At 44.6% G+C, this 144,179-nt stretch overlaps 1 protein-coding gene across 1 annotated transcript; it reads right to left on the reverse strand.

Annotated features, from left to right (window-relative positions):
- Positions 1 to 38,781: 38,781 nt before the first annotated feature.
- Positions 38,782 to 75,063, reverse strand: LOC138675615 (uncharacterized). Its single transcript, XM_069764002.1, has 10 exons — positions 74,940 to 75,063; positions 74,702 to 74,754; positions 73,573 to 73,638; positions 73,163 to 73,225; positions 65,837 to 65,890; positions 63,620 to 63,676; positions 51,837 to 51,911; positions 51,253 to 51,318; positions 45,171 to 45,358; positions 38,782 to 38,957 (listed from the first exon to the last, which is right to left on the reverse strand). Exons 1-9 carry the CDS (start codon positions 74,986 to 74,988, stop codon positions 45,194 to 45,196), a joined length of 648 nt encoding a protein of 215 aa, XP_069620103.1. The 5' UTR covers positions 74,989 to 75,063; the 3' UTR covers positions 38,782 to 38,957; positions 45,171 to 45,193.
- Between the last annotated feature and the right edge of the window lie 69,116 nt (positions 75,064 to 144,179).

Below are 144,179 nucleotides of genomic sequence, written 5' to 3' on the forward strand. Positions count from 1 at the left end.
TCTGTAAGTGTTTTACAAGAAATGCAGCTATGTGATTGTCTGAATGCATTTAGTATACAGTATTTCAATCTTGTTTACAAATCGCCATTTGTATATTCGCCATTTGTACATTTGAGGCAGCCAAAGTTATGGCTCTCAAGGAGAGAAACTAATATAGTGGACAAAGCTATAATTTTAATGAACTACTGAGCCAAACTAATAGCATTGGTTTATCAAATTTATATGAAGTGTATTGTGTCCAATGTGAGCAACCAGGCAACACAAAACGGAGCTTTTCAACAGAGCTCTTTAAGGTACACAAATATAAAGAACTGTTTGCCATCAAGGATGTGGTTTCACCAATGTGGGGTACCTTTTTTAAAAATATACTATTGCCATCACAGCCCCCTTGCCCAAACTTCACCAGCCTATGAAAGTACAAAGCACGATCACCCTGGTGATCTAGTGGCAGTTAAACAAGAGACATTTTAGGAGACAGAGTTAAGAAGTAGGCTCAATGTAGTGGTGTGTGTCTCTGAGACTTGTAATGCAGTGCCTGATCTGCCAAATAATTCCCCAATGGGGGTGCCTTTTTTAAAAAATAGACTAGTGCCATCGCAGGCCCCTTGCTCAAACTTCACCTGCCGATTACAGTACTGAGCATGATAACCCTGGTGATCTAGTGGCAGTTAAAGGACACATTGACAGAATGAAGAAGTAAGCCCAATGTAATTTCATGCCCAATTCCCCAATGTGGGGTCAATTTTTTTTTAAATAAAAGAGTGCCATCACAGACCTCTTGCCCAAAATGCAAAGCACAGAGCACGTTAACCCTGGTGATCTAGTGGCAGTTAAATGACACATTGCAGGAGACAGAATGAAGAAGTAGGCCCAATGTAATGTCATGCCCAATTCCCCAATGTGGGGTCCATTATTTAAAAAAATTAGAGTGCCATCACAGCCCCCTTGCCCAAAATGCACCATACAGAGCACGTTAACCCTGATGATCTAGTGGTTCTGGATGATGAGGATGAGGAAAACGAGGAGGATAACAACAAACAGACCAAATTTTGTAGCATATACCCATGCGTGGTTGTGAAGAGGTGCATGAGAATACACCTCCCCAAAAGAGAGAATGTGTTTGAGGTTATGTTTTGCTGTTTTCACTTGGTGGTGTACAGAAGTCTTTCCCAATCCAGGCCTTTTACATTTCTATAAGAATCAGTCTGTCGGCATTTTCAATTGACAGGCGGATGTGCTTATCTGTTATAATTCCAACAGCGGCACTAAAAACCCTCTATGACAGAACGCTAGCAGCAGGGCAGGCCAAGTCGTAGAGAGCCAGTTTCTGCCACGTGTCAAGCTTGGATACCCAATAATTAAACTTGGCCATTGTTCCCCTGCCTAAGCTGGATTGTATTTCTCTCTCTTGCTTGGACTCCTTGGTTGTACAACAAACTTTGATGTCTGCTGCCAGCGTTCTCACATGGGAATTTTCTAAGTAATTCCGCTACAAGGGCCCTCTGGTACTGCAACATTTTAGTACCCTTCTCTGCCTCAGGCAGAAGAGGTTGAAAGTTCTCCTTGTAGCATGGGTCTAGAAGTGTCACCAACCAGTAATGAGTGTCACCCAAAATTTTGATAATGCGAGGGTCACGTGAAATGCAGCACAACATAAAGTCAGCCATGCGTGCCAGACTGCTAACAGGCAAGACTTCTGCAGCGCCCCAGAGACCTGGTCGTTGCAGTACGGCCCCAAGGCGAGTAGCGGTACGTCCGATGGCAGTAAAGAGTTCTCCTGACCAGGTATCACCAGAACACATTACACTTCACACTCCGGCCACTAGGGGGAGGAAAAGGCTTCATTTATTGGGCCACTCCCCACACTGGTAAAACTAGGGGCTGGGGAGGAAGTTAGTCAGAAGCTGACTGGGTTGGAACCAGGCAACATCCCATGGCAGGGGGTGTTGCGGGGAGAAGACACAGGGGGGTCTCTGTCAGGCGTGGGAACCTGGCAGGTGCCTAGCGACAGAACAGAACGTTACGGAACCGCGCCTGCACACCTTGCGGCGGTATCCTAAGGAAGAGACAAGAGGGGAAGAATATTGTGGAACAGTGTAAACGAGATCAGCACAAAGGAGAGCCAGTAAGAGTCGTCCCGAGAGAGGAAGGCAACATCTTACTGAGGCGTGTAGTCGGTGGCCGGATCACCGTAGGAGTAGCTGACTTCAGGCCTTACTTCAAATTCCGCTGGACAGTTGATTATAGGTTGGCTGTCTACCTTCGACACCTACGAAGACATAGGGGGCAACATTGGGAGAGGGGCGTCTCTAGGGTCCCGGAAGACCACCAAGCCTTCCCGTCAAACGGGTGTCGTCCTAGCCATAACATATCTGGGGGACGTTAGAAACTAGCAACATCTGGAACGGCTGTTATTCCATCACCCCAGCGGACCCCACAGCAGCGTCGGTCACCCTGACCGAACACCACAGGTGGCGTCACAAACTCCTGACAGACTGTACTACCACTTTCATTGGACGCCCCTTAGCAGGGTCGCGGACCGGGTCTAGCCACTGTGACTGCCTCAGAACTGAACCAGAGAGGCCCGGTACCGAAACGTCATGGCCCTGTGTCTGGGGGCGCTCCACTTCCATGTCCTCACCAACAGGACGACTGACCATGCTACCCTCCTCATCCTCCTCCTCCCTGTCCTCAGGCCATCCCCACTGAACAGAAGCTAATACAGGTGAGTTTGTAGTATTGTCTATAGCGCATGAAAGTGGATCCCGTTCTTCCTCCTCCTTCTCCTCATTGCCTACCTATCCACGTTGAGAAGACGTGAGGCTGAGCTGAGTGTAATCCCCCCTGTAAGTTTCCTTGCTCAATGTCCTCGTGCACTGTCTGCAATGCATCCTCTTTAATTGTGAGAAGAGAGGGTTTCAGAATGCTGAGAAGCGAGATGGTGATGCTAATTATGGTGTCATCGCCGCTCACCATCTTGGTGCAGTCCTCAAATTTTGGAGGATGTTACCTATGTCTGACATCCATATCCACTCCTGAGGTCTTATGTTTGGAGACTGACCTGAAATTCGATGGCCTTGTTGATGTTGATAGTCAACAATGGCCCTCTTCTGCTCATAAATTCGTTCCAACGTATGCAGCGTAGAGTTCCAGAGCATGGGGACTTCACACAACAGTTGGTGAACTGGAAGCTTAAAACTCTGCTGAAGCACAGCAAGGGCGGCTGAAGCTGTAACTGACTTTCTAAAATGGGCAGACAGACGGTGTACATTCACTAGCAGATCTATGAACTCTGGGTAGCTTTTCAGAAAACGTTAAACCACGAGGTTAAGCACATGGGCCAAGCAAGGTACGTGTGTGAGCTCACCTTGCCTCGGAGCCACCACAAGGATACGGCCATTGTCACACACGACCATGCCTGGCTGTAGGTTCAGCGGTGTCATGCAAACATCTGACTGCTCTTTCAGCGCTGTCCACAACTCTTCTGTATTGTGCAGTTTGTCACCTATACAGATTAGCTTCAGTACAGCCTGTTGCTGCTTGGCTGAGGCGGTGCTGCAGTGCTTCCAGATTCTGACTGATGTGTTGATTTCAGAGATGAAGGATGAAGAGGAGGAGGTGCAGGAGCTGTAGACTGTGGGGGCAATTATGATTGACGTAGGGCCCGCAATCCTCGGCATGGGGAGGATGTGTTCCATCCCAAGGTCCGACTGGGTCCCGGCTTCCACTATGTTAACCCAGTGTGCCATCATTTCAGATGTACAGTCAATGCCCACAAGCACTTGTCCATGTGTCTGTGGTTAGGTGGAATTTCCCTGTAACAGCATTGTTGAGGGCACGCGTAATGTTGTGGGACACATGCTGGTGTAATGCCGGTAAGGCACATCGGGAGAAATAGTGGCGACTGGGGACTGAGTACCTTTGGATGGCCACCGCCATCTGGCTGCAGATAGCTTCCGTCTCAACAACCCTAAAAGGTAACATTTCAAGCGCATGCAGAAGAGAAATATTAGAATTTAATTTAGGACTGTGGCCTGTGGGGCTTTGGCTGAGTGGTTCCGCTTGCGTTCAAAAGACTTGGTTATAGACAACTGAAGGCTGTGCTGGGACAAGGACGTGGACAGGCTCGATGATGGTGCTGCTTGACTTGGGCGCAACAGGTGCAGGGCTAGAGGCATCTTCACATGCACGATGTACTGGAGATTAGCTTTTACACAAAACAGTGGAAGAAGCAGTGGTGTCACCTGCAGACAGTGTTCCTGGGGCCTTGGGTTCGGCCCACAAAGTCGGGTGCTTTGCTGCCATGTGCCTGATCATGCTGGTGGTGGTCAGGCTAGTTGTTTTGCTACTCCTGCTGATGCGGGCATGGCAGTTGCTGCAAATGGCCAGGGGTTATTGGCAGAGTCTTTAAAAAGTAACCAGACTCGGGAAGATCTAACAGTTGGAATGGCAACTTCCCTCATGTTAATGTTATGGGGAGCGGATGCATGCCTTCTGTCTGTGGCCACCAAACTGCTTCTTCCTGCCTGTTGGGGTAATATGCCTCCTTCCCCATGTGTGCTGCTGTCTTCGCTATGCATGTCCTTCTGCCAGGTTGGGTCAGTCACTATGTCATCCACCACCTCGTCTTCCACATCCGCACCCTGCTCCTCCTCCTGACTTTCTGGCAATTGTTTCTCATCATCATCCACCTGTTGTAACACTTTCCCACCATCGCCTTCCTGTGACCGTGACTGGTCAAAGCTTTGGGCAGCTCTACATGCGATCTCATCTTTCCCCACTTCAAGTTGACTGGCAGAGATTTCTGAATCTTGAAATGGAAAACTGAACAGCTCTTCAGAGTGTCCAAGTGTGGGATCAGTTGTCTCAGGGCACTCGGCATGGTGGGAGGAAGGAGGATCAGGGTGAGAAATATCCTGGCCACACTCACGGCTACTCAGACTTGACCATGTGGAAGACATGGTGGTGGTGGTGGCTAAGTGACTGGAAGCATTATCCGCTATCCAACCGACAACCATTTCACACTGCTCTGGCTTCAATAGTGGTGTGCTGCGGTCCCCTAGAAACTGGGACAGGAAGGTCGAGCGAGAAGATGTGAGTCTTTGTTGTTGCCCATTTTCACCTTGGCCACGGTCTCATCCTCTGGATGCACCATCAGCATCACAAAAATTTAATCCAGGGAAGCCAAGAGTTTTGACATTTTTCATGGGAACGAGTTTCCCAACTTGATAGTTTTTCTAGGCGAAAGAGGTCTTGGACTTTTGAAGTCCATTCTTTCAACGTTGGGGGAGCTAATTGCCTCCAGTGAGTAGAAATCAGATGTTTAGCAGCTGCAACTAGAATGGGAAGCAGCCCATGTTTCCCTGGTTTAAAAGTAGTGGAAGGGAGGGAAAGCAAGACGTCCTGGGGCTCAGATCCTGCGACATTAGGCCCATACTTTGTAGAGATTTATTTATATCGGTCCAGAATTGTGTTAGGCCCGGGCAAAGCCAAAAGATGTGTAGTAAAGTCCCTATAGACTGGGAGCATCTCCCACACAGTCCGTTAGCCATAAGTGAAATAGTCGCTCTGGGGTTTTGTACCACCTGGAGAGAATTTTAAACGCATTCTCTTGTAATAACATACATCTGGAGAACCCATGAGAGTTAGCAAGTACCTGTTGAGTTTCCTGGGGGGATAGTGTGATCCTCAACTCTGTCTCCCAGGAAGAGAGGTATAGAGGTTTAAATTGGTTTGGGGACTTGAAGAGATTTGCGTATAACTTAGAGACCAATCTGGTAATTGGCGATTTCAATTTAACCAGAAATTCAAGCCATAACCAGTCAGGGGGTTGTCTCTCAATTAATTTGAGTTTCGACATGATATGACGAATATGGATTTTCTGAAGGAGATTGGAGGGTTGTTTTGTCATGTTAGATGGCCAATTGTCAGTGCCGGGAACTTGTTTGGACAGGAGTTTGGAGATCGTGACTTCAGGGATGGAGTCCCAGAGGCCGAAGGTGTCTTGATAGTTGGGGTCTGTTAGCCAGGGAGTAACTTTGAGCGGGATCTTGTCAAGAAACAGGCAAAAAGGAGGGCGATTTGGGATAAGGGTGCGTCTGATAGATAAGGTGTTGAGAATTATGTCATCAAATTTCTGTTGTGGGGGGATAGTGGAAGTCCAGAGATAAATGTCAGCCCCCTTCCCCAACTGGGACAATTCAAGTTGCGTGTTTAAGTTATCTGGGTGGGGTTTTATTAAGGTTATCCATCTAGCGAGGTGAATTGCTTTGTAATAGGTGCAAAAGTCAGGCAGGCCTAGACCACCCTCGCCCCTGGGTAAAGAGAGAATTTTTAGAGGAAGTCTAGCTTTTTTATATTTCCACACAAACTGGGAGACCAATTGGTTAATCAAAAGGAAGAAAGACTTAGGAAGAGTTATAGGAACCATATTCATGATGTAGAAGATTTTTGGAAAGATATAGGATTTTATGACGTTTATCCTACCCATCCAAGATAGATATGGCAGGTCGTACTTTTTTAAATCTAGGTGTAGGTTAGCTTAAAGGGGGGTGCAGTTATATTTATAAAGGGAGGAAGGGTTGGCCGATAAATAGATTCCGAGGTATTTTAATTTATCTGGAGGCCAGTTGAAGGGGGTGTCCTTTTTTAATATAGAGATATCTAATATATTTGCTGAGACATTTAAAGCTTCTGACTTATTCATATTTATTTTAAAGTTGGAAATCTCACCAAATTCTGCGAATAGTGACATAAGTCTGGGAAAAGATGATCTTGGGTTAGTGGTTAAAAGTAGAAGATCATCAGCGAAGGCAGCCACCTTAACCTCTGTCCCACCCACCTTTAGGCCTTTAATGTCAGTATCTTGTCTTATCCTTTCCATTAGGGTCTCCATTACGACGATAAAGAGGGCAGGAGAAAGAGGACAGCCCTGTCTGGTACCATTCCGTATTTTAAAGGGCTCCGAGAAGATCCCGTTTACCCCAACTCTAGCAGATGGGTCCACATAAAGGGACATGATAGCATCTATGAAAGGGGGCGGGAAGGCAAATTTTTGTAATGTATCTCCAACTGATCCTGTCGAACGCTTTTTCAGCGTCCGCTGACAAGACAACTAGCGGCGTTCTGGTTGTCTTTGCATAGGAAATAGCATGCAGGACCTTTACCGAGTTGTCTTTGCCCTCCCGACCTCTCACAAAACCCACTTGATCAGGGCGAATAATCCCACCTAATACTTTATTAATTCTTGAGGCCAGTATCTTAACCCACAGTTTGAGATCGGTATTGAGTAACGAAATGGGATGGTAATTACTGCAAAGGCTGTCATCTTTCCCCTCTTTGAGTATAATGGCAATGTAGGCTTCCAGCGCCTGACGGGGTGGTGTCAACCCTCCAAAGAAGGAATTGAAGAGATTTACTAGATGGGGAAGGAGGATGTCAGAGAATTTTTTGTATCCTACCGGGAATCCGTCAGGACCAGGAGATTTACCATTGGGGGTAGCCTTTAAGGTATCTTCCACCTCTTTTAGTGTGACTTCAGCAAGAAGTGTGTTGCAGTCCTCGGGGGAAATTGTTGGAAAGGGGAGAGGGGCCAAGAATTTTTGAATTTTGGATAAGGCCGTTGAACAGTCTTTCATATTATCAGAGGGGGGTAAATTATAAAGGGATTCGTAATATTGGCGGAAGGTCTCAGCAATTTCCTTAGAGTCCACAACTCTCTTGTTTGTCTTGGTGAAAACATATTTAATAAATTTCTTTTCTTTTTGCTTTTTAAGCAACTGTGTTGTAAGTTTGCTGCTTCTGTTCCCGTGCATGTAGAAGCGATGTCTACAGTACATGAACAGTTTTGCTGATTTCACGTTTAACAAATCTTTGAGCTTGTTGCGGAGGGAAGTAAGTTCTTGAAGGGAATCACTCGATCTAGTGGATTTATGGGTACGCTCTGGTATATTAATTTGATGAAGCAGAGACTGAATTTCTTTATCTCTCTGTTTTTTGATGTATGTGCCTAAAGAGATAAGTTCCCCTCTGAGGACGGCTTTATGTGTTTTCCAGATGATGGGAGAGATTTGCCCAGAGTTAATATTTTCATCGAAAAATCGGGAAATGGTAGTTTTTAGATTGTTCACATGTTTTGGGTTGTCAAGCAATGATTCATTTAGTCGCCAGGTCATGGTGGCTCTAGGTAAGGTGGCGATTATTATTTCCAGGAAGATAGGTGCATGATCTGAAATTGTGATTTCCCCGATTCGGGATAATTTGATTAAGTGTAGAGTGCGGGACTGCACAAGTAAGTAGTCTATACGGTGGTATGAGTTATGTGGAGGTGAAAAGAAGGTATTATAGTCTTTTGTGGTGGGGAAGAAATTGCGCCAGGGGTCAACTAACTGTAGAGAACTTAATTTGTTTAAGAATTTTTGTCTCAGTTTCTGAGAAATGGGGGAGGAACCACTGGAAGCATCTAGATTGGGTTGTAGCGTTAAATTTAAGTCAGCTCCCACAATCAACAACCCTTCCTGGAAAAGGTGGAGAGTATCTAGAGTTTTAATGAGCCATTGAGTTTGATTGGAGTTGGGTGCATATAAGTTAGCTAAGGTAATTTTCGTGTTTGCCAGTAGGCCTTTTACAAAAATATATCTGCCCTCCGAATCTGCCAAACTGTCCCCGAGTGAAAAGGGAAGACCCTTTCTAAGCACTATGCTACTCCTTTGGAAGCAGAGGAGGAGCAACTGTTATACCAAGTGGGGAAAGAGGAGAATGACATATTCGGAGCTCTACCTGTTTTAAAATGTGTTTCTTGTAGAAATACTATTTGTGCAGATTGTTTCTTTAGCAATGAAAGGGTTTGATTGCGTTTCGCGGGGGAGTTGAGACCCTTCACGTTAAAGGATGCCACCGTGATCGAGCCCACGTCAGACTTACCATCGGCCATCAGTCCTGTCCCCAAAATCCTCCGTCACACCGCAAACCCTGAAAAAGCAAAATAACAAGGTAAACAAACAACTTTGTACAGTATAGTGCTCGCTCATCGCAGGGGGGGGGAGGTGGGTGTAAGAACCCAAACATGAGCGAGGGTTGTTCAAGTGGTGATCTTTAGAAAAAGATATCTAGAAATTCAAACAAACAATAGGAAGTTATTTCCGGAAACCTGTGGAGCAAGTAAAAGCAATACATAAAAAGAAGAAAAAACAAAACCAAGACAGACGGCAGGAGGAGACCTCTCAACTCCAGATAAGTCTGTCTCCGTTGCAAGCAAAAATAACCTGGAGAGAAATAGTATCAACTTAAAAAAAAACCTCTTTTCAAGGCAGTCTATCAAATATAAGCCGACGCATTGCTTCTAAGCGTTCAGGTAGGGTTGTTCTTTGTGACGGTCTTCTTCGCTCGTGGGGAAGCGTGCTTCTTCTTAACAATACACTCCTGTGGTTTCGACAGCTGGGAAGGTTCCAACCCGTGTCAACTGGCAGCCAGGAAGGAATGTCCATTGGAGCAATATCAAGAGCTTTCCAGGCGTCATCCAGATCTGCAGGGGAGCGTATTGAGATCTGACGATTTCCTAGTGTTATAGCGAGACCAAACGGGAAAAGCCACTTATATAACAAGCCTTTTGCTCTCAGTTCTGTCAGGAGGGGTTTGAGAATACGTCTCTTTGCAAGAGTGGATGGGGCCAGGTCCTGGAATATTTGAAGCTTTGAGCCATCATATGAGAGACTGTCTTTCTCCTTCCCATTGGCTAGGATGGCTGCAGTGTCTACATAACTCAGGAGATCGCATATAACATTTCTTGTAGGGTCGTTCTGTTTAGGTCTGGGCTTGAGAGCACGGTGAACTCTTTCGATGACAACTGTATCAGCCCTCTCCTTGCTCAGAAGGTTAGAAAAAAATTTATCTGGAGACCTTATCCAGAGATTCGCGAGCGAAAGATTCGGGAATACCTCTCAATCTGATATTTTTTCTTCTACTGCGGTTCTCCTGGTCTTCTGCTGCTAAAAGGGCTGTGTTCAGCTGGTGTTGTTGCTGAAGGAGTTGGTCTTGTAAGCAAATTATTGCCTCTGTCGCTTCCACGTTGGCCGCTTCCAAGTTTTCCACTCTGTGGCCCATTTGTTGTATGTCTGCTCGCAAGCCAGCTATTTCCTCCAAGAGTGGTTGCATACTTTGAGCCATCAGCTTTTTCATAAAGGCTCTGGAGATTGGTACAGAGTCCTCCACAGTAGATTTGCAGTCTGAGCCGTCTCCGCTAGAGTCCGTGTCACCCAAGGTGTCAGGGGAGATAGGCCTTTTAGACGGCTTTTTTGAAGGAGTCTGAGTTGCTTCAGGTCTCTTTTTAAGGTATTTATCAAGGTCACCATGTGTGTTGCATTTCTGGCTTTCCGCTAGAGCCTTAGTCGAACTTTTTTCACGCTCTTTATTTGATTTGCCCATGTCTAAGCTTCTGATTGCGTGATGTGCAATGATCACCACTTGAACATTTAGAGAAGGATCAGTTGTCCATTTATCTGTGTGGGGCGATACCTTTGAGCTTGTGCAGAGGCGTCACCCCAGTGCTGAGCAGATACAGAAGTCTATAAAAACTAAATATAATTGCAAAAAAAAAAAGGAAAAGAAAAGGAATAAAAATGAACTGAAAAGAAGTGAGAACTGGAATAGAACTTCTGCTAAAATTCCACTAGGTGGCAGTGAAGTACTGTGCAGTGACTTCTTTTGCATTAGACTGGTTCCACAGAGGAGTTCTTCAACCTCAGAGTTAGGCTATGTGCACACGTTCAGGAATTCATGCAGAAAATTCCTGTGGACAATCCGGACATTTCTGCCAAATTTCCGCATGAAATCCGCATGCTTTTTTTGCGCGGTTTTGACGCGTTTTTTGCGCGTTTTTTGCGTGGTTTTTCCCATACATTACCCAATGCATTAGACAGTGAGAAATCCATGAAAAAAACGCAAAATTAATGAACAGGTTCATTATTTTTCCACAATGCATTTTTCATGCGGAAAAAAGCACATCATGTGCACAGAAATTGCGGATTCCATTATAAATGATAGAATGCTTAATGTATGCAGATTATTTGCGGTTTTATAGCGTTTTTATAGCGCAAAAACGCTAAATAACGCAAATAATCTGCAACGTGTGCACATAGCCTTATAGTATAGGCAGTTTATTGGAGTAGAAAATGTGGCACTACGGCAACAAGATGGAGGTGAAGGTATAGAGGAGACACAACACGCAATCTCCTGTCCCACCGAGGGAGAGTAGAGCGTCTAATTATGCTGATTTTGTAGGGTATGGGGCAGCAGGAGACAAGCACTCGGTCCAGGGAGACAGGACACTATCCTTTGTGGGTCTCAGACACTCGCGGTCCCGCGGTGGGGGGCCAAGATGGCAAATAAAATTGGATTGAAGATTCTTGGGCTCCTAAAAGATAAAGTCACAATTCTTTTATGTCGCCATTAGGTGTCAGTAAAGTACTGTAGAGAAATTTCTTTAAGGGTTTTGGGTCCTGTGGGACCTGTTGTAGATATGGCTGCAGGAGCCTTGGTACAGCAGTCACAGAAGGTCAGATTGTCTTTTCCTCCTCTTTTAACCCCCTCCTTCCTTATCTGGTCCTTCTTCACCCCTCCTTCCCCCAGATGGCATCCAGTGGCTCAGTTTAACCCTTAACCAATGGGTTGCCTAGTATGTTGTGTAGGGCAACAAGGGGGGTGGGGGAGGGGATGCGCGGCTGCAGGGGTTCAAACCGGCGTACCACAAGTCCCAGGAGTGAGCACTGGAGCGCGGCTGCTTCCCTTCACCTCAGGTGACAGGAAGGCTATTTTGCCCGGTGATCGGTTTTTCTATGGGGCCCGCAGCGGTGGCTCAGGCGGCCGGATCCCAGCTGGGGATGAAGCGCGGCAGCTCCGATTCACCCTGCAAGCAGGTAAGTGAGCGTTTGGTGAGGAGCGGTAACGTGTGGCCTCGGTGGTGAATGCGGCAGGATCGCAGTGGGCTCGGCGGCCGGAGAGTGTTGTGAATTCTGTTGTCGGGCTCCCTCCTGTGGTCATGAATGGTACTTCGGCTGGTTCTGTCCATGGACTTCCTCTGGTGGGTGTTTCTGAGTTTCACAGGTAACGAGGTTAATTCGTTAGCTGCTGCTCTATTTAACTCCACTTAGATCTTTGCTCCATGCCACCTGTCAATGTTCCAGTATTGGTCTGTTCACTCCTGGATCGTTCTTGTGACCTGTCTTCCCATCAGAAACTAAGTTCCAGCTTGTATTTCTTTGGTTTGCTATTTTTCTGTCCAGCTTGCTATTTATTTGTTGTCTTGCTTGCTGGAAGCTCCGGGACGCAGAGGGAGTGCCTCCGCACCGTGAGTCGGTGCGGAGGGTCTTTTTGCGCCCTCTGCGTGGTCTTTTTGTAGGTTTTTGTGCTGACCGCATATTAACCTTTCCTATCCTCTGTCTGTTCAGTAAGTCGGGCCTCACTTTGCTAAATCTATTTCATATCTGTGTTTGTATTTTCATCTCTACTCACAGTCATTATATGTGGGGGGCTGCCTTTTCCTTTGGGGAATTTCTCTGAGGCAAGGTAGGCTTTATTTTTCTATCTTCAAGGCTAGCTAGTTTCTTAGGCTGTGCCGAGTTACATAGGGAGCGTTAGGCGCAATCCACGGCTATTTCTAGTGTGTTTGATAGGTTTAGGGATTGCGGTCAGCAGAGTTCCCACGTCCCAGAGCTCGTCCTTATTATCAGTAACTATCAGGTCATTCCGTGTGCTCTTAACCACCAGGTCCATTATTGTCCTGACCACCAGGTCATAACAGTACAGATGGCCTAAAGTACTAATGCATCTCAATAGAGGGATAAGAGAAGTTCTGAGACCATTTTTTTTTCTTTGCATTGTGTTTTGTCTCTATTTTCCCCTTTACCTCTGGGTGGTTCAGGACACTGGTGTAAACATGGACATTCAAGGTCTGTCCTCTTGGATGGATAATCTCACTACAAGGATACAAAACATTCAAGATTTTGTGGTTCAGAATCCGATGTCAGAGCCTAGGATTCCAATTCCTGATTTGTTTTTTGGTGATAGATCAAAGTTCTTGAATTTCAAAAAAAATTGTAAATTGTTTCTTGCCTTGAAACCTTGCTCCTCAGGTGACCCTGTTCAACAAGTAAAGATCATTATTTCTTTGTTACGTGGTGACCCTCAAGACTGGGCATTTTTCCTTGCGCCAGGAGATCCGGCATTGCGTAATGTTGATGCGTTTTTCCTGGCGCTTGGATTGCTTTATGACGAACCTAATTCAGTGGATCAGGCAGAGAAAATCTGCCCTGAATTTGATGGACTTGGAGTTTGCTAGGCGCTGTGGTTTTTTCTTGGAGCCCTTGCAGTATCCTATTCCATTGAGAGGAATTGATGCTACGCCTTTGGCCAAGAATAAGCCTCAGTATTGTACCCAATTAACCATGTGCATGGCTCCTGCACATCAGGAGGATATCCGCTTTCTGGTGTTGCATAATCTGCATGATGTGGTCGTTTTGGTGTTGCCATGGCTACAGGTTCATAATCCAGTATTGGACTGGAAATCTATGTCTGTGTCCAGCTGGGGTTGCCAGGGGGTACATGGTGATGTTCCATTTTTGTCTATTTCGTCTTCCACTCCTTCTGAAGTTCCAGAGTTTTTGTCGGATTATCGGGATGTATTTGATGAGCCCAAAGCCAGTGCCCTACCTCCTCATAGGGATTGCGATTGTGCAATTAATTTGATTCCTGGTAGTAAGTTTCCTAAGGGCCGATTGTTCAATTTATCTGTGCCAGAACACGCCGCTATGCGGAGTTATATAAAGGAATCCTTGTAAAAAGGCCATATTCACCCGTCGTCATCACCGTTAGGAGCAGGGTTCTTTTTTGTGGCCAAGAAGGATGGTTCTTTGAGACCTTGTATTGATTACCGCCTTCTTAATAAAATTACAGTCAAATTTCAGTATCCTTTGCCGTTGCTGTCTGATTTGTTTGCTCGTATTAAAGGGGCTAGTTGGTTCACCAAGATAGATCTTCGAGGGGAGTATAATCTTGTGCGTATTAAACAAGGCGATGAATGGAAAACAGCATTTAATACGCCCGAGGGCCATTTTGAGTACCTGGTTATGCCATTCGGGCTTTCCAATGCTCCATCAGTATTTCAGTCCTTTATGCATGACATATTCCGAGAGTACCTGGATAAATTCCTGATTGTGTATTTGGATGATATTTTGGTATTTTCGGATGATTGGGAGTCTCATGTGAAGCAGGTCAGAATGGTGTTCCAGGTCCTTCGTGCGAATTCCTTGTTTGTGAAGGGGTCAAAGTGTCTCTTTGGAGTTCAGAAGGTTTCATTTTTGGGGTTCATTTTTTCCCCTTCTACTATCGAGATGGACCCTGTTAAAGTCCAGGCCATTTACGATTGGACTCAGCCGACATCTGTGAAGAGCCTGCAAAAGTTCCTGGGCTTTGCTAATTTTTATCGGTGCTTCATCGCTAATTTTTCTACTGTTGCTAAACCGTTGACTGATTTTACCAAGAAGGGTGCTGATGTGGTCAATTGGTCTTCTGCGGCTATAGAGGCTTTTCAGGAGTTGAAGCGTCGTTTTTCTTCTGCCCCTGTGTTGTGCCAGCCAGATGTTTCGCTTCCGTTTCAGGTTGAGGTTGATGCTTCTGAGATTGGAGCAGGGGCTGTTTTGTCGCAAAGAAGTTCTGAGGGCTCGGTGATGAAGCCATGTGCTTTCTTTTCTAGAAAGTTTTCGCCTGCTGAGCGTAACTATGATGTTGGTAATTGTGAATTGTTTGCCTTGAAGTGGGCATTCGATGAGTGGCGTCATTGGCAGGAAGGAGCCAAGCATCGCGTGGTGGTCTTGACAGATCACAAGAATTTGACTTATCTTGAGTCTGCCAAACGGTTGAATCCTTGACAGGCTCGATGGTCATTATTTTTCTCCCGTTTTGATTTTGTGGTTTCGTACCTTCCGGGCTCTAAGAATGTGAAGGCTGATGCCCTGTCAAGGAGTTTTGTGCCTGACTCTCCGGGTGTTCCTGAGCCGGCGGGTATTCTCAAAGAGGGGGTAATTTTGTCTGCCATCTCCCCTGATTTGCGGCGGGTGCTGCAAAAATTTCAGGCTGATAGACCTGACCGTTGCCCAGCGGAGAAACTGTTTGTCCCTGATAGATGGACTAGTAGAGTTATCTCTGAGATTCATTGTTCAGTGTTGGCTGGGCATCCTGGAATCTTTGGTACCAGAGATTTGGTGGCTAGATCCTTCTGGTGGCCATCTTTGTCGCGGGATGTGCGTTCTTTTGTGCAGTACTGTGGGACTTGTGCTCGGGCTAAGCCCTGCTGTTCTCATGCCAGTGGGTTGCTTTTGCCCTTGCCGGTCCCGAAGAGGCCCTGGACGCATATTTCTATGGATTTTATTTCGGATCTCCCCGTCTCTCAAAAGATGTCGGTCATTTGGGTGGTTTGTGATCGCTTTTCTAAGATGGTCCATTTGGTACCTTTGTCTATATTGCCTTCCTCCTCTGATTTGGTGCCATTATTTTTCCAGCATGTGGTTCGTTTACATGGTATCCCGGAGAACATCGTTTCTGACAGAGGTTCCTAGTTTGTTTCAAGGTTTTGGCGATCCTTTTGTGCTAGGATGGGCATTGATTTGTCTTTTTCCTCGGCTTTCCATCCTCAGACAAATGGCCAAACCGAACGAACTAATCAAACTTTGGAAACATATCTGAGATGCTTTGTTTCTGCTGATCAGGATGATTGGGTGTCCTTTTTGCAGTTGGCTGAGTTCGCCCTTAATAATCGGGCCAGCTCGGCTACTTTGGTTTCGCCGTTTTTCTGCAATTCTGGTTTCCATCCTCGTTTCTCTTCAGGGCAGGTTGAGTCTTCAGACTGTCCTGGTGTAGATACTGTGGTGGATAGGTTGCAGCAGATTTGGACTCATGTGGTGGACAATTTGACATTGTCCCAGGAGAAGGCTCAACGTTTCGCTAACCGCCAGCGCTGTGTGGGTCCCCGACTTCGTGTTGGGGATTTGGTTTGGTTGTCGTCTCGTTATGTTCCTATGAAGGTTTCCTCTCCTAAGTTTATGCCTCGTTTCATTGGTCCGTATAAGATTTCTGAGGTTATCAATCCTGTGTCATTTCGTTTGGCCCTTCCTGCTTCTTTTGCCATCCATAATGTGTTCCATAGGTCGTTATTGCGGAGATACGTGGCGCCTGTGGTTCCATCCGTTGATCCTCCTGCCCCGGTGTTGGTTGAGGGGGAGTTGGAGTATGTGGTGGAGAAGATTTTGGATTCTCATGTTTCGAGACGGAAACTCCAGTACCTGGTCAAGTGGAAGGGTTATGGTCAGGAAGATAATTCCTGGGTTTTTGCCTCTGATGTTCATGCTGCCGATCTGGTTCATGCCTTTCATTTGGCTCATCCTGGTTGGCCTGGGGGCTCTGGTGAGGGTTCGGTGACCCCTCCTCAAGGGGGGGGTACTGTTGTGAATTCTGTTGTCGGGCTCCCTCCTGTGGTCATGAATGGTACTTCAGCTGGTTCTGTCCATGGACTTCCTCTGGTGGGTGTTTCTGAGTTTCCCAGGTGACGAGGTTAATTCGTTAGCTGCTGCTCTATTTAACTCCACTTAGATCTTTGCTCCATGCCACCTGTCAATGTTCCAGTATTGGTCTGTTCACTCCTGGATCGTTCTTGTGACCTGTCTTCCCATCAGAAGCTAAGTTCCAGCTTGTATTTCTTTGGTTTGCTATTTTTCTGTCCAGCTTGCTATTTATTTGTTGTCTTGCTTGCTGGAAGCTCTGGGACTCAGAGGGAGCGCCTCCGCACCGTGAGTCGGTGCGGAGGGTCTTTTTGCGCTCTCTGCGTGGTCTTTTTGTAGGTTTTTGTGCTGACCGCAACGTAACCTTTCCTATCCTCGGTCTGTTCAGTAAGTCGGGCCTCACTTTGCTAAATCTATTTCATCTCTGTGTTTGTATTTTCATCTCTACTCACAGTCATTATATGTGGGGGGCTGCCTTTTCCTTTGGGGAATTTCTCTGAGGCAAGGTAGGCTTTATTTTTCTATCTTCAGGGCTAGCTAGTTTCTTAGGCTGTGCCGAGTTGTATAGGGAGCGTTAGGCGCAATGCACGGCTATTTCTAGTGTGTTTGATAGGTTTAGGGATTGCGGTCAGCAGAGTTCCCACATCCCAGAGCTCGTCCTTATTATCAGTAACTACCAGGTCATTCCGTGTGCTCTTAACCACCAGGTCCATTATTGTCCTGACCACCAGGTCATAACAGGAGAGGTTGGCGGGGAGCGCCGCCGGCGAGGCCGCAGAATGCACGCCTCCCTCAGGCCTTCTTAACAGAACGCTCTAGGCGGTCAATCAGGACCCCGGGTGTAGATGGTGGTGGGAGATTCCCACTGCAGGGTAGTCCGATGCGGTCTCCACACTGGGCTCAGCACTCAGCCCACAACTGGTGGGGAGGGGAATCCTCCAGCAGGCTTCAAGACCATGTGTAGGCCTTGGGATTTAAGTGTGGTTGGACTCCAAATTATGGGTCAGATGAGGCGAAAAAAGACCTCTGGGCCAGCAGGGAGATGAATAACGTCCTCCGGTCTGGTGGATGGGTTAGTAAGGCTGCAGATTAAGTTAGATAATTGCAGCCAGCAGAGGAGCTCAATGGAGGCACGTCCTGCTCCTTCAGCTGCTGGCCACGACCCCCCTTACCTTAACCATTTTAAATGGACTACTGCACTATTTCAAATGCTCAACACAAATGTCTTTATTAGTAGCGGAATAATATCTGATCAGTATGCCTGCAAATCTACAATTTTTAAAACCCAAACAACAGGCAGGCCTCAGCCTTACATAACAGACTGTATTTAATGTTTGGGGGCTTTTTTGTCAAGTGAATTTATGCAAAATAGTGCTGTACATAATTTGTACAACAGACAGTAAAAAAAGTATTCCACCGGCCTAAAATGCGGTAACTTGGAGCACGCAGAAATATGAGGCCTGTCACTGAAATAACACACTGCCAAATCTGTGGCTTTTTTTAAATGCCAAATAGTGCTGTATATAATTTGGGTAACAGACAACAAAAAAGTATTCCACTGGCCTAAAATGTGCTAGCTTGGAGAACACAAATATATGAGGCCTTTTTGGGTTAATTTAAAACAAAAACATAAAAACAGTGCACAAGGCTAGCACACGAAACTATACTATGTATGGCTGACAAACTATGATTTTTTAACAGGCCTCAGTCTGACAGAACAGACTGTATATTTTTTTTTTGGGGGGGGTGAATTTTTTGGGAAAAAAAATTGGTATATAGTAAATAACCTGTAGCAGCAGCAGAAGACAGTTATGGAGCTTTGGGAAGGATGCAGTGGGAGCTATCTACACACATACACTGCCTGCAGGCCTTGCACTGATGTGAATATGCTGTGCCCTGCCTACCTAGCTCTGCATTATCGAGACCCATGAATTAGCTCTAAAAAGGACTGTTGGTTTCTCAGGAGTTGTGGATGTAAGAGTTACAGACCTACACTACCTCTAAAAACCACAATTCTGACCATATTTCGGCACCAGCTCTCCCTACTCTCGCTGAAACAAGAACAGAATGCGGCGAGCAAGGCGGGATAATGTTGTATAGCCAAGCCAATCACTGCACGACAACAACAAAGATGGCTGCGGTGTTTGATGGCCTGGCAGACAAACCCTGCACCATCATTGGGTCTCTAAAGTCCGCCAAAAACGCTGGGTGGAGACACCAGTTACCGCCGAATAATCCAGGAAATACTCGCTGCTCGCCGAGTACGCCGAGCATAGCGATACTCGGGCGAGTAACGAGTAGTGGCGAGCACGATCGCTCATCACTACTAAGTACCTGACCATCGTGGATATGAGCCAAAGATATTGGCAGATTCTTCTGACCCATGAGGCACGGAAATGCTCTGCCTTTATTACCCTTTTGGACTGTGTGTGTTCATCGTGAGGTCGTTCGGCATGAAGAATGCCCCTGCCACTTTTCAGCGGATGGTAAATACACTGCTCAAGGGACTTGAAGGGTATGTGGCCGCATGTCTGGATGATATTGCCATTTTCAGTCCCATCTGGGAGGATCATCCAGAGCATTTGGCTTAGGTGCTCGGGCGTATCCACCAAGCAGGTTTGACAATCAAGACAGAAAAATGCTAGCTGGGCATGAGCGAGGTCCTCTACCTGGCACACCGGGTAGGCAGGGGGTTCTGAAGCCAGAAAGTGGTTGCCATTGCGTCCTGGCCCACCCCCAGGACCAAGAAGCAGGTGATGTCCTTCTTTGGTACTGAAGGGTACTATGGGAGGCTCGTCCCACAGTATAGTACCCTGGTAAAGCCCCTGACAGAACTCACGAAGAAGAAGCTGTCCGTCGCAGTTGACTGAACATTCCCCTACAAGACAGCTTTCCAGGTGCTCAAGACCACTCTCTCTAGCTTCCCAGCACTACAAGCTGCTGACTTTGAATGATTGTTTGTAGTACAGACCAACGCCATTGACTTTGACCTTGGTGCCTTGGTCAATCAGGTTAACTCGACTGTACAGGAGCATCCCATCTTGTACATGAGCAGGAAGCTACTGCAAAGGGAAGTGGCCTACTCCATAATGGAAAAGGAAGAAAGCAAAAACATCCAGCTCACAAATGAAATAAAGAAAGTGCATTTTATTTTCCAAGGTACATGAAGCAAAGATTAGAATTTCGTGAATTGGGAATATCCATGACAGCCCCCGAGGAAGCAACAGCGAAACGTGCATTGGGGCCTCGGTGCGACGCACGGGCATTTATACTACCGAACCATGAGTAGGAGGCTTGGTGATGTATATCCATGGTAGCATTAAGGGATTTTGTTACTTATTACTGTCTGAGTTATGCGGTGTATGAGTCTTTGCCACATATATAGATAGAGGGACTGTATGTAATACACCTACAAATACGTTTTCACATGGTGTGGCTCAGACCTATTAATATGTCCCGGTTTCTGCTCCCCCTCTTTCCCATAGGTCTTTAGTTCAGGATATTTAATAGTTTTTTTTTTTGCCACTGTAACGGTACTTATTCCTGTTCTAATTACTGTTTCTTTGCCTGTGTGGTCGTCCCATGGTTCCATTGTCCTTCTATGGTTTTTAACTATCACTATTATTTTGTGTGATGCAATTTATTCATATTGTAAAAATAATTTTTGAACTTTTTTTTACTCTGATGTAATTATAAGAAATAAAGGTCTTTTTGTACTTTTGTATCAACTGGGCAGTCATGATGTTTTTCATTTATAGATAAAGATGTATAATTGATTAGGCATTCAAGCTCCCATAGGTTCTTTATTGCTCATTAGTGTTGCATGGAGAGTGCTTTCTAAATATGTTCCTTTAATTCCATTCTGGATCTTGTCATGCTTTCAAAGGCTCCAGTGTGTTGACAAGCAGTACCACAAGGGTCAGTCTCAGTAGGCAGAGGCTGGGCCTCTAAATCCTCAACCTGGTTCTCCTTCCTCACACCATTAAGAGTCCCTGGAGACATATGACCTCAAAGCTGGCCACTTTGAGGAACTGTTTATATTCCCTTGTAATTTGTCTCGCCTCTCAAAGTGCACCATTAAAAAGGGTCATGAAGAGGTGGAGTGCAGTGATGCCCAAACATTTGAGCACCCACAGCCAGGAAAGAGGGACATTGGGGAAGGTCAATTATTGTCTGAAGAGGTGGAGGATAATCATGACGCATAGTTGCCATACGGTCAGCCTAAAATTGCAACTCAGAAGGAGAATCAGAATGATGAATTGGAAGACAATGTGGTGAATGATGAGGCCACTGAGCCAACCTGGAATGGTGGCACGCCTAGTGAGCACAGCATTGTAGAGATGAATGGATCCATAGCTTGAAAACAGGCAAGAAGAGGTAGTGGATTGATGAGAGGGAGAACTCAATCAACTGTTCAACAGAGCCAACCACTCGGCTAGATAACAGACCCAGGGTGCATTTTTCCCCTGAATGGCAGTTTTTTCTGAAATTCCTTCAAACAAAACAACTGTAATTTGCAGCATCTGCCAAGCCAAGCTATGAAGAGGCAAGAAGACTGCCAACCTGAGCACCACCAGCATGCAAAAACACATGGCAGCCAAGCACCCCAGTAGGTGGGCAGAATTGCCCTTTTCCCCTGTGTTACGGATTTCCCAATCTGCTGTCCATGAAGAAAGTGCTAATGCCTCGTGCCCACAACCTGCAGTTGCACATGCACAATAATCAACAACATTCAGGTGTCCCTGCCCCAGACATTTAACAGAAAGCAGAAATGTCCACCCACCCACAGGTTCAGACACTAAACACCCACATTGCCAGACTGCTAGCCCTGGAAATGTTGCCATTTCGACTTGTTTGAACTGAGTCTTTCTGCGACCTCTTGTTGATGGCAGCCCCATGGCATTCATTTCACAAACGCTACTATTTTTCCCGGTGTTCTGTCCCCACGTTACATAAGCACATGTTACACAATATCAGCCGTGCTCTGGCCAACGCAGTCACAGGGAAGGTCCACCTAACCACAGACATGTGGACAAGTTCTTGTGGACAGGGTTGCTATATTTCCCTGATGGCACACTGTGTTAACCTGGTGGAATGTGGGACAGAGTCAGACACTGTGGCTTCACTCATCTTACCCACACCAAGAATAGCTGGCCCAACTTCCATCAGGGTTTCAGTCTCATCGTATTCCAGTTCCTGTCTCGCCTCCTCCTCATCCTCAGCAAAACTAGCCTCCCCATGACTCCTCAGCTGGGAAGTCTTCAGCACTGCCTTAGTGAAGCAGCAGCACTCTCTGCTGAAACTCACTTGTTTATGTGATAAAGCTCACTAAGCAGTCAAGCTGTTGGAAGAGATAAAAGAACAGACTGATCAGTGGCTCTCCCCGCTGAACTTCCAACCAGGTCTATTTGTGTGCAATAATGGGTGTAACTTGGTGGCGGCTTTAAAGCTTGGCAAACTGGTACATGTTCCATGCATGGCCCACATGCTGAACTTGGTTGTACAGTGATTGCCGGACCTACTTTCCAAGGTATGCCGCATCAGCGCACATATCTGAAAGTAATTTAAGACTTTCACTGGTCAAGCTTCGCTGAAGCAGCACTTTAATTTGCCTTGTCACCAACTGATTTGTGACCTGCCCACACGCTGGAATTTGTCTTTTCATATGTTGACAAGTCTTAGTAAGCAGCAGAGGGCAGTGTCTGAATTGCAGCTTGTCAAAGCCCATCAGAGTAACAATTAGCCCCCCCACACATAACAGCTTCTGAGTGGGTGTGGATCGTTGACATATGTGAGGTTCTTATCCCCCTTATCCTCACATGGAGGATTAGACTGCCTTATCCTCACATGGAGGACGCCGCTGAATGAGGTTATGTCTGCCACTGCAGAATACCTCCATTAACCTGGACATTTAACCTGGACATTTTATTCCCCTGATGAACCCCCATAACGGGGAGGGAAACGCGTTGGGAAAAGAAAGAGGACACATTATCCAGGGTGGTTATACTAACTAAAGGGCTTCACTAAGTAGGCTCAAACTTGGGGACTGCCCTTGTCAGGGCGGGAGTCTTATACACGGGGCACGACAGGGAAAATAGCTTCAATCCCTAACCCCCTACCTATTTTTGCTCCCCCCCATCGGAAAAGGTCTATTGGTCTCCGTCCCACGCCGTGCTCTCAACAAGCACAAGAATCTATAACAAGAAGAGAGACAGCAATTGGGTGAGATCATGCCATTTTTCTTGTCTAGTGCATGGTTAAACATGAGCACCAAATTGTTTTTAAAGCACACATAATTTTAGAGGTATACATATTAAATGTTAAGTTTTAGAGTCTAGTGGCTGGCTAAGCTGGGTTGTCATCTATGCATACCCAACATGGGTAATGCTTTTTACTTTTTGAAAACTTTGCACATTGTGCAATGGTGAACTTGTACTCCCTGTCTCTAGCTTTTCTAATAACTGCAAAATGATTTATGAAGTCCCTATCATAGCGGGAGTCTTTCAGCTTGTCTGATAAAGACCCCTTGGGTAATTTTTTGAATTCTTTGCACATTGTGCAATTGTCAAACTTGTACTTCCTATCTCTACCTATTGTAATAACTGCAAAATGATTTGTGAGGTCCTTATCATAGGAGGTGTCTTTCAGCTTTTCTGATAAAGACCCCTTGTGTATTTTTTTTATTCTTAGCATATTGTGCAATGGTGAAACCTGTACTCCCTATCTCCACCTCCTGTAAAAACTGCAAAATATAATGTGATGTCCCCATCATGGCATCTTTCAGCTGGTCTGATACACACCCCTTGAGTAATTTTTTGAAAACTTTGCACATTGTACAATGGTGAAAATTGTGCTCCCTACCTATAGCAATGATAATAACTGCAAAATGTATTGTGATGGCCCCAGCATGGTCACTTTAGGCGTGTATCTGATAGCCTGATGTTGATTTTTGGGTCTGCACTTAGACATTTTGGAACATCAATGCATTAATATGATCCACACACTACTTCAGGTTTCAGCCCTACACAGAATAATAAAACGAGTAGTGAAACATGCTCTATATAAATATATTTATATATATATATATATATATATATATATATATATATATATATATATATATATATATATGTATATATATGCTGCTAGTTTGAAAATCTTACCCACACATCCCTTTATTAAGGGAAATTTGACATACTACCTGTGTCAGCATACACCCTATGCTGCTCATATATGCAGTACACCAGTAAGTGGGCAGAATACCTGGGTACAAAATCTGTGTCTGAGGGTAAAACAACTGGCCCTTCCCCTGTGTTACGGACTTTACAATCTGCTGTCCAGGAAGCAGGCACTGACGCCTCCTGCCCACAACCTACAGTTGCACAGATACAACAGTCAGCAACCACGTCCAGTTCATTGTCACAGAGCAGCGTTCAGTTGTTCCTTGTCAGCATATATTGTATGTCTGTTCACAAATTGTTAGTTAAATAGGGAAAACTTTTTTGTTACCACTTTATATTATCCGGTGGTGGACAAAGACCAATGTTGGCTTTTCCAGGCTACTAAATGAAACTTGTGTCTCTTCATTAAACTGTCGCTCCCCTTAAATTTTCTAATTTTGGATCCTAAAAAAAAAAAATTGGTGGTATGGTATTGCCCAGTTTCTTGACATTTTAAGCACTTCTAAGAGACTGGGTTAATACACTGCACAGACCTATTAAAGCCGCAGCCTTACACATATTGGCACATGATAATTGCCATGCTAAGGCCTTTACCTGAGCTCTGTTACACTGCCTGTCACCTGAATAATACACTCCACAGACCTTATCACTCTCTAGAACATATCATGTAATTGCTCCATTGTTGCTCAAAACCATGCAAAAGATACATTCTGCTTGGTTATGTACTTTCCATAAGAAGTGCGTAGGATTGTGCAGATTGGTCAATGGCACTTCTGTCTCTTTCCCTTGAGGAAGTTGCTTCCAAGTAAAATAAGGCTGGTATATGTTCTTGACATGGGTTTCAGGCCTGACAGACTGTGCACAATACAGGCCCTCGCTTGCTTACACTGTATTTAGAATGTAATTCTAATGCTTTTGGTGTCCGGTAGAATCCAATTTACTGCCATTGAGCATACAGCTCCCTCAACTCCTGTGTTATATTCACCTTGCAGCGGCTTCATCCGCTATGACAGTGGTTTCAGTGGGATCCAGTGCCCAAAATGAACTGTGGAGCTCACAAAAGTCAGGTTTCACAGGAACATGCTGGCCTTCTGAAAATGTGAGGCGAGGACCGCATAATGACATGGCGGTGGACGTTGTGGTGGTGTTGACTTCAAAGCCCAAAATTTAAATGGGCATGTTTTAGCTTGCATTTTAAATTGATGGGGGACATGTATTCCACTATACAATTTGGAGCAAGGGAGGGATCTCCCAAATACAGGAGTGAGAGCTCTCCCAAATGTATGATAAAGGGCCACTTGCTGGCACTCTGCAAATGTCAAGCAAGGGTCGCTTAATGACATGACGGTGGATGAGGTGGTGGTGGTGGCGGGCGAAGCCAAAAATTCAAATAGGCATGTTTTAGTTTGAATTCTAAAGTGCTGGACAATATGTATTCCACTATTTTACTAACAATTTGGAATGAGGGAGGAACCTCCCAAATGTAGGAGTGAGAGCCCTTACAAATATTAAAGAAAAATCTAATGCCAAAACGCTTCGTGTGAAAATATGCAAAAGGGAGGTGTAATTTTTTCATCTTTATTTTTTATTTTTAGTTTACGTTATATACATGTTATGTAAAGGAAAAAATGTTTCTTAGCATTTGTCCCTTTAAACAAATTTAGGTTTGGTTTGGAAGGTCTTTTTAAAAATCCACAAAACCGGGACAATAGTCTGACAACATTATTCCCAGATACTATAGGAGAATCTGAAAGGCACGCAGGCATCTTCTTCATTCTGTTCCCATTTACTGTAGTTTTAGCTCTTTCCCATCCTTTTCTGCTTTTTTCCCATGCCCAAAGACCTGTTTGTTGGGTAGAGCAGAAAAATAGTCAGCTTTCCCATTTACTTGAATTGGATTCATTATTCTGTATGAATATACAGATATCAGAAATTATTTGTGCCGATTTTCCCAAATCCGAATATTTCACTATTCGCTCATCACTAGGGTTGAGCGAAACGGATCGTTCATTTTTAAAAGTCGCCGACTTTTGGCAAAGTCGGGTTTCATGAAACCCGATCCGACCCTTGTGTGGGGTCGGCCATGCGGTACGCGACTTTCGCGCCAAAGTCGCGTTTCAATGACGCGAAAAGCGCCATTTCTCAGCCAATAAAGGTGGACGCAGAGTGTGGGCAGCGTGATGACATAGGTCCTGGTCCCCACCATCTTAGAGAAGGGCATTGCAGTGATTGGCTTGCTGTCTGCGGCGTCACAGGGGCTATAAAGGGGCGTTCCCGCCGACCGCCATCTTACTGCTGCTGATCTGAGCCTAGTCAGAGGTAGCTGCCGCTTCGTCAGAAGCAGGGATAGCGTTAGGCAGGGTCCATTAACCACCAAACCGCTTGTGCTGTAGCGATTTCCACTGTCCAACACCACCTTCGGTGTGCAGGGACAGTGGAAGCTACATTTTTTTTTCTCAGCGCTGTAGCTCATTGGGCTGCCCTAGAAGGCTCCCTGATAGCTGCATTGCTGTGTGTACGCCGCTGTGCAAACCAACTGCTTTTTTCAAAGCACAAATCCTGTTGTTCCTTCCTTTCTGCACAGCTATCTTGTTTGTTTGTCCACACTTTTTATTTCATTTGTGCATAAGTCCACTCCTTATTGCTGCCTGCCATACCTGGCTGAGATTACTGCAGGGAGATAGTAATTGTAGGACAGTCCCTGTTTTTTTTTTTTTTTTTTGTGGGAGATTAAGATTGGCATTTCTGCTAGAGTGCCATCCCTGTGTGTGCCATCTCTCTCACATAGTGGGCCATAGAAAGCCTTTTAATTTTTCTGTTTTTTTTGTGGGGTTTATAAATTCTCCCTGATAAAAAAAAAACCAGTGGGAGATTAATATTGGCCTTTGGGCTTCTGTGCCAGTCCTGAGTGTCTCTCTCTCTCAAATAGTGGGCCATAGAAAGCCTATTAATTTTTTTTTTATTGGGTTTCTAAATACTCCCAGAAAAAATTAAAAAAAATCAGTGGGAGATTAATATTGCCCTTTCTGCTTGTGTGCCACTCCTGACTCCTGGGTGTGCCATCTCTCTCTCTCAAATAGTGGGCCATAGAAAGCCTATTTTTTTTTATTGTGTTTCTAAATTCTCCCTGAAAAAATGAAAAAGATATCAGTGGGAGATTAATATTGCCCTTTCTGCTTGTGTGCCACTCCTGACTCCTGGGTGTGCCATCTCTCTCTTTCAAATAGTGGGCACTGGGCCATAGAAAGCCTATTTTTTTTTATTGTGTTTCTAAATTTTCCTTGAAAAAATCAAAAAGAAATCAGTGGGAGATTAATATTGCCCTTTCTGCTTGTGTGCCACTCCTGACTCCTGGGTGTGCCATCTCTCTCTTTCAAATAGTGGGCACTGGGCCATAGAAAGCCTATTTTTTTTTTTTTTTATTGTGTTTCTAAATTCTCCCTGAAAAAATCAAAAAGAAATCAGTGGGAGATTAATATTGCCCTTTCTGCTTGTGTGCCACTCCTGACTCTTGGGTGTGCCATCTCTCTCTCTCAAATAGTGGGCCATAGAAAGCCTATTTTTTTTTATTGTGTTTCTAAATTCTCCCTGAAAAAATCAAAAAGAAATCAGTGGGCGATTAATATTGCCCTTTCTGCTTGTGTGCCAGTCTTGACTCCTGGGTGTGCCATCTCTCTCTCTCAAATAGTGGGCACTGGGCCATAGAAAGACTATTTTTTTTTTATTTGGTTTCTAAATTCTCCCTGAAAAAATCATTTTATTTTATTTGGTTTCTAAATTCTTCCTGAAAAAATCATTTTATTTTATTTTGTTTCTAAAGTCTTCCTGAAAAACAAAAAAAAAAAATCAGTGAGAGATTAATATTGCCCTTTCTGCTTGTGTGCCAGTCTTGACTCCTGGGTGTGCCATCTCTCTCTCTCAAATAGTGGGCACTGGGCCATAGAAAGCCTATTTTTTTATTGTGTTTCTAAATTCTCCCTGAAAAAATCAAAAAGAAATCAGTGGGAGATTAATATTGCACTTTCTGCTTGTGTGCCAGTCTTGACTCCTGGGTGTGCCATCTCTCTCTCTCAAATAGTGGGCACTGGGCCATAGAAAGGCTATTTTTTTTTTTAATTTGGTTTCTAAATTCTCCCTGAAAAAAATCATTTTATTTTATTTGGTTTCTAAATTCTTCCTGAAAAAAATCATTTTATTTTATTTTGTTTCTAAAGTCTCCCTGAAAAAAAAAAAATCAGTGGGAGATTAATATTGCCCTTTCTGCTTGTGTGACAGTCTTGACTCCTGGGTGTGCCATCTCTCTCTCTCAAATAGTGGGCCATAGAAAGCCTATTTTTTTTTTATTTGGTTTCTAAATTCTCCCTGAACAAATCAAAAAAAAAGTGGGAGAACAATATTGACATTTCTGCTTGAGTGACAGTCCTGCGTGTGTGGCATCTCTCTCATTTGGTGCCACCGAAAACAGAGTGTGTAACATTGTGCCTGATTTTCCTTGCGGTCTCACCCACCTGTAAAGGGATATCTAAATCATACTGAAGTTATAGCTCACCGTGTAAGTTGTTTGACAGCAACAAATACCGTTACTTTGGTTACGTTTTTAAAACAATGAGGAAGTCTGGTGGAAGAGGTCGTGGCCGTGGGCGTTCATTGTCAGCTGGTAATGATGGTAGTGGTAGTGGAGCATCAGGTGGTCGTGGGAAAAAAAATATTGCACCTAAGCCTGGAGCTGTGGAGCCAGGTTCGTCGTCTGGCTACAGAAGGCCTCGAAAGCTCCCTTTTCTGGGAGTAGGAAAACCGCTTTTAAAGCCGGAGCAGCAAGAGCAAGTTTTGGCTTACCTTGCTGACTCAGCCTCTAGCTCTTTTGCCTCCTCTTTTGAAACTGGTAAATGTAAAAGCAGCGCGTCGTTTGTGGATGTTCACGGTCAGGGACAAGTCGCTTCCTTGTCCTCTTCAGCAAAAACAACAACAGAGAAGGATGCAGCAGGCGACACAACGGGTTACTCCATGGAGCTCTTTACACATACCGTCCCTGGCTTAGAAAGTGAAGCAGTTAACAGGCCATGCCCATTACAAGTAGATTCTGACATGGAGTGCACTGATGCACAGCCACAGCCAGACTACTATGCTGGTCCTTTGACTCAGACCACAACATTGCCCTCGCAGGGTACTGATCCAGAATCAGACCCTGATGAGACTATGTTGCCCCGTCACAAACGCTCTACCTCCGACTTACACGATGACACAGACGAAGTTGCGCACGAGCTAGAAGATGAGGTTATAGATGACCCAGTTGTTGACCCCGATTGGCAGCCATTGGGGGAACAGGGTGCAGGCGGCAGTAGTTCTGAAGCGGAGGAGGAGGGGCCGCAGCAGGCATCAACATCGCAACAGGTTCCATCTGCCGAGCCCGTATCTGGCCCAAAACGCGTGGCAAAGCCAAAACCTGTTGGAGGACAGCGTGTCCATCCGGTTAAAGCTCAGTCTGCAATTCCTGAAAAGGGATCCGATGCTAGGAAGAGTGCAGTCTGGCATTTTTTTAAACAACATCCAATTGATCAGCGCAAAGTCATATGTCAAAAATGTTCAACTAGCTTAAGCAGAGGTCAGAATCTGAAAAGTCTCAATACAAGTTGCATGCATAGACATTTAACCACCATGCATTTGCAAGCCTGGACTAACTACCAAACGTCCCTTAAGGTTGTAGCACCCTCGGCCAATGAAGCTACTCACCAATGCAACATCCCTGCCGTCACTGTAAGGCCACCATTTTCCGCACCACCTGCAGTATCTGTGCAGGTTTCTTTGCCAGGCCAAAGCAGTCAGGGTCAGGGAATCACCAGTTTCGTAGTAGGAAACACTGCATCTAGGGCACAGGTGGAAACAATACCGTCTCCAACCGTCTCTCAGTCTGCCATGTCCACCGGCACACCCGCTAGTTCCACGATCTCCAGCTCTCCAGTCCAGCTCACCCTACATGAAACTCTGGTTAGAAAAAGGAAGTACTTATCCTCGCATCCGCGTACACAGGGTTTGAACGCCCAAATAGCTAGACTAATCTCGTTAGAGATGATGCCCTACCAGTTAGTTGAAAGTGAAGCTTTCAAAGCCCTGATGGACTACGCTGTACCACGCTACGAGCTACCCAGTCGACACTTCTTTTCGAGAAAAGCCATCCCAGCCCTCCACCAGCATGTTAAAGAGCGCATCGTCCATGCACTCAGGCAATCTGTGAGAACAAAGGTGCACCTGACAACAGATGCATGGACCAGTAGGCATGGCCAGGGACGTTACGTGTCCATCACGGCACACTGGGTGAATGTGGTGGATGCAGGGTCTTACAGGGGACAGCAATTTCGGGACAGTTCTGCCTAGCCCACGGTCTAGGAAACAGTTGGCTGTAGGCGTTCGCACCCCCTCCTCCTCCTCCTCGTCCTCCTGCAGAAGCGAGAGCTCGTCCACAGATCGCAGTCGCCCAATCACTCCATCCGCAGCTGCCACTGTTGCACACCAGTTGTCCCATTATGGGGCAGCTACTGGCAAGCGTCAGCAGGCTGTATTGGCTATGAAATGTTTGGGCAACAACAGACACACCGCGGAAGATCTGTCAGAGTTCTTGCAGAGAGAAACGCAGTCGTGGCTGGGCACAGTAGATCTTGAGGCAGGCAAGGTAGTGAGAGATAACGGAAGGAATTTCATGGCTGCCATCTCCCTTTCCCAACTGAAACACATTCCTTGCCTGGCTCACACCTTAAACCTGGTGGTGCAGTGCTTCCTGATAACTTATCCGGGGTTATCTGACCTGCTCCTCAAAGTGCACGGACTTTGCTCACATATCCGCCGTTCGCCCGTACACTCCAGCCGTATGCAGACCTATCAGCGGTCTTTGAACCTTCCCCAGCATCGCCTAATCATAGACGCTGCAACAAGGTGGAACTCAACACTGCACATGCTTCAGAGACTGTGCGAACAGAGGCGGGCTGTAATGTTTTTGTGGGAGGATACGCATACACGGGCAGGCAGTAGGATGGCAGACATGGAATTTCTGGTGTGCATTGGTCGAAGATACAAGACATGTGTCAAGTCCTTCAGTGTTTTGAGGAATGCACACGGCTGGTTAGTGCAGACAACGCCATAATAAGCATGAGCATCCCCCTAATGCGTCTGCTGATGCAAAGTTTGACGCACATAAAAAATCAGGCATCTGCAGCAGAGGAAGGGGAAAGCCTTGATGACAGTCAGCCATTGTCTGGTCAGGGCAGTGTACAGGACGAGGTAGCGGGCGAAGAGGAGGAGGATGATGGGGATGAGTTTATTTTTAATGAGGAAGCTTTTCTGCGGCCTCTGGAAATTGGTGGCGTGGCAAGGCCGGGTTCTGGTTTTTTGAGGGACACAAGTGACGTAGATTTGCCTGAAACTGCCCCTCAACCAAACACAACCGCTGATTTGACAACTGGAAGTTTGGCCCACATGGCGGATTATGCCTTACGTATCCTCACAAGGGACACACGCATTACTAAAATGATGAATGATGACGATTACTGGTTGGCCTGCCTCCTTGATCCTCGCTATAAAGGCAAATTGCAAAATATTATGCCACATGAGAACTTGGAACTAATATTAGCAACCAAACAATCAACTCTTATTGACCGTTTGCTTCAGGCATTCCCAGCACACAGCGCCCTTGATCGTTCTCACACGAGCAGCAGGGGGCAGCAGAACAGAAGTGTTAGAGGTGCAGAAATCCGAAGTGGCGTTGGACAGAGGGGTTTTCTGACTAGGTTGTGGAGTGATTTTGCCATGACCGCAGACAGGACAGGTACTGCTGCATCAATTCAAAGTGACAGGAGACAACATTTGTCCAGTATGGTTACTAACTATTTTTCATCACTTATCAATGTTCTACCTCAACCGTCATTCCCATTTGATTACTGGGCATCCAAATTAGACACCTGGCCAGAATTGGCAGAATATGCATTGCAGGAGCTTGCAGCTAGTGTCCTATCAGAACGAGTATTCAGTGCTGCAGGTTCAATATTAACCGAAAAAAGGACTCGTCTGGCCACCCAAAATGTTGATGATCTAACCTTCATTAAAATGAACCACAACTGGATATCGAATTCTTTTGCCCCACCTTGCCCGGCCGACACCTAGCTTTCCTATGAAAAGGTATTGCCTGTGGACTACTCTGAATGACTTTACCAATCTCGTAATTTGCAGCAGCTGATTGTCCAGCATACGACATGTTTACACCTCCCTAAATGGCCAAACTCCCCACACGGGGCCGTGGTATCGCCACTTGGCGCAAGCACCCGTGAGAGTGCCGTTTGTCTGAAGAGGTGGGTGTGCCCGCTTTTGGTCTGCGGCACTGCCACTGGGTCCCTCATAGTACAATAAAGTGTCTCTGGCGGTGGTGGTGCGCACCCAACGTCAGACACACTGTTGTAACATGAGGGGCCCTGGGCATGTACCGCCGGCCACAAGAGAGTTCACCCACCTCCAGCTCAAACATTGCTCTACCACTTGCACAATTATCTCTCACAGTTACACCTATGTTTAGTCTATGCGTGGACATCCGTAAATTACTGCCACTGACAATACCATTGTGTTGACATGTATGATGGTACTTAACATAGTCAGGGGCAGTGTCCTATATTTACCCAAGTAAATACTTTGTGCAAAATTACTAGGTCTGAAACTACGCAGAGGAGCCCAACCCTGTACCTAATGATTGCACCCTTTTGGTTTTTCTTTTTGTTGTAATGCGAGACATTAACATGTATTGATTTTTTGGGACTACTAACTGGCAGACACTCATTACAATCGGCCGCCGCTGACAACACCAATGGTGCCCACTGCCTGTGTACCCCTGCAAGAGAATTCAAAGTGCCTACAGCCCTAATTTATTATGTTAGGCCTTCGAAGCCTGTCTGCGGTCCCTCCTTCCACTAGGCCTCCACTGACCTGTCTACTGCTGCCCGTGCACCCCTGGAACCAATTCTAAAGTGCATACAGCTATATTTTATTATGTTAGGCCTTCGAAGCCTGTCTGCGGTCCCTTCTTTCTACTACTCCTCCACTGACCAGACCACTGCTGCCCGTGTACCCCTGGAACCAATTATAAAGTGCCTACAGCCCAATTTTATTATGTTAGGCCTTCGAAGCCTGTCTGTGGTCCGTTCTTTCTACTACTCCTCCACTGACCAGACCACTGCTGCCCGTGTACCCCTGGAACCAATTATAAAGTGCCTACAGCCCAATTTTTTTATGTTAGGCCTTCGAAGCCTGTCTGCGTTCTCTTCTTTCTACTACTCCTCCACTGACCAGACCACTGCTGCCCGTGTACCTCTGGAACCTATTTAAAAGTGCCTACAGCCCAATTTTTTATGTTAGGCCTTCGAAGCCTGTCTGCGGTCCGTTCTTTCCACTACTCCTCCACTGACTAGACCACTGCTGCCGTGTACCCCTGGAACCTATTTAAAAGTGCCTACAGCCCAATTTATTTATGTTAGGCCTTCGAAGCCTGTCTGCAATCCCTACTTTCTACTACTCCTCCACTGACCAGACTACTGCTGCCCGTGTACCCCTGGAACCAATTATAAAGTGCCTACAACCCAATTTTATTATGTTAGGCCTTCGAAGCCTGTCTGCGGTCCCATCTTTCTACTACTCCTCCACTGATCAGACTGTTGTGAATTCTGTGGCAGAGCTCCCTCCTGTGGTCACAAGTGGTACTTCGGCTGGTTCTCTCTGTGAGCTTCCGTTGGTGGAGGAAAGTGGTACTGCGGCTTCTGAGTTTCCTTCCTCAGGTGATGTGGTGAGGTCGTTAGGTGTTTCCCTATTTAACTCCACCCAGTGCTTTGATCCTGGCCTCCAGTCAATGTTCTTGTGTTGGACCTGTTTCCTCCTGGATCGTTCCTGTGGCTTGCTGCTTTGCATAGCTAAGTTCCTCTTTGCTATTTGTTTGCTGTTTTTTTCTGTCCAGCTTGTCAATTTGTTTTTTTCTGCTTGCTGGAAGCTCTGGGACGCAGAGGGTGTACCTCCGTGCCGTTAGTTCGGTACGGAGGGTCTTTTTGCCCCCTTTGCGTGGTTTTTGAAGGGTTTTGTGTTGACCGCAAAGTTACCTTTCCTATCCTCGCTCTGTTCAGAAAGTTGGGCCTCACTTTGCTAAATCTATTTCATCTCTACGTTTGTCTCTTCATCTTTACTCACAGTCATTATATGTGGGGGCTGCCTTTTCCTTTGGGGTATTTCTCTGAGGCAAGGTAGGCTTATTTTCTATCTTCAGGCTAGCTAGTTTCTCAGGCCGTGCCGAGTTGCATAGGTAGCGTTAGGCGCAATCCACGGCTGCCTCTAGTGTGGTTTGTTAGGATCAGGGATTGCGGTCAACAGAGTTCCCACGTCTCAGAGCTCGTTCTCGTTTTTTGGGTTATTGTCAGGTCACTGTATGTGCGCTGACCTCTATGTCCATTGTGGTTCTGAATTATCTTTCATAACACCTGACCACTGCTGCCCGTGTACCCCTGGAACCTATTTAAAAGTGCCTACAGCCCAATTTTTTTATGTTAGGCCTTCGAAGCCTGTCTGCGGTCCCTCCTTCCACTAGGCCTCCACTGACCAGTCTACTGCTGCCCGTGTACCCCTGGAACCAATGTTAAAGTGCCTACAGCCCTAATTTATTATGTTAGGCCTTCGAAGCCTGTCTGCGGTCCCTTCTTTCTACTACTCCTCCACTGACCAGACCACTGCTGCCCATGTACCCCTGGAACCAATTATAAAGTGCCTACAGCCCAATTTTATTATGTTAGGCCTTCGAAGCCTGTCTGCGGTCCCTTCTTTCTACTACTACTCCACTGACCAGACCACTGCTGCCCGTGTACCCCTGGAACCTATTTAAAAGTGCCTACAGCCCAATTTTTTTATGTTAGGCCTTCGAAGCCTGTCTGCGGTCCCTTCTTTCTACTACTCCTCCACTGACCAGACCACTGATGCCCGTGTACCCCTGGAACCAATGTTAAAGTGCCTAAAGCCCAAATTTATTTTGTTAGGCCTTTCGAAGCCTGTCTGCGTTCTCTTCTTTCTACTACTCCTCCACTGACCAGACCACTGCTGCCCGTGTACCCCTGGAACCAATTATAAAGTGCCTACAGCCCAATTTTATTATGTTAGGCCTTCGAAGCCTGTCTGCGGTCCGTTCTTTCTACTACTCCTCCACTGACCAGACCACTGCTGCCCGTGTACCCCTGGAACCTATTTAAAAGTGCCTACAGCCCAATTTTTTAATTTTAGGCCTTCGAAGCCTGTCTGCGGTCCTTTCTTTCTACTACTCCTCCACTGACCAGACCACTGCTGCCCGTGTACCCCTGGAACCAATTATAAAGTGCCTACAGCCCAATTTTATTATGTTAGGCCTTCGAAGCCTGTCTGCGGTCCGTTCTTTCTACTACTCCTCCACTGACCAGACCACTGCTGCCCGTGTACCCCTGGAACCTATTTAAAAGTGCTTACAGCCCAATTTTTTTATGTTAGGCCTTCGAGGCCTGTCTGCGGTCCCTCCTTCCACTAGGCCTCCACTGACCAGTCTACTGCTGCCCGTGTACCCCTGGAACCAATGTTAAAGTGCCTACAGCCCTAATTTATTATGTTAGGCCTTCAAAGCCTGTCTGCGGTCCCTTCTTTCTACTACTCCTCCACTGACCAGACCACTGCTGCCCGTGTACCCCTGGAACCAATTATAAAGTGCCTACAGCCCAATTTTATTATGTTAGGCATTGGAAGCTTGTCTGTGGTCCGTTCTTTCTACTACTCCTCCACTGACCAGACCACTGCTGCCCGTGTACCCCTGGAACCTATTTAAAAGTGCCTACAGCCCAATTTTTTTATGTTAGGCCTTCGAAGCCTGTCTGCGGTCCCTCCTTCCACTAGGCCTCCACTGACCAGTCTACTGCTGCCCGTGTACCCCTGGAACCAATGTTAAAGTGCCTACAGCCCTAATTTATTATGTTAGGCCTTCGAAGCCTGTCTGCGGTCCCTTCTTTCTACTACTCCTCCACTGACCAGACCACTGCTGCCCGTGTACCCCTGGAACCAATTATAAAGTGCCTACAACCCAATTTTATTATGTTAGGCCTTCGAAGCCTGTCTGCGGTCCGTTCTTTCTACTACTCCTCCACTGACCAGACCACTGCTGCCCGTGTACCCCTGGAACCAATGTTAAAGTGCCCACAGCCCTAATTTATTATGTTAGGCCTTCGAAGCCTGTCTGCGGTCCCTCCTTCCACTAGGCCTCCACTGACCAGTCTACTGCTGCCCGTGTACCCCTGGAACCAATGTTAAAGTGACTACAGCCCTAATTTATTATGTTAGGCCTTCGAAGCCTGTCTGCGGTCCCTCCTTCCACTAGGCCTCCACTGACCAGTCTACTACTGCCCGTGTACCCCTGGAACCAATGTTAAAGTGCCTACAGCCCTAATTTATTATGTTAGGCCTTCGAAGCCTGTCTGCGGTCCTTCCTTCCAATAGTTCTCCACTGACCAGACCAATGCTGGCCGTGTACCACTGGAACCCAGCTGAAAGTGCATGGAGCCTCCTTTTTTTCTTTGTTTTATATTTAGAAAGCCCAGATGAACTACGCTGTACCACGGTTCAAGCTACCCACTCGACATTTCTTTTGCGAGAAAAGCCATCCCAGCCCTCCACCGGCATGAAAAAGTCTGCATTGTCATAGCACTCAGGCAATCAAACAGTAGAAAGGTGCACCTGACAAGAGACGCATGGACCAGTAGGCATGTCCACAAAAAGTTACGTGTCCATTACGGCGCACTGGGTTAATGTGTTGGATGCATGGTCCACAGGGGACAGCCTACAAAGTCTGTCTGCAGTCCCTAATTCAAATTTTCCTCCGCTGACCACACCACTGCTGCCCGTGTACCCCTGGAACCAATTTTAAAGTGCCTATAGCCTAATTTTGTTATGTTAGGCCTACTACGCCTGTCTGCGGTCCCTCCTTCCAATTCTCGTCCACTGACCACACCACTGCTGCCCGTGGACCCCTGGAACCTATTTTTAATTGCATAGAGCATCCTTTTTTTAATAGTAGGCGTACAAAGTTTGTCTGTGGTCTACTATTGTAAGTGTCCTCCACTGCCCAGAGCAATGCTGCCTGTGTACCCCTGTAACCTTTTTTAAACTGCAGTGAGCCACATTTTTGGTTTAAGGCCTACTACCTGTTTCTGTCTGTGCCACTCAATACAGCTGTCCTCCTTTGAAAAAAGCAGAGCGTCAATAGTCTTGTTTTCAGCCTCTAGGAATTTGAAAATTGCATTGGGGCTACTACTTTGGTAGGGCCTACTAACGGTGTCTGCTGCCCCAAGGTGTGCCCCAGGTTTCTTCTCCATTGCTTCGATCTTCCTACTCTCGTTTAGTAGTTGTTGCAAACTACACTGCATTAGGCCTACAAATTGGGTATGGGGTGTAGAGAGACAGTGTGTCCCACTCCAAGGTGTTCCCCAGGTTTCGTCCACATTGCTTCGATCTTCCTACTCTCGTTTAGTAGTTGTTGCAAACTACACTGCATTAGGCCTACAAATTGGGTATGGGGTGTAGAGACGGTGTGTTCCACTCCAAGGTGTTCCCCAGGTTTCCTCGCCATTGCTTCGGTCTTCTAGCTCTCGTTAAGTAGTTGTTGAAACAACACTGCATTAGGCCTACAAGTTGGGTCTGGGTTGTAGAGACGGTGTCTTCCGCTCCAAGGTGTTCTCCAGGTTGCCTTTCCTGAGCTTCTATCTTCAGGCTCTTGTTAAATAGTTGTTAAATGGAACAACTGCATTTGGCGTACTAGTTGGTTTGGGGCCTACTTACAGTGTCTGCCGCTCCTTGCTGTTCTCCTGGTTTCCTGTCCTGAAATTCCATTTTCAGGCTCTCGTTAAGTAGTTGTTAATGTTAGACTGCATTTGGCCTACTAGTTGGGTTGGGGCTTACTATCGGTGTCTGCCACTCCTTGCTGTTCTCCTCCACTGAACAAAGCTGTGCCGCCTGTTTACTACTGTTGCCAATTTTGAACTGCATTTCGACTACTTACTGATTTGGGCCTACTCTCTGTGTCAGCCTCTCATTCCAGTTGTCCTCCACTGCAATGCCCCCTGGTTAATCCTGTGTTACCAATTTTGAACTGCATTTAGCCCACTATATTCTTTGGGCCTATATCTGTGTTTCCTCCTCATCCTGCCCATTGCCCAGCCAGTGATAGATGAGTCTGCTGGTACATTGACCCATAACGCAACATTCCCCGTGCACGCTACACAGCAAGATTGTGACCCTGCTGAAAGTCAGGTTCCTCTTCCCGCATACCATACCGCCTTACACGGGGACAAAGAGGAAGGTGCAGATGAAAGTGCAGGTTCCTTCATCAGGTGGGGGGAGGAATACTAGTTGGCGATGTCACTGGCACAGGGCCTCTCATAGTACGCAAAAGTGTTGCTGCCGGTGGGAGGCGCCCCCGCCATGCAAACACACCGCTGTACTTTGAGGGGCCCTGTGCCGGTGCCAATGCCAACAAGTGGGCCCCCCCTGCTTGCTCAGGATCACAGCACTTGCAAAGTTGAAATACTTACCTCTCCCTGCTCCACTGCCGTGACGTGGTCCAGATTTACTGGGCCCACTAATTACTTGAACCAGCCCTACCCCCCACAACTTTAGCCAAATGACCCCCAATTTCAAATGCCTTCCAATTATTATAAGGTAAATTACGATTGACAAGCTTCTGTAACAAGAATGGATGTTTTTGCCATTAAAATGGGCAGTGTAGGTGTTTTCCTGGCCTCCACTCACTGCCGACTATGCTCCCCCATTGACTTGCATCGGGTTTCGTGTTTCGGTCGATACCCGACTTTTCGCGATAATCGGCCGATTCCACTCGACTCGACTTTTAAGATAGTCGGGTTTCGCGAAACACGGCTCGACTCTAAAAAGGTCGAGGTCGCTCAACCCTACTCATCACTAGACTTTAAGGATAGGAAAAAAGCATCTAAGTCATTGCAATAAATGCTCAAACCCGATTGCAGTTCTACATGTCTAGTTTATTTATTTTAAAGATTACAGAAAGTAAATCATTGTCAGTATTGTAGAGGAAACAATTTCATTTTTATAGAAGAAGAGAAATCATCTGTAAATCAGGGGATAGACTTTATTTTTTTTCACTCCCTTTTCTTGGTCAAGAACCTTTTGGAAGTGCCTGGAAAAAATAAAACAGTTTAATTAATCTTCCTATATTAACAACCATTGTGTTTTGTATAGACACATTACTAAATCTGGTACATAAGTTATGCTGTTTTTTTTAAAATTGAATACAATGTATTACTAACATAGAAATAGTACGGTGCTATGTTATGTCCGGCAGTCCCATCGATGAAGAGAGCAGAGTTGCACGTGGAGTTGCCCACAAGGAGTGTGCGTTTTGAGTTATCTGCATTTGGTCTGCTGCTAGTCCAAAGAAGGATACCTTGCTCCACTATTCCATAATTGGAGATCTGTAGATAAGGTAAGGTATCACTGCTGGTTGACCCAAGAGGTAGTATTCCGCTATCGGAACTGTGTTGGTGACGTCACACATGTTTCGGATATCAAGTAAAGTCGGGCTGATAGAAAGAGCATTCATCCTCAGTGTATGCCGCTGGCCGGGGCAACACTATCTTGGATTACTGCACTGAAAACACAGTGAATTTATAATTACCTTCTGGCAATCATTATCTACAGATCTCCAATCGTGGACTAGTGGAGCAAGGTATACTTCTTTGGACTAGCTGGTCCAAATGCAGAACACTCACCACGCTCATTCCTGGCTTGCAACTCCAGTAACAAGCTATTTACAACTCTATGCTCTTACCGGTAATCAGGATCTGACAAGCGCTTGTATACCAGTATCGGGAACCTGTACAGCGGATCTTTTCAACTTGCATCAGAAGCAGACTTTTGGCATCTCCATACATGTGTGCACAGGGAGGACGTGCACTGCCCCTGTGGCTACACAGGGAGAACAGCAGGATACCTCAGCAACAACCACAGGTAATACCTCAATCAACATTTTTTAAACATTTATTGTGCTGTACCACGGACGGTATTTTGCATTTATAGTCAGTTGACATCACCATATAGGTATTCATTACTTTCATGCGCTGCACGTACTGACAACATCAGAGGTTTTATTGCAACTTTATACTCAATATCTCCGTACCTCCAGGCTACATCCTTTGTAAGTTAAGAGACCAGCCCATTTACTCTACTAAGCAGTATACAGTATCCTGAATTGCATGTATCCACTTTTGAGAAATTTGTTCCTTAAACTCTTGCTGGATAAGCAGATATGTCATCCACTGGGTCCAAGCGCCATTTGGATTCACTTACTGTATATGATTTTTTTATCCATGTCTCTAAATATTGACTATTTCATTTTATATCAAGCAGAAGGATAAAGAGAAATGGAGCAGGACATTTTAAAATACATACATACACATAAAAAAGCCAGTGGTGTAGCGTAAGGAGAAGAGATGAGTGAATATGTTCGGCTCCCTCCTTATTCGGCAAGCTATAGTGCTTACCAAATAAGCTGCAGAGGGAACCCGGATAAATGGAGTGCACAGGCTGATCAGTTTTCCAGCATCACAGCTGCATGTGTCGCGGCTGTTTCTCTGTCACATAACATGCCTTAGGGGTTTGTCAGTTGGGAGGAGCTATAGAGTAGTGCAGCATAATGCATTGGGATATATAGCAAAGGAACAAACTGGTTGGTAGTCAGTCAGGATGCAGCAGTGAAGAGAGACAGTCTGCTAGCCATAAGAATAAGGCAGATAAGGCAGGAAGGGGCTCCAGGCTGTGTGCTGTGCAGATGGTCACCAGCTTAGAAAGTACTTTTCCAAGGAAGGATCTGAAGCTTTTGACAGGGACTAGTGGCAGCTGAGACATCGAGCCTGTTACCCTATAACTTGAAGCTGGCCACGGCGATTAGGGATCAGCTGACGCCGCACAGTCTGAAGAAGGTGGAGGGAGATGAGTGAGAGGCGAAGATATGCACTGCGCATGCCCATGAATCCCAGCCCCGCAGTGTGAATAAATCAGAAGACACTGTGGGGCGGGATCCCGGGCAGCATGGCCGCACAGGCGCCGTAAGCCTGACATCAAATGATGTCAGAAGATGGGCAGCGCTCACTGCGCATGCCCAAGGAAAAACATGACAGCGCAGGCTCCGGGACAGATTCAAACAATGCTGAGGAGGTGGCGCCCGGTGCCAAGCGGACATGAATGACGGCTGTGCTGCGTCTAATTAGAGGGGAAAGGCCCGCCTCCCTGGCGATTTCACGGTATGAGGGGGCACATTTTATAAGTGTTTATTTCAGCGTGTGCAAGGAGCATAACTAAAAGAGCCACCTTGTCCGAATGCAGCATTAGTGCAAGGAACGCCTGGGGGGTGACAGGTTCCCTTTAAATGGTGGGAGGTAGAACTAACAGAGAGTTCATTGAGGTTTATGTCTATCCTATTGGAAGAAGAGAATAAAACCTTAGAATTAACAGCTAAAATATTGGCAGATCTAGTGGAGGAGATCCTAAAATTTAAGACCCACTCGGATTTTGCAAGGAGATAGGCAACTTTCCAAAATACCATAGAGCAATTTCAGGGTGAAATAAAAAGTAGAAAACAAACAATTCACCAGAGAATTATACGAGTTTAAAGAGAAAAAGATTTATACTTTTCTACAGGAGGATAGAAGAACTGACGTCACAACATATCCTCCTCTGATATAGACCTATCTGACACTGACAGAGGGGCATCTTATTTTTCAGGGGATGGGGCACCTTCGGTGGAGCACGGAGGAAAAATGATAGAACAAGATGGGAGAGACAAGAACGAAGAGGTTATATGGCAACAAGGAACAGTTACAGGAGAGATGTATCTCCATCTGGGCCTTCACCGTCATCTTCCTTATCTTTTTTAGAGAAAAAGAAGGCTATGGGTCCAGACCTACTGAAAGAGGAAGACACCAAAAAGTGATAGATAACAATAGAATCAATAACCTCTCACCCTATCCTCTAACCAACTTGGAAAAGTCAGTTTTATGTAATGGCCTTTCATTTATCCCTACAAATAGGTTTGATGAATTTGGTTGGGTAAAGAATATGAATCTCTTTGCCTGAAAAATTGGGTGGAAAAAGTTTTTTAAAACACATAAATATAATAAGGCTGCATGTGAATCTATGGGTGTCACTGAGGAGGATCTCCCCAGTGTCAGGATTTTAACGGACCTATTGAAAGAATATTAAAGACCAATAGGTATGGGTCCTTTCACAAACCTTAATCCGAAAAGTAGGAGGATGCCACCACAGACGGGTTTTGATAGTATTGAGATTTTTTTTAAACTTGTGACTGATGAATTCAGAAGGATTAGTTTTATGGGTTGATATCACCACTCGAATTTGACGAGAGGAGAAAGGGAAGCACTGGATGATCTTGCCGCTAGGAAAGAATGTATTTTTAAACCCTCTGATAAAGGGGGAAACCTGGTGGTATTGGACCATAAACAATACTTGGACATGTGTGAGAACATCCTGAAGGATGCATTGACTTATAAACCATTGAGAAAGGACCCTTCTGAAAGCTAATGAATCTGGGCTGATATCAAATAGCGAGTTTGGCTTTATGTGTCCTAAATTTCCAATTATGGCTGTTTTTTATTCACTTACAAAGGTCCATAAAGGTCTGAGTCCAATGAAGGGTCACCCAATAGTCACTGGGATTGATTCCATTACCCAGAACTCTAGTGTGTATATAGATAGGGTACTTAGACCCTCTGTTACCTCATTGTCCTCTTATATTAGAGATTCCTCTGAACTCCTTCTCAGACTGGAGGATATTGTTTTAAGCGATGATGTACGTGTGGCGTCCATTGATGTGGAGGCTCTAATATCACGCACGGAAAGGGACTGAAGGCAGTTGATTATTTTTTCATGTCAAGGGGAACACATTTTATCCAACATAATCAATTTGTCATTGAATTACTTGAATATGTTTTGACGCATAATTTCTTTTCATTTGGGGGTAGGTTCTTCCACCAGCTCAGGGGCATGGCATGGGGGAGCCCCTGTGCCTCCACTTATGCCAATTTGTTCCTGGGCCAGTGGGAGGACTAGGCCGTTTTTGGCAAAGATTAGACGTTTTGTGGAAACCCAAGATATTATTTTGGGGTAGATACATAGACAACGTGCTGATATTGTGGTCTGGTGATGACATTTCCTTTTCTAATTTTGTCAGTGAATTGAACAACAGCGATATTGGCCTGAGACTTCACTTCTGAGATCCATTATAACTCCATTAATTTTCTCGATTTGAAGATCTCTAGAGATAATATGGGTCAAATTGTAACTGAAATGTTTTATAAGCCCACTGCTACTAACAACCTGAGGAAGATCGGCGAAACGCGCGTCAAGGCGGCAGGTGGGGACTCATCACATACCATCCGCATCTTCATGTAAGTCCTACTAACTCATCATGTGCCAGTTACTTTTGCACTTAAGCACCTATGCGATATACAGATAGAACGCACTATTGCACTGCACTTTACTTTGGACTTAATCTGCAGCACTATCCCTTTACCTTTAGACTAGTTTATAGACTACATGGGAAATACTGCTGGTGCTGCAATTAGCCATATTGGTTGTGCCTAATCCCTCATCATAGGATTTTTTGTTGCAATTTCGACATATCTCTATATGGTTATAATATATTAAGCCATAAATACTTTGCTTAATTCTATATAACAAGATCTCTACTGGCACAATCTTTTGCAATAATTAGATACTTACATACGGATATAACTTTTAAATATCCCCCTTACTCCTGCTAGTTAGTGTCACTCTGTTACCTATTTATTTTTACTATCTTGTGATTAAATAAAATGTGCTAATTTTTTACATAAATACTCTTGAGCCTTTTTTTTGTTACTATTTACTATTGAAAGGGCTATATGTTATTATAGTATGTTCTGAGTATTAGTTGTTACTAGTCATTGAGTCTGCTTTTGGGGATTATTTGATTATATAGCAGAAATAACCTGCAGGGTCAAATGGTGATTTAGTTATGTTAGCAATTTCATAAGACATATTATATGTGCTTGGTGGTTAAGGGGTTCAATACTGAACTTGGAAAAGGAATTCATGGAGTGCTAAAGGGCCACTGGTTGTGTATGCAAAGTACTGTAAGTCACTTCCAGCACCTAAGTCCAAAGTCTTGTGCAGCCTTTGCTTTATTGTACTGTATTGTATATACAGCAGTGGGTGCCCAGAGAAATTTGATAAAGTATGGGATTTGTGATGTGCATCATATACATGACAAGTCATATGCTCTCCATAGTCCAATGTTAAAGAATGGTCAGGGAGCCCATAAGACAGACAAGCTTCATGACAAGTTTAGAGGGTGGGAGTGATAGGGTTAAAAGACTGGAAATAGGGATGGGGGAGTTTTTTCGTGGCATATGGTGCAAGAAGCCAGATTGATGGGGGTAGATTTAGGGACAGGGAAAAAGAAGGTCTATTTAATTATTTAAGGGGTTGGAAGTGTTTTTGCTGACCTCTTTGCCTTCAGGATACAGCTGCCCAAGCACCCTCCCCTTATTTAAACAAAAAGATTTAAGGAAGACGAATAACATGTTTTTCTTTTACTATGTCACAGTGGCGGGGGGGGGGGATAGGTCTGGGTTAGAGGAGGGTCAGGTGGTCATGGCCTTTGGTTGGAAGACACTATTACAGTATGGTGGCTTCGGTGATAGGCCAGGGTTATTTGCGGGCATTGGTCAGGGTGTTAATTAGGTGTAATTAATACCTCATTCCCCGGACTGGTGGTGTGAGGCCGGGGAAAATAATTGGATATGCCTCTGGACCAGACCTATCGGTGGGTTAATAGGATTCTTGTGGTATTTCATGTTATAATGTTTACATTGTTTTAATGTATGAGGTGCTAGGTTGGGGGTGCGCCCCAAGTGGTATGTAAAATTTTTTAATAAAAGGCTGCTGTGACCATTTTTTACCAAGTCGCAAGCAGTCCAGCAGTCCTGTGTTTATTTAAAGGTTTTAGAATAAGTATAAGTATGTGGGTTGCAGTATGAATGACCTAATATATCCCACTTTAACTTGTCATGAGTCTTCATCCCTCAGTCAGTAACTACACTATTCGTAGCCTGCGGACATGAGATCATTGGCTTCCCTAAAAGCTAATGTTTGATTAACACATATGTCATCTGTTTCCTTTTCCATATATGTATGTGATAAAGCAAATGGACAAACTGTACGGTTGTGCCAATAATATTTCCTTCCGTTCCTTTATTTTTTTTTCCTTGGTTATTGTGACAATTATTTGCTATGAACAAAATATCTAACAATGAAAAAGTAAAAAAGACTTTACCTGAATCCAGGGATAATGATGACTCACAAACGCAATCCATCAAGTAAACCACCAACCACGTCACCAACCAAACCATCAACAATATCAATGACGAGTCCACTAACTGAATCAACAAGATCAACAGTTACATGGAGGGCTGAGCCTAGAACTCCTGTAACTGTATTCAAAAGTGGACCAAGCAAAGGAGTCTGGAAAAGAAAATATACAAAAAGCATAATTATCATTAGCTAATTAAAAAAATATATGTTAAAGGAGAGTGTCTTCTACTCGGACAACCACTTCTCTATCTCCATGTTAAATAATAACATGACTTATACCCACCTCCTATGTGCCAGCACCCTTCCAGCAGTGTTGGCACTGGCTCTCAAGTGATCCTTGCCTCCAATCAGCAGCTACTTCACGCTCCTCTCCTTTGGCCGTAACTGACATATGGAGGAAATGAAATCTGCGGCTGCTCTCTTACTTCTTCTGGATGCCTGATTTGTTCAAAGGAGGGGAAAGAGTGAAGCCAGCGCTGGTTGGAAGCAGGGATCCCATGGCATAATGTCATGTAGGGGCCTCGGGAGAGTCAGTGCCAACACTGCTGGAATGGTGCTAGCGCCGGAGGGGAGTATAGGTGTTATTTTACATTAGGGATGCATAGTGATATAGAAGGGGTTGTCCGACATGTGACTTCTACCTTAAACATTCATATTCTTGAAATGATATCTTGACATCTGCCGTATAATTTAATAGTTAAAGGAGTTGTGCAGTACTTTTATACTGATGACCAATCAGTATTAGATTGGTGAGGGGCGCGACACCAGTCACCCCCACTGACCAGTTGCCCCCCGTGCTTGCAACTACCAGATGTGATCAATTATGGAGCTTCACATCACAGTCTGTTAGGTGTCGAGTTCCTGCTTCTGCACAGGGGGAATCTCGAACCATCTCCGCTGTGGTCTCCCATTCTTCTCCAGCCACACTGGAGCCTGCCCAGCGGAGACGTCGGTCCCAGCGTCTAGCTCAGGCTGTTACTGGGCGACTGGTTCCTACTGTCCTTCCAGGCTCTGCCTTTGTAGCTAGCACTGATCATCAGCGAGCAGGTCTTTCTGGGACTAAGCCCTGTTTTTCCCACACTGGGCAGGAGGTCAGGGGTCACATGCTGAGGTCCTGTTGCGGCTCCTATTGGACCATCTGGAAGGTCTTGCAGCACTGCTGCTATAAAAGGTTTGCAGGTTCGTAAACGTGTGTGTGTTGTTGCGTGAAAGTCGCTCTGTAAATCATCCCCTCCCTTGTGTTTGACTGCTCGCATAAGGTGGATGATTGCTATCTAACGCCCGAGTTAGTTATCAGCACTTGAACACACAAAACAGCATCTAATTGCTGTGACCGCCAGTGCAGCGCCGTGCGCTATCACAGCGCTTTCCTGACCCAAGTCTGGGTGGTTAGTGGCGTCTGCCAGAGAGGCACCTCACGCACTCTCGTGCATCTAAATTATTATTTCAGTCATTTTGACACCCCAATTGCAGTGTCGAGCGCAAGAGATCTAGATGAACTCTAATCCCGAGTCTTTGGACAGAGTCCTGTGACTCCTTGCTTGTGCTCTTTGTGCGGTACCGCTGCCCTGTAACGCAACAGGGTTTGCTTTCTTCATACTGGGTGAAGTTAACCCGTGTGTGAATCCTTATTGTACCGCCATATAGTCCGTCATTACTCAGCTGCAGGTTCCATCTCTGCACAGTGGACCCCGGGCTGCGAACGCACTTTATACTATCTTTCTAATTATTTAGTGTGTTCCGCTAGCCCTAACACAGTGTTGTCCTCTGTATAGTTGCCATGGCCGGGTACTACATACCTGCCCCTATTAGAATGAGTGGTGGTGGATCTCAAGACCCCATACAGATGTTGGAGCTGTGTTGCTCCACAACTAATCTTGCCCAGCTGACGCCAGCAACATAAACAGCTGATCTGCAGGTGTACTGAGTGTTGCAATCTTACCAATCTGATACTGATGATCTATCCTATAGTATGGATGGGCCATCAAAATATAAGTACTGGACATCCCCTTTAACGTAAAATAAAAAAATAGTGAACAGGAATTTTGCTCAGAATACAATCTAAATTGTCTTATCTACTTTTCATTCAGATCTACCACCAGTTTCTAGATCTCACTAGATACAGAAAGATATATAATAGACAAAGGTTATCTATCTATCTATCTATCTATCTATCTATCTATCTATCTATCTATCTATCTATCTATCTATCTATCATATACACTGCTCAAAAAATAAAGAGAACACTTAAACAGAAGAATATAAAACCAAGTAAATCAAACTTATGTGAAATCAAACTGTCCACTTAGGAAGCAACACTGTTTGACAATCAATTTTACATGCTGATGTACAAATGGAATAGACAACAGTTGGAAATTATTGGCAATTATCAAGACACGCTCAATAAAGGAGTGGTTCTGCAGGTGGGGACCACAGACCACATCTCAGTACCAATGCTTTCTGGCTGATGTTTTGGTCACTTTTGAATGTTGGTTGTTCTTTCACACTCGCGGTAGCATGAGACGGACTCTACAACCCACACAAGTGGCTCAGGTAGTGCAGCTCATCAAGGATGGCACATCAATGCAAGCTGTGGCAAGAAGGTTTGCTGTGTCTTTCAGGCCACAGAGGTGTCCAGAGGCTGGAGGCACTACCAGGAGACAGGCCAGTACACCAGCAGATGTGGAGGGGGCCTTAGGAGGGCAATAACCTAGCAGCAGGACCGCTACTTCAGCCTTTGTGCAAGGAAGAACAGGAGGAGCACTGCAAGAGCTCTGCAAAATGGACCTCCATCAGGCCACAAATGTGCATGTTACTGCACAAGTGGTTAGAAACTGACTCCATGAGGAAGGTCTAAGTGCATGACATTCACAGATGGGGGTTGGGCTCACAGCCCAACACCATGCAGGACACTTGGCATTTGCCACAGAACACCAGGATTGGCAAATTTGCCACTGTGCTCTTCCCAGATGAAAGCAGGTTCTCACTGAGCACATGTGACAGATGTGAAAGAGTCTGGAGACTCCATGAAGAGCGATCTGCTGCCTGCAACATCCTTCAGCATGACCGGTTTGGCAGTGGGTCAGTAATGGTGTGTGGTGGCATTTCTTTGGAGGGCAGCACAGCCATTGTGTGCTAACCAAAGGTATCCTGACTGCCATTAGGTACTGGGATGAGATCCTCAGACCCATTGTGAGACTATATGCAGGTACAGTGGGCCCTGGGTTTCTTCTGATGCAGGACAATGCTAGACCTCATGTGGCTGAAGAGTATCAGCAGTTCCTGTATGAAGGCATTGATGCTATGGATTGGCCTGCCTGTTCCCCAAACCTGAATTCAATTGAGCACATCTGGCAGATGTTGTCACGTTGCACCACAGACTAGCCAAAAGTTCCAGGTCTTGAAGGAGATCCCTCAGGAGACATCCAATGTCTCTTCAGGAGCATGCCCATGTTTTAGGGATGTAATACAGGCACATGGAGGCCACACACACTACTAAGCATCATTTCCTTGTCTTGAGGCATTTCTACTGAAGTTTGGTCAGCCTGTAATTTGATTTTCCACTTTGATTTTGAGCATCATTCCAAATCCAGACCACCATGTGATATTAATATTGATTTACTTTGATCCTTTTTATGTTTTATTATTCTCAACGCATTACACTATGCAATGAATAAAGAATTGCAACTGGAATATTTTATTCAGTGACATCAAGGATGTGGGATTTTAGAGTTCCCTTTATTTTTTTGAGCAGTATATATATACAGTTAGGTCCATATATATTTGGACAGAGACAACATTTTTCTAATTTTGGTTATAGACATTACCACAATTAATTTTAAACAAAACAATTCAGATGCAGTTGAAGTTCAGACTTTCAGCTTTCATTTGAGGGTATCCACATTAAAATTGGATGAAGGGTTTAGGAGTTTCAGCTCCTTAACATGTGACACCCTGTTTTTAAGGGGAACAAAAGTAATTGGACAGATTCAATAATTTTAAATAATATGTTCATTTTTAGTACTTGGTTGAAAACCTTTTGTTGGCAATGACTGCCTGAAGTCTTGAACTCATGGACATCACCAGACGCTGTGTTTCCTCCTTTTTGATGCTCTGCGAGGCCTTAATTGTGGTAGATTTCAGTTGCTGTTTGTTTGTGGGCCTTTCTGTCTGAAGTTTAGTCTTTAACAAGTGAAATGCATGCTCAATTGGGTTGACATCAGATGAGTGACTTGGCCATTCAAGAATATTCCACTTCTTTGCTTTAGTAAACTCCTGGGTTGCTTTTGCTTTATGTGTTGGGTCATTGTCCACCTGTAGTATGAAACGACGACCAATCAGTTTGGCTGCATTTGGCTGGATCTGAGCACACAGTATGGTGGCTCTGAATACCTCAGAATTCATTCGGCTGCTTCTGTCCTGTGTCACATTATCAATAAATACTAGTGACCCAGTGCCACTGGCAGCCATGCATGCCCAAGCCATCACACTGCCTCCACCGTGTTTTACAGATGATGTGGTATGCTTTGGATCATGAGCTGGACCACGCCTTCACCATACTTTTCTCTTTCCATTATTCTGGAAGAGGTTGTTCTTGGTTTCATCTATCCAAAAAATGTTATTTCAGAACTGTGCTGGTTTTTTAGATTTTTTTTAGCAAAGTCCAGCCTAGCCTTTTCATTCTTGATGCTTATGAGCGGCTTGCACTGCGCAGTGAACCCTCTGTATTTACTTTCATGCAGTCTTCTCTTTATGGTAGATTTGGATATTGATACGCCTACCTCCTGGAGAGTGTTGTTCACTTGGTTGGCTGTTGTGAAGGGGTTTCTCTTCACCATGGAGATTATTCTGTGATCATCCACCACTGTTGTCTTCCGTGGGCGCCCAGGGCTTTTTGCATTGATGAGTTCACCAGTGCTTTCTTTCTTTCTCAGGATGTACCAAACTGTAGATTTTGCCACTCCTAATATTGTAGCAATTTCTCGGATGGGTTTTTCTCTGTTTTCGCAGCTTAAGGATGGCATGTTTCACCTGCATGGAGAGCTCTTTTGACTGCATGTTTACTTCACAGCAAAACCTTCCAAATGCAAGCACCACACCTCAAATCAACTCCAGGCCTTTTATCTGCTTAATTGAGAATGACATAACGAAGGGATTGCCCACACCTGTCCATGAAATAGCCTTGGAGTCAATTGTCCAATAACTTTTGGTCCCTTTAAAAGCAGGGTGGCACATGTTAAGGAGCTGAAACTCCTAAACCCTTCATCCAATTTTAATGTGGATACCCTCAAATGAAAGCTGAAAGTCTGAACTTCAACTGCATCTGAATTGTTTTGTTTAAAATTCTTTGTGGTAATGTCTATATCCAAAATTAGAAAAATGTCTCTGTTCAAATATATATGGACCTAACTATATATATATAGACTTTTGGTCTGTACTATATATATATATATATATATATATATATATATATATATATATAGTACAGACCAAAAGTTTGGACACACCTTCTCATTTAAAGGTTCATTTATAGACCTTCATTTCTTAAAGTAATGATGGCCACTCGTTTTTCTTTACTTAGCTGCTTTTTTCTTGCCATAATACAGATTCTAACAGTCTATTTAGTAGGACTATCAGCAGTGTATCCACCAGACTTCTGCACAACACAACTGATGGTCCCAACCCCATTTAAAGGCAGGAAATCCCACTTATTAAGCCTGACAGGGTACACCTGTGAAGTGAAAACCATTCCCGGTGACTACCTCTTGAAGCTCATCAAGAGAATGCCAAGAGTGTGCAAAGCAGTCAACAAAGCAAAAGGTGGCTACTTTGAAGAACCTAGAATATAAGACATAATCTCAGTTGTTTCACACTTTTTTGTTAAGTATATAATTCCACATGTGTTAATTCATAGTTCTTTAAATGAGGTGTGTCCAAACTTTTGGTCTGTACCGTGTATATATATATATATCTTTCTATATATACATATATATATATGTATCTGTTTACAGTAAAATGTTATATGCGATGTGAATGTTCATTACCAAACCAGGAAGAATGTCACTTAGCATGCCTAGAAAGTCAAGACCCTCTGCATCAATAAACTTCCTCTGGAAAGCAAACAAGAAAAAAAAGAAAATTATTTATTTTGTATGTTTCCAGTCTTCTATCCATAGATATAACATAAATGAGTGTTCTGCTTTGGATACAGTGCATATTAGCACATACTGTAGACTGATAGTTGTGGGCTAAGAGCAGACATGTGGATGACATATGGATGACTATCTTCATATCTCTGGGTATTTACTTATATGTGATAAAATTGTTACCTTACATTTATATATAAGTATTTGTCATGTGCACACGTGACAGCTTAGTATTAAGAGTCACTTGTAATCACAGGTACATGCTGAAATAGTAACTGTCATTTTAATTCCTATTTCATAAGTCAATAGAACATATGAAAATAAGAAACTTTGTAATTTATCTTCTCAGAGAAATCTGCTTTTTTCTCCCCCAGGACAGATTAATAATTTTCAAAATTCTCAATTCACAGCTAAAATATGTATTCAGTGAACATGATTAATAATAATTAGCGCAAATTTTGAGAATGCTATAAAGACATTACCGCTGAGCAACAAACAGCATCAATAAGTACGTCAATTTCTTCATTTATATATAAAACCAGCCCAGGCTCATCATTCTGTAATAAATACAAATGTGTTACTGGCTAAAATCTATAAAGATATATGTAGAAATATGAACATGCAATTTTTATGCTTATCATTTCCAAAGTCAGTTATTAAGGAGAAATACCACAGCATAAGAATCCAAGTATGCAGCATTTTGTGATGTACTAGTGTAAGAAATGGGTACCTGATTTAGAACCTTAAAGGGAACCTGTCACCTGAATTTGGCGGGACCGGTTTTCGGTCATATGGGCAGAGTTTTTGGGGTGTTTGATTCACCCTTTCCTTACCCGCTGGCTGCATGCTGGCCACAATATTGGATTGAAGTTCATTCTCTGTCCTCTGTAGTACATGCCTGCACAAGGCAAGATTGCCGTGTGCAGGCGTATACTACGGAGGACATAGAATGAACTTCAATCAAATATTGCGGCCAGCATTTAGCCAGCGGGTAAGGAAAGGGTGAATCAAACACCCGAAAACTCCGCCCATATGACCGAAAACCGGTCCCGCCAAATTCAGGTGACAGGTTCCCTTTAAGGTAATTGGACCAAGTCCAAGACTTTAAGGCTAGGTTCAAATGTATGCAATGTTACAGACTAAGTGGCCTAACACGCAATGTTACAGACTAAGTGTCCACCTTAAATAGATGGACATTGTTGTAGGCGGGGAAAAGTGGATATCATCTGTGTATCATGGCTTGCTTTCAAAAAGTCTTGATTCTTGCCACTCTTCCATAAAAGCCAGATTTGTCTAATGTTCGATTAACAGTGGTCCTGTGTACAAATCCTCCCACCTGAGGTGTGGATTTCTCCAGCTCCTCCATAATGACCATGGGTCTTTTGGTCGGTTCTCTAATTAGGGCTCTCCTTGCTTGGGATGTCAGTTTATGTGGACGGCATGTCTTGGTAGGTTTGTAGTTATGCCATACTCCTTCCATTTTTGAATGATGGATTAAACAGTGCTCAGTGAGATGTTCAAAGCTTGGGCTATTTTTTCTTAACCTAACCCTGCTTTACTCTTCTCCAAAGTTGACCTGACCGTTCATTTCTTCAAAACTAAAGAAGCCATTCTCTCTTACCTGAGGGATAAAAAATCCTTCCCAGACCCTTATAAAAATCTGAAGGTTTTCCCCGATTTTTCCAAAGACACCCTGGAGGGTCGCAGGGAGTTCAGGCCTGTCACATCAGCTCTCCGCGACAGAGGCATAAAATATAGATGGGGCTTTCCGCTCAAACTTCTAGTCTCCTTCCGGGAAAAAATCATCCCGATCTATTCGGTCGAGGAAGGAATGGACTTTGTCAAATCATTGAGTCGCTGATCGTTTATGTTATGCATATGTGGTTAAGCTTTTTTTGTAAGGGGTCTCCTTTTCCCATCATCATTTCTTGGGACAAACCCCTTAATCCCGTCCACATGTACTAACCCCCTTTGTTTTTCTTCTTTTAGGTAGCTCCGTCGACCTACCAGTTCTGTTCTAACTTTCCTTCTCTATAGGTACCCACCAAGTTTTGGCTGATTTGTGGATATAATAGAGAAGAGTTCTATTTAGGTCTTTGTATTCCTATTACGATTTATGCTTGTTTCCTTCTAGATTTCACCAGCTCTTGTTATTCTACTTGTAAATATGTCATTTAAGATAATCTCCTACAATGTAAGAGGGCTGAATAGCCCACAAAAAAGACATGCTTTGTGGAGAGAGTTGATCAGCCTTCAGACTGACATTGCATGCTTACAGGAGACAAAATTCCTGGCGGGGAATCACCCCTACTTTAATCATCGTAGCTTTCCTCATATTTTTGAGGCCTGTAACTCCAGCAAAAAAGCGGGGGTGATTACCCTGATCAGGAATAGTGTACCTTTCGAGTTCATTGAGGAATATGCTGATCCAAAAGGTAGGTACCACATCCTGATATGTAATATTAATGGCCAAGAATGCACCATAATTAACACATACGCCCCAAATAAAAACCAGATTAGCTTTCTGTCCAAGCTCCTGAAAAAAATCAATAAGGTTAAGAAGGGTAACCTCATCTTCCTAGGTGACTTTAATACCACCCCTGACAATACGCTTGACTCTTCCTCTGGCTTGAGACCAGCCTCAGAGGTCCTGAATTGGTGGCTGGATAAAAATGAGCTCTATGACACCTTTAGATGTCTTAACTCCACATCAAGAGAATACACTCATTTCTCTTCGGTCCATCATTCAGCATCCAGGATTGACCTGATATTATCTGACATTTTCTCTCTCGAAAAATTCAAAAAGGTGGACATAGGGGACAGGACACTGTCGGATCATTCCCCTGTCACTGCGGAAATTAGCCTTGGCCCCTCCCTAAAAAACTCTAAAGCATGGAAATGCAGCTCATTTATCATTCATGATCCCATCCATGAGACAACGATTCGTAATAATATCTCCCATTATTTCAATGAAAACCCTCCAGAAATCACTAACCCCGCAACCAATTGGTGCGCCCACAAAGCGGTTATTAGAGGCACCCTAATAAGCATATCCTCTAAAATAAAAAGGGAAAAAAGAGCAAAAATCCAAAATCTTCAAAAAGACATTCGTGACTTGGAAAAATCTTTAATTAGCCTCCCTTCCCCCTCATCCAAACTCCAAACAGACTTAAACTCCCTTAGGCAAAACCTAAGATCCCTCCTGTTCTCACCTTACGAAGCAGCCCTCAATTCCTCCAAATTCAAGGTATATTCCTCCCTGAACAAGCCAACCAAATATATGGTAAATAGAATAAAAAAATTTAGAATTCACAACAAAATTAACAGAATTTCTTCCCTCTCTGACAATTCCACGTTGTCTCATCCCCAAGATATAGTTAATGAATTTTCCAAATACTACTCTAAATTATATAACCTAAATCTAGACCCATCATCACCCCCACCAAAAGATTCGGACATCAAAGCCTATCTCGCCAAAATCAACCTTCCTTCCCTTACAAAGGAAGAAATCGAATCTTTATCGGCCCCTTTCTCCTCTTCAGAAGTTGAAGAGGCCATCAACCACCTTAAATCGCAAAAATCCCCAGGGCCGGATGGCTTTTGTAATTCTTATTACAAAGCCTTCGCAACAAATTTAATACCTCACCTGGTAAAATTATTCAACTATGCATCCAATTCAGGTTCCTTTCCTCCAGAAATGCTGGAGGCCTCAATCGTCCTTATCCCAAAGCAAGCGGCCAACCCTATGGCCACAAGTAGTTATAGGCCTATATCCCTTCTGAACTCAGACACCAAATTGTTCTCAAAAATTTTGGCCAATAGACTTAGCGTTATCCTCCCCAGACTAATAGTCAATGATCAAATGGGGTTCATAAAAAATAGGCAACCTGCTGGCGCCACCAGAAGGATTTTGAACCAAATTAAACTCACTAATAAATTCAAAACCCCTACAGTTTTTGTTTCCTTAGACGCTGAAAAGGCCTTTGATCGTATAGATTGGAACTTCCTCAAACACACCCTCAAAAAATTTGGTTTTAATGACAAACTTATTTTCTCTCTCATGACATTATATCAAGGCCCTACAGCTAAAGTCACCTGCAATAACCATATCTCTGACCCCTTCCATATCAACAACGGCACTAGACAAGGTTGCCCCCTATCCCCTTTGCTCTTTAATTTGGCTCTCGAACCTCTGGCTGAAAGCATTAGACAAAATTCTTCCATTTCAGGCATACTTACCAATAAACGTCACCATAAGCTCAGCTTATTTGCAGACGACATAATTTTAACCCTAACCAACCCAGTTGTCTCCACTACAGAAACTATCAAAGAACTTGAAAAATTTGCATCCCTTTCCAAATTCAAAATTAACGGTTCAAAATCTAACATCCTACCCATCCACCTCAGCAAAAAGGATACCAATTCCTTAAAAAACGTAATATCATTCAAGTGGTGCAATGAAGAATTCCCATACTTAGGGATCATAATTAACAAAAACCTTGATAAGACTGCCTCCTCAAACCTGGGGAAGATAGATGAAATACTTAAAAAGGATTGCACCACTTTTAACGATAAAAGTTTGTCCTGGTGGGGGAGAAATCTAACAATTAAGATGTTTACCCTACCAAAAATTTTGTATATCCTGAGATGTATCCCCCTTCCCATCCCCACACCTTCCTTGTTGAAGATCCAATCAAAGCTAAATAAATACATTTGGAATGATAAAAAGGCCAGAACAAGTACCAGATCCCTTTACAAGACAAAAATCCACGGAGGAATGGATCTCCCAAATATTACGGCCCACTATAATACTCTCCTACTTAAACATAGCTCGCCCTGGTGGTCAGACCAGAGCGAGCCTGCATGGCTCGACTTGGAGGAGGAGATTAATGGAAGAAAACCCCTTAAATCCATCATCCTCAAAGCTATTTCCAGTTCCCCCAACAAAACACATAACCACCCAATTTTTCAGGCGATTTCCCTCGCTTGGTTTTCAACCCTAAAAAAGGGGAATTATACTCAAAGCAGCCCCACTCATCCCAAATTACCCTTGTCACTTGTCTACTCAATTTTGAATCTTCCCCTACCCCCTATATGGGCTGACTTAAAAATTCAAACAATTGGCGATATTTACACTGGGTCTAAACCCATGGACTTCAGTTCACTAAAAAGTAAATTTAATGCCCCCTCATCTCTTTTCTTTGAATATATGATACTGAGGGAAAACCTAAGCATGTTTCTCAACCTCAAACTGAAATTCTCGGAGTCTTCTTCAAAAATTCTATCCAATCCAAATCACTCTATTTTCTGGAGTCACAAGTTCATCTATAATACTTTCAATAAAGATGAATCATTGGTCAAAAGCGCAGCTTTCATAACCTGGGAGAAATCCTTAGGTCTCTCCGCCTCCATAGACGATTGGGAGGAGGCCTTTTCGGCATCTTACCAATCTACAATTTCAATGTCCCTTCTGGAGTCGCACTTCAAGGTGTGCTCCAGGTGGTACTACACCCCAGCAAGATTGTCCCACATCAGCCCATCCAACTCCCCCTTATGTTGGAGAAACTGTGGTCATAAAGGTGACCTTTTACACATTTTTTGGAGCTGCCCCACTGCGGCCCTCTTTTGGCTGGAAATCTCTTCAATCATCTCTAAATTGTCAGGTTCCCTTTTCACACTCTCCTCACAACTAGCCCTTCTCTCCTTGGACACCAACCTTGTTGACAGATCTTTACTGCGTATAGTCTTGCATATCTGTCTGGTTGCAAAAAAATCCATTGCATGTCATTGGAAAAAGGCCACTCTGCCCAACGCAGCCTTTGTCATCAAGCTCATGATGCAACATAGAGAGCTAGAGCTCAAATTTGCCTTACTCAATAATGAATTTGGCAGATTCTACCAAAAATGGCATATATGGGAGCAGCATTATCCTCCTTGAGCAACCAACATTCTCAAATTGGTTTATGTCTACATAACTGTTCACAAGATCTTCTCTCTCCTTCCCTTCCCACACTAAACTTCGATTTTGCAGCTGTAATTGTTGGATATTTACAAGTTTTCTCACAAGGGTCGTCCCCTTGTATTGTTTAGATACATCGATGTTGATTCGTATTCAGCCTATTTGCCTTCAAGGGCTGCGTCCCTTGCATTACTCTTCGTTGAATTGTTATTATTCTTCAAAGTTCTTGTCTTGTATTGTCTTTGCCCTCCCTTATTTCCCTTTCTCATATCCTCTCCCTCCTCCCTCCTTCCCTCCCCCTCCCTTTTTATTCCCCGCCCCTCCTCTCCAGGTCAAGACACAAAATTCCAATAAAGTTCTTTGGAAAACAAAGTTGACCTGACCTGTCTTGTGGTTCTTTGGTTGTTTATTATGATGCTGTGTGAATTCTAATGTTCTCAAGCAAACCTGTGAGTCCTTAATTTCTTCACAGAAACTCTGTAGTTGTACTGAGAAAAAATTACACCCTAGTGGACTCAAGTCACTAATTTTGACTTCTAAAGGCAAATGGTCACTCAGGATTTTATTTAGGGGTATCAAATTACAGGGGGCTGAATACAAATGCATGTCGCAATTTTCAGCTTTAGATTTTTCTTTAAACTAAACCATGTATCATTTTCTTTACACTTCACAAATAGTTGCTTCTTTGTGTTGGAATACCACATAATATCCCATTGAAATACATTTACACTTGTGGGTGTACCATGAAAAATATGGAAAGGTTCAAGAAGAGGTATGAATATTTTACCTTACGAAAATTCACGCGTAAGAGGAGATCTCAATTATATGTATAAATATATTTGTGGTCAATGCAAAGGACTGGCATATGTCAAAGACCTTACAACAGACCAGGGGACATTCATTAGGTGTGGAGGAAATGCAATTTCCAGCAGCAAAAAAGAAAAGGGTTCTTAACCCCTTCAAGTCGCGGCCCTTTTTCATTTTTGCGTTTTTGTTTTTCACTTCCCTCCTTCCCTGAGCCATAACTTTTTTTATTTTTCCGTCAATATGGTCATGTGAGGGCTTATTTTTTTGCGGGACAAGTTGTACTTTTGAACGACACTATTGGTTTTACCATGTCTTTTACTAGAAAACGGGAAAAAAATTCCAAGTGCGGTGAAATTGCGGTGCGGTGAAAGTGCGGTGAAAGTGCGGTGAAATTCCCAATTGCTACACCCAGAAACCCCTCTAACCTTATTAATATTCCCTGCATGCCTGCTGTCTCTTTCAATTGTGCCCTTTGGAATTCTCGCTCTGTGTGTAATAAACTCTCCTTCATTCATGACTTCTTCCTTTCTAATTCTCTTAATCTCCTGGCTCTAACTGAAACCTGGATCCAGCAGTCAGACACCACCGCTGCTGCTGCTCTTTCATATGGTGGACTACACTTTTCTCATACCCCAAGATCAGACAACAGAGCAGGTGGAGGCGTTGGTCTGCTCCTTTCACCCAAATGTACTTTCCAAGTTATCCCCCAAGTACCCTCACTTGTCTTCCCTTCCTTTGAGGTCCATGTGGTCAGACTCTACGTCCCCTTCTCCATGCGAGTGGCGGTGGTGTATCGTCCTCCCGGCCCCTCTCATCAGTTCCTGGATCACTTTGCCACCTGGCTTCCACACTTTCTCTCCTGTGACACCCCCACCCTTATCATGGGTGATTTCAACATCCCCATTGCCTCTCCCCTCTCCCCATCTGCTTCTCACCTTTTATCTCTATCCTCCTCTTTTGGCCTCTCGCAGCATACTAACTCTCCAACACATGAAGATGGAAACTCCCTTGACTTGGTCTTCTCCCGACTTTGCTCAGTGGATGACTTCACAAACTCCCCTCTCCCGCTCTCTGACCACAACCTTCTTTCAATCTCTATCAAGAACTGCCATCCCGCTCAGGTCACCCCCACATTCCACACCTATAGAAACATACAGGCCATTAACACCCAGAAACTTATGATGAACTTGCAGTCCTCATTGGCCCCTATTTCCTCCATCTCATGTCCTGATTCTGCATTGAAGCATTACAATGAAACCCTGCAAAGTGCTCTGGATGAAGCTGCTCCTCCTATACATAAAACAACTCGGCACAGACGGCAACAACCGTGGCACACGCTGCAAACACGTTTCCTGCAGCGGTGCTCCAGGTGCGCAGAACGTCTGTGGAGAAAATCTAATCTACCCGAAGATTTCATCCATTATAAGTTCATGCTAAAGACATACAATTCTGCCCTTCACCTCTCCAAACAAACCTACTTCAACACCCTCATCACCTCCCTGTCCAATAACCCTAAACGTCTCTTTGACACGTTCCAGTCCCTATTCAACCCAAGAGAGCAGGCCCCAACCACGGATCTCCGTGCTGACGATCTGGCCAATTACTTCAAAGAAAAAATTGACCACATTCGACAGGAAATCATCTCCCAATCTCTTCATACCATGCACTGTCCTCCCTCCCCCACTGCATCTAGTTCACTCTCTGACTTTGAAGCAGTTACAGAAGAAGTAAGCAGGCTCCTTGCATCTTCTCGCCCGACCACTTGCACCAGTGACCCCATTCCGTCACATCTCCTCCAGTCCCTTTCCCCGGCTATCACCTCTCACCTAACAAAAATATTCAACCTTTCCCTCACTTCCGGTATTTTTCCCTCCTCATTTAAGCATGCCATCATACATCCATTACTTAAAAAACCATCCCTCGATCAAAACTGTGCCGCTAATTATAGACCTGTCTCTAATCTTCCCTTCATCTCTAAACTCCTCGAGCGCCTGGTCCACTCCCGTCTTACCCGCTATCTCTCAGATAATTCTCTTCTCGACCCTCTTCAATCTGGCTTCCGCTCTTTACACTCTACTGAAACTGCCCTCATTAAAGTCTCTAATGACCTACTAACAGCTAAATCTAATGGTCACTACTCCATGCTAATTCTCTTGGATCTCTCTGCAGCATTCGACACTGTGGATCATCAGCTCCTCCTCACTATGCTCCGCTCCATCGGCCTCAAGGACACCGTTCTCTCCTGGTTCTCCTCCTATCTCTCTGACCGATCCTTCACTGTATGTTTTGCTGGTTCCTCCTCCTCTCACCTTCCCCTTACTGTTGGGGTTCCTCAAGGATCAGTCCTAGGCCCCCTACTCTTCTCGTTGTATACTGCCCCTATTGGACAAACAATCAGTAGATTTGGTTTCCAGTACCATCTCTATGCTGACGACACCCAATTATACACTTCTGCTCCCGATATCACACCGACCTTTTTAGAAAACACCAGTGATTGTCTTACCGCTGTCTCTAACATCATGTCCTCCCTCTATCTGAAACTAAACCTGTCAAAAACTGAACTCCTCGTGTTCTCTCCCTCTACTAACCTACCTTTGCCTGACATTGCCATCTCCGTGTGCGGTTCCACCATTACTCCAAAGCAACATGCCCGCTGCCTTGGGGTCATCCTTGATTCTGACCTTTCATTCACCCCCTACATCCGATCACTGGCTCGCTCTTCTTACCTGCATCTCAAAAACATTTCTAGAATTCGCCCTTTTCTTAATTTCGACTCTGCAAAAACTCTGACTGTTTCACTTATTCATTCTCGTCTGGACTATTGTAACTCTCTACTAATCGGTCTCCCTCTTGCAAAACTCTCCCCGCTCCAATCTGTCCTGAATGCTGCAGCCAGGATCATATTCCTCACCAACCGTTACACCGATGCCTCTACCCTGTGCCAGTCATTACACTGGCTACCCATCCACTCCAGAATCCAGTACAAAACTACTACCCTCATCCACAAAGCACTCCATGGCTCAGCACCACCCTACATCTCCTCCCTGGTATCAGTCTACCACCCTACCCGTGCCCTCCGCTCCGCTAATGACCTCAGGTTAGCATCCTCAATAATCAGAACCTCCCACTCCCGTCTCCAAGACTTTACACGTGCTGCGCCGATTCTTTGGAATGCACTACCTAGGTTAATACGATTAATCCCCAATCCCCACAGTTTTAAGCGTGCCCTAAAAACTCATTTGTTCAGACTGGCCTACCGCCTCAATGCATTAACCTAACGATCCCTGTGTGGCCTATTTATAATAAAAAAAAAAAAAAAAAAAAAAAAAAGGTTCCTCGCATCATGTTCTCATACACTTTATGCAGTATTAGCCCTCTGTGTCTGTACTGCTACATACTTAGGCAGGTAACTGGTTCATGCAGCTTTACATGAACACCTGAGCCTTACACTATAGCTGGTCCGAATAACTAAAGCAATTGTTACCATCCACCTCTCGTGTCTCCCCTTTTCCCCATAGTTTGTAAGCTTGCGAGCAGGGCCCTCACTCCTCCTGGTATCTGTTTTGAACTCTATTTCTGTTATGCTGTAATGTCTATTGTCTGTACAAGTCCCCTCTATAATTTGTAAAGCGCAGCGGAATATGTTGGCGCTATATAAATAAAATTATTATTATTATTATTATTATAAATTGCAAAAAAAGTGCAATCCCACACTTGTTTTTTGTTTGGCTTTTTTGCTAGGTTCACTAAATGCTAAAACTAACCTGCCATTATGATTCTCTAGGTCATTACGAGTTCATAGACACCCAACATGACTAGGTTATTTTTTATCTAAGTGGTGAAAAAAAATTCCAAACTTTGCTAAAAAAAAAAAAAAGTGCCATTTTCCGATACCCGTAGCGTCTCCATTTTTCGTGATCTGGGGTCGGCTGAGGGCTTATTTTTTGCGTGCCGAGCTGATGTTTTTAATGATACCATTTTTGCGCAGATATGTTCTTTTGATCGCCCGTTATTGCATTTTAATGCAATGTCGTGGCGACCAAAAAAACGTAATTCTGGCGTTTTGGATTTTTTTCTCGCTACACCGTTTAGCGATCAGGTTAATGCTTTTTTTTAATTGATAGATCGGGCGATTCTGAACACGGCGATACCAAATACGTGTAGGTTTGGTTTTTTTTTATTGTTTTATTTAGGATGGGGCGAAAGGGGGGTGATTTAACTTTTATATTTTTTATATTTTTTTCATATTTTTAAAAACATTTTTTTTTACTTGTGCCATGCTTCAATAGCCTCCATGGGAGGCTAGAAGCTGGCATAGCCTGATCGGCTCTGCTACATAGCAGCGATCATCAGATCGCTGCTATGTAGCAGAAATGCAGGTGTGCTGTGAGCGCCGACCACAGGGGGGAGCTCACAGCCACCGGTGATCAGTAACCATAGAGGTCTCAAGGACCTCTATGGTTACCTTCCTGATGCATCGCCGACCCCCGATCATGTGACGGGGGTCGGCGATGACGTCATATCCGGCCGCCCGGCCGGATGCGGTAGTTAAATGCCGCTGTCTGTGTTTGACAGCGGAATTTAACAGGTTAATAGCGGCGGGTGAATAGCGATTTCACCCGCCGCTACTGCGCGCACATGTCAGCTGTACAAAACAGCTGACATGTCGCGACTTTGATGTGGGCTCCGGCGGTGATTCACGGCATGCGCAGTACTAGTACGGCGCATGTCGTGAAGGGGTTAAAGCAATCACATGGTGGAATGCCTTACCACATGGTAGTAATAGCACATACTAAAAATGTATAATTGGTGGATAAAGGTTGATCTTGAAGGACCTGTATCTTTTTTTCAACCTATGTTACTAAATTAGAGATCAGCAGGTCTGACAAGATTAGAATTTTCACGCATATTTTACCTTGCTAACTTGATTTGCAGAAAAGTTATTCTTTATAAATGCAATGTCCTTTATCGTGCTCTGTGATCTCTTTTTTGCTGGGTCACTACTGTTCAGCAAGATGGTGGCCACTATATTTCTGAATTTGCATGGAGTGATTTTCAAAAATATTTGTATTCTCCAGAAAGTGGATTTTTATAAAATTTATGTAAAATTAAGTCCTGCTAAAAAAAAATACACCTATTTCTAAATTGTGGGGTCAATTTCTTAAGACTGGTGCAGTGCCACACATTCTGCTTTAGTAAGGGTACTGGAGTAGCATTTTTGCTATACAAAATGCTGGCACTTTGATGAATTGGGTGAGTTCCTCCCCAGGTCCACCCATTTTGGTAGACCTGATCATACTAGTATAAAAACACCAAAAGTCGCAAAAAAATTGCAATATTTCTAAGCATTTTTGTCACTTTTCTGACGTCTTGTTCTTCACACTACAACAGTGTGGGTAATTAATGAAACTTTGTATGGACAAATAAAGACATATAAACAGTGTCGAAAAGGGAAAAAAAATAGAATTAATTTTGGAGAGCAAAAATTCACCACATTACCAACAAAGCTTGTTTAAGTATGAATTCCTCCCTTGCTGTAAAGTTCAGGCAATCCAACTATAAAACAAATGTAAAGAAAACATATTCAATGTAAGAAAGATTAAAATTGCTAAAAATAAAGGTGTAAGAGATGAGGAAACATGGCTGTTATCGTCTAGAATGAAGCACTTCTGGTATTGTAAAACAGCACCTTTTAGAGAGTAGCAATTTTCTGTCCAAATGCATGCAAGCTGTTCAACGGCTTTAATATCATATGCCTTTTTTAAGTCAGATATTTGTATTACATTTTTATTAAATAAAAAAACATAAAGATAATAGATGTGTTATATAGAATGAGGGGAGTTTGTCTTAACAATAAATAAATAATAACCGTGTTTAGTGTAATGAGTAGGGTTGAGCGAAACAGATCGTTCATTTTCAAAAGTCGCCGACTTTTGGCAAAGTCGGGTTTCATGAAACCCGTCCCGATCCCTGTGTGGGGTCGGCCATGTGGTACGCGACTTTCGCGCCAAAGTCGCGTTTCGTATGACGCGCTTGGCGCCATTTTTTCAGCCAATGAAGGAGCGTGGGCAGAGTGATGACATAGGTCTTAGGGGCGTGGACGCATATCGCTATGCTGTCGCTTTTGCACTGTAGCGATTTGCAATGTGCAACACTAGCTTTTCAGTTCAGGGACGGAGGGGGAGAGAGAGAGAGAGAGAGAGAGAGAATGAGAGAGAGAGAGAGAAAAAAATAAATAAATAAATAAAAATTCCCATTGACTTTGCTTTGAGTTTCGTGTTTCGGTCGATCCTCGACTTTTCGCCACAGTCGGCCGATTTCACTCGACTCGACTTTTGAGATAGTCGTGTTTCGCGAAACCCGACTCGACCCTAAAAAAGTCAAGGTCGCTCAACCCTAGTAATGAGCATTAATAACTATGGCCTTTTCCCCATGTATACATGTATCTTAATAGTGCAGACAAAGGCCACATTGGAGGATGTGAAAATGTTCGTCACGGCGGTTTCTCCTATATCTTTTGACCTATGAATGGGTTGCCCACTACTAGGAAAACTCTTTATCATTCCTCGTGTTTGGCTCCATTAAAAAAAAAAAAACACATACTCTCCTCACGTCCCTACGGTGTCAGTCATCGTGTTCCCGAGGCTCACGTGAGTTTGATTTGTCCCAATTAGTGCTAGCCGGAAAATCTTCACCCACGGTGCGCGATGTGAGGATTCACTAGTCTGCAGTCACATTGAGTGACTGCCCACTTGTAGTATAAGGCTGGACAATCCCTTTAAAGCCCTAAAGCCCATAGTATCCTGGTATATTTAAAGGTGCACATCACCACCCAACCACCCCTCACAATCATCACATATTTTAAAGTATGAAAATTGAGGTAATTACATTGCTAAACCTTTTCCATTGTGTGCAGTTGTTAAAATACATATTAAATCACGCACAGTTGTCCATATGCGTGTGCAAGTGTGTACATATAATCTCTAGATCACCATATCCCTTCTCTTAACATAGGGGACAGCAGGAAGGGGACTGGGAGCTGTTGTAAATCCCCTGGCAAAAACTAAACAAGAGCTGATTGCATACTGCACATCTGAGGAGTGGACCACTATGTTACTGCTTAAAAAGCCACTAATACTCCATAACTATCTGGTGACAGAATCGTTAGATCACAAACTCTATGATCACAACTTTGGTCCCATTATTGCTACTTGTCTGAACGTCACATGAGTTTCATTTATCCTATCCAGAGATTAGGCTCGTAATTAGACAAAATTCTTCGCTTTACATTTTTTTATGTTGTTTCATTTTATGTTTTTGAGTAGTTGTGTTACTCTATATGGCTACGTTCACATTAGCGTTGTGCGGGGCAGCGTCGGGCGCAGCCGCGGTGACGCATGCATCATGCGTCCCTATATTTAACATGGGGGGGGCGCATGGACATGCGTTGTCTTGCGTTTTGTGACGCATGCGTCATTTTGGCGCAACTGTCAGGGCGCAGAGGACGCTACATGATGCATTTTTTTCTGCGCCAAAAATCATGCAAAAATGAACGCATGCGTCTCAAAAAGCTGCGTTTTGCATGCGTTGTGCGTTGCGTCGCCGACGCAGCACCGCACAACGCAAATGTGAACTTAGCCTTAAATGTCTACACACTTTAGGAGATGTCTCATAGCACAAACCAAATAGTAGCGTAACAGGAAACCAATACTTTACCACGACTTGGAAAATGATTTCGACATCACATTCCTTGTAGCAAGCCACGAGTTTCTACAATAGAGGAAAAGCATTTTTTGTGAGCTACATAAACATATACCAATATATTCATTTATACTCTGTAGTATTAAAGCAAGTGTGTTTTCATAGATATCATCAGTTGCACAATTTGTTAATCAATCACTCGTAGCCATTGGCATAGTGTGGGTTGCCAGTGCCTGGAATATAGAAAGAATCCAGTTCCCAATAACCCATTGACAATTGTTTAGCAGACTGTTGTTTCTCCTGACTTTCCCACTGGCGGAAACAGTCAGCGCAGCTTGCATTCTCTGAGAGACAGCTTCTGCTACACTCCTGTTGCTGGCAGTCACTTTGAGGGTATGTGCACACGTCAGGATTTATTCCTGACATAATCCTGAGAATTCTGCCAGAAATCCGCGTGCTTTTTTCGCGCAGATTTCTCGTGGAATTTGCGCGTTTTTTTGCGCGGATTTTTTGCGGATTTTTTTTTTTTTTCCCGGAATGTCCTTTTTCCTAGGAAATCCGCAAAAAATCCGCATTTTTTTGCGGAATGCGTTTTTTTTGCGGTAAAAAACGCTAACATATGCACAGAAAATGCGGAATGCATTCTAAAAGATAGGATGCATAATGTTAGCATTTTTTTACCGGATTTATAGCGTTTTTATAGCGAAATTCCGCAAGAAAAACGCTAAAAATCCTGACGTGTGCACATACCCTCAGGGTATGTGCACACGTCAGGATTTTTAGCGTTTTTTTGTCAGGAATAAATCCTGACATGTGCACATACCCTTACTTCAAGGTTACAAAAGTATTGGGCACTGAGTTCAACAGGTTGGATCCTTCTCTCTTCTGACAGCATCTGTTAAGGATATTTTAGTCTAATGTGTATGTAGACCTTTACCAATTTGTCCCTGTCCATAGCCCAGTATTGAATCCATTATCCATCAACTGTATGTATTTTTTGAAAAATACTGATGTAAATAAAGTTCAATTTATTTATTGCTTTATTACTGTAATCGTGACTGCACACGTAATGCATAGCACTTGGATGGATGCAATGGTCGACATGAACAAGGTCTGGCAGAGCACAGACATCACCAGTCCCTCACTACCAAATGCAGGTTGGTCAGTGCAATTTTGTTCCCTATAGCAACATACTGATGCAAGACTTGGACTCTCAAGATGGCTGTCAGGAAGAATATTGACACATTTGGATTTTGGTGCTGGAGGAGACTGTTGTGAATTCTGTTGTCAAGCTCCCTCCTGTGGTCATGAATGGTACTTCGGCTGGTTCTGTCCATGGGCTTCCTCTGGTAGTTGTGAGTGGGGCTGCGGCTTCTGAGGTTCCTTCCACAGGTGACGAGGTTAATTCGTTAGCTGGCTGCTCTATTTAACTCCACTTAGATCTTTGCTCCATGCCACCTGTCAATGTTCCAGTATTGGTCTAGTTCACTCCTGGATCGTTCTTGTGACCTGTCTTCCCAGCAGAAGCTAAGTTACTGCTTGTTTTTCTCTGGTTTGCTATTTTTCTGTCCAGCTTGCTATTTTGATTGTTGTCTTGCTTGCTGGGAGCTCTGAGACGCAGAGGGAGCGCTTCCGCACCGTGAGTCGGTGCGGAGGGTCTTTTTGCGCCCTCTGCGTGGTCTTTTTGTAGTTTTTTGTGCTGACCGCAAAGCTGCCTTTCCTATCCTCTGTCTGTTCAGTAAGTCGGGCCTCACTTTGCTAAATCTATTTCATCTCTGTGTTTGTAATTTTCATCTTTACTCACAGTCATTATATGTGGGGGGCTGCCTGTTCCTTTGGGGAATTTCTCTGAGGCAAGGTAGGCTTTATTTTTCTATCTTTAGGGCTAGCTAGTTCCTTAGGCTGTGACGAGGCGCCTAGGGAGTGTCAGGAGCGCTCCACGGCTATTTCTAGTGTGTGTGATAGAATTAGGGATTGCGGTCAGCAGAGTTCCCACGTCTCAGAGCTCATCCTATATTATTAGTAACTATCAGGTCATTCTGTGCGCTCTTAACCACCAGGTCCATTATTGTCCTGACCACCAGGTCATAACAGGAGACTTCTACGAATTCATTGGAGAGCAAGGATCATCAAGCAAGACATTTTCGACCAAATCAAGCCAAAACTGTTACTGATAGCTAAAATAAGGCTAAAATAACCAAAAAATAAATTCAATTTTATTTATTTTTTTTACTTAGCCCCAGGATGGGACATTGTGTTTCCCTGGTCTGATCGCTGGTCTAATACTTTGCAATGCTTTTGCTTTGCAGGACATTAGAGCTATCAGTCAGACACAGCCAGTAGGGATATTAAGTCCTGCTACAGACCTAGGGTCACAATGCAGACCATAGGCACAAAGTGATCACAAACATGATATGCTGTCCACGGTAAGGAGTGAGCCCCCTCCCAGCAGATCGATGGGGCTGTTGCAATTGAGAGCGGCATCAGAGGGGTTAAACGCCCGTGATCTGCGCAAAATATAATCGTAGACATTACTGCAGATTGTCAGCTATGATGCATAGCTGACACCCGTTGATGATGTTGCGGGTTCTGCTAGTGTACCAGCGCTATACTCGTATGTTGCTTTGTGGGAACGCCTTTCCCAAAGTGTCATACATGTACGTTGGATGTTGTGAAATGGTTAAAAACTGCTTCATCAATCAGTAATTACTTCAATAACTGTTAAGGAAAATGTGACACAAGCAGGTATGAACAAGCCTGCAACCAATGCAAGCATTGGAAAAACTTTGGTGTTCACAAGCACCCCAGCCTCTTCAAGCAGCTGATCTGTTTGGGGATACCAGTAGAAAATCTAATGCTGATGGCGAATCCAAAGCATAAGTCATAAACTTCTAAAGGCTGTGTGACTTCATTTTGCAACTTTAATATTGACTGGGAATATCCATTCTAATAGGTTAAGAGACATTATTAATTCATGGGGCTCTTGGCCACTTCACACCAACTATAGGGTAAAGGAAGATGGTAGAGAAAGATGCATGTTCTGAACTAACAGGGATTTCTGCTCCTATCATTCAGCGTATTTTTTTTGTGTAAGCTGGCTTCTAGCCACTAACAACCAATATGTTCATTTCTTGATCATCCAGTCCACCTTGTGCTAAAGAGATAAAGAATCGTGATGAGCGATTATACTCGTTGCTCAGGTTTTCCCGAGCACGCTCGGGTGTCTCCGAGTATTTGTTAGTGATCGGAGATTTAGTTTTAGTCACCGTGCCTGCATGGTTTGTGATTGTTAGACAGCTTGATTACATGTGGGGATTCCCTAGCAATCAGGCAACCCCCACATGTTCTCAGGCTGGGTAGTAGCTGTAAATCATGCAGCTGTATCAACAAAAACTAAATCTCCGAACACTAACAAATACTCGGAGACGATCCGAGCGTGCTCGAGGAAAACCCGAGCAATGAGTATACTCACTCATCACTAATAAAGAACAGGGGACCATATTATTTAATAAGATACGGGAACTAAGATGCTGCTAAGCATGGCTAGCAGTGGCTTATTAGTTATGAGAACAAAGAATGAAAATTTTTGGAATTCAATATAGCCATTGCAGAAAATGAGAGGCTATACTTATAAATGCATGGTTGCAATAACAATATTTGGCAGGATTCAGACAGGCTCTAACAATAAAAAGCAGAGGCAGCACATGCGCAATATATTGCTGACCAAGCAGCCACACACCTACCATCGAAGAGGAGAGTGGTTGCCTAGTATTGTACAGTAACTTAAATAATATTCACCACGCTACTGTTGTACCAGAGCTGCAATCCTTCATATCTAGCCTTAATAATAACAACTACGGTTTGGAGTTCACACCAACCTACAGTAGAACCAGCGTCAATTTCTTGGATCTTACTATTTGTGTAGATGATAACAGAGTAGTCACCAAAGGGTATCATAAAGATGTAGAATCTAACAGTTCATTCATCTAAGCAACTGCCATCTTCCGATTTGGCTCAACAATATCCCTAAAAGTTAGTAAACTTGAATAAGAAGAAATTGCACTAATCTAGAGGATTATAATGAGGAAACGGGACATTTAACAGATAAATTTGTGGAAAAGGGGTATAACCCCAGGATGCAACCAAACAGGAGATAGAAACTATATCTAGAGAAGCTCTCATTTATAAACCACAAAAAGAGCATACTCCACACACTCTGCAGGAACAAATTTCATAACTACCAATAGTTACCCAATTTCATGCAGGCTACAAAAGATTTAATAAAATCATACACAAACATTGGTCTACCTTACAGGGCAACAAGTGTATAGGCAACCTACTCCGCCCAAAAAAACAGGTTTGTCTACACCAGAGCCCAAAATCTGGGACTTCTACTGGCCCCAACAAAAAAATCAATTAAGTCAAATACTACTGTCTCCATGACACAAACTTTTTTAAAAACATCATCATCAGGCTTCTCCCCTTGTGGGAGATGCTCATGCTATACACGAACTCATAGGCAGAAGGAATTGTACACTATTTTAATGGATAGCACGAAAAGCAATCTATTCTATATCAATAGTAAGATAACGTGTGATTCCGAATCATTTATATTTTGAAATGCCCCTGTGATATGATGTATGTTGGCCGCACTAAAAGGCTCCTGAAAGAATGCATCAAAGAACATCTTGATAACATCAGCAAGGCGTTTAAAGGACACCCGCTATCTAAACCTTTCCGAGATAAACATAATAAATCATGTAAGGTGTCATTTTTCTGGGCATTCAGATGGTTAGAATGAACCCTAGAGGAGGCGACTATCTTAACGCCATGTCAAGGGTGGAATCCAAGTGGATATTCACCCTCGACACCTTAGCCCCGCACGGATTTAATCAAGAAATCGAATTGTATGCATTTTAAACCACTTTATTTTCTATTTTGAGCCCCTTGTATTCCACCATTTTTGGCCCCTATTTTTAATATACACTTATTTGGTGCTTCTACTTAATATGTATTCCTTTTTGAGTATTAACTTTATTCATTTTATCAACCTTTTTTGACAAAAAAATAGGCTAGACATGTTTTAGTTTTCTGTTTCTTCTATTCGAAAGTAACTAAATAAATATATGGGGAGTGCAACTACATATTTAAACATTCGGGCGCTGCATTTCTTAATACATGCATTTTTCTGGGGGCACACTTTTTCAAGTAGCAAGTAAGCACCATTACCGGCACCCCAATAGAATGACCCAACTTTATACATACTACAGAAAAGGTTTATTAGCTTTTTCCTTGTACTTTTTTTTATACATTTTCCCTTTCCCCCCTTCATGATTTTATTGATATTTCCTTTTTATTCTCATTTTAAATCTAATTTTCTTAATAAAGGTATTTTTATTCTCAGAATTTTATTTTCATAATAAAGGTGATTTACCAATCTTATTACTAACTACATCCACATGACTTTTTTTTCCGTTGGATCTTTTAATTACACCTATGACTGGTACTGCAGATTATAAGACACATATTGAATCCACATTCATGCCCCCTATAGTGCAGACCACACCATTTAAAATAATTAGCTAATTAGCTGGATATCACAAACAAACGTGCTACAATGCATGTCCATTAGAAACCCATTAGAGAAAGTACTTTTGGATCCATTAGATTAGATTGTCTGAGACTTGATTAAGGTGATGCACTCTGCGGGCAGGCTGATATATAAGGGAAGAAGCAGGAATGGACCTAGCCCTGACGAAGAGGGAAGTTGCCCCTTGAAACACGTAGGAAAGTGTCCTACACACGCACCCGTCCTCCCTTACAGTGACATCACGTCAGCCCCGCCCCTCATCCTCGTTCTCAGCATTTGCTTCTGGCCAGGGCACGCTAGGTGCAGGCATCTCATGCTCTCCCCTACTCCCTGCTGGGGAACTGCAAGTGGCAGAGACAAACTCCTGACTTAACAGCGCCAGACAATTCACAGCACCTCCACCGCTAATACTCAAGTAAGTGTCCTCCACTAGAGGTCGGCGCCAGTGTCTAGTAGTTTTATTTAATTGTACAGTAACTGTACATGGGTAAGGCTTGCTTATGACACCAGTCACACAGCACCATGCTGGCTAATAGTCTATTGGTGATGCCCATACTATTAGATCAAGCACTATGTTCAGTACTACATAAGTGCACTCCACAAAGACAAATACCTCAATTCTTGCCACCAATACAACATGGCCTGGCTGCATCCTACAAATATTAAAATTACATGAGGTATTTTTTGATATTTTTGCCTGTAACTTCAATTACAAACTAAAAAAAGTGAAAGAACACAAGACAGAGGCCATACTTACTAATCTATGGTCACAGTATCAATATATTGTGGAATAAAGCCAGGCCCTAGTTGTAAAAGGCAGAAGCTTTGAAAATTCTAAATTCTGATGAAGAACCACTTACACTATTACCATCCATGTGGCATGTGTAATGGGTTGTTTGTTAATATTTTACACTTGTACTGTCTCCACCTTATATCACTGGTGTTGTGTCCAGGTACTAAAAACTATGACCTTTTTATGCTGTAATGTGTTTTGATTTGATGTTCTTTTACTGAATTGCTATTAATTTTAGTGTAGGGAATTCAACAAGACCCAACATCTCTAGTTGAGTCAGAAGGCCACAAACAAACACATTATTTGCGAGATTAGCCATGTTTTCTCTAAGATATATGGGCACGTTTAACCCTGAATTTTGATATATACACATAGTCTCTTGACCAATTCCACAATTTTGTGTCTACGTATATGAGTTCAATGTTGGACTAATTCCAAGGTAGATTAGAAAAGCTAGTGATATCATCCACTGTCTTTTGATATACATTATTATTGTGAGAGATATTTCCCTCAAGCAGTTTTATTACAAAAATGGAGCTCAACTTTTAAGCATTAGTCATATAAACAATATGTTGTTCCTATCATGTTTATAATGGTACATAAAAGAAAAAATATGAGAAAATACACTTGACCTAAACAAGGCCAGGCTCGGACTGGCCCATCAGGGTAATAGATTAATACCCTGGTGGGTCATTGTGGAGCACTGACCACCCACTCCACAACATGAGCAGTTGTCACAATACATTCTACCACTATGTTCATACAAAAGCAAAATTTCATCATTCATTTAACAAGCTACTCAGTTTATTATTATATGGAAAAAAGGTGCATTTGTAAATGAGGGTAATATAGCTGAACAGTTGTCTTCCAGAGTCAATGTTACTGGTTACTGGCACTCTCAACTGACACTGAATAAGACTAGATGGAATAATATGTGAATAGTTTGAATTTATTTTACCACAATTGTGAAGGCCATATCGACGATACATATCTTTTCCCATGAATTTTCATTGCCTTCTTCCTACAAGATAGACAAACAAGGAATAAGGATTATGCATCTGAATGTGAATGCAACTATAGCAAAGTAATTCTAAAGTGGTTATTTATGGATAAATGATAGATTCAACAGTAATAGATAAAGTGATAATATTTAAAAAGAAGATCAATAAACAGATATGATAGATAGATAGATAGATAGATAGATAGATAGATAGATAGATAGATAGATAGATAGATGATAGGTAGATGGATAGATAGATAGATTGTTAGAACACATACCCTACTTTATACTTTATATTGAATCACCATATAAATAATATACGATTCACAGAATAAAAATGATTAAAAAGGTAGATGAATTTACTTTACCTTCATTTTTGCATATTTGTGAATCAGCTCAATAACCATTGTAACCAAAACCTGACCTTTAGCGAGCTGAAAGTAAGACAAACACATATATACATGTTATGGATATGTTCTTTGATTTTCTTTCTAGAAATTGACTTTTTGGCATTTGATATAGATATGTGAATTTTTTTTGTTCATGAATTAATTTAACTTTTGCTTTGATATAACTCAATATCTTATGAAAGTCATGTTTGTGTTTTGTTTTTTTTTACCTGTTGTTCTTGTATTTGTAATGCATTTTAATGAATTAATTTAGTTAAGGAAGTTCCCATAATGTACAATCATATCGTCTCATCAATACAAGATCACTATTATAATCTGTCTCTGATCACATAATGTTCATTAAGTAAAATTGTTCCTGTAAGCATTTTTTTATTTGGCCTCTAATTTAATAAATAATTTATCTTTTTCATTTTATTTGAAACTTTTGCTATATCATTTATAAAATAAGATAATGATCGCGGGACTGCGATCAAAGCGTGTCGCCTTCTTCTCCTTTATATGGGTGTTATTTTAGGAGCTTGTTCCATATATTATATGGACTAAATTAAATTTGGAATTTATTCTAAGAAGCTGAGACATATCTTGAGTTTTTTCAGTCTCGTTTTTAAAAACTTTAAATGAAAAATGTCAACTTTTACATCTCAAACAGTTCCTGTTAAACAGAAACAGGCCTGAGAGAGGCAGTGATGGGGAAAGTCATTGAGGGAAGAAATATTTCTCCTAGAATTGTATTATAAGTTTCTAATCTTCAGGTTCAAAGCAGTTTTTATATAAAATTGAAAATGCACACTTTCTAAAGCTAAAATTAAATTGAGGATGTTACAAAGCAAGCTTTCGAGACTTCTTAGGTGTCTTCATCAGATACGATAGAACAACGTATCTGTCCTTTATTATACCATGCCTGATGAAGAGACCTAAGAAGTCTCGAAAGCTTTCTTTGTAAAATCCATTATTTTATTTTTGTTAGCCATTAAAGAGTCTTATAACTAAAAGATTATTACATTGTTTCTCCCACTGAGAATAATCAATTTTGTTGTTAGTCTCTCAGACAAGTTACAAACATATCAAAGGAAAATGTTTTTCTTACTGAGATCCTTCCAGGGCATGACTCAAGTTCACCATTGTCATGATGGCCAGCAACTGAAAGGAAAAATCATCTTAAAATGTACACATTTTCCCAACTTAACGACTAGAAAGCAATGTATCCTGTTATTATCATTGTTGTGAAAAGGCCACAAATATGTTTAATGGCACCATACATTTACACAAGTACTAACATACACTATATTCATATTCCTCATTGTGAATGAAAAGAGATACATTACCAACACAACTGCTTAGACCCACAAGCAAGAAAAAAATGGCTATCTTCATAGCTGCAGTAATTGGTTTAAGGTTTTTCCTTAAAATACTAGCCACAGATAGGTTGTAGTGAAGGAAGCCACTTAATTTATATGATGAGGACACAGCTTAGGAATATTGACTTTAGCGTCATTGCTGACATTTGGCATAGGACAAAGTAATCATCTTTTTTTATCTTAAGTCTCTACAACTTTCAAATTATCCACACTTCTTTAATCCTTCTTTGTATCACATAGTTGGCAAACCTTGAGCCATTGTCTATTTAGTTTTCATACCTCAACTTAAATCTTAAAATTAAATAAGATCTTGCTTTTTTGTTAATTACTTTTTAATTGCATTTCAGTTCTAATACTCAAGTTGTCTACTTATCGGCTCAGCACCATAAAAAAAAACAAAAACAAATCATAAAAGAACCTTGCAATAAAAAATGAATTATCACCCATCACATCATTTTTACATATTATTCAGAGATATTTTCACGAAAGAAGAAAAGAGCGGTTTTCATCAGTTTGCTGGATACTATTATCATCGGTTTGTGTGTCAGTATTCACCTTTAGTGTTTCATTGTTTTTTGTTTTATGCAAAAAAATGAAGATTCCTTAGGTCTTTCTTTTGCTGGCATTTCTTGTGAAAACATAAAAATTCATATCTAAACAGCCCCATTGTCTATAAAGTTTTCAAGTTTTATATGTGAAAAAACTAACATATGTTCCTTTACTTGTAAGCAGGGCCTTCATTCTTCTTGTTTGAATTGTTAAATAGTGTGCATTGATTGAACTATATAAGCAAAATGTATCACTGAGATGTCCACCCAAGCGCTATATCACTCAGAAAGCCACCATTATTTGTCTCTACGCTGAGTTTCAGGTCCTTCTGAATTTGTCAAGTCAGGATGATTCTGACACATCCACAAATCTGCAACCCAGCACTCAGCACTTCCTCAGGCAGCATACATGGTCAGGTGCCCAGTTCCGCATTAAAGTATGTACAGAAAGGTGGTTGCTCACACTCACAAAGACAATTCATACTCATACAGACAAAAAATTGTAACGTCAAAATTTAATTTAGGTGACCGAATGAAATGCACAGAGGAGACGAGGCAAGAATAGTCAGTGAACGGTGTAATTTACAGCAGTTTTAAGACAATTGGTGTTACAAAACAATGCAAATCAACAATGAACCATATGTAACTCTATAATTGTAATCACAATACAATTTTTTCACTATATAACACTAATGTTCTCTTTACAAGGAGTTTACACCCGTACATGGGAGTTACCATGTAAGGTCTTCACGCAATTTTGAAACTACCAAGGTCACAGGGTTTTTGATGCTAGGCTGCAAATCTTTCTTACAACGGCTATCAAAGTGTGTTGACCCTCCCAAGCACCAAACGGCCCCCTCCTCACCTGATGCCCTAGCCCAGGCCAGTCCTGGTACCTCATGTCATGGCTGGAAGTGACGACCCTGTCCACTCACGCTGTCTCTCTGCAATGGCAGGCGTGCACCTCTGGTCACCATCTGCTTGCAGGTTTTCAATGCTTGACCATCGGCAGATGTCTCTTGGCACTGGGTTAGGAAAGACTGGGTCTCTACTCTTGATGAGTCTTGTCTGGTCCCTGGAACCTAACCGGCATAGGGCATAGAGCCGGGTCTTGACCAGAGCAGTTTGGGGAGAAGATTCTATAACAGAAAATATTTAAGATTTTTTCTAAATTTCTCTCATAATGCTGTAGTCTTTTGTGGGATGCAGCAAATCACTGCACAACAAATTATAGATAGTGATAAGCATAGCTATTCAGATGTTGATCGAGTGTGGCAATTGATCAGTTCCTTAGATAAAGTTGCTCCAGCTCCCCTAATATAATAAAATTCCTTCTTTATTTAAATCGATTAGAACATAGTAGACTTTTCCATTGGGGTTTTCTTACACATTAGTCATATACTGCTCTTAGTTATAGAATGTCATGCAATGGTAGAAGTGTAATATTTAAAATTAAATGATGAGACCCATCCCATGCACTGGTGAGTACTGGATTATTTTTTCACTTCCTGTGACATCCTATCAGATAGAGCACATCTGTCCTTAACCCTATGTATACCATGCTGAAACGTATACCCATTAACTATCATTACAAGCTATTTTATAGTGCTCATAAATATTTTACATTAAGTATTTAGAGTATATAATAGCATAAAATTAATGTGTATATGTATCACAGGTCATTCCTCCAATTTAGACTATATGGCCTTCTAGTATTGAGCAACATTATCCATTGTGCATCTCTACCTGTTTGCCCCAATTACCGCCTATCATGTGTTCTATGCCACAGAAAAAAATGCTACTTAAATGTGTGTTATTAACAAAATGGGTGACCTGTTTGGTGCAAAGCGAAAAGCCCTCTGTAGTAATATAGGTAGATCCACGTAGAAGCCAGCACTCGTAGAATTGCATAAAAAATGTATGTTCAGATTAAAAACATGATTGGCAAAGAGCAGCAACAAAAACACATAATAATAGTAAAGAATGGACGCACGTCTAATCAGTCAACAGGGCAAATAATTTCTGATCAGCGTCGTTCTTACGTTGGAGTCACACTACCATAGAATACGGCTGAGTGCTGTGCGAGAAATCATTGCATAACACTCGGAACAGTGTTAATCTGTGGGGCAGCTCACATCAGAGGTTTTTTTCTCAGGCGTATTCGATGTGCGTGTAAAATGGCAGCAGGCTGCGATTGGCACTGAGACTTGGCAAAGAATCACCAATGCAAGCCTAAGGGTGCGAGAAAAAAAAAATCGCACAACTCTTGGACCATGCAAGTGCTGTCCTATTTTTACACACTTATCTCCATTAAAAAGCCGGCAGTTCATCTGCTGTCTACAGTAAAATCACATCATGACAGGTTAGAATAGAATAGAGAGAATGGATATATACACATAGAATAGTTAGATATATAGATGTCAGTGACACGCACACAAACACACACATATATATATATAATGTATATATATATATATATATATATATATATATATTTGTGCTCAAAAGCTTGTATACCAGAAGTTTTGCTTTCTTAGCTTTTTTTTAAGAGAATATGAATGGTAACACCAAAACATTTTTTCCACTCATAGTTAATGATTAGGTGAAGCCATTTATTGTCAAACTACTGTGTTTTCTCTTTTTAAATCATAATAACAACCCAAGTGACCCTGATAAAAGATCACATACCTCATTTCTTAATACCATATATTGCCCCTCCCTCTAACATCAATGACAGCTTGAAATCTTTAGTAGTAGTTGTGGATGAGGTTCTTTATTTTTTTAGATGGTAAAGCTGCACACTCTTCTTGGCAAAATGACTGCAGCTCCAGTAAATTCATGAGCTGTCTAGCATGAACTGTGCGCTTTAGCTCTCCCCAGAGTGGCTCAATGATATTGAGGTCAGGAGACTGAGATGGCCACTCCAGAACCTTCATTTTGTTCTGCTGTAGCCAATGACAGGTCGACTTGGCCTTGTGTTTTGGATCATTGTCATGTTGGAATGTCCAAGAACGTCCCATGCGCAGCTTCCGGGCTGATGAGTGCAAATTTGCCTCCAGTATTTGCTGATGACATGCTGCATTCATCGTTCCTTCAGCTTTGACCTAGCTTCCTGTGCATTTGTAGCTCACACATCCCCAAAACATCAGTGATCCACCTTTGCAGTAGGAATGGTGTTCCTTTCGTCATAGGTCTTGTTGACCTCTCTCCAAATGTAACGTTTATGGTTGTGGCCAAAAAGTTAAATTTTGGTCTCATCACTACAAATTATCTTGTTCCAGAGGTTTTGAGGCTTGTCTCTCTGCTGTTTTGTGTATTATAGGCGAGATATTTTGTGGCATTTGCACAGTAAATGCTTTCTTCTAGCGACTCAACCATGCAGCCCATTTTTCTTCAAGTGCCTCCTTAATGTGCATCTTGAAACAGCCACAATGCTAGTTTTCAGAGTCCTGTGTCAACTTCTGCGCATGTTATCAGGCCAAAATCACCAGGGTATGTGAACATTTGATCAAGGCCATTTGGATGTTTTGGGCTGTCATTATGACTTAAAAAGAGAAAACACAGTAGTTTGATAATAAATGGCTTCACTCAACCACTGACAATGAGTGGAGAATACATTTGGGTGTTATCAATCATATTCTCTGAAAAAAGGTCAAGAAAGCAAAAATTCTGCCAGGGTATGCAAGCTTTTGAGCACAAGTGTATATATATATATATATATATATATATATACACACACACACACAGTGGGGAAAAAAGGAATTTAGTCAGACAACAATTGTGCAAGTTCTTCCATTTAAAAAGATGAGAGAGGCCTGTAATTGACATCATAGGTAGACCACAACTGTGTGAGTCGAAATTAAAAAAACAAATCTGGAAAATCATCTTGTCTGATTTGGCAAGATTTATTTAGCATATTATGGTGGAAAATAAGTATTTGGTTACCTAAAAACATGCAAGATTTCTGGCTCTCACAGACCTGTAACTTCTTCTTTAACCCCTTTCTGATATCAGTCATAATATTCCGTCCATGTGACCTTGGCCTATTTGACCATGGACGGAATATTATGTCTGAGTGATCGGTCGCACTCATGAGATTGTGCATGGGCGATCGCCTCCGGGTGTCAGCTGATTATGACAGCTGACACTCAGCACTAGGTGCCAGGAGCGGTAAAAGACCGCTCCTGGCTAGTGTTGAGCGATACCTTCCGATATCGGAAAGTATCGGTATCGGATTGGATCGGCCGATATTCAAAAAATATCGGATATCGCCGATACCGATACCCGATCCCAATGCAAGTCAATGGGACCAAAATATCGGAATTAAAATAAACCCTTTCTTTCCTTGTAGGTTCATTCTACATGAAGGAAAACAACAAAGAATAATGCAGGATGTATTTGGGGAGGTGGCGGAGACATTAGAGGTTTAGCGCAACCAAATAGAATAGCCTTTTTTTTTTTTTAAAGACGTTCGTAGTGACAAAGATATTGACTATGTAATTTTTTTTTTATTTTGTCAGATATTGATGTTTCACTATTCCACGCCCTTCCCCTTTTTTTTTTTACTTTTCCCACACTTTCATCTTCATCATCATCAGCATTTTTTACATCAACTTCTTCACCTTATTCATATTCTTCTTCATCTTCTACCTATTTTTATTTTATTACTTTCTTCATATTCATTTTATTCAACTATTATTATTCTTCCTATTCTACATATTCATTTTATTCAACTATTATTATTATTCCTATTCTACTTCTTCATCATATTCTCATTTGTGACAGGCATTCCCGTAGTTGTTATCTATAAAAGTTTGAAGATTACACCTTCCGTTTTGCCAGTCACAAAAGTTACATTTGTCCGCGTTCAGTTTGGCCTGCAGCATCAGGCTTTATCCAGGGGCACCACGAGGAGGAACGGACTCACCCCCATACACTGCTTAGTCTTCTTCTGCATATAATTTAGATAATATCTTTTGCTCTGATATTAAGTGTTATGCTTAATGTTCTTCTGCTCTTTGTTCTGCAGCCTCTTGTTCTTCTGCTTCTCGGTCTTCCATGTCGTCATCTCCAGGGTCGTCGTCTACGCCGTCGTCGTCTCCGCCGTCGTCGTCGTCGTCATCAGGGTGGTCTTCCGGGTCGTCGACTTTAGGGTCTTCAACTTGGAAATGTAGCAGAAGGTACAAGAAGGCTGAGAAAATGCCAAGAACCAGCTGATGGAACTGGAACTCGGATGGCTACCCGAAGGTTCAAGAGCCTATGGAACTACCGAGGACCAGCTGACGTTACTGGAACCCGGTTACTAAGCAGGAGGTACCCGTGCTAAAAAGCACTACCAAGGACCGCCTGACGTTGGCGGAACTCGGATACCCAGAAGGAGGCACCTAAGCCAAAGGCTCTGCCCGGAACCAGCTGACGTTACTGGAACCAGGATGGGGAGCAGAAGGTACAAGAGCAAAAGACACTGCCGAGAACCAGCTGACGGTACTGGAACCCGGATGGGTAGCCGAAGGTCCAAGAGCCAATGGAACTACCGAGGACCAGCTGACGTTACTGGAACCCGGTTACTAAGCAGGAGGTACCCGTGCCTGAAAGCACTACCAAGGACCACCTGACATTGGTGGAACTTGGATACCCAGAAGGAGGCACCTAAGCCAAAGGCTCTGCCCGGAACCAGCTGACGGTACTGGAACCAGGATGGGGAGCAGAAGGTACAAGAGCAAAAGACACTGCCGAGAACCAGCTGACGGTGCTGGAACCAGGTGGTGGACCCGAAGGTCCACAGGAGAGGAGAGAACAGCTAGGCCGTGAGGCAGCCGCAGTTACCGAACCCCAACAGTCCTACAGGGGGAGCTTGGCCTACTGGCACTACAGAACCAGCCTTGACTACCAATTCATGCAGCCCACATAGGAAGCTCCTAAACTGGAGGCACCCTGGATTTGGCTAACCCGACCGCAACACGACGGGGCAAGCATAGGCGTCTCAATGAGCTTGACACTACCCGGAAACAGCTGACGGTGCTGGAACCAGGCTGGGCACGAGGGAGTACCCGTGACAAAAACACTGCCGAGAACCAGCTGGCGGTGCTGGAACCCGGATGCGTTGCCCCAGTGTGCAAGAGCCAATGGCACGACCAAGGACCAGCTGACGGTGATGGAACCCGGTTACTAAGCTGTAGGTGCCTGCGCTTAAAAGCACTACCAAGGACCGCCTGACGTTGACGGAACTCGGATACCCAGGAGGAGGCACCTAAGCCAAAGGCTCTGCCCGGAACCAGCTGAAGGTGCTGGAACCAGGTGGTGGACCCGAAGGTCCACAAGAGAGGAGAGAACAGCTAGGCCGCGAGGCAGCCGCAGTTACCAAACCCCAAAAGTCCTACAGGGGGAGCTTGGCCTACTGGCACTACAGAACCAGCCTTGACTACCAATTCACGCAGCCCACATAGGAAGCTCCTAAACTGGAGGCACCCTGGAGTTGGCTAACCCGACCGCAACACGACGGGGCAAGCATAGGCGTCTCAGTGAGCTTGACACTACCCGGAAACAGCTGACGGTGCTGGAACCAGGCTGGGCACGAGGGAGTACCCGTGACAAAAACACTGCCGAGAACCAGCTGGCGGTGCTGGACCCCGGATGCGTTGCCTATTAAAGATTGTCTTCCTAGAGCCCCAACTAGCGGTGTTGGAGCAAAGGGTAAGCAGGGGGAGCAGAGTGTAGGCCGAAGCCTGCACTGGAGGCAGCTTTGTGTCTGCGTTGCGTTTGCAGGACACTTTGCTGGCTACACAGTGGGGGAACAGCAGGCGTTGCTGAACCCCACTGACACAATGGCGGGTGTTTTTCTCTGTGCAGCTAGCACTTCCAGGCAAAAACTAGCGGTGTTAGAGCCCAGGGGCAGCAGGAGGAGGAGAGGAGCAGAGTGTAGGCCGAAGCCTAGTTGAACCAATTTCAAAGGAAACCTTTAACCCCCCCTCAGGTGTTACAAAGTACAAGAGACACACCTTGTGCAGTATTAATGCTGCACAAGTCAAAGGTTGCTCTATTAATTTGTCTACTTGCACATGCTGAATGAAAGACGTACACAATTTAGCCCATTCTACAGTCAAACTGTAGTGGAGGCGTGACTTGTCTTTTTAAGGAGACGCAGCACAGGTGTCCAAAATAACGCCTTGGTGCTTGGCGCAGCTTCCTGAGCGTTGTTATTTGCTGTACAGGAGTCTGCGCTCTTGTGTTATCCCTTGGCAATGCCCTGTTAGCGCTGCCCGTCTTATGACCTCATTTCATGTTGGCCGGTGCGGTTAACGATGGCCATAAATCCCAGACCCACAGTGCCTTTTCATAAAGTCACACTGCGGTGCTGGGATTCGTGGCCTTGAGCAGTAAATATTTTCGCCGCTCACACACGTCCTTACACCTGCTTCAGACTGGGCGGCCTCTGCTGATCCCTTCTCGCATGCCGCGGCCATGAGGCTGCACAGTCTGAAGAAGGCGGAAGGAGATGAGTGATGACAGGCGAACATATGCACTGCTCGTGCCCATAAACCACACCCTCGCTGACAAAATAAATAAGAAACCGAGGGGCGTTGTTTCGAGCAGGGCGGACGCACAGGCGCAGCCAGCTAACCAATGATGTCAAAAGACGGGAAGCGCTACCAAGGGTGGTGCTGCGTATCATTAGAAAGGAAAGTCACACCTCAGTGACAGTGGAATGGTCTCAATGAGACACATTTTGTACGTGTTGAGTTCCACGTGGGCAAGTAGAAAAAGTCAGCCACCTTGTACAAATGCAGCAGTACTGCTGTACAAGGTGGCTGTTATACATAGAAACACCTAGGGGTGGGGGGCAGGCTTCCTTCAATTTCAGTTCATGTGCCTGCGTGGCGTTTGCAGGTCACGTTGCCGGCTACACAGCAGGGGAACAGCTGGCGTTGCTGAACCCCACTAACAAATTGGCTGGTGTTTTTCTCTGTGCAGCTAGCACTTCCGGGCAAAAACTAGCGGTGTTTGAGCCCAGGGTCAGCAGGAGGAGGAGAGGAGCAGAGTGTAGGCCGAAGCCTGCACTGGTGGCAGCTTTTGGTCGGTTGTGCCAGCGTGGCTTGTGCTGGACACGATGCCGGCTACACAGCAGGGGAACAGCTGGCGGTGCTGAACCCCACTAACACATTGGCTGGTGTTTTTCTCTGTGCAGCTAGCACTTCTGGGCAAAAACTAGCGGTGTTTGAGCCCAGGGGCAGCAGGAGGAGGAGAGGAGCAGAGTGTAGGCCGAAGCCTAGTTGAACCAATTTCAAAGGTAACCTTTAACCCCCCCTCAGGTGTTGCAAGGTACAAGAGCCACACCTTGTGCAGCATTAATGCTGCACAAGTCAAAGGTTGCTCTCTTAATTTTGCTCCTTGCACACGCTGAATAAAACACGTACACTATTTAGCCCATTATACTGTCAAACAGTAGTGGAGGCGTGACTTGTCTTTTTAAGGAGACGCAGCACAGGTGTCCAAAATAACACCTTGGTGCATGGGCGCAGCTTCCTGAGCGTTGTTATTTGCTGTACAGGAGTCTGCGCTCTTGTTATCCCTTGGCCATGCGCTGTGAGCGCTGCCTGTCTTCTGACCTCATTTCATGTTGGCCGGTGCGGTTAGCGATGGCCATGAAACCCAGACCCGCAGTGTCTTTTCTTTAAGTCACACTATGGGGCTGGGATTCGTGACCTTGCGCAGTAAATTTTTTCACCTGTCTCTCATGTCCTTACACCTGCATCAGACTGGGCGGCCTCAGCTGATCCCTTCTCGCATGCCGCGGCCATGAGGCCGCACAGTCTGAAGAAGGCGGAAGGAGATGAGTTAAGACAGACGAAGATATGCACTGCTCGTGCCCATCAATCACACCCTCGCAGTCAAAATAAGTAAGACAACGAGGAGCATTGTTTCAGGCAGGGCGTACGCACAGGTGCAGCCAGCCAACCAATGATGTCAGAAGACGGGAAGCGCTACCAAGGGGGGTGCTGCGTATCATTAGAAAGGAAAGTCACACCTCAGGGACAGTGGAATGGTCTCAATGAGACACATTTTGTACGTGTTGAGTTCCACGTGGGCAAGTAGAAAAAGCCAGCCACCTTGTACAAATGCAGCATTACTGCTGTACAAGGTGGCTGTTATACATAGAAACACCTGGGGGTGGGGGGCAGGCTCCCTTCAATTTCAGTTCATGTGCCTGCGTGGTGTTTGCAGGTCACGTTGCCGGCTACACAGCAGGGGAACAGCTGGCGGTGCTGAACCCCACTAACACATTGGCTGGTGTTCTTCTCTGTGCAGCTAGCATGTCCGGGCAAAAACTGGCGGTGTTTGAGCCCATGGTCAGCAGGAGGAGGAGAGGAGCAGAATGTAGGCCGAAGCCTGCACTGGTGGCAGCTTTTGGTCAGTTGTGCCAGCGTGGCTTGTGCTGGACACGATGCCGGCTACACAGCAGGGGAACAGCTGGCGGTGCTGAACCCCACTAACACATTGGCTGGTGTTTTTCTCTGTGCAGCTAGCACTTCCGGGCAAAAACTAGCGGTGTTAGAGCCAGGGTCAGCAGGAGGAGGAGAGGAGCAGAGTGTAGGCCAAAGCCTAGTTGAACCAATTTCAAAGGTAACCTTTAACCCCCCCTCAGGTGCTGCAAGGTACAAGAGCCACACCTTGTGCAGCATTAATGCTGCACAAGTCAAAGGTTGCTCTCTTAATTTTGCTCCTTGCACACGCTGAATAAAACACGTACACTATTTAGCCCATTATACTGTCTTACAGTAGTGGAGGCGTGACTTGTCTTTTTAAGAACACGCAGCACAGGTGTCAAAATTTACACCTAGGTGCTGGGCGCAGCTTCCTGAGCGTTGTTATTTGCAGTACAGTAGTCTGCGCTCTTGTGTTATCCCTTGGCAATACCCTGTTAGTGCAGCCCGCCTTATGACCTCATTTCATGTTGGCCGGTGCGGTTAAAGATGGCCATAAATCCCAGACCCACAGTGCCTTTTCATAAAGTCACACTGCGGTGCTGGGATTTGTGGCCTTGTGCAGTAAATATGTTCGCCGCTCACACATGTCCTTACACCTGCTTCAGACTGGGCGGCCTCAGCTGATCCCTTATCGCCTGCCACGGCCATGAGGCCGCACAGTCTGAAGAAGGCGGAAGGAGGGGAGTGAAGACAGGCGAAGATATGCACTGCTCGTGCCCATCAATCACACCCTCGCAGTCAAAATATATGAGACAACGAGGGGCATTGTGTCGGGCAGGGCGGACGCACAGGCACAGCCAGCCAACCAATGATGTCAGAAGACGGGCAGCGCTAACAATGGGGGTGCTGCGTGTCATTAAAAAGGAAAGTCACACCTCAGGGACATTGTAATGGTCTCTAATGAGACACATTTTGTACGTGTTGAGTTCCACGTGGGCAAGTAGAAAAAGTCAGCCACCTTGTACAAATGCAGAAGTACTGCTGTACAAGGTGGCTGTTATACATAGAACACCTGGGGGTGGGGGGCAGGCTCCCTTCAATTTCAGTTCATGTGCCTGCGTGGCGTTTGCAGGTCACGTTGCCGGCTACACAGCAGGGGAACAGCTGGCGGTGCTGAACCCCACTAACACATTGGCTGGTGTTTTTCTCTGTGCAGCTAGCACTTCCGGGCAAAAACTAGCGGTGTTTGAGCCCAGGGTCAGCAGGAGGAGGAGAGGAGCAGAGTGTAGGCCGAAGCCTGCACTGGTGGCAGCTTTTGGTCGGTTGTGCCAGCGTGGCTTGTGCTGGGCACGATGCCGGCTACACAGCAGGGGAACAGCTGGCGGTGCTGAACCCCACTAACACATTGGCTGGTGTTTTTCTCTGTGCAGCTCGCACTTCTGGGCAAAAACTAGCGGTGTTTGAGCTCAGGGGCAGCAGGAGGAGGAGAGGAGCAGAGTGTAGGCCGAAGCCTAGTTGAACCAATTTCAAAGGTAACCTTTAACCCCCCCTCAGGTGTTGCAAGGTACAAGAGCCACACCTTGTGCAGCATAAATGCTGCACAAGTCAAAGGTTGCTCTCTTAATTTTGCTCCTTGCACACGCTGAATAAAACACGTACACTATTTAGCCCATTATACTGTCAAACAGTAGTGGAGGCGTGACTTGTCTTTTTAAGGAGACGCAGCACAGGTGTCCAAAATAACACCTTGGTGCATGGGCGCAGCTTCCTGAGCGTTGTTATTTGCTGTACAGGAGTCTGCGCTCTTGTTATCCCTTGGCCATGCGCTGTGAGCGCTGCCTGTCTTCTGACCTCATTTCATGTTGGCCGGTGCGGTTAGCGAGGGCCATGAAACCCAGACCCGCAGTGTCTTTTCTTTAAGTCACACTACGGGGCTGGGATTCGTGACCTTGCGCAGTAAATTTTTTCACCTGTCTCTCATGTCCTTACACCTGCATCAGACTGGGCGGCCTCAGCTGATCCCTTCTCGCATGCCACGGCCATGAGGCCGCACAGTCTGAAAAAGGCGGAAGGAGATGAGTTAAGACAGGCGAAGATATGCACTGCTCGTGCCCATCAATCACACCCTCGCAGTCAAAATAAGTAAGACAACGAGGAGCATTGTTTCAGGCAGGGCGTACGCACAGGCGCAGCCATCCAACCAATGATGTCAGAAGACGGGAAGCGCTACCAAGGGGGGTGCTGCGTATCATTAGAAAGGAAAGTCACACCTCAGGGACAGTGGAATGGTCTCAATGAGACACATTTTGTACGTGTTGAGTTCCACGTGGGCAAGTAGAAAAAGCCAGCCACCTTGTACAAATGCAGCATTACTGCTGTACAAGGTGGCTGTTATACATAGAAACACCTGGGGGTGGGGGGCAGGCTCCCTTCAATTTCAGTTCGTGTGCCTGCGTGGTGTTTGCAGGTCACGTTGCCGGCTACACAGCAGGGGAACAGCTGGCGGTGCTGAACCCCACTAACACATTGGCTGGTGTTCTTCTCTGTGCAGCTAGCATGTCCGGGCAAAAACTGGCGGTGTTTGAGCCCATGGTCAGCAGGAGGAGGAGAGGAGCAGAATGTAGGCCGAAGCCTGCACTGGTGGCAGCTTTTGGTCAGTTGTGCCAGCGTGGCTTGTGCTGGACACGATGCCGGCTACACAGCAGGGAAACAGCTGGCGGTGCTGAACCCCACTAACACATTGGCTGGTGTTTTTCTCTGTGCAGCTAGCACTTCCGGGCAAAAACTAGCGGTGTTAGAGCCAGGGTCAGCAGGAGGAGGAGAGGAGCAGAGTGTAGGTCGAAGCCTAGTTGAACCAATTTCAAAGGTAACCTTTAACCCCCCCTCAGGTGTTGCAAGGTACAAGAGCCACACCTTGTGCAGCATTAATGCTGCACAAGTAAAAGGTTGCTCTATTAATTTTGCTCCTTGCACACGCTGAATAAAACACGTACACTATTTAGCCCATTATACTGTCAAACAGTAGTGGAGGCGTGACTTGTCTTTTTAAAGAAAAGCAGCACAGGTGTCCAAAATAACACCTTGGTGCATGGGCGCAGCTTCCTGAGCATTGTTATTTGCTGTACAGGAGTCTGCGCTCTTTTTATCCCTTGCCATGCGCTGTGAGCGCTTCCTGTCTTCTGACCTCATTTCATGTCGGCCGTTGCGTTTAGCGATGGACACGAATCCCAGACCCACAGTGTGTTTTCAAAAATTCACACTGCGTGGCTGGGATTCGTGGCCTTGTGCAGTAAATATGTTTGCCGCTCACACATGTCCTTACACCTGCTTCAGACTGGGCGGCCTCATCTGATCCCTTATCGCATGCCGCGGCCATGAGGCCACCCAGTCTGAAGAAGGCGGAAGGAGATGAGTGAACACAGGCAAACATATGCACTGCAGGAAAGAGAAGGAGATCCAGCTCAACGAAATAGTGAAAAATCCAAAATTTATTTCACTCAAAATACAGTGAAAGGACAAAACATCAGCATACAGAAAAAATTATAAAAACAAGGTCAACGCGTTTCCGGTGACTAAGCACCCTTAATCATGATCATGATTAAGGGTGCTTAGTCACCGGAAACGCGTTGACCTTGTTTTTATAATTTTTTCTGTATGCTGATGTTTTGTCCTTTCACTGTATTTTGAGTGAAATAAATTTTGGATTTTTCACTATTTCGTTGAGCTGGATCTCCTTCTCTTTCCTGTTCGTCCACGCCCTGACACAGCGGTTCCGTGCTCCGAGCTCCTGGGAATGTCGGTATGGTGAGCTGGATTTTGTTTTTCCTTTAAACATATGCACTGCACATGCCCATCAATCACACCCTCGCTGTCCAAAAAAATAAGACACCGAGGGGCGTTGTTTCGAGCAGGGCAGACGCACAGGCGCAGACAGCTAACCAATGATGTCAAAAGACGGGCAGCGCTATCAAGGGTGGTGCTGCGTATCATTAGAAAGGAAAGTCACACCTCAGGGACAGTGGAATGGTCTCAATGAGACACATTTAGTACGTGTTTAATTAAACGTGGGCAAGGAGAAAAAGTCAGCCACCTTGTACAAATGCAGCAGTACTGCTGTACAAGGTGGCTGTTATACATAGAAACACCTGGGGGGGTGGGGGCTGGTTACCTTTAATTTCAATTCAGGTGCCTGCATGGCGTTTGCAGGACACGTTGCCAGCTACACAGCAGGGGAACAGCTGGCGGTGCTGAACCCCACTCACACATTGACTGGTGTTTTTCTCTGTGCAGCTAGCACGTCCGGGCAAAAACTGGCGGTGTTTGAGCCCAGGGTCAGCAGGAGGAGGAGAGGAGCAAAGTGTAGGCCGAGGCATGCACTGGTGGCAGCTTTTGGTCTGTTGTGCCAGCGTGGCTTGTGCTGGACACGATGCCGGCTACACAGCAGGGGAACAGCTGGTGGTGCTGAACCCCACTAACACATTGGCTGGTGTTCTTCTCTGTGCAGCTAGCACTTCCAGGCTACAATTGGCGGTGTTATAGCCCAGGGTCAGCGGGAGGAGGAGAGGAGCAGAGTGTAGGCCGAAGCCTGCACTGGTGGCAGCTTTAGGTCTGTTGTGCCAGCGTGGCTTGTGCTGGACACGATGCCGGCTACACGCAGGGGAACAGCTGGCGGTGCTGAACCCCACTAACACATTGGCTGGTGTTTTTCTCTGTGCAGCTAGCACTTCCGGGCAAAAACTAGCGGTGTTAGAGCCCAGAGTCAGCAGGAGGAGGAGAGGAGCAGAGTGTAGGCCGAAGCCTAGTTGAACCAATTTCAAAGGTAACCTTTAACCCCCCCTCAGGTGTTGCAAAGTACAAGAGCCACACCTTGTGCAGCATTAATGCTGCACAAGTAAAAGGTTGCTCTATTAATTTTGCTCCTTGCACACGCTGAATAAAACACGTACACTATTTAGCCCATTATACTGTCTTACAGTAGTGGAGGTGTGACTTGTCTTTTTAAGAACACGCAGCACAGGTGTCAAAATTTACACCTAGGTGCTGGGCGCAGATTCCTGAGCATTGTTATTTGCTGTACAGGAGTCTGCGCTATTGTGATCCCTTGGCCATGCGCTGTGAGCGCTGCCTGTCTTCTCACCTCATTTCATGTTGGCCGGTGCGGTTAGCAATGGCCATGAATCCCAGGCCCGCAGTGTGTTTTCAAAAAATCACACTGCGTGGCTGGGATTCGTGGCCTTGTGCAGTAAATATGTTTGCCGCTCACACATGTCCTTACACCTGCTTCAGACTGGGCGGCCTCAGCTGATCCCTTATAGCCTACCATGGCCATGAGGCCGCACAGTCTGAAGAAGGCGGAAGGAGATGAGTTAAGACAGGCGAACATATGCACTGCACATGCCCATCAATCACACCCTCGCAGCCAAAATATATGAGACAACGAGGGGGGTTGTGTCGGGCAGGGCGGACGCACAGGCACAGGCAGCCAACCAATGATGTCAGAAGACGGGCAGCGCTACCAAGGGTGGTGCTGCGTACCATTAGAAAGGAAAGTCACACCTCAGGGACAGTGGAATGGTCTCAATGAGACACATTTTGTACGTGTTGAGTTCCACGTTGGCAAAGAGAAAAAGTCAGCCACCTTGTACAAATGCAGCATTACTGCTGTACAAGGTAGCTGTTATACATAGAAACACCTTGGGGTGGGTGGCAGGGTCCCTTTAATTTCAGTTCATGTGCCTGCGTGGCGTTTGCAGGTCACGTTGCCGGCTACACAGCAGGGGAACAGCTGGCGGTGCTGAACCCCACTAACACATTGGCTGGTGTTTTTCTCTGTGCAGCTAGCACTTCCAGGCAATAACTAGCGGTGTTTGAGCCCAGGGGCAGCAGGAGGAGGAGAGGAGCAGAGTGTAGGCCAAAGCCTGCACTGCTGGCAGCTTTTGTTCTGTTGTGCCAGCGTGGCTTGTGCTGGACACGTTGCCGACTACACAGCAGGGGAACAGCTGGCGGTGCTGAACCCCACTGACACATCAGCTAGTGTTTTTTCTGTGTAGACAACACTTCCAGGTGGCAACTGACAGTGTTGAAACCAGGGGAATCAAAGAGGAGCAGAGTGTAGGCCGAAGCCTGCAGTGGAGCAAGTTGAAAGGGAACCTTTAACCCCCCCCAGGCATTTGTTGCTGAAAGAGCCATCTTGTACAGCAGTAATACTGCACATGGAAAATGGTGGCTCCTAAAATTATGCTCCTTGCAAACGCTGAAGTACACACTCATATAATGTGTCCCCTCACACCGTCAAACCGTCCCGGAAGTGATGTGTAATGTGACACAGCACAGCCGTCATTCCAACCCCCTTGGTGCCGTGCGCCACCTCCTCAACGTTGTTTGGTTCTGTCACGGAGTCCGCGCTGTAATGTTATCCCTTGGCCATGCACAGTTAGCGGTGCCCGTCTTCTGACATCATTTAGGTGTCAGGCTGGCAGTGCCTGTGCGTCCAAGCTGCCCAAGATCCAACCTCACAGTGTCATCTAATGTAATCCCACTGCGGGCCAGGGATCCATGGGCATGCGCAGTGCATATCATCGTCTCTCACTCACCTCCTTCCTGCTTCTTCAGACTGTGCGGCGTCATGGCCGTGGCATGCCATTAGGGATCAGCTGACGCCGCCTAGTCTGAAGAAGCGTGAAGAAGGGGAGTGAGAGGCTAGTATATGCACTGCGCATGGCCATGGATACCAGGCCCACTGTGGGATCACATTAGACGACACTGCGAGGTGGGATTTCGGGCAGCGTGGACGCACAGGCGCAGCCAGGACGACAACAAATGATGTCAGAGGACGGGCAGCGCAAACTGTGCATGGCCAAGGGATAACATAACAGCGCAGGGTCCATGACGGAATCAAACAACGCTAAGGAGGCAGCGCACGGTGCCAAGGGGGTAGCAATGACGGCTGTGCTGCGTCACATTACAAAGGAAAGTCCCACCTCCGGGACGGTTGGACGGTGTGAGGGGACACATTACATGAGTGTGTAGTTCAGCGTTTGCAAGGAGCATAATTTCAAGAGCAACCTTTTCCTTGTGCAGTATTAGTGCTGCACAAGGTGGCTCTTTCAGTAACAAACGCCTGGGGGGGGGGGACAGGTCCCCTTACATTTTAGTTGTGCCAGCGTGGCGGTCGCATGACACGTTGCCGGATACACAGCTGGGGATCAGCTGACGTTACTGAAACCCAATAACAGAGGAGTGACTGTTGACTGTACAGACAGCACTTCCAGGCACCAACTGGCGGTGTTAGAGCCCAGGGACAGCAGGAGGAGCAGATTGGAGGTATTGCCGCACACACAGCTGGGGATCAGCTGACGTTACTGAACCCCAATAACAGAGGAGCGACTGTTGACTGTGCAGACAGCACTTCCAGGCACCAACTGGCGGTGTTAGAGCCCAGGGACAGCAGGAGGAGCAGATTGGAGGTATTGCCGCACACACAGCTGGGGATCAGCTGACGTTACTGAACCCCAATAACAGAGGAGCGACTGTTGACTGTGCAGACAGCACTTCCAGGCACCAACTGGCGGTGTTAGAGCCCAGGGACAGCAGGAGGAGCAGATTGGAGGTATTGCCGCACACACAGCTGGGGATCAGCTGACGTTACTGAACCCCAATAACAGAGGAGCGACTGTTGACTGTGCAGACAGCACTTCCAGGCACCAACCGGCGGTGTTAGAGCCCAGGGACAGCAGGAGGAGCAGATTGGAGGTATTGCCGCTCACACAGCTGGGGATCAGCTGACGTTACTGAACCCCAATAACAGAGGAGCGACCGTTGACTGTGCAGACAGCACTTCCAGGCACCAACTGGCGGTGTTAGAGCCCAGGGACAGCAGGAGGAGCAGATTGGAGGTATTGCCGCACACACAGCTGGGGATCAGCTGACGTTACTGAACCCCAATAACAGAGGAGCGACTGTTGACTGTGCAGACAGCACGTCCAGGCATCAACTGGCGGTGTTAGAGCCCAGGGACAGCAGGAGGAGCAGATTGGAGGTATTGCCGCACACACAGCTGGGGATCAGCTGACGTTACTGAACCCCAATAACAGAGGAGCGACTGTTGACTGTGCAGACAGCACTTCCAGGCACCAACTGGCGGTGTTAGAGCCCAGGGACAGCAGGAGGAGCAGAGGAACAGAGTGTAGGCCGAAGCCTGATTGGAGCAAGTTGAAAGGGAACCTTTAACCCCCCCCCCAAGACGTTTGTAGCTGAAAGAGCCATCTTGTGCAGCACTAAGGATGCAAAAGGAAAAGGTTGCTCTTTTAATTATGCTCCTTGCAAACACAGAAGTAAACACTAAAAATGTGTCCCCTTATACCGTAAAACCGTCCCGGAGGTGGGAATTTCCTTCGTAATGGGACACAGCACAGCTGTCATTCCTATCCCCTTGGTGCCATGCGCTGCCTCCTCAGCGTTGTTTTAAGCTGTCACGGAGCCTGCGCTGTTCTGTTATCCCTTGGCCATGCCCAATTTGCGCTGCCTGTCTTCTGACATAATTTGGTGTCAGGCTGTCAGTGCCTGTGCGTCCACGCTGCTCCAGATCTCACCTCGCAGTGTCGTCTATTGTAATCCCACTGCGGGCCTTGGATCCATGGACATGCACAGTGCATATCCTCGACTCTCACTTCCCTCCTTCGCTCTTCTTCAGACTGTGCGGCGTCACGGCCATGGCATGCTATTAGGGATCAGCTGACGGCGCACAGTCTAAAGAAGGCGGAGGGAGATGGGCGAGAGCCCGAGGTGAAGATATGCACTGCGCATGCCCATGGATCCCAGGCTCGCAGTGTGATTCAATCAGAAGACACTGCGAGGCGGGTTCTCGGGCAGCGCGGGCGCAAAGGCGCAGCCATCCTGACACTAAATTATGTCAGAAGACAGGCAGCGCAAACTGGCCATGGCCAAGGGATAACAGAACAGAGCAGGCTCCATGACAGCTTAAAACAACGCTGAGGAGGCAGCACATGGCACCAAGGGTGTAGGAATGACGGCTGTGCTGCGTCACATTATGAAGGAAAGTCCCAGCTCCGGGACGGTATAACGGTATCAGTGAACACATTTTATAAGTGTTAAGTTCTGCGTGTGCAAGGAGCTAAAATAAAAGAGCTACCTTTTCCTTGTGCAACATTACTGCTGCACAAGATGGCTCTTTCAGTAACAAACGCCGAGGGGGGGGGGGACAGGTTCCCTTACATTTAGGTTGTTGTGCCAGCGTGGCGGTCGCAGGACACATTGCTGGCTACACAGCTGGGGATCAGCTGACGTTACTGAAACCCAATAACACTGGGTCGTATGTTTAGACAGTGCAGCCTGCACTTCTGAGCCGCAACTGGCGGTGTTGGAGCCCAGGAATAGCAGTTCAGGTGGTAGAAAGATGAACACATCAGGAGACCTGGATGACACCCAATTACTTAATCAGGCAGAGGAGTGGCAAATTCCTGCGAGATCCAGGCCTGGTTCATTTTCAAGAAAGTAAGCCGGTCAACGTTATCGGAGGATAGTCGCATGCGACGGTCTGTTAGTACACCACCTGCGGCACTAAATACACGTTCCGATAAGACACTAGCCGCAGGGCAAGCCAGCACCTCCAATGCATACTGGCTTAGCTCTGGCCATGTATCCAGCTTAGAGACCCAAAACTTGAACGGGGAAGAGCCGTCTGGGAGTACACTAAGAGGGCAAGCCATGTAGTCTGTCACCATCTGACGGAACCGTTGCCTCCTGCTGACTGGAGCCGCCGGTGATGGTGTAGACATTTGGGGCGGGCACACAAAAGTTTGCCACAGTTGTGCCATACTTGGCTTGCCTTGGGCAGAGGCACTGCTTCTGCTCCCTCTTTGTGCAGAGCCTCCTCCTCCACTGCCTCGACGCACTGAGCTGCTTTGTAAAGCACTAGCAGCACTCCTCTCAGTTGGACTGGAGAAGATGATGGAATTCACCAGTGTGTCGTGGTACTCCCGCATTTTACGCTCCCGTGTCAACGCCGGGATGAGGTTTTGGACATTGTCACGGTAGCGAGGATCGAGGAGGGCGTACACCCAATAATCAGGCACATTGAGAATGTGGTCGATGCGGCGGTCGTCTCTCAGGCACTGCAACATGAACTCAACCATGTGCTGCAGACTGCCAACTGGCCCAGAAACGCTGTCCCCTGCTTGAGACATGATCTCTGCCCGCTCTTCATCACCCCACCCTCACTGTACACACTGACCACTGGACAATGGTGGAACTCCCTCCTCTGGACATAGCTCTTCCTCGTCCATTGACTCCTCTTCATCCTCCTCACAAAGGGTCCCCTGCCGACCCCTTTGTGAGGAACCACGTGGCGCTGACTGTCCAGAACCTGATGGAAAAGGTGACTCCTCATCCTCCACCTCTTCCACATCATCCCTTATCCCTTGCAGGGTTTCTTGAAGCAAGCAGATAAGGGGGACAGTCATGCTGACTAGTGCATCATCTGCACTTGCCATCCGCGTGGAATAATCAAAAGGACGCAAAACCTGGCAGACGTCCTTCATAGTGGCCCACTCTGTGGTTGTGAAGTCTGAGCGGCGCTGACTGCGACTTTTTTGCGCCTGATGCAGCTGGTACTCCATTACTGCTTGCTGCTGCTCACACAACCGCTCCAACATATGTAACGTGGAATTCCACCTGGTAGGTAGGTCACATATGATGCGATGTTCAGGAAGGCGAAACCGACGCTGCAGAGCAGCAATGCGGGATCTTGCCAAGCTGGAACGCCGCAAGTGAGCACACTCTAGGCGGGCCTTGTGCAGAAGTGCATCAAGATCCGGATAGTCCCTCAGAAAACTCTGCACAACCAAATTGAGCACATGTGCCAGACATGGGATGTGAGTGAGGTTGCCAAGGCCTAAAGCTGCCACCAGATTTCGGCCATTGTCACACACTACCATGCCTGGCTGGAGATTCGCTGGCACAAACCACACATCGCTCTCCTGCTTTAGGGCATTCCAGAGCTCCTGCGCTGTGTGGCTTCGATTCCCCAAAGAAACTAATTTCAAGACGGCCTGCTGACGTTTGGCCACGGCTGTGCTCATGTCAGTCGTAACAGGTAAACGGTCACGGGTCCATGTGGAGGTGGACTGTGACGGATCCTGCAGCGAGGAATCTGAGGAACTGGTGTAAGAGGAGGACTCAATGCGTACAGACTGGATTCCTGCAATCCTTGGAGTGGGCAGGACACGTCCTGCGCCACTCGCACGGTCTGTACCCGGCTCAACAACATTAACCCAATGGGCAGTGACGGAAAGGTATCGCCCCTGTCCATGTTGACTGGTCCACGCATCGGTGGTGAGGTGGACCTTGCTACTGACGGCATTCAGTAGCGCATGTTTTATTTGTCCCTCCACATGCTTGTGCAGGGCAGGGACAGCTTGCCTGCTGAAGTAAAAGCGGCTGGGCACCTGGTACTGTGGGACTGCCAATGCCATCAAGTCACGGAAGCTGTCAGTCTCCACCAGCCTGAATGAGAGCATTTTCAGGGACAGAAGTTTGGCAATGCCTGCATTCAGAGCCTGTGCTTGGGGGTGGTTTGCCGAGAATGCCCGCCTTTTCTCCCATGCCTGTACTACCGATGGCTGTAGACTAGGCTGGGAGTGTGAGGATGACTGGGAACGTGGTGCTGTGGGTGGAATTACACTAGGTCTCTGGACAACAGTGCCAGAGGTTCTTCCATGGCGATCCAAGGAGGAAGCCGAACCAGCTGTGCGTGAGCTGGAGGAAGAAGCAACACGAGCTGAAGAGGTGGTAGCTGCTGCTGTTGGTTGGCCTAGCTCTTCAGTGTGTTTTTGGAACTCCACCGCGTGCCTGGTCCGCACATGTTTCCACATATTTGTGGTATTGAGGTTGCTGACACTTTTACTTCTTTTTACTTTCTGATGACACAGCTTGCATTTGACAAAACAAATGTCATCTGCAACTGTGTCAAAAAAGGACCAGGCACTGCAAGTCTTGGGAGCGCCCTTTTTGGCTTTTGAAAGAGACAGGCTCCTAACTGGTGCCAAAGTGGAGGCTACAGGCTCCGCAGTCTTCCCCTCCCTCTCCCTCTTTGGCCCATTAGGGGAATCTCTTCCTCTGAGCTGCTCCCACCACCTTCCTGTTCCTCACGCCACGATGGGTCAAGGACCTCATCATCTCCACTACCCTCTGCCACCAACTGCTCCTCCTGGGTAGTCTCGGCAGCACAGTATGCACCAGAAAGCGGCACCTGAGTTTCATCATCAGATGCGTACTGCGCTGTGGTCACCGCAGGCACTGACCCACCTGCCTCTTCAGAGTCAGAGAGACAAAGCTGTTGGGCATCACTGCACACTGCCTCTTCTTCCATTTCTCCAATACTGCTTGGCTGGCCCCCTGTTTCCAAGCCAAGAGATTCAGAGAACAGAAGTAGAGACGGCTCCTGTCCTGGGCTCTCTGACTGCCTGGCCAATTTGGCAGGTGGTGAAGAGACAGATGGCTGCTCTCCAGTGGTCTGTGCCTGTGAGGATGTGGCACTAATTGAAGTCGATGCGTTAGCTGCCATCCATCCGACAACAGCTTCAATTTGATCTTCACGCAGCAGCGGTGCACGGCGCTCTCCGACAAAGCTGCGCATGAAGGACTGTTCCCTGCTGAAACTGGGTGATGTTGAGTCACCGGTGCCCGCAGCAGGCACAGAATCACCACGTCCTCTCCCTGCTCCTCTCCCTGCTCCACGCCCACGACCCTTACTCCCTGCACTCTTCATCTTGGTTGACAGATAAAGATAAGCAGAAAAGTACTAAGGCCTTAGTGTGCTTATTCCTGAAATGCTCCTCCTAACAGGTGTAAGAAACACTAATGTTGTAAAGTGTGGACTAGACTTTATTATTGATAAAATGTGGCCTACACAAGTGTTAAGTGGTGTTTGGTGAACTTTACTTTTTTTTGAGGGGGGCAGATCGGGCTACAGAGCGAGTTTAACTCACACGGAGACCGTGCAGACAGCCGTAAACGGCGCTGCAAGGCCCAAAAACCCTCCTCTAGGTTATCCTATCTAGTGTTTTTCCACTATTTTGCTGGAGACGGGTGGAAAGACACTAATAGGAATTTTTTAAATAATTTTTAAACAGGCTGCACTAGTTGAAAAAAATGAAAAGTTATTTAACGGTATGAGGCAGTGACAAACCCTGAGCTGAATACAACGGGCTGTCGCTGCAGACAGACTACAGGGCGAGCTGCGCTCACACGGAGACCGTGCAGACAGCCGTAAACGGCACTGCAAGGCCCAAAAACCCTTCTCTAGGTTATCCTATCTAGTGTTTTTCCACTATTTAGCTGGAGACGGGTGGAAAGACACTAATAGGAATTTTTTAAATAATTTTTAAACAGGCTGCACTAGTTGAAAAAAATGAAAAGTTATTTAACGGTATGAGGCAGTGACAAACCCTGAGCTGAATACAACGGGCTGTCGCTGCACACAGACTACAGGGCGAGCTGCGCTCACACGGAGACCGTGCAGACAGCCGTAAACGGCGCTGCAAGGCCCAAAAACCCTCCTCTAGGTTATCCTATCTAGTGTTTTTCCACTATTTTGCTGGAGACGGGTGGAAAGACACTAATAGGAAATTTAAAAAAAAAATTTCAACAGGCTGCACTATTTGAAAAAAGGACAAGTTATTTTACAGTATGAGGCAGTGACAAAACCCTGAGCTGAATACAACCGGCTCTGGCTGCACACAGACTACAGGGCGAGCTACGCTCACACGGAGACCGTGCAGACAGCCGTAAACGGCGCTGCAAGGCCCAAAAACCCCCCTCTAGGTTATCCTATCTAGTGTTTTTCCACTATTTGGCTGGAGACGGGTGGAAAGACACTAATAGGAAATTTTAGAAAAAATGTGCAGCAGGCTGCACTATGAGCAAAAAAGGACAATGGATAGAACTGTGTGAGGCAGTGTGAACCCCCCCTGAGCTGAATACAACCTGGTATATGGCTGCACACAGACTACAGAGTGAGCTGCACACACACACACACTGAGACCTTGCAGAACGCTGTTAAAACAGCGCTGGAAGGCAAGAGCAAGGTGAACTAAACAGTGAACACAGCGTTTGCTAAATTAGCCTTGGAAAAGCAAAATAAAGCAATTAGCTATCTCAACTGGCCCTCAGTTAGAACACAGCGTCCTGTCCCTAACTGAAATCACAGCAGAGTGAGCGCAAAATGGCGGCAGCGTTTTTTATAGTGCAGAGTGACATCATTTCAGCAGCCAATCACAGCCTTGCCAGTACTTACGTGCCCACCATGCTAAACAGGATGTGCCCACACTTCCATTCATTCCTCATTGGCTGCTGCGTTCAGTTTGAATTCTGGGAACTTCCGATTCCGGTATCCGATACGCGGGAAGTATCGGAATTCGGTATCGGAATTCCGATACCGCAAGTATCGGCCGATACCCGATACTTGCGGTATCGGAATGCTCAACACTACTCCTGGCAATTTAACCCCCAAAATCAAACACGATCACAGCATTTCGGAAGCTGGCACAGGGCTGAAAGACCCTTTGCCTTCGGATCGGAGACCCTGCGGCCTGACGAGGGGTCTCGATTGTTGCCATGGTGAGTGGATGTTGTCATGCTGACATCCAGGTCACCAGTGCAAGGAAACTTGTTTATCATACACAGTGCATGATCAGCAAGTCTCCCTGTCAGTGCAGCGCTGACAGATTCCATAGCATGCATATGCTGCTTTATCTGCATGCTATAGAAGCTATCAGCCTGCAAAAAATGATTGTCCCATAGTGGGACACAGTAAAAAAGCTAGAAAAAAGTTTAATTTTTTTTTTTAAATCATTGTAAAAATATATTTTTTTAAATCCAAAATAATAAAAAAATCAATATATAGTCTATCACAAACAAAAATTTTAATGAAAAAACGTACACAAAAAAGTACATATATTTGGTATCGCCGCATCCGCAACGACCCAGCCTATAAAACTTTCTCACTAGTTAACCCCTTTAGTGAACACCATAAAAAAAATTAAAATAAGAAACAAGGCAAAAACAATGCTTTATCATCATACCGCCGAACAAAAAATAACACGCGATTAAAAAGATGGATATAAATAATTTCTGTACCACTGAAAACATCATCTTGTCCCACAAAAAACAAGCCACAATAAAGCTCCATCAGCAGAAAAATAAAAAAGTTATAGCTCTCAGAATAAAGTGATGCAAAAATAATTATTTTTTCTATAAAATAGTTTTTATTGTATAAAAGCACCAAAACATAAAAAAAATAAATTACCGTATATACTCGAGTATAAGCCGACCTGAGTATAAGCTGACCCCCCTAATTTTGCACAAAAAAACTGGGAAAACTTATTGACTCAAGCAGGGCCGGCATCAGCACCTAGCGCCCCCGGGCAAGTGCTGGGGCCCTGGTGAGACAGGGGGGGCCATAACGGTAAGACACTTATTATGCCGACACTGATGTGCAGCGCATCATGCGCTCCTGGGGGCACCCCGAAGCCAGACTACATCATTTCCGACCCTCCCTCCTTGTGCTAGTGTGCTGTGTGTGACTCCAGCCACGACTCAGAGCTGGAGCGGATATATGATTCCCAGCAGCAGGAGGCAGCACACAGAGCTCTCTGGGATTCACTGCAGGAATACTCACCAATCACCATGGGGATAGAAGAGTCCCTACCGGGCCGGCGGTCATCACTTCTGGGTGAGAGTGAGGAGCTTATCATTCTAATAAGAACAGCGCCAGGGCTGACACACAGATCGTCGTGATACGGTCCGGGACACGGGTCCACCATCTAGTTCCAGCGAGCAGCAGAAAGACGAGCAGCATTCGTCAGTCACAGTGCATGCATGTACAGATCCTGTGTCCACAATGGTTGGGGGCGACGGTGATGGTGTGGTGGTGGGTGAGTCAACTCGTGACTGACTGGTGAGTGATGTGACGTTGAAAGTGAAGCACTGTGACTGTCTTCCTTTCAAGTTCCTGGTCACAAGTATTGTGGGGAGAATGGATGCAACCTGCCTGGGACTTGTAGTCAGAGTCCTACACTACACAGACAGACCTCTACAGTATGGCATCTGAATGATGCTGGGACAGGACTTGTAGACTATATACTACATGGCTGGCAATGCTATGTACTATGTGGCCTGGGTTATATACTGCATGGGCAGTGTTATATACTACGTCTCTGTGCTATATACTACGTGGCTGTTCTATATACTACATGGCTGTGCAATATATTACGTGGCTGTGCAATATATTATGTGGCTGTTCAATATGTTACGTGGCTGTGCAATATACTACGTGTCTGTGCTATATACTACGTGGCTGGGCAATATACTCCGTGGCTGGGCAATATACTACGTGGCTGTGTTATATACTACATGGCTGTGCTATATTTCTCTGCTGTATCTGTGCATGATGAATCGTGGTATGTGTTAAAGAGGGGAGCCCACTGAGACTCTTTAGCCCGGGGCCCTCAAAAACCTGGAGCCAGCCCTGGACTCAAGTATAAGCCTTGGGTGGAAAATGCAGCAGCTACCGGTAAATGTCAAAAATAAAAATAGATACCAATAAAAGTAAAATTAATTGAGACATCAGAAGGTTAAGTGTTTTTGAATATCCATATTGAATCAGGAGCCCCATATAATGCTCCATACAGTTAATTATGGCCCCATAGATGCGCCATGTAAAACTGCCACATATAATGCTCCATACAATTCATTATTGCCCCATAGATGCTTCATATAAAGCTGTGCCACATATAATGCTGCTGCTGTAATAAAAAAAAATGACATACTCACCTATCTTGCTGCCCGCTGCTCCTCAGTGTCCTGTCTCACCGCACTGACTGTTCAGGCAGAGGGTGGCGTGCACACTAATACGTCATCGCGCCCTCTGACTTCAACAGTCACAGCAAGAGGACGGGAAGACGGAGCGGCGCCCGGCGGGTGGAACGCAGACAGGTAAATATGATATACTCATCTGTTCCGGCTCGGGGTCCTTAGCTCCTTCTCCCGGACAGATGGTCTCCGGGCACGGCAGCTTCTTCCTCTGTCAGCGGTCAAGGGTACCACTCATTGCAGGAATGAATATGCGGCTCCACCCCTATGGGAGTGGAGTCCATATTAATTTCTTTAATGAGTGGTACCACATGACCGCTGAACAGAGGAAGAGCTGCGGCACCTGAAGACCATGGGACAGGCAGGGACGGCTCCAGGTGCGCCGGGAGCAGGTGAGTAGGCAACAGTCCTCTCTCCTCCTCACCCGCCGACCAATGCTCAAGTATAAGCCGAGGGGGGCACTTTCAGCCCCAAAATTTGGGCTGAAAATCTCAGCTTATACTCGAGTATATATGGTAGGTATCACTGTAATGGTACTGACATGAAGAATAAAACTGCCTTATCAATTTTACTACACACAGAACGGTATAAACGCCCCCCCCCAAAAGAAATTAATAAATTGCTGCTTTTTGTTCATTCTGCCTCCCAAAAATCGGAATTGAAAGCGATCAAAAAATGTCATGTGCCCAAAAATGGTACCAATAAAAACATCAACTCATTTAGCAAAAAACAAGAACTTACATAACTCTGTGGGCCAAAATATGGAAAAATTATAGCTCTCAAAATGTGGCAAAGCAAATATTATTTTTTGCAATTGAAGGGCCTAACAGGGTCGTGGGGTACTCGGGCCAGGTCCAACAGTTCTTAAGGGGGGTTGTCACGGCAGCAGGGACCCGGTCTGTGGCTCTGGGTGTCCAATAAAAGTCAAGGGGGATAAAGTTTATGGGGAGATTGTTCGAGAAGCCACCCGTGGTGTTCGGCAAGGGATTGCCAACGCTGCAGTTCAGGTCCTTTGGGGCAGTTGGTGATGAAACAGGGGTGTTACAGCTCTCCACGGGTAAAGCTAGGCCACAGGGCAGTTATGGTGTTAAATGTGAAGGTGGTGGTCATGGTGCAGGGCAGGTGACACAGTAATAATTCAGAGGACATAGCAGAGTGCAGTTTCCACAGTTTACTCACAGTTCTTTATGCATTCCCCAGCCGGGTGCTGTGTTCCCCAGCCGTGTGCTGTGTCTTCCGGGTCTGTGATCCAGTCAGCTCTCAGGTAATTTTTGGTACACTTTGCCAGAACCCCCTTCTTATGTTCCTTTAGTGGCCGTCTCACTGCACTGGCTCCTGCTTCACCTGCCCTACGCCTTCACACACAGTGTCCCAAGCCAGCAGCCCCGGACCTTTTCGGGCGACGTCGTCTTGGTCCCCTTGATCCTATGTGGCTGCATTTTCAGCAAATGTGTGTGGCTGTGGCACATACAGTTACCACAACCTTCGGCTTGCTAGCTGAGCCTTGATGTTCTCCACTAGTCTGGAGGCCGGTTCCCCCACTGTGACCTGGTCCCTCTACCCAACTATGGTCGGTGTGGATTCAGGCCCCACCGGTGGATTCCTCACTACCCGTGCACCTAGGACCCCTTCTTCCTCTCTCACTCTCTGGGACTTCTCTCTGTCCTCCTCGTTCTCTCTCCCTGGTCTCTGGTGCTGGGACGAGCTCCTCACTGCTCAAGTCCCCAGCTCCAACTGTCTAACTCTCTACCTAACTCCTCCCACTTATTTCCATGACAATTCCTACATACTCCACCCACACCCTCTACCTAGTTCCCTCCAGGTCTATAGAGGTCTAGTTTTGGATGCAAGTGTGTGGGTACTAGGTTGTGTCCCCTCCTTACCCGAGAGCGGAGTCCCAAGCCTCTGGCTGAGGTGCAGTACCTCTGTGGTGACTGGAACCTTAGGGGTGCCACACAATGAAAAGCGTCTTTTAGTGTGTAACCGCAGCAAAAAGTAAAATCCCACTATAAGGGCTCTTCCACATGTCCTGATATTTCCGGTACAGGAGATGTCAGTGTCCGTGTGTGTAATACATGTGGCACACATGTGGTATGCGTGTGATGCATCAGTACCACATGGACGGGTGCAAGGGAAGAAGTGTTACAGTAAGCTCTCTTCCCCAGCGCCAGGTGCTGAACACGGCTCTCTTGATTCTCCCCTGCTTTGCCGGTGATCGGTGCGAGCAGGGGAGAATGATGAGGGTTACATTTAAGTGATAACTGAGACAGCAGGCGGCGGGTGATTGGACTATTACTACCATCAGCCTATCCCTGCTGCTAATAACAGTGACAGTGTAGCGGCTGATGGGGGTATTCATCAGCCACCGCCTGCGCTATAAATAAATAAATGAAAAAAACATCATGAGTTCCCCTGTATTTTCTATAACCAGCCAGGCAAAACTCATAGCTGGGGGTTAAAATCTTTGTCTAAAACAACATTTTGTAGGTAAAAATGTAGTTATTTTATCTTCACTTCCCAATGGTATAAAATTCTGTGACACACCCATGGTGTCAATATGATCACTGCATCCGTAGATGAATTCATTGAGAAGTGTAGTTCATAAAATGGGGTCACTTATGGGGGGGGTTCTGCTATTCTGGCACCTCTTGGGCTATCCCAGTGGGTTATGGCACCTGCAAACCATACCATTAAAATCTGGTGCTCCTTGACTTCTGAGCTTTGCACTGTACCTGGAAAAATATTTCCCGATTACATGTAGGATATTAGCACACTCAGGAAAAAATGGACCTCAGTTTGCTGTAAAAAAAAATTCATATTAGCACATAGAAAAATTAAAAACTTGGAGCTAAAACAACATTTTAGTGGTAGAAGTGTAACTTATTCTCTCTTCCCACTCAGTGGTATAAAATTCTGTGAGCCACATGTGGTGTTAATCTGATCACTGCACCCCCTAGATGAATTCTTTAGGGAGTGTAGTTTGTGAAATGAGTTTACATATAGGGGTTTCTGTTGATCTGGCACCTCAGGGACTTTGGCAATGTGACATGGCACCCTCAAACCATTCCAGCAAAATCTGAACTTCAATATGTCACCTCTTCACTTCTGAGGTTTACACTGTGCCTCAAAAGTAGTATTCCCCTACAAATGGTGTATCGGCATACTCAAGAAAAATTAAACAACTTTTGCGGTCCAATTTATCTTTTTCTGCATTATAAACTTCTGTGAAGCACTTGGGGATTCAAAGTGCTCACCACAAATCTAGATAAGTTCCTTGGGGGGTCTAGTTTCCAAAATGGTGTCACTTGTGTGAGGTTTCCACTGTTTAGGCACATCTGTGGCTCTCTAAACGCGACATGGCATCCAATCTCAATTCCAGCCAATTTTGCACTGAAAAAGTTAAATGGCACTACTTCCCTTCTAAACTCTGCCATGCTCCTAAGCAGAGGTTAGCACAAGTTATGGGGTATTAGCCTACTCAGGACAAATTGCTCAATAACTTTTGCCATCTAATTTCTCCTGTTACACTTGGAAAAATAAAAAATTGGAGGTGAAAAATCATTTTTTTTCCTTCAACAATAGTTTTCATTAAATTAAAGTTTACAAATAAAGTAAGGAAGGAAATATTAATACAAGCATATGATCAAGATAAAACATATATAGGGAATAGAGACAATGGGCAAACAACCAGGTGAGGGGACAATGAAGGGGAGGTGGTTAGGAAGCCCGAGGGAGGCATGGTATATCCAAGTCCAGTAAGGAGATTCAAACCAAATCAGGGGAATCTGGAGCGTTTAAGCGGAATACAGGAGTGGCAAGAGGGTATGATTGGCATATTCTGCCCAGGGGAGCCACCCTTTCTCAAACTTACTAACTTTATCTGTAAGTATAGCTGTTAATTTTTCGTTAATCATATACCAAGAAAGGCACCTCTTAACAATAGACAAATCAAGGCTTGGTTTCTTCAAGGCAAAAGCTATGGTTTGTTTGGCTGCCAAAAATATAAATTTGATTAGTACTTGAGTATGACTAAGGGCGTTGAGAATATGTTTGTTAAATAAAGCTTCACAAGGGTTTTTTTAAGGCTAAGATTTGTAATTGAGAAATTTAGTTGGTATACTCTGATCCAAAATCTGCTTACTATCGGGCATAACCACCATATCTGGAACATATCAACTGAAGAATTACACCCTCTGAAGCAATTGGGGGAGTAATTGGAGATTGCCTTGGCCACTCTGGCTGTGGTCAGGTACCACCTTGTCAGCACCTTATAGTTTGTTTCCAACATTAAGGTGTTTAATATTCTTCCAGTAGAGGAGGACCAAATTTGGGACCCCTCTGAATCCGTTAGAGTGGAGCCGATATCCGACTCCCAACGAGACACATAGTTCAGGCAATGCCTATGTACAGGGGGGTTAATAAGAGAATAGAGAAGTGATATAGTGCCTGAATCATGTGGATTTTGGCGGCATCTTTGTTCGAAGGGAGTAAAGGTATGAGGCGGAGTGGAGTTTTTTAGTAGTGAGGTGACAACATTTTTAAGTTGTATAAAGCAAAGCACCTCTCTTAAGGGGAACAATATTTTTATTGCATGACTGGGAATGGGATAGTACCATTAACATTAAAGAGATGATGGACTCTAGTGATCCCTGCAGCAACCCATAATCGAAAGTTCTGAAGAGACTCTGAGCAAGGGGGTAACTGGGGATCACCCCAAAGGGGGGGAGAGGTAAGAATGGCAAAATCAGCTGTGAGGAGAATTTTAATGAGTCCCAAATTTTAAGGGAGTGTGCCATGATAAAATTCAAAATTTGTTTATGTTAAGCTGGGAGGGTCTAAAGTAGTTCATCGAGGGTTACTGGGTGACATTCAGGGGCTTTCAGAGATAGCCACAGGGGAAGTTCTGAATAAGCATGATATAAGGTTTAGTGATGAGCAAGTATACTCGTTGTTCGGGTTTTCCCAAGCATGCTCAGGTGACCTCTATGTATTTGTCACTGTTCAGAGATTCAGTTTTCATCGCCGCAGCTGAATGATTTACAGCTACTGGCCAGCCTAAGTACATGTGGGAGTTGCCTGGTTGCAAAGGGAATCCCCACATGTATTCAAGCTGGATAATGGCTGTAAATCATTCAGCTGAGGTGATGAAAACTAAATCTCCGAGCAGTCAAATACTCGGAGACCACCCGAGTGTGCTCTGGAAAACCCGAGCAAAGAGTATATTCGCTCATCATTAATAAGGTTAACTGGGCTAATTGAGCTGCTTGGTAGTATCTGGAAAGGTTAGGCACTCCCAGACCACCTTGTAAGCTATGTCGATAAAGAGTTACTCAATTAACCCTAGGGAGGCCAGCCATCCAAATAAAAGTGTTGACTAGCCGCTGGGTCATTTTAAGGTAATGCGAAGGGACAGGAATTGGCAGGACTCAAAATAGATAATGCAATTTGGGAAGTATGGTCATTTTAAGAGCACATACCCGGCCAAGCAAGAAGAGGTGTAGTTTTTCCCATGCCTTATGTAGTGAGCGAATTTTACAGAACATTTGAGGGTAATTAGCTTAAAAGAGGGAGTCCAGATTGTCTGTCAATTTCACTCCTAGGTACCTAGGTGGTTAGTGACCCATTGGAAAGGGAAGTCTTGTTGGAGCTGTGGGATAGTACTAAAGGGGAGCGATATATTCAAGGCATTCGAGTTTGATTGGTTTATCTGTAAGCCAGAAATTTGTTCAAAATTATTAAGAGATTGGAGTAAGACTGGCAGAGATGTCTGAGGAGCTGATAGGAGAAGTAGTATGTCATCTGCAAACATAAAAAGTTTGTGAGAAACTATACCTTGGATATTTGCGCTAATATGGAGATGGATAGCTAAGGGTTCAATCGCTGGAAGGAATAAAAGGGATGAAGGGGGCAACCTTGGCAAGTACCTCTTCTAATTGAAAAGGACCTCGAAGACAAGCCATTATAGCGAACGTAAGCCAAAGGGAGAAAAAATCATTTTTGTGGAAATAACATGATTTTTTATTTTTTCAGGTCTATATTATAAACTTCTGTGAAGAACATGGGGGTTCAAAGTGCTCACCGCACATCTAGATAAGTTCCTTGGGGAGACTAGTTAACAAAATAGTGTTACTTGTTGGGGGTTTCCACTGTTTAGGCACATCAGGGGCTCTCCAAACACGACATGGTGTCCAATCTCAATTCCAGTCAATTTTGCAATGAAAAGTCAAATGGCGCTCCTTCCCTTCCGAGCTCTGTCATGAGCCCAAACAGTGTTTTACTTGCACATATTGGGTATGAGCAAACTCAGTACGCATTGCACAAGAACTTATGGCATCTAATTTCTCTTGTTACTCTTGGTAAAATGAAATAAAAATTGGATCTGAAATAAATTTTTTGCGAAAAAAGTTACATGTTCATTTTTTTTAAACATTACAAAAATTCCTGCGAAGCACCTGAAGGGTTAATAAATGTCTCGAATGTGGTTTTGAGCAAGTTGAGGGGTGAAGTTTTTTGAATGGTGTCAATTTTAGGTATTTCCTATCATATAGACTGCTTAAAGTGACTTCAAATATGAGGTGGTCCCTAAAAATAATGATATTTGAAAATGAGAAATCGCTGTTTAACTTTTAACCCTTAAAACTTCCTAACAAAAAAAAAATGTTGGTTCCAAACTTGTGCTGATGTAATAAACGGGATGCCTCGAAAAACGGGAATCCAAAATCTTCTCAACAACATATTCCAACTCCCCATCAACCAACACAGGGGCCGGAGGATCAACAGAGGGAACAACGGGCTCCACATATTTCCGCAATAAAGATCTATGGAAGACATTATGGATCGCAAAAGAGGCCAGAAGCGCCAGTCGAAAAGACACCGGATTAATAATCTCAGAAATCCTATAAGGACCAATAAACCGAGGCTTAAACTTAGGAGAAGAAACCTTCATAGGAACATGACGGGAAGACAACCAGACCAGATCCCCAACCCGAAGCCGGGAACCAACACAACGATGACAATTAGCAAAATGTTGAGCCTCCTCCTGAGACAACACCAAATTGTCCACCACATGAGCCCAAATCTGCTGCAACCTGTCAACCACAGAATCCACACCAGGACAGTCAGAAGGCTCAACCTGCCCAGAAGAAAAACGAGGATGAAAATCAAAATTACAAAAGAAAGGCGAAACCAAAGTAGCCGAACTAGCCCGATTATTAAGGGCAAACTCGGCCAATGGCAAGAAAGCCACCCAATCATCCTGATCAGCAGACACAAAGCATCTCAAATAAGTCTCCAAAGTCTAATTAGTTCGCTCGGTCTGACCATTTGTCTGAGGATGAAACGCAGAAGAAAAAGACAAATCAATGCCCAGCCTAGCACAAAAGGCCTGCCAAAACCTAGAAACAAACTGGGAACCTCTGTCGGACACAATATTCTCAGGAATACCATGCAAACGGACCACATGCTGAAAAAAACAACGGAACCAAATCCGAAGAGGAAGGCAATTTAAGCAAAGACACCAAATGAACCTTCTTAGAGAACCGGTCACAAACAACCCAGATAACCGACATCAGAAATAAAATCCATAGAAATATGCGTCCAGGGCCTCTCAGGGACCGGCAATGGCAAAAGCAACCCACTAGCACGGGAACAGCAAGGCTTGGCCCGCGCACAAGTCCCACAGGACTGCACAAAAGAACGCACATCGCGCGACAAAGAAGGCCACCAAAAGGACCTACCAACCAAGTCTCTGGTACCAAAAATGCCAGGATGACCAGCAACACGGAACAGTGAACCTCAGAAATCACTCTACTAGTCCATCTGTCAGGAACAAACAGTTTCTCCACAGGACAGCGGTCAGGTTTGTCAGCCTGAAATTCCTGAAGAAACCGTCGTAAATCAGGGGAAATGGCAGAAAGGACCATCCCTTCTTTCAGAATACTGACCGGTTCTAAGACCTCAGGAGAATCAGGCAAAAAACTCCTAGAGAGGGCATCAGCCTTAATGTTCTTAGAACCCGGAAGGTACGAGACCACAAAATCAAAATGGGAAAAAAAACAAGGACCATCGAGCCTGTCTAGGATTCAGCCATTTGGCAGACTCGAGGTAAATCAAATTCTTATGATCGGTCAAGACCACAATACGGTGCTTAGCTCCCTCAAGCCAATGTTGCCACTCCTCAAACGCCCACTTCATAGCCAACAACTCCCGATTGCCGACATCATAATTGCGTTCAGCAGTCGAAAACTTACGGGAAAAGAAGGCACACGGTTTCATTAAGGAACCAACAGGATTCCTCTGAGACAAAACGGCCCCTGCCCCAATCTCCAATGCATCAACCTCAACCTGAAACGGAAGAGAAACATCCGGTTGGCGCAACACCGGAGCAAAAGTAAATCGACGTTTAAGCTCCTGAAAGGCAGAGACAGCCGCAGAGGGCCAATTCACCACATCAGCGCCTTTCTTCGTCAAATCGGTCAAGGGTTTAACCACGCTGGAAAAATTAGCAATGAAGCAGCGATAAAAATTTGCAAAACCCAAAAATTTCTGAAGGCTCTTCATGGATGTGGGCTGAATCCAATCATGAATGGCCTGAACCTTAACTGGATCCATCTCTTTAGACGAGGGAGAAAAAATGAAGCCCAAAAAAGAGACCTTCTGCACCCCAAAGAGACACTTAGACCCTTTCACAAACAGGGCATTGTCACGAAGGATCTGAAATACCATCCTGACCTGTTCCACGTGAGACTCCCAATCATCGGAAAAAATCAAAATATCGTCCAAATATACAATCAAGAACTTATCAACATAAGTCCGGAAGATATCATGCATGAAGGACTGAAAAACAGATGGAGCATTAGTGAGCCCGAATGGCATCACAAGGTATTCAAAATGGCCTTCGGGCGTGTTAAACGCAGTTTTCCATTCATCGCCCTGCTTAATACGAACAAGATTATATGCCCCCCGAAGGTCAATCTTTGTAAACCAACTAGCTCTCTTAATCCTAGCAAACACATCGGTAAGCAAAGGTAAAGGGTATTCAAACTTGACGGTGATTTTATTCAAGAGGCGATAATCAATACAGGGTCTCAAGGAGCCATCTTTTTTAGCAACAAAAAAGAACCCCGCTCCCAACGGTGAAGAAGATGGCCGAATATGCCCTTTCTCCAAAGACTCCTTAATATAGCTCCGCATGGCGGTATGTTCAGGTACAGACAGGTTGAAATGTCGACCCTTAGGAAACTTACAGCCTGGAATCAAGTCAATAGCACAATCGCAGTCCCTGTGCGGTGGAAGGAAACTGGACTTGGGCTCATCGAATACATCCTGAAAATCAGACAAAAACTCTGGAATTTCAGAAGAGGAAGAAGAAGAGATTGACATCAAAGGAACATCATTATGAACCCCCTGACAACCCCAACTAGTCACAGACATGGACTTCCAATCCAACACAAGATTATGCACCTGCAACCACGGAAATCCCAGCACGATAGCATCATGCAAATTATGCAACACCAGAAATCGACAATCTTCCTGATGGGCTGGCGCCATGCGCATGGTCACCTGAGTCCAAAACTGGGGCTTATTTTTAGCCAAGGGTGTAGCATCAATGCCCCTTAAAGGAATAGGGTTCTGCAAAGGCTGCAAGGGAAAACCACAATGCCTGGCAAACTCAAAGTCCATTAAGTTCAAGGCGGCGCCTGAATCCACAAACGCCAAGACAGAAAATGATGACAATGAGCAGATCAAGGACACAGATAACAGAAATTTAGGTTGCACAGTACTGATGGTAAATGAACTAGCGATCCTCTTTGTCCGCTTAGGGCAGACTGAAATGACATGAGAAGCACCACCACAATAGTAACACAACTAGTGTTGAGCATTCCGATACCGCAAGTATCGGGTATCGGCCGATACTTGCGGTATCGGAATTCCGATACCGAGATCCGATACTTTTGTGGTATCGGGTATCGGATACATAGAGATGTGTAAAATAAAGAATTAAAATAAAAAATATTGATATATTTACCTCTCCGGCGGCCCCTGGACTCAGCGCGGGTAACCGGCAGGCTTCGTTGTTCAAAATCAGCGCTTTTAGGACCTGAGAATCACGTCCCGGCTTCTGATTGGTCGCGGGCCACCCATGTGACCGCCACGCGACCAATCACAAGCCGCGACGTCACCGCAAGCTATTAACGCGCTCATTTTTGAAAAATTAGCGCGTTAATGACTTTCAAAGACGTAGCGGCTTGTGATTGGTCGCGGCCACGCGACCAATCACAAGCCGCGACGTCACCGCAAGCTATTAACGCGCTCATTTTTAAAAATGAGCGCGTTAATGGCTTTCAAAGACGTAGCGGCTTGTGATTGGTCGCGTGGCCGCGACCAATCACAAGCCGCGACGTCACCGCAAGCTATTAACGCGCTCATTTTTAAAAATGAGCGCGTTAATGGCTTTCAAAGACGTAGCGGCTTGTGATTGGTCGCGTGGCCGCGACCAATCACAAGCCGCGACGTCACCGCAAGCTATTAACGCGCTCATTTTTAAAAATGAGCGCGTTAATGGCTTTCAAAGACGTAGCGGCTTGTGATTGGTCGCGTGGCCGCGACCAATCACAAGCCGCGACGTCACCGCAAGCTATTAACGCGCTCATTTTTAAAAATGAGCGCGTTAATGGCTTTCAAAGACGTAGCGGCTTGTGATTTGTCGCGTGGCCGCGACCAATCACAAGCCGCGACGTCACCGCAAGCTATTAACGCGCTCATTTTTAAAAATGAGCGCGTTAATGACTTTCAAAGACGTAGCGGCTTGTGATTGGTCGCGGCCACGCGACCAATCACAAGCCGCTACGTCTTTGAAAGTCATTAACGCGCTCATTTTTTAAAATGAGCGCGTTAATAGCTTGCGGTGACGTCGCGGCTTGTGATTGGTCGCGTGGCGGTCACATGGGCGGCCCGCGACCAATCAGAAGCCGGGACGTGATTCTCAGGTCCTAAAAGCGCTGATTTTGAACAAAGAAGCCTGCCGGTTACCCGCGCTGAGTTCAGGGGCCGCCGGAGAGGTAAATATATAAATATTTTTTATTTTAATTCTTTATTTTACACATCCCTATGGATCCCAGGGCCTGAAGGAGAGTTTCCTCTCCTTCAGACCCTGGGAACCATGAGAATACCTTCCGATACTTGATGTCCCATTGACTTGTATTGGTATCGGATATCGGTATCGGCGATATCCGATATTTTTCGGGTATCGGCCGATACTATCCGATACCGATACTTTCAAGTATCGGACGGTATCGCTCAACACTAAACACAACCTATTCTGACGTCTGAATCCTTGTCGTTCCGTTCTAGACAGAATCCTATCACACTGCATTGGCTCAGGAATCTGCTCTGAGGACAACGCCACAGCGCACACAGTTCTGCGCTCCCGCAAGCGCCGGTCAATCTGAATGGCCAGAGACATAGAATCACTCAGACCGGAAGGCGTGGGAAACCCCACCATAACATCTTTAACGGATTCAGAAAGACCCTTTCTGAAAATTGCCGCCAAAGCATCATTATTCCATTTAGTCAACACAGACCATTTTCTGAATTTCTGACAATACAATTCTGCCGCCTCTTGACCCTGAGACAGGGCCAACAAGGTCTTCTCAGCTTGATCCACAGAATTAGGTTCATCATATAATAATCCTAAAGCCTGAAAAAAGGAGTCTACATTAAGCAAAGCCGAATTCGCAGATTCCAGGGAAAACGCCCAATCCTGCGGATCGCCACGCAGCAGGGAGATGACGATTTTAACCTGCTGAATGGAATCACCGGAGGATCGAGGTCTCAAAGCAAAAAACAGTTTACAGTTGATTTTAAAACTCAAAAATTTGGACCTGTCACCAAAAAAAAATCAGGAGTAGGAATCTTCGGTTCCAAAACAGGAGTCTGAACAATATAATCAGAAATACCCTGTACCCTAGCAGCCAGCTGGTCTACACGAGAAGCTAATTCCTGAACATCCATGCTAGCACAAGACTCCTCAGCCACCCAAAGAAAAAGAGGGAAGAGAAGAAAAAGCAGACTGAAGAAAAAAAATGGCTCAACACTAGGGTTGAGCGAAACGGGTCGGCCATTTTCAGAAGTTGCCGACTTTTGGCAAAGTCGGTTTTCATGAAACCCGACCCGATCCCTGTGTGGGGTCGGCCATGAAGTCGGCGATCTTCTGAATCTGGTATCGGAATTCCGATCTCGAGTTCCGATATGTTTGCAATATCGGAAATCGGTATCGGAATCCATATTTAAGTGTAAAATAAAGAATTAAAATAAAAAATATCGCTATACTTACCCTCTGACGCGCCCTGGTACTAACCGGCAGCCTTTCTTCCTTCGAATCAGCGCTTGCAGGACCTTGCAGTGACGTCGCGGTGACGTCGCGGCTTGTGATTGGTCACGCGACCGCCCATGTGACCGCTCGCGCGACCAATCACAAGCCGCAACGTCACCGTGAAATCACCACAAGGTCGTGCAAGCGCTAATTCTTAGGAAGGAAGGCTGCCGGAAAGAAACAAGGCGCGTCCGATGGTGAATATATACCTAATAGGAATATACTCACCCTCGGACGCGCCCTGCTTCTTTCCGGCAGCATTCCTTCCTAAGAATCAGCGCTTGCAGGACCTTGCGGTGACGTCGCGGCTTGTGATTGGTCGCGCGAGCGGTCACATGGGCGGTCCCGCGACCAATCACAAGCCGCGACGTCACCGCAAGGTCCTGCAAGCGCTGATTCGAAGAAAGGAAGGTTCTCGGTTAGTACCAGGGCGCGTCCGAGGGTGAGTATAGCAATATTTTTTATTTTAATTCTTTATTTTACACTTAAATATGGATCGCAGGGCCTGAAGGAGAGTTTCCTCTCCTTCAGACCCTGGGAACCTGTTATGATTAGGTAATTCAGAACCACAATGGACCTTGAAGTTCAGAGCACACAAGTGACCTGACAATAACCAAAAGACATAGGACGAGCTCTGAGACGTGGGAACTCTGCTAACCGCAATCCCTAATCCTATCCAACCACACTAGAGGCAGCCGTGGATTGCGCCTAACGCTCCCTATGCAACTCGGCACAGCCTGAGAAACTAGCTAGGCCTAAGATAGAAAAATAAGCCTACTTTGCCTCAGAGAAATACCCCAAAGGAAAAGGCAGCCCCCCACATATAATGACTGTGAGTAGAGATGAAAATACAAACGCAGAGATGAAATAGATTTAGCAAAGTGAGGCCCAACTTACTGAACAGACCGAAGATAGGAAAGATAACTTTGCGGTCAACACAAAACCCTACAAACAACCACGCAGAGGGGGCAAAAAGACCCTCCGCACCGACTAACGGTACGGAGGTGCTCCCTCTGCGTCCCAGAGCTTCCAGCAAGCAAGAAAAACCAATTAAGCAAGCTGGACAGAAAAAATAGCAAACAAAAATAACACAAGCAAAACTTAGCTTATGCAGAGCAGACAGGCCACAGGAACGATCCAGGAGGAAGCAAGACCAATACTAGAACTTTGACTGGAGGCCAGGAGCAAAGCACTAGGTGGAGTTAAATAGAGCAGCACCTAATGACTTCACCACATCACCTGAGGAAGGAAACTCAGAAGCCGCAGTACCACTCACATCCACCAACGGAAGCTCATAGACAGAATCAGCCGAAGTACCAATTGTGACCACAGGAGGGAGCTCTGCCACAGAATTCACAACAGTACCCCCCCTTGAGGAGGGGTCACCGAACCCTCACCAGAGCCCCCAGGCCGACCAGGATGAGCCATATGAAAGGCACGAACAAGATCGGCAGCATGGACATCAGAGGCAAAGACCCAGGAATTATCTACCTGACCATAACCCTTCCACTTAACCAGATACTGGAGTTTCCATCTCGAAACACGAGAATCCAAAATCTTCTCCACAATATACTTCAACTACCCCTCCACCAAAACCGGGGCAGGAGGATCAACAGATGGAACCATAGGTGCCACGTATCTCCGCAACAATGACCTATGGAATACGTTATGGATGGAAAAAGAATCTGGAAGGGTCAAACGAAAAGACACAGGATTAAGAACCTCAGAAATCCTATATGGACCAATGAAACGAGGCTTAAACTTAGGAGAGGAAACCTTCATAGGAATATGACGAGATGACAACCAAACCAAATCCCCAACACGAAGTCGGGGACCCACACAGCGTCTGCGATTAGTGAAGCGTTGAGCCTTCTCCTGGGACAAGGTCAAATTGTCCACTACATGAGTCCAAATCTGCTGTAACCTGTCCACCACCGTATCCACACCAGGACAGTCCGAAGACTCAACCTGCCCTGAAGAGAAACGAGGATGGAACCCAGAGTTGCAGAAAAACGGCGAAACCAAGGTAGCCGAGCTGGCCCGATTATTAAGGGCGAACTCAGCCAAAGGCAAGAAGGACACCCAATCATCCTGATCAGCAGAAACAAAGCATCTCAGATATGTTTCCAAGGTCTGATTGGTTCGTTCGGTCTGGCCATTAGTCTGAGGATGGAAAGCCGAGGAAAAAGACAAATCAATGCCCATCCTAGCACAAAAGGCTCGCCAAAACCTCGAAACAAACTGGGAACCTCTGTCAGAAACGATGTTCTCTGGAATGCCATGAAAACGAACCACATGTTGGAAGAACAATGGCACCAAATCAGAGGAGGAAGGTAATTTAGACAAGGGTACCAAATGGATCATCTTAGAGAAGCGATCACAAACCACCCAAATGACCGACATTTTTTGAGAGACGGGGAGATCCGAAATAAAATCCATAGAGATATGTGTCCAAGGCCTCTTCGGGACCGGCAAGGGCAAAATCAACCCACTGGTACGAGAACAGCAGGGCTTAGCCCGAGCACAAATCCCACAGGACTGCACAAAAGAACGCACATCCCGCGACAGAGACGGCCACCAAAAGGATCTAGCCACTAAATCTCTGGTACCAAAGATTCCAGGATGACCAGCCAACACCGAACAATGAACCTCAGAGATAACTTTATTCGTCCACCTATCAGGGACAAACAGTTTCTCCGCTGGGCAACGATCAGGTTTATTAGCCTGAAATTTTTGCAGCACCCACCGCAAATCAGGGGAGATGGCAGACAAAATTACTCCCTCTTTGAGAGTACCCGCCGGCTCAGACAAACCCGGAGAGTCGGGCACAAAACTCCTAGACAGGAGAGAAACCACAAAGTCAAAACGGGAGAAAAACAGCGACCAACGAGCCTGTCTAGGATTCAACCGTTTGGCAGACTCGAGATAAGTCAAGTTCTTGTGATCAGTCAAGACCACCACGCGATGCTTAGCTCCTTCAAGCCAATGACGCCACTCCTCGAATGCCCACTTCATGGCCAGCAACTCTCGATTGCCAACATCATAATTTCGCTCAGCAGGCGAAAACTTCCTGGAAAAGAAGGCGCATGGTTTCATCACCGAGCAATCAGAACTTCTCTGCGACAAAACAGCCCCCGCTCCAATTTCAGAAGCATCAACCTCGACCTGGAACGGAAGCGAAACATCTGGTTGACACAACACAGGGGCAGAAGAAAAAAGACGCTTTAACTCTTGAAAAGCTTCCACAGCAGCAGAAGACCAATTGACCACATCAGCACCCTTCTTGGTCAAATCGGTCAATGGTTTAGCAATACTAGAAAAATTACAGATGAAGCGACGATAAAAATTAGCAAAGCCCAGGAACTTTTGCAGACTCTTCAGAGATGTCGGCTGAGTCCAATCATAGATGGCCTGGACCTTAACAGGGTCCATCTCGATAGTAGAAGGGGAAAAAACGAACCCCAAAAATGAAACCTTCTGAACACCAAAGAGACACTTTGATCCCTTCACAAACAAAGAATTAGCACGCAGGACCTGGAACACCATTCTGACCTGCTTCACATGAGACTCCCAATCATCCGAGAAGACCAAAATATAATCCAAGTATACAATCAGGAATTTATCCAGGTACTCTCGGAAGATGTCATGCATAAAGGACTGAAACACCGATGGAGCATTGGCAAGTCCGAAAGGCATAACTAGGTACTCAAAATGGCCCTAGGGCGTATTAAATGCAGTTTTCCATTCATCGCCCCGCTTAATACGCACAAGATTATACGCACCACGAAGATCTATCTTGGTGAACCAACTAGCCCCCTTGATCCGAGCAAACAAATCAGATAGCAGCGGTAAGGGGCACTGAAATTTGACCGTGATTTTATTTAGAAGGCGGTAATCTATACAAGGTCTCAGCGAACCATCCTTCTTGGCCACAAAAAAGAACCCCGCTCCCAATGGCGACGATGACGGGCGAATATGACCCTTCTCCAAGGACTCCTTCACGTAACTCCGCATAGCGGAGTGCTCAGGTACAGATAAATTAAACAGTCGACCTTTAGGAAACTTACTACCAGGAATCAAATCGATAGCACAATCACAATCCCTATGCGGAGGTAGGGCATTGGACTTGGGCTCATCAAATACATCCCGGTAATCAGACAAGAACTCTGGGACCTCAGAAGGGGTGGATGATGAAATAGACAGAAATGGGACATCACCATGTACCCCCTGACAACCCCAGCTGGACACAGACATTGATTTCCAATCTAATACTGGGTTATGGACTTGTAGCCATGGCAACCCCAACACGACCACATCATGCAGATTATGCAACACCAGAAAGCGAATATCCTCCTGATGTGCAGGAGCCATGCACATGGTCAGCTGGGTCCAGTACTGAGGCTTATTCTTGGCCAAAGGCGTAGCATCAATTCCTCTCAATGGAATAGGACACTGCAAGGGCTCCAAGAAAAACCCACAACGCCTAGCATACTCCAAGTCCATCAAATTCAGGGCTGCGCCTGAATCCACAAATGCCATGACAGAATAAGATGACAAAGAGCAGATCAAAGTAACGGACAAAAGAAATTTTGACTGTACCGTGCCAATGGTGGCAGACCTAGCGAACCGCTTAGTGCGCTTAGGACAATCGGAGATAGCATGAGTGGAATCACCACAGTAGAAACACAGCCCATTCTGACGTCTGTGTTCTTGCCGTTCAACTCTGGTCAAAGTCCTATCGCACTGCATAGGCTCAGGGTTATGCTCGGATAATACCGCCAAATGGTGCACAGATTTACGCTCACGCAAGCGTCGACCGATCTGAATGGCCAAAGACATAGACTCATTCAGACCAGCAGGCATGGGAAATCCCACCATGACATCCTTAAGGGCTTCAGAGAGACCCTTTCTGAAAATAACTGCCAGCACACCTTCATTCCATTGAGTGAGCACGGAACACTTTCTAAACTTCTGACAATAAATCTCTATCTCATCCTGACCCTGACACAGAGCCAGCAAATTTTTCTCAGCCTGATCCACCGAATTAGGTTCATCGTACAGCAATCCGAGCGCCAGGAAAAACGCATCAATATTACATAATGCAGGATCTCCTGGCGCAAGGGAAAATGCCCAGTCTTGAGGGTCGCCACGTAATAAAGAAATAATGATCCTAACTTGTTGAACTGGGTCACCAGATGAGCGAGGTTTCAAAGCCAGAAACAGTTTACAATTATTTTTGAAACTCAGAAATTTAGCTCTATCTCCAGAAAACAAATCAGGAATAGGAATTCTTGGTTCTAACATAGAATTCTGAACCACAAAGTCTTGAATATTTTGTACTCTTGCAGTGAGATGATCCACACATGAAGACAGACCTTTAATGTCCATCACTACACCTGTGTCCTGAACCACCCAAATGTCTAGGGGAAAAAAAAGGCAAAACACAGTGCAAAGAAAAAAAAATGGTCTCAAAACTTCTTTTTTCCCTCTATTGAGACGCAATAGTACTTTGGGCCTCCAGTACTGTTATGATTAGGTAATTCAGAACCACAATGGACCTTGAAGTTCAGAGCACACAAGTGACCTGACAATAACCAAAAGACATAGGACGAGCTCTGAGACGTGGGAACTCTGCTAACCGCAATCCCTAATCCTATCCAACCACACTAGAGGCAGCCGTGGATTGCGCCTAACGCTCCCTATGCAACTCGGCACAGCCTGAGAAACTAGCTAGGCCTAAGATAGAAAAATAAGCCTACCTTGCCTCAGAGAAATACCCCAAAGGAAAAGGCAGCCCCCCACATATAATGACTGTGAGTAGAGATGAAAATACAAACGCAGAGATGAAATAGTTTTAGCAAAGTGAGGCCCAACTTACTGAACAGACCGAAGATAGGAAAGATAACTTTGCGGTCAACACAAAACCCTACAAACAACCACGCAGAGGGGGCAAAAAGACCCTCCGCACCGACTAACGGTACGGAGGTGCTCCCTCTGCGTCCCAGAGCTTCCAGCAAGCAAGAAAAACCAATTAAGCAAGCTGGACAGAAAAAATAGCAAACAAAAATAACACAAGCAAAACTTAGCTTATGCAGAGCAGACAGGCCACAGGAACGATCCAGGAGGAAGCAAGACCAATACTAGAACTTTGACTGGAGGCCAGGAGCAAAGCACTAGGTGGAGTTAAATAGAGCAGCACCTAATGACTTCACCACATCACCTGAGGAAGGAAACTCAGAAGCCGCAGTACCACTCACATCCACCAACGGAAGCTCATAGACAGAATCAGCCGAAGTACCACTTGTGACCACAGGAGGGAGCTCTGCCACAGAATTCACAACAGGAACCATTGGAAACTGAATGCACTGTATTGGGTTTCGAGTTTCGGCCGACCCCGACCCCAACTTTTTTATAGGATCGGCCTATTTCACTCGACCTGACTTTTGAAAAAGCCGGGTTTCGTGAAACCCGACCCGATCCTATAAAAGTAAAAGTTGCTCAACCCTACTCAACACCTTTCTTCTCTTCTTCTGTGATGCATTCAACTCATTATGGGCCAGTTGTACTGTTATGATCCGGTGACCTTGGAGCAGCATGAAAACTTTTACTGGAGTAGGTGGTAACTGTACTGACCGCAAATCCTGATCTTAACACCGCAACTAGAAGTAGCCGTGGGGTGTACCTAACAAACCCTAGACACCTCGTCACAGCCAGAGGACTAAATACCCCTATAGATGGAAATAGGAATTCTACCTTGCCTCAGAGCAGAACCCCAAAGGATAGGCAGCCCCCCACAAATATTGGCTGTGAGTTGGAGAGGAAAGACACATATAGGCAGAAAACAGGATTTAGCACAGGAGGCCACTCTAGCTAAAATAGGAAAGGATAGGACAGAGCACTGTGCGGTCAGTATTAAAACCCTTCCAAAAATATCCACAGCAGATTATACAAAAATTCCTCCATCCAACTAAAGACGTGGAACGTATATCTGCAACTCCAGAGAATCCTACCCTCAGAGCAGGAATACAATCAAAAAACAAGCACACAGCATGTGTGCCATAGAAAAAGAAACATACACTTATCTTTGCTGAATTGGCAGCTAAGCAGGAGAAGCCAGACAGAGGTCCACACCTCCCAAGAAACATTGACAACTGGCAAGGACTAATGAGTCCTGCAAACCTAAATACCCCAGTCAGAATTGCAATCAGCAGATATACCTGTCCAGGACTGCAGCCCAGGGACAACTGCATTGCCACCTACAACCACCGGAGGGAGCCCAAAAGCAGAATTCACAACACACTTTCTTGCAAATCAACATTACTTGTCTCCCGCAAAAACCCTGTACCTGACCTTGCAACGCCACCAGTTCCTATTGCCCCCTGAGAAGCATCCTCCTCCCATAAACATTCATCCCCATCATCCTCCTCGTCCTCCTCCTCCTCTTCGTCCGCCACCTCGTCCAGGAGAGTTCCCTGAGCAGACAATGGCTGACTGTCATCAAGGCTTCCCTCCTCCTCGGCCGCAGACGCCTGCTCCTTAACGTGCATCAAACTTTGCATCAGCAGATACAATAGTGGGATGCTCATGCTTATGATGGCGTCATCTGCACTTACCAGCCGTGTACATTCCTCAAAACACTGAAGGACTTGACAGAGGTCTTGTAGCTTCGACCACTGCACACCAGACAACTCTATGTCTGCCATCCAACTGTCTGCCCGTGTATGTATATCTTCCCACAAATACAATACAGCACGACTCTGTTCCCACAGCCTCTGAAGCATGTGCAGTGTGGAGTTCCACCTTGCTGCAATGTCGATTATTAGGCGGTGCTGGGGAAGCTTCAGCGATCGCTGATGTTTCAGCATATGACTGGAGTGTACGGGTGACCGGCGGATGTGCGAGCAAAGCCTTCGCACCTTCAGGAGCAGGGCTGGTAACCCCAGATAATTTTTCAGGAAGCACTGCACCACCAGGTTCAAGGTGTGAGCCAGGCAAGGTATGTGAATCAGTTCTGAAATGGCTATGGCAGCCATAAAATTCCTTCTGTTATCACTGACTACCTTGCCTGCCTCAAGATGTACACTGCCCAGCCATGACTGAGTTTCTTGCCGCAAGTACTCAGCCAGTACTTCCGCGGTGTGTCTGTTGTCGCCCAAACACTTCATTTCCAACACAGCCTGCTGACGCTTACCACTAGCTGTTCCATAATGTGACACCTCGTGTGCCACACTGGCAGCTGCTGATGGAGCGGTCGGGCGACTGCACTCTGTGGATGAGCTTTCGCTTCTGGAGGAGGAGGAGGGGTGTCGAATGCCTACTGCCAACTGTTTCCTAGACCGTGGGCTAGGCTGAACTGTCCCACTATGGCTGTCCCTTGTGGACCCTGCATCCACCACATTAACCCAGTGCGCCATGATGGTCACGTAACGTCCCTGGCCATGCCTATTGGTCCATGCATCTGTTGTGAGGTGCACCTTTCTACTGACTGATTGCCTGAGTGCATGAACAATACGGTCTTTGACATGCTGGTGGAGGGCTGGGATGGCTTTTCTCGCAAAGAAGTGTCTACTGGGTAGGTCATAGCGTGGTACTGCGTAGGCCATCAGGGCTTTGAAAGCTTTGCTTTCTACTAACCGGTAGGGCATCATCTCTAACGAGAAGACACAAAAGAGAATAGTAAAACCAAAAACACTCAGTTTGAAAAAATGTTGCAGTAATCCGCAAGTGCTAGTAAAAGATGTAAAATACAGGGTATTTGGTTGATACGTTTTTTGCAAAAAATGTATACTAAGCTGCTCTACCAATCTTCACGGTATACCCTTATCAGAGCAGTCCTAACTAATGTATGCAATCCCTATCTGATGTATTTAAAAACCTGATCATCTGTATATAACCTGTGTGAACAGGGTTCAGAGAGGAAAAATCCATGTGTGCATACAGGGTAGAACAGCTTTTGTGCAGATAGCCCAAGAGGAGTGGTGGAACTCCCCAGTCTTGTAGACACAAGAGAACAATTATGGAAACAGGAACACATGGGCTACTTGCACAGTGAACAAGTCTGTATGATCATGTTCACACACCACCAAGAAACCTGAAGACACAAAAGAGAATAGTAAAACCAAAAACACTCAGTTTGAAAAAATGTTGCAGTAATCCGCAAGTGCTAGTAAAAGATGTAAAATACAGGGTATTTGGTTGATACGTTTTTTGCAAAAAATGTATACTAAGCTGCTCTACCAATCTTCACGGTATACCCTTATCAGAGCAGTCCTAACTAATGTATGCAATCCCTATCTGATGTATTTAAAAACCTGATCATCTGTATATAACCTGTGTGAACAGGGTTCAGAGAGGAAAAATCCATGTGTGCATACAGGGTAGAACAGCTTTTGTGCAGATAGCCCAAGAGGAGTGGTGGAACTCCCCAGTCTTGTAGACACAAGAGAACAATTATGGAAACAGGAACACATGGGCTACTTGCACAGTGAACAAGTCTGTATGATCATGTTCACACACCACCAAGAAACCTGAAGACACAAAAGAGAATAGTAAAACCAAAAACACTCAGTTTGAAAAAATGTTGCAGTAATCCGCAAGTGCTAGTAAAAGATGTAAAATACAGGGTATTTGGTTGATACGTTTTTTGCAAAAAATGTATACTAAGCTGCTCTACCAATCTTCACGGTATACCCTTATCAGAGCAGTCCTAACTAATGTATGCAATCCCTATCTGATGTATTTAAAAACCTGATCATCTGTATATAACCTGTGTGAACAGGGTTCAGAGAGGAAAAATCCATGTGTGCATACAGGGTAGAACAGCTTTTGTGCAGATAGCCCAAGAGGAGTGGTGGAACTCCCCAGTCTTGTAGACACAAGAGAACAATTATGGAAACAGGAACACATGGGCTACTTGCACAGTGAACAAGTCTGTATGATCATGTTCACACACCACCAAGAAACCTGAAGACACAAAAGAGAATAGTAAAACCAAAAACACTCAGTTTGAAAAAATGTTGCAGTAATCCGCAAGTGCTAGTAAAAGATGTAAAATACAGGGTATTTGGTTGATACGTTTTTTGCAAAAAATGTATACTAAGCTGCTCTACCAATCTTCACGGTATACCCTTATCAGAGCAGTCCTAACTAATGTATGCAATCCCTATCTGATGTATTTAAAAACCTGATCATCTGTATATAACCTGTGTGAACAGGGTTCAGAGAGGAAAAATCCATGTGTGCATACAGGGTAGAACAGCTTTTGTGCAGATAGCCCAAGAGGAGTGGTGGAACTCCCCAGTCTTGTAGACACAAGAGAACAATTATGGAAACAGGAACACATGGGCTACTTGCACAGTGAACAAGTCTGTATGATCATGTTCACACACCACCAAGAAACCTGAAGACACAAAAGAGAATAGTAAAACCAAAAACACTCAGTTTGAAAAAATGTTGCAGTAATCCGCAAGTGCTAGTAAAAGATGTAAAATACAGGGTATTTGGTTGATACGTTTTTTGCAAAAAATGTATACTAAGCTGCTCTACCAATCTTCACGGTATACCCTTATCAGAGCAGTCCTAACTAATGTATGCAATCCCTATCTGATGTATTTAAAAACCTGATCATCTGTATATAACCTGTGTGAACAGGGTTCAGAGAGGAAAAATCCATGTGTGCATACAGGGTAGAACAGCTTTTGTGCAGATAGCCCAAGAGGAGTGGTGGAACTCCCCAGTCTTGTAGACACAAGAGAACAATTATGGAAACAGGAACACATGGGCTACTTGCACAGTGAACAAGTCTGTATGATCATGTTCACACACCACCAAGAAACCTGAAGACACAAAAGAGAATAGTAAAACCAAAAACACTCAGTTTGAAAAAATGTTGCAGTAATCCGCAAGTGCTAGTAAAAGATGTAAAATACAGGGTATTTGGTTGATACGTTTTTTGCAAAAAATGTATACTAAGCTGCTCTACCAATCTTCACGGTATACCCTTATCAGAGCAGTCCTAACTAATGTATGCAATCCCTATCTGATGTATTTAAAAACCTGATCATCTGTATATAACCTGTGTGAACAGGGTTCAGAGAGGAAAAATCCATGTGTGCATACAGGGTAGAACAGCTTTTGTGCAGATAGCCCAAGAGGAGTGGTGGAACTCCCCAGTCTTGTAGACACAAGAGAACAATTATGGAAACAGGAACACATGGGCTACTTGCACAGTGAACAAGTCTGTATGATCATGTTCACACACCACCAAGAAACCTGAAGACACAAAAGAGAATAGTAAAACCAAAAACACTCAGTTTGAAAAAATGTTGCAGTAATCCGCAAGTGCTAGTAAAAGATGTAAAATACAGGGTATTTGGTTGATACGTTTTTTGCAAAAAATGTATACTAAGCTGCTCTACCAATCTTCACGGTATACCCTTATCAGAGCAGTCCTAACTAATGTATGCAATCCCTATCTGATGTATTTAAAAACCTGATCATCTGTATATAACCTGTGTGAACAGGGTTCAGAGAGGAAAAATCCATGTGTGCATACAGGGTAGAACAGCTTTTGTGCAGATAGCCCAAGAGGAGTGGTGGAACTCCCCAGTCTTGTAGACACAAGAGAACAATTATGGAAACAGGAACACATGGGCTACTTGCACAGTGAACAAGTCTGTATGATCATGTTCACACACCACCAAGAAACCTGAAGACACAAAAGAGAATAGTAAAACCAAAAACACTCAGTTTGAAAAAATGTTGCAGTAATCCGCAAGTGCTAGTAAAAGATGTAAAATACAGGGTATTTGGTTGATACGTTTTTTGCAAAAAATGTATACTAAGCTGCTCTACCAATCTTCACGGTATACCCTTATCAGAGCAGTCCTAACTAATGTATGCAATCCCTATCTGATGTATTTAAAAACCTGATCATCTGTATATAACCTGTGTGAACAGGGTTCAGAGAGGAAAAATCCATGTGTGCATACAGGGTAGAACAGCTTTTGTGCAGATAGCCCAAGAGGAGTGGTGGAACTCCCCAGTCTTGTAGACACAAGAGAACAATTATGGAAACAGGAACACATGGGCTACTTGCACAGTGAACAAGTCTGTATGATCATGTTCACACACCACCAAGAAACCTGAAGACACAAAAGAGAATAGTAAAACCAAAAACACTCAGTTTGAAAAAATGTTGCAGTAATCCGCAAGTGCTAGTAAAAGATGTAAAATACAGGGTATTTGGTTGATACGTTTTTTGCAAAAAATGTATACTAAGCTGCTCTACCAATCTTCACGGTATACCCTTATCAGAGCAGTCCTAACTAATGTATGCAATCCCTATCTGATGTATTTAAAAACCTGATCATCTGTATATAACCTGTGTGAACAGGGTTCAGAGAGGAAAAATCCATGTGTGCATACAGGGTAGAACAGCTTTTGTGCAGATAGCCCAAGAGGAGTGGTGGAACTCCCCAGTCTTGTAGACACAAGAGAACAATTATGGAAACAGGAACACATGGGCTACTTGCACAGTGAACAAGTCTGTATGATCATGTTCACACACCACCAAGAAACCTGAAGACACAAAAGAGAATAGTAAAACCAAAAACACTCAGTTTGAAGAAATGTTGCAGTAATCCGCAAGTGCTAGTAAAAGATGTAAAATACAGGGTATTTGGTTGATACGTTTTTTGCAAAAAATGTATACTAAGCTGCTCTACCAATCTTCACGGTATACCCTTATCAGAGCAGTCCTAACTAATGTATGCAATCCCTATCTGATGTATTTAAAAACCTGATCATCTGTATATAACCTGTGTGAACAGGGTTCAGAGAGGAAAAATCCATGTGTGCATACAGGGTAGAACAGCTTTTGTGCAGATAGCCCAAGAGGAGTGGTGGAACTCCCCAGTCTTGTAGACACAAGAGAACAATTATGGAAACAGGAACACATGGGCTACTTGCACAGTGAACAAGTCTGTATGATCATGTTCACACACCACCAAGAAACCTGAAGACACAAAAGAGAATAGTAAAACCAAAAACACTCAGTTTGAAAAAATGTTGCAGTAATCCGCAAGTGCTAGTAAAAGATGTAAAATACAGGGTATTTGGTTGATACGTTTTTTGCAAAAAATGTATACTAAGCTGCTCTACCAATCTTCACGGTATACCCTTATCAGAGCAGTCCTAACTAATGTATGCAATCCCTATCTGATGTATTTAAAAACCTGATCATCTGTATATAACCTGTGTGAACAGGGTTCAGAGAGGAAAAATCCATGTGTGCATACAGGGTAGAACAGCTTTTGTGCAGATAGCCCAAGAGGAGTGGTGGAACTCCCCAGTCTTGTAGACACAAGAGAACAATTATGGAAACAGGAACACATGGGCTACTTGCACAGTGAACAAGTCTGTATGATCATGTTCACACACCACCAAGAAACCTGAAGACACAAAAGAGAATAGTAAAACCAAAAACACTCAGTTTGAAAAAATGTTGCAGTAATCCGCAAGTGCTAGTAAAAGATGTAAAATACAGGGTATTTGGTTGATACGTTTTTTGCAAAAAATGTATACTAAGCTGCTCTACCAATCTTCACGGTATACCCTTATCAGAGCAGTCCTAACTAATGTATGCAATCCCTATCTGATGTATTTAAAAACCTGATCATCTGTATATAACCTGTGTGAACAGGGTTCAGAGAGGAAAAATCCATGTGTGCATACAGGGTAGAACAGCTTTTGTGCAGATAGCCCAAGAGGAGTGGTGGAACTCCCCAGTCTTGTAGACACAAGAGAACAATTATGGAAACAGGAACACATGGGCTACTTGCACAGTGAACAAGTCTGTATGATCATGTTCACACACCACCAAGAAACCTGAAGACACAAAAGAGAATAGTAAAACCAAAAACACTCAGTTTGAAAAAATGTTGCAGTAATCCGCAAGTGCTAGTAAAAGATGTAAAATACAGGGTATTTGGTTGATACGTTTTTTGCAAAAAATGTATACTAAGCTGCTCTACCAATCTTCACGGTATACCCTTATCAGAGCAGTCCTAACTAATGTATGCAATCCCTATCTGATGTATTTAAAAACCTGATCATCTGTATATAACCTGTGTGAACAGGGTTCAGAGAGGAAAAATCCATGTGTGCATACAGGGTAGAACAGCTTTTGTGCAGATAGCCCAAGAGGAGTGGTGGAACTCCCCAGTCTTGTAGACACAAGAGAACAATTATGGAAACAGGAACACATGGGCTACTTGCACAGTGAACAAGTCTGTATGATCATGTTCACACACCACCAAGAAACCTGAAGACACAAAAGAGAATAGTAAAACCAAAAACACTCAGTTTGAAAAAATGTTGCAGTAATCCGCAAGTGCTAGTAAAAGATGTAAAATACAGGGTATTTGGTTGATACGTTTTTTGCAAAAAATGTATACTAAGCTGCTCTACCAATCTTCACGGTATACCCTTATCAGAGCAGTCCTAACTAATGTATGCAATCCCTATCTGATGTATTTAAAAACCTGATCATCTGTATATAACCTGTGTGAACAGGGTTCAGAGAGGAAAAATCCATGTGTGCATACAGGGTAGAACAGCTTTTGTGCAGATAGCCCAAGAGGAGTGGTGGAACTCCCCAGTCTTGTAGACACAAGAGAACAATTATGGAAACAGGAACACATGGGCTACTTGCACAGTGAACAAGTCTGTATGATCATGTTCACACACCACCAAGAAACCTGAAGACACAAAAGAGAATAGTAAAACCAAAAACACTCAGTTTGAAAAAATGTTGCAGTAATCCGCAAGTGCTAGTAAAAGATGTAAAATACAGGGTATTTGGTTGATACGTTTTTTGCAAAAAATGTATACTAAGCTGCTCTACCAATCTTCACGGTATACCCTTATCAGAGCAGTCCTAACTAATGTATGCAATCCCTATCTGATGTATTTAAAAACCTGATCATCTGTATATAACCTGTGTGAACAGGGTTCAGAGAGGAAAAATCCATGTGTGCATACAGGGTAGAACAGCTTTTGTGCAGATAGCCCAAGAGGAGTGGTGGAACTCCCCAGTCTTGTAGACACAAGAGAACAATTATGGAAACAGGAACACATGGGCTACTTGCACAGTGAACAAGTCTGTATGATCATGTTCACACACCACCAAGAAACCTGAAGACACAAAAGAGAATAGTAAAACCAAAAACACTCAGTTTGAAAAAATGTTGCAGTAATCCGCAAGTGCTAGTAAAAGATGTAAAATACAGGGTATTTGGTTGATACGTTTTTTGCAAAAAAAGTCTATCAATGTGGGTGTTCAAACCCTGCGTACGCGGATGAGAGGATGAGTAATTCCTTTTCCTAACGAGAGTCTCTTGTAGGGTGAGCTGGACTGGAGAGCTACATATGGTGGAACTAGCGGGGTGGACGGTGGACATGGCAGATTGAGAGAGGGTTGGTGATGGTATTCTTGATGTTGGCCTACCTACAGTGTTTCCTACCAAGAACCTTGTGATTCCCTGACTGCTTTGGCCTTGCGACGCTACCTCCACATTTGCTGTTGGTGGTGTCCTGACCGGTGGGCTTACAGTGAGGGAAGCAATGTAGTGTTGCTGACTACCTTCATTCTGAGCGGGTGCACCAACGGTACGGGACGTTTGGTAGTTTGTCCAGGCTTGCAAGTGCATGCTGGTTAAATGTCTACGCATGCACGTTATATTCAAATTTTGGACATTCTTCCCTCTGCTAAAGGTCTTTGAGTATTTCTTACAGATAACTTTGCGCTGATCATTCGGATCTTGGTTAAAAAATTCCCACACTGCACTCTTCCTACTATCGAATACCTTTTCAGGCATTGCACGCTGTTGTCCTTTCACCGGATGGCCACGCTGTCCTAAAAGTGTTTTTGGTTTTGCCAAACGTTTTTGGCCAGATACGGGCCTGCCAGATGAAAGCTGTTGCGATGTAGATGCCTGCTGCGGATCATCCTCCTCCGCTTCAGAGCTACTGCCAGCGGCACCCTGTTCCCCCAATGGCTGCCAATCTGGGTCAACAAATGGGTCATCTATCACCTCCTCTTCAATGTCATGTGCATCTTCCTCTGTGTCACTGTGTAAGGTGCTATAGCATTCAAGACGGGGCACCATAGTCTCATCAGGGTCAGATTCTGGCTCAGTACACTGCGAGGGCAATGTAGTGATCTGAGTCAATCGAACAGCATAATGATCTAGCTGTGGCTGTGCATCTGTGCTCTCCATGTCCGATTCATCTTGTCATGGGCTTTTAACAATTTCCCTCTCTAACTCAGGCACGGTATGTGTAAAGAGCTCCATGGAGTAAACTGTAGTTTCGCCTGCCACATCCTTCACTTTTGGTTTGGGTGAAGGACACAAGGAAGCGACTTGTTCTTGACCGGGAGCATCCACTGACGACTCGCTGCTTTTAGATTTCGAACTTTCTGAAGAGAAGGCGAAAGAGCTAGAGGCTGAGTCAGCAAGGAAAGCCAAAACTTTTTCCTGCTGCTCTGGCTTTAAAAGCGGTTTACCTACTCCCAGATAAGGGAGCCTTCGAGGCCATGTGTAGCCAGATGATGACGCTGGCTCAACACCTCCAGCCTTAGGTGCTGTTTTGCTTTTCCCACTACCACCAGATGCTCCACCACCACCATCACCATCATTACCAGTTGGCAACGACCGCCCACGGCCTTTTCCACCAGACTTCCTCATTTTTTGGAAAAATCTAACCAAAATAACAACCGTTATATGGTACTGTTAAACAAGGTAGTATATAAACTTGTTGTCAATTTAAATCTCCCTTTTTTTTGGGGGGGTGGGGGAGACTGCACCAAAACTCAGGCCCAGTGTATTACACTACACAATATAAGTGGCACAATGTGGCTGGCAGATATACGACAAACAGAACTGATGTATAGAAACTTGTTGGCAATTTAAATCTCACTTTTTTGGGGGGAGACTGCAGAAAAAAACAGGCCCAGTGTATTACACTACACAATGTAAGTGGCACAACGTGGCTGGCAGATATACGACAAACAAAACTGACGTATGGAAAGTTGTTGGCAATTTAAATCTCACCTTTTTGGAGGGGAGACTGCAGCAAAAAACAGGCCCTTGTATAACACTACACAATGTAAGTGGCACAATGTGGCTGGCAGATATACGACAAACAGAACTGACGTATAGAAACTTGTTGGCAATTTAAATCTCACTTTTTTGGGGGGGAGACTGCAGCAAAAAAACAGGCCCTGTGTATTACACTACACAATGTAAGTGGAACAATGTGGCTGGCAGATATACGACAAACAGAACTGACGTATAGAAACTTGTTGGCAATTTAAATTTCACTTTTTTTGGGGGGAGACTGCAGCAAAAAACAGGCCCTGTGTATTACACTACACAATGTAAATGGCACAATGTGGCTGGCAGATATATCAAAAGATACAAAGGCTGTACAATTTCAATCTCCCTACAATGATCAAAGGACAAGTATGGCAGCAATAAAAAGCACTGCTGCACACAAAAGTGTGGATAAAGAAACAAGAGAACTGTGCAGAAAGGAGCAACAGGATTTTTGCTTTTAAAAAAGCAGTTCGTTTGCACAGCGGTGTACAAACAGCAATGCAGCTATCAGGGAGCCTTATAAGGCAGCCTAATAAGCTACAGCGCTGATGCACAAAAAAGAACTCCACTGTCCCTGCAAACAAATGGTGGTGTTGGACAGTGGAAATCGCTACAGCACAAGCAGTTTTGGGGTTAATCTTTCCTCCCTAACTATATCCTTTCTTCTGATGAAGCTGCAGCAACCTCTCCCTATGCTAAGATCGGCAGAAGTAAGATGGCGGTCGGCGTGCACGCCCCTTTATAGCCCCTGTGACGCTGCAGAAAGCAAGCCAATCACTGTCATGCCCTTCTCTAAGATGGTGGGGACTGATACCTATGTCATCACGCTGCCCCACGCAGCAGAACCAAAAGTGGCTGTAGGCAAAGTTTATGGAGCATCAAAATGAGGTTCCATAGCCTTTGGTCATCTCAATCCCTTCATTATCTACGAGATCCAGTTATGTAGGTAAAGTAGCGGCTTTTCTTGGTACTGCAACTAAAAGCCATAAATAGGAACGAGCTGTAATGCTGGATACAGCTGAGATTATATGTTATATAGTCGTGTTACACTCCCCTCACTTCTTGTAACCTACAAGTGTACAAAGATATTATACAGTCACCATGTGACAAGTGGGCCTGTGTAACTTCAAATGCCAGGGCTGAATTTGAGTCCCGGTCCGGCCCTGAATACACTCCACAGACCTCGACACTCTCTAGCCCTACTGTACTGTTCGGGTCAATATGACCCGAAATGATTATTGAGACCCTGTAGATTTTTTTATATGAGGATTTGAAACTAGTGGTATCTTTACTTCTCCTCATTTGTGGAGCTCTATATATTTTTCTTGTTTTTTTTTTTGTTTACTTTTTGCTACACGCTGATTGTTACACTTGTACTGTTCGGATCAATATGATCTGATAGAATTTTATAGTGTTCTACAGGTCTCTGATTATTTCTGACTGCAAAAGTTATGTTTTTTTTATGTGTACTTCATCTCAAAATGGTGGTGTTTTCACTGTTCTTATCAGTAAACAAGTAATTATCTAGTATTATCCATTTGCTGTTTGTGAGAGGAGACTGGTTGTCAATCATTCAAAGGCTGGGGGTTTCACTGTCATCAGTAATCAATTATTTATTTAGTCAAATGCATTTTCAGTTTGTGAGAGAAGACACTGTTGTCTTATAAATTGGACACCAGTCATTTGACTTACACCCTGAAGCTAAGTCCTGTGAAAGAGACACTGGAATCTGTGAGAGAGCACCGAGCTGTGAATACACATCTTTACAGGTATTCTTTTTTTTCAAAACTTGGATAAAAATGTTTCTAAAATGTCTATTGACTGACGCTGTGAATACATACCTTTACAACTATTCTTTTCTTTTCCAAACTTAGGTAATTCTAATGAGCACAATGCACCATGACAATGCCATAAGTGATAGAGAAGACAGAAAACCTGACATTATTTTGGATTATAATGCCACAAAGGGAGCAGTTGATACTTTAGACCAAGCAATATCAACATATACATGCAAACGCAAAACCAATCGATGGCCAATGATTTTATTTTATAACATACTGGACGTTTCTGCATACAATGCATTTATCTTATGGAGAGAAATCAACCCCGATTGGAACCGGAATAAGCTGCATAAAAGAAGATTATTTCTTGAGGAATTGGGCAAATCCCTGGTTAGGCCATATATTGAGAGCAGGAAAGCGACCCCCAGAAGTAAAGGAGCAACAACCATTGTAAAAAGTGTCCAGCATGCTCAAGAAAGAGACTCCACATCCACGGCCTCCACCAGCACAGCTACCAGCAGCACAGCTACCAGCAAAAAAAGGAAGAGATGTAACTTCTGTCCATCTTCCTGTGACAATAACACTAATCTGACATGTGCTGGATGTTCAAAATATCTGTGTAAAGGACATGTGTCTTATTGTGTTCAGTGTAAAAACGCATGAACATGTTCAGTTTTTCTTTTTTCTTTCTAAAAATGTTGAAGTTTTTATGATTTTTCATTTGTTGATTTATAAATATTGTTTTCAAAAAGTTATATTTCATGTTTTAGTAATAGTAATGTAAAGCTTATTTGTTATTTGTGTGCAGAATGCCAATAATCAAATATAATTGTAAAAAGCCTGTGTAACCTTTTTATGAAAAAAAAAAATTATTAAGTTTAAATTTAAATTTTTCATTTGTTTATGATCAACCATGTTCACATACAGTATAATAATGAAAAAAGTATTCAAATAAAACACTTAGAGTAGCTAAAAATCAAGAATTAATAGGTCGGGTCATATTGACCCAGGAACAGTACAAGTGTATAGCAAATGCGAACAGAACAGCAGGGCTAGGACATATCCTGTAATTACTCCATCATTGCTCAAAACCATGCACAAGTTACATTCTGTCTGGTTGGGTAGTTTCCAGAAGAAGTGTGCAGGTGTAACAATTATTTAGGTACTAAGCAATCTGATAGCATGGGATAAAACCAGACTGAAAGCAAAGCTGTAGCAAATTATGTGTTTTAACAAGACAGAAATGCAAACAGATCTACACAGATATTCCTGCAATTGTAACAAGATGCTCAGCACAATATAGTAAATCACAACACACTGAATAGCAAAACGTGACCACTAATATGAACCAAGTAAATAAGGCAGCACACTGCAGCGCTAAAACATGCAAACATGAAACACGAAAATTGAACTGCATTACTGCACTAGAAATATGAAAAATAAGAGCGTTTAGCGCATAAAAATGGCCAATTTTATGTGTACCTGGTAGCCACTTTACGGCATCTCTCTTATACCAGGTCCTAAACTTGCCTTTCCTCGCTGAGAATAAACGTCTCCATCTGAATGGGTACCTGTGAAACCTATTCTTAGACTAAAATTCTCTCTCTCTATGGAGGGGTAATGGACCTGCTGTAATTAAAACACCTGTGACTAGGAGGCGAAGTGCTCAGTCAGAAGGCTAAAGAATACATTTCAAAAGACTGACCGCCACATCCAGACATAGACTTAGTGTGAACAGGTGCTGAACCTAGAGTCGCCAACTCGTATATAGTCAAGTAAATAAGGCAGCACACTGCAGCGCTAAAACATGCAAACATGAAACACGAAAATTGAACTGCATTACTGCACTAGAAATATGAAAAATGAGAGCGTTTAGCGCATAAAAATGGCCAATTTTATGTGTACCTGGTAGACACTATACGGCATCTCTCTTATACCAGGTCCTAAACTTGCCTTTCCTCGCTGAGAATAAACGTCTCCATCTGAATGGGTACCTGTGAAACCTCTTCTTAGACTAAAATTCTCTCTCTATGGAGGGGTAATGGACCTGCTGTAATTAAAACACCTGTGACTAGGAGGCGGAGTGCTCAGTCAGATGGCTAAAGAATACATTTCAAAAGACTGACTGCCACATCCAGACATAGACTAAGTGTGAACAGGTGCTGAACCTAGAGTCCCCAACTCGTATATAGTCAAGTAAATAAGGCAGCACACTGCAGCGCTAAAACATGCAAACATGAAACACGAAAAATGAACTGCATTACTGCACTAAAAATATGAAAAATGAGAGCGTTTAGTGCATAAAAATGGCCAATTTTATGTGTACCTGGTAGCCACTTTACGGCATCTCTCTTATACCAGGTCCTAAGCTTGCCTTTCCTCGCTGAGAATAAACGTCTCCATCTGAATGGGTACCTGTGAAACCTCTTCTTTGACTAAAATTCTCTCTCTCTATGGAGGGGTAATGGACCTGCTGTAATTAAAACACCTGTGACTAGGAGGCGGAGTGCTCAGTCAGAAGGCTAAAGAATACATTTCAAAAGACTGACTGCCACATCCAGACATAGACTAAGTGTGAACAGGTGCTGAACCTAGAGTCGCCAACTCGTATATAGTCAAGTAAATAAGGCAGCACACTGCAGCGCTAAAACATGCAAACATGAAACACAAAAATTGAACTGCATTACTGCACTAGAAATATGAAAAATGAGAGCGTTTAGCACATAAAAATGGCCAATTTTATGTGTACCTGGTAGCCACTTTACGACATCTCTCTTATACCAGGTCCTAAACTTGCCTTTCCTCGCTGAGAATAAACGTCTCCATCTGAATGGGTACCTGTGAAATCTCTTCTTAAACTAAAATTCTCTCTCTCTATGGAGGGGTAATGGACCTGCTGTAATTAAAACACCTGTGACTAGGAGGCGGAGTGCTCAGTCAGAAGGCTAAAGAATACATTTCAAAAGACTGACCGCCACATCCAGACATAGACTAATTGTGAACAGGTGCTGAACCTAGAGTCGCCAACTCGTAAAAGTCAAGTAAATAAGGCAGCACACTGCAGCGCTAAAACATGCAAACATGAAACACGAAAATTGAAAAGCATTACTGCACTAGAAATATGAAAAATGAGAGCGTTTAGCGCATAAAAATGGCCAATTTTATGTGTACCTGGTAGCCATTTTACTGCATCTCTCTTATACCAGGTCCTAAACTTGCCTTTCCTCGCTGATAAAACGTCTCCATCTGAATGGGTACCTGTGAAACCTCTTCTTTGACTAAAATTCTCTCTCTCTATGGAGGGGTAATGGACCTGCTGTAATTAAAACACCTGTGACTAGGAGGCGGAGTGCTCAGTCAGAAGGCTAAAGAATACATTTCAAAAGACTGACTGCCACATCCAGACATAGACTAAGTGTGAACAGGTGCTGAACCTAGAGTCGCCAACTCGTATATAGTCAAGTAAATAAGGCAGCACACTGCAGCGCTAAAACATGCAAACATGAAGCACAAAAATTGAACTGCATTACTGCACTAGAAATATGAAAAATGAGAGCGTTTAGCGCATAAAAATGGCCAATTTTATGTGTACCTGGTAGCCACTTTACGACATCTCTCTTATACCAGGTCCTAAACTTGCCTTTCCTCGCTGAGAATAAACGTCTCCATCTGAATGGGTACCTGTGAAATCTCTTCTTAAACTAAAATTCTCTCTCTCTATGGAGGGGTAATGGACCTGCTGTAATTAAAACACCTGTGACTAGGAGGCGGAGTGCTCAGTCAGAAGGCTAAAGAATACATTTCAAAAGACTGACCGCCACATCCAGACATAGACTAATTGTGAACAGGTGCTGAACCTAGAGTCGCCAACTCGTAAAAGTCAAGTAAATAAGGCAGCACACTGCAGCGCTAAAACATGCAAACATGAAACACGAAAATTGAAAAGCATTACTGCACTAGAAATATGAAAAATGAGAGCGTTTAGCGCATAAAAATGGCCAATTTTATGTGTACCTGGTAGCCATTTTACTGCATCTCTCTTATACCAGGTCCTAAACTTGCCTTTCCTCGCTGATAAAACGTCTCCATCTGAATGGGTACCTGTGAAACCTCTTCTTAGACTAAAATTCTCTATCTCTATAGAGGGGTAATGGACCTGCTGTAATTAAAACACCTGTGACTAGGAGGTGGAGTGCTCAGTCAGAAGGCTAAAGAATACATTTCAAAAGACTGACAGTCACATCCAGACATAGACTAAGTGTGAACAGGTGCTGAGCCTAGAGTCACCAACTCATATATAGTCAAGTAAATAAGGCAGCACACTGCAGCGCTAAAACATGCAAACATGAAATACGAAAATTGAACTGCATTACTGCACTAGAAATATGAAAAATGAGAGCGTTTAGCGCATAAAAATGGCCAATTTTATGTGTACCTGGTAGCCACTTTACGGCATCTCTCTTATACCAGGTCCTAAACTTGCCTTTCCTCGCTGAGAATAAACGTCTCCATCTGAATGGGTACCTGTGAAATCTCTTCTTAGACTAAAATTCTCTCTCTCCATGGAGGGGCAATGGACCTGCTGTAATTAAAACACCTATGACTAGGAGGCGGAGTGCTCAGTCAGAAGGCTAAAGAATACATTTCAAAAGACTGACTGCCACATCCAGACATAGACTAAGTGTGAACAGGTGCTGAACCTAGAGTCCCCAACTCGTATATAGTCAAGTAAATAAGGCAGCACACTGCAGCGCTAAAACATGCAAACATGAAACACGAAAATTGAACTGCATTACTGCACTAGAAATATGAAAAATGAGAGCGTTTAGCGCTTAAAAATGGACAATTTTATGTGTACCTGGTAGCCACTTTACGACATCTCTCTTATACCAGGTCCTAAACTTGCCTTTCCTCGCTGAGAATAAACGTCTCCATCTGAATGGGTACCTGTGAAATCTCTTCTTAGACTAAAATTCTCTCTCTCTATGGAGGGGTAATGGACCTGCTGTAATTAAAACACCTGTGACTAGGAGGCGGAGTGCTCAGTCAGAAGGCTAAAGAATACATTTCAAAAGACTGACCGTCACATCCAGACATAGACTAAGTGTGAACAGGTGCTGAACCTAGAGTCGCCAACTCGTATATAGTCAAGTAAATAAGGCAGCACACTGCAGCGTTAAAACATGCAAACATGAAACACGAAAATTGAACTGCATTAGTGCACTAGAAATATGAAAAATGAGAGCGTTTAGCGCATAAAAATGGCCAATTTTATGTGTACCTGGTAGCCACTTTACGACATCTCTCTTATACCAGGTCCTAAACTTGCCTTTCCTCGCTGAGAATAAACGTCTCCATCTGAATGGGTACCTGTGAAATCTCTTCTTAAACTAAAATTCTCTCTCTCTATGGAGGGGTAATGGACCTGCTGTAATTAACACACCTGTGACTAGGAGGCGGAGTGCTCAGTCAGAAGGCTAAAGAATACATTTCAAAAGACTGACCGCCACATCCAGACATAGACTAATTGTGAACAGGTGCTGAACCTAGAGTCGCCAACTCGTAAAAGTCAAGTAAATAAGGTAGCACACTGCAGCGCTAAAACATGCAAACATGAAACACGAAAATTGAAAAGCATTACTGCACTAGAAATATGAAAAATGAGAGCGTTTAGCGCATAAAAATGGCAAATTTTATGTGTACCTGGTAGCCATTTTACTGCATCTCTCTTATACCAGGTCCTAAACTTGCCTTTCCTCGCTGATAAAACGTCTCCATCTGAATGGGTACCTGTGAAACCTCTTCTTAGACTAAAATTCTCTATCTCTATAGAGGGGTAATGGACCTGCTGTAATTAAAACACCTGTGACTAGGAGGTGGAGTGCTCAGTCAGAAGGCTAAAGAATACATTTCAAAAGACTGACCGTCACATCCAGACATAGACTAAGTGTGAACAGGTGCTGAGCCTAGAGTCACCAACTCATATATAGTCAAGTAAATAAGGCAGCACACTGCAGCGCTAAAACATGCAAACATGAAACACGAAAATTGAACTGCATTACTGCACTAGAAATATGAAAAATGAGAGCGTTTAGCGCATAAAAATGGCCAATTTTATGTGTACCTGGTAGCCACTTTACGACATCTCTCTTATACCAGGTCCTAAACTTGCCTTTCCTCGCTGAGAATAAACGTCTCCATCTGAATGGGTACCTGTGAAATCTCTTCTTAGACTAAAATTCTCTCTCTCCATGGAGGGGTAATGGACCTGCTGTAATTAAAACACCTGTGACTAGGAGGCGGAGTGCTCAGTCAGAAGGCTAAAGAATACATTTCAAAAGACTGACTGCCACATCCAGACATAGACTAAGTGTGAACAGGTGCTGAACCTAGAGTCCCCAACTCATATATAGTCAAGTAAATAAGGCAGCACACTGCAGCGCTAAAACATGCAAACATGAAACACGAAAATTGAACTGCATTACTGCACTAGAAATATGAAAAATGAGAGCGTTTAGCGCTTAAAAATGGCCAATTTTATGTGTACCTGGTAGCCACTTTACGACATCTCTCTTATACCAGGTCCTAAACTTGCCTTTCCTCGCTGAGAATAAACGTCTCCATCTGAATGGGTACCTGTGAAATCTCTTCTTAGACTAAAATTCTCTCTCTCTATGGAGGGGTAATGGACCTGCTGTAATTAAAACACCTGTGACTAGGAGGCGGAGTGCTCAGTCAGAAGGCTAAAGAATACATTTCAAAAGACTGACCGTCACATCCAGACATAGACTAAGTGTGAACAGGTGCTGAACCTAGAGTCGCCAACTCGTATATAGTCAAGTAAATAAGGCAGCACACTGCAGCGTTAAAACATGCAAACATGAAACACGAAAATTGAACTGCATTAGTGCACTAGAAATATGAAAAATGAGAGCGTTTAGCGCATAAAAATGGCCAATTTTATGTGTACCTGGTAGCCACTTTACGGCATCTCTCTTATACCAGGTCCTAAGCTTGACTTTCCTCGCTGAGAATAAACGTCTCCATCTGAATGGGTACCTGTGAAACCTCTTCTTTGACTAAAATTCTCTCTCTCTATGGAGGGGTAATGGACCTGCTGTAATTAAAACACCTGTGACTAGGAGGCGGAGTGCTCAGTCAGAAGGCTAAAGAATACATTTCAAAAGACTGACCGCCACATCCAGACATAGACTAAGTGTGAACAGGTGCTGAACCTAGAGTCGCCAACTCGTATATAGTCAAGTAAATAAGGCAGCACACTGCAGCGCTAAAACATGCAAACATGAAACACAAAAATTGAACTGCATTACTGCACTAGAAACATGAAAAATGAGAGCGTTTAGCGCATAAAAATGGCCAATTTTATGTGTACCTGGTAGCCACTTTACGGCACCTCTCTTATACCAGGTCCTAAACTTGCCTTTCCTCGCTGAGAATAAACGTCTCCATCTGAATGGGTACCTGTGAAACCTCTTCTTAGACTAAAATTCTCTCTCTCTATGGAGGGGGAATGGACCTGCTGTAATTAAAACACCTGTGACTAGGAGGCGGAGTGCTCAGTCAGAAGGCTAAAGAATACATTTCAAAAGACTGACTGCCACATCCAGACATATACTAAGTGTGAACAGGTGCTGAACCTAGAGTCGCCAACTCGTATATAGTTAAGTAAATAAGGCAGCACACTGCAGCGCTAAAACATGCAAACATGAAACACGAAATTTGAACTGCATTACTGCACTAGAAATATGAAAAATGAGAGCGTTTAGCGCATAAAAATGGCCAATTTTATGTGTACCTGGTAGCCACTTTACGGCATCTCTCTTATACCAGGTCCTAAACTTGCCTTTCCTCGCTGAGAATAAACGTCTCCATCTGAATGGGTACTAGTGAAACCTCTTCTTAGACTAAAATTCTCTCTCTCTATGGAGGGGTAATGGACCTGCTGTAATTAAAACACCTGTGACTAGGAGGCGGAGTGCTCAGTCAGAAGGCTAAAGAATACATTTCAAAAGACTGACTGCCACATCCAGACATAGACTACGTGTGAACAGGTGCTGAACCTAGAGTCGCCAACTCGTATATAGTCAAGTAAATAAGGCAGCACACTGCAGCGCTAAAACATGCAAACATGAAACACGAAAATTGAACTGCATTACTGCACTAGAAATATGAAAAACGAGAGAGTTTAGCGCATAAAAATGGCCAATTTTATGTGTACCTGGTAGCCACTTTACGGCATCTCTCTTATACCAGGTCCTAAACTTGCCTTTCCTCGCTGAGAATAAACGTCTCCATCTGAATGGGTACCTGTGAAACCTCTTCTTAGACTAAAATTCTCTCTCTATGGAGGGGTAATGGACCTGCTGTAATTAAAACACCTGTGACTAGGAGGCGGAGTGCTCAGTCAGAAGGCTAAAGAATACATTTCAAAAGACTGACCGCCACATCCAGACATAGACTAAGTGTGAACAGGTGCTGAACCTAGAGTCACCAACTCGTATATAGTCAAGTAAATAAGGCAGCACACTGCAGCGCTAAATCATGCAAACATGAAACACGAAAATTGAACTGCATTACTGCACTAGAAATATGAAAAATGAGAGCGTTTAGCGCATAAAAATGGCCAATTTTATGTGTACCTGGTAGCCACTTTACGGCATCTCTCTTATACCAGGTCCTAAACTTGCCTTTCCTCGCTGAGAATAAACGTCTCCATCTGAATGGGTACCTGTGAAACCTCTTCTTAGACTAAAATTCTATCTCTCTATGGAGGGGTAATGGACCTGCTGTAATTAAAACACCTGTGACTAGGAGGCGGAGTGCTCAGTCAGAAGGCTAAAGAATACATTTCAAAAGACTGACTGCCACATCCAGACATAGACTAAGTGTGAACAGGTGCTGAACCTAGAGTCCCCAACTCGTATATAGTCAAGTAAATAAGGCAGCACACTGCAGTGCTAAAACATGCAAACATGAAACACGAAAAATGAACTGCATTACTGCACTAGAAATATGAAAAATGAGAGCGTTTAGCGCATAAAAATGGCCAATTTTATGTGTACCTGGTAGCCACTTTACGGCATCTCTCTTATACCAGGTCCTAAGCTTGCCTTTCCTCGCTGAGAATAAACGTCTCCATCTGAATGGGTACCTGTGAAACCTCTTCTTTGACTAAAATTCTCTCTCTCTATGGAGGGGTAATGGACCTGCTGTAATTAAAATACCTGTGACTAGGAGGCGGAGTGCTCAGTCAGAAGGCTAAAGAATACATTTCAAAAGACTGACCGCCACATCCAGACATAGACTAAGTGTGAACAGGTGCTGAACCTAGAGTCCCCAACTCGTATATAGTCAAGTAAATAAGGCAGCACACTGCAGTGCTAAAACATGCAAACATGAAACACGAAAAATGAACTGCATTACTGCACTAGAAATATGAAAAATGAGAGCGTTTAGCGCATAAAAATGGCCAATTTTATGTGTACCTGGTAGCCACTTTACGGCATCTCTCTTATACCAGGTCCTAAGCATGCCTTTCCTCGCTGAGAATAAACGTCTCCATCTGAATGGGTACCTGTGAAACCTCTTCTTTGACTAAAATTCTCTCTCTCTATGGAGGGGTAATGGACCTGCTGTAATTAAAACACCTGTGACTAGGAGGCGGAGTGCTCAGTCAGAAGGCTAAAGAATACATTTCAAAAGACTGACCGCCACATCCAGACATAGACTAAGTGTGAACAGGTGCTGAACCTAGAGTCGCCAACTCGTATATAGTCAAGTAAATAAGGCAGCACACTGCAGCGCTAAAACATGCAAACATGAAACACGAAATTTGAACTGCATTACTGTACTAGAAATATGAAAAATGAGAGCGTTTAGCGCATAAAAATGGCCAATTTTATGTGTACCTGGTAGCCACTTTACGGCATCTCTCTTATACCAGGTCCTAAACTTGCCTTTCCTCGCTGAGAATAAACGTCTCCATCTGAATGGGTACCTGTGAAACCTCTTCTTAGACTAAAATTCTCTCTCTCTATGGAGGGGTAATGGACCTGCTGTAATTAAAACACCTGTGACTAGGAGGCGGAGTGCTCAGTCAGAAGGCTAAAGAATACATTTCAAAAGACTGACCGCCCCTCCAGACATAGACTAAGTGTGAACAGGTGCTGAACCTAGAGTCGCCAACTCGTATATAGTCAAGTAAATAAGGCAGCACACTGCAGCGCTAAAACATGCAAACATGAAACACGAAAATTTAACTGCATTACTGCACTAGAAATATGAAAAATGAGAGCGTTTAGCGCATAAAAATGGCCAATATTATGTGTACCTGGTAGCCACTTTACGACATCTCTCTTATACCAGGTCCTAAACTTGCCTTTCCTCGCTGAGAATAAACGTCTCCATCTGAATGGGTACCTGTGAAACCTCTTCTTAGACTAAAATTCTCTCTCTCTATGGAGGGGTAATGGACCTGCTGTAATTAAAACACCTGTGACTAGGAGGCGGAGTGCTCAGTCAGAAGGCTAAAGAATACATTTCAAAAGACTGACCGTCACATCCAGACATAGACTAAGTGTGAACAGGTGCTGAACCTAGAGTCCCCAACTCGTATATAGTCAAGTAAATGAGGCAGCACACTGCAGCGCTAAAACATGCAAACATGAAACACGAAAAATGAACTGCATTACTGCACTAGAAATATGAAAAATGAGAGCGTTTAGCGCATAAAAATGGCCAATTTTATGTGTACCTGGTAGCCACTTTACGGCATCTCTCTTATACCAGGTCCTAAGCTTGCCTTTCCTCGCTGAGAATAAACGTCTCCATCTGAATGGGTACCTGTGAAACCTCTTCTTTGACTAAAATTCTCTCTCTCTATGGAGGGGTAATGGACCTGCTGTAATTAAAACACCTGTGACTAGGAGGCGGAGTGCTCAGTCAGAAGGCTAAAGAATACATTTCAAAAGACTGACCGCCACATCCAGACATAGACTAAGTGTGAACAGG

Source organism: Ranitomeya imitator, chromosome 4 (assembly GCF_032444005.1).
Source record: "Ranitomeya imitator isolate aRanImi1 chromosome 4, aRanImi1.pri, whole genome shotgun sequence".
NCBI classification, from domain to species: domain Eukaryota; kingdom Metazoa; phylum Chordata; class Amphibia; order Anura; family Dendrobatidae; genus Ranitomeya; species Ranitomeya imitator.

What these genes read in the sequence shown, in the direction of transcription:
- LOC138675615 (XM_069764002.1), bottom strand. Translation starts at nt 74,988, where the DNA reads ATGAAGATAGCCATTTTTTTCTTGCTTGTGGGTCTAAGCAGTTGTGTT. An exon ending in GGGTCTAAGCAGTTGTGTTG is followed by an intron (nt 74,755 to 74,939) that starts GTAATGTATCTC and finishes TTTTCCTTTCAG; the next exon opens with TTGCTGGCCATCATGACAAT. An exon ending in GTGACATTCTTCCTGGTTTG is followed by an intron (nt 45,359 to 51,252) that starts GTAATGAACATT and finishes TTTCTTTTCCAG; the next exon opens with ACTCCTTTGCTTGGTCCACT.